This window comes from Zootoca vivipara, chromosome 2 (genome assembly GCF_963506605.1).
Source record: "Zootoca vivipara chromosome 2, rZooViv1.1, whole genome shotgun sequence".
In the NCBI taxonomy this organism is placed as follows: domain Eukaryota; kingdom Metazoa; phylum Chordata; class Lepidosauria; order Squamata; family Lacertidae; genus Zootoca; species Zootoca vivipara.
This window is the reverse complement of record NC_083277.1, coordinates 107,605,326-107,748,286: the sequence shown is the minus strand read 5'-3', so window position 1 is coordinate 107,748,286 and position 142,961 is coordinate 107,605,326. Positions and strand designations below refer to the sequence as shown.

General features: G+C 44.0%; 1 protein-coding gene across 2 annotated transcripts; it reads left to right on the top strand.

The window, feature by feature from the left end:
- Positions 1–30,327: 30,327 nt before the first annotated feature.
- HLF (HLF transcription factor, PAR bZIP family member) lies at positions 30,328–95,261 on the top strand. Of its 2 annotated transcripts, none has more exons than XM_035103832.2 (4): positions 30,328–30,874; positions 34,725–35,060; positions 82,618–82,838; positions 86,935–95,261. In XM_035103832.2, the coding sequence occupies exons 1-4, from the start codon at positions 30,769–30,771 to the stop codon at positions 87,151–87,153; spliced, it is 882 nt and encodes a 293-aa protein (XP_034959723.1). In that variant the 5' UTR covers positions 30,328–30,768; the 3' UTR covers positions 87,154–95,261. The 2 variants fall into 2 exon arrangements, with proteins under 2 accessions (XP_034959723.1, XP_034959724.1); XM_035103833.2 differs by having other exon boundaries at positions 30,330–30,874; positions 86,938–95,261.
- The last annotated feature ends 47,700 nt before the right edge of the window (positions 95,262–142,961 follow it).

Sequence of the window (142,961 nt, the reverse complement as noted above, 5' to 3'; positions counted from 1 at the left end):
TGGAGATTATTGTGTGTCGCCCACGTGTTGCTTGTTTTATATCACTATTTGTATTAGCAGCACAGGAACATTTTTCCTGGAAAAAAAGAGGGAACAACATTTGGAATACTGTAACGATAACCCACTAGAATGCTTTTCAGGTGCAATCCTGTATGCTGACATGGGAGTATGTTCCATTGGACCCATCAGGACTTACTTCGAAGTAGATTTGTTAGCTGATAATACAGGATGGATCTTTGCAGTGTGGTTTTCTCTCTCTCTCTCTCTCTCTCTCTCTCTCTCTCTCTCTCTCTCTCTCTCTCTCTCTCTCTCTCTCCCTCCCTCCCTCCCTCCCTCCCTCCCTCCCTCCCTCCCTCTCTCCTCCACTCTCTCTGCTTTTTCCACTTAATAGTGAGGAAAGTGGCCAGCAATTTCCAGAAGGCCCGTTTAGCTGACTCTCACCACTGCTCCACATGAAGTCAACCAGAATCGTCATTCTTTCCATGCAATCCACTCCATGGTTCACAAATTTGTGGTTTTGTTACTTTACATCAGCTTCAGGCATGTAGACAGGGAGTGTGTAAAGAGTGGGGAAAGAGGTGTTTTTGCAGGGGGGGGGAGAGAATGAATCAAGTGAAATGAACATTATTTTTAAAAGGGGAAAGAAATGGGGAAAACCTTTCCCGAGGTGAACAGCCCCAACTGGCTAACTTTAAGAAATGGAAGAGCGTGGCTGCAATCTCCCCTCTGGAGAAATTGTAGTTTGGCTTCCTCTGTTCTGTCAACCAGCCCAGTGTCTCAGATTACAGCCCAGTTGCTTTGCGCTATAGAACCCAATAGCAGCCACTGATAACTGAGCTATCTTCCATAGAATCATACAGTTGGGTGGCATGTTGAAGATCATCCGGGACAGCCCCCCCCCCCAGCTCAATGCAGGATGCAATTGCAGAGCCAGTCTCTGCTTGAAAGGAGACCCCCAATACACCCAAGGGCACCTGTTCTGTTGTAAAGCATCTCTTAACTTCTAATGTTTAACCAGAATCTGCAACCTTGCCATTGCGATCCATTGATTGACCTAGTCCAGGCATCCCCAAACTTCGGCCCTCCAGATGTTTTGGACTACAATTCCCATCTTCCCTGACCACTGGTCCTGTTAGCTAGGGATCATGGGAGTTGTAGGCCAAAACATCTGGAGGGCCACAGTTTGGGGATGCCTGACCTAGTCCCATTCTGCACCTGTATTGGAATTGCTTTTAAAACTCTTGTTGCTGCTGTTGTTCTGCTGCTTGTTGTTTGCTGTCCTGGGCTTCTTTGGGTAAGGTAGGGTAGGGTATAAATGTGTGTGTGTACACACACACACACACACACACACACACACACACACACACACACACACTTCAGTTATATACATTTCACAAATTTTACATTCATGTTGACATTTTAAAACTGGACTTCCTTCCCCCTCTTTCTGCATTTCCTTAAATTTATTTTTACTATCTTCTGCATATCCAAATTAACTTAACTTGCTCATTTATTTATCATTCACACACACACACACACACACACACACACACACACACACACACACACTATTACATAGCTGCAGGTTATTACAATAATCTTACCAGTGTTTTTATCTGTTTACAATTTATCTGTAAGTATTCAATAAACCATTTCCATTCTTTTATAAGAAGTTTGTTATCTTGATTTCTTATTCTTCCAGTGAGTTCCGACATTTCTGCATATTCCATAAGTTTTTGTATCCATTCTTCCTTTGCTGGGACTTCTTCTTCTTTCCATTTTTGGGCAAGTAACATTCTTGCTGCTATAGTAGCGTACATAAATCAATTTCTATACACAGTTTAGGTAGTTCTATCCCTATAATTACCAGAAGAAGGGTTTCTGTGTGTTTTTTTACAAACGTTATTTTAAACATCCTTTTCATTTCATTACATAGCTGCCTAGTATCCCGTTTTCGCCGGGAAAACCCCTTTTTTCCTACCGTTTCCCGGCGGTCTCCCGTTTAGGTTTTTATCCCGATATTCTCCCTTAAATCTGCTATTGCCGGCGGCCATTTTTCTGGTGCCGCTTTGCCCTTCTATGGGCACCAGAAAATGGCGGCGCCGGCGCCGGAAGTCACTTCTACGCGTGTCCGGAAACGCGTAGACGCAATTTCCGGTGGCGCTTTGCCCTTCTATGAGCACCAGAAAATGGCAGCGGCGGTGCCGGAAGTCGCTTCTACGCATGACCGGATGAGCGTCGTCGGCTGCCGATCCCGGATTTTTCCGTCCAGGACTTGGCAGATATGTTTCATTATACAGTATATCATTTCCCAGTAATAAATTTAAATAAATAAATAAACTGGTTCTGCTTCTGCCCTCTGGAGCATAAGCTGTCTTCCTCTGCTTTTGCTCTTAGCTCTGTTCTTTTGCCATGAGTGCAGTGCTAAGAATGGGAGGGAATGTTGCGTATATGAAATGGATCGCATCTCAAGGGCCCAGGAAACAGAACTCTGTTCTATTGACAGTTCTTGGAAGTTGTTGCCCTGTGGCGTTTGCGAGCTTTTACATGACACTCCAGTAATCATTGCGCTGCAGATTTTCTAATGAGGAGGAAGATGAAATATCTGATATGTAAATGATTAATATGAAATTCTGGGAAGCTCCTAAAACCCAGCATGTCTTTGCCTAGTAATGTGCAGCCGTTCTACCCTCCATAATTTTTCTGAAGAGTTTTAAAGAGAAAACGATCCAGTGTTGAATTTAAGCCCTTTGAAGTCTTTTGTATTAAATCCCTTGCTCATTTTTTTTCCTGCTTAGTATTCACAGTGGTTTGGGGGCTGTTTTCAGGAGACCAGTGGCAGATTTTAAATCCATTAATCACTTCTGGGCAGACTGAGAAGAAGGCTAAGGAGAGATGATGACAAGGGTTACTTGCTCATCAACAAGATGGTTTGGGTCCCTGGAGGTGAATTAGAAGTATTGCATAGCTCCAAAATCTGTTTCACTGCTGGGACTCACTCCCAGAAACTGTAAAGTTGGATTAGGGGGTATGTTGATGGGTATCAGCAGAATGAATGAAGAAGCATTTCCACAGCAGTCGTGAGAGAGAGAGAGAGAGAGAGAGAGAGAGAGAGAGAGAGAGAGAGAGAGAGAGAGAGAGAGAGAGAGTCTGGTGCATTGTAGCATACCTGAAGGAGCATCTCCACTTCCATCATTCAGCCCAGACACGGGGATCCATTTCCAAGGGCCTTCTGGCAGTTCTCTCACTGTGAGGTTACAGGGAACCAGGCAGAGGGCCTTCTCGGTAGTGGCACCCTCACTGTGGAATAACCTCCCAGCAGATGTCTTTTGAAGACATCTGAAGGCAGCCCTGCATAGGGATTTTTTAAAAAATGTTTTATTATGTTTCTGTACATAAACAGAGTGGCTGAGGGAACCCAGCCAGATGGGTGGGGTACAATTTATTATTATTATTATTATTATTATTATTATTATTATTATTATTTTATTTGTATACCATCTTTCTATCTTACAATACTCAGATGGGCGGGGTACAAATAATATATTATTATTATTATTATTATTATTATTATTATTATTATTATTATTACATGGTGTGCATACTAAGTGCACTGCCATCTGGTCACATTCCCCAGATCTTGCAAAATCAACTTCAACAGATTGGGCCAAAAGGAAAATGAATGTGTGCTTAGCATGGAAATGATGGTTGACCACTTTTAAGTCCTCCTAGCAGCAGTCCTCTGTATTTCACTGCTATGCTGTGGCTAGTTTGATTAGAGACTATGTAAACCTGTGAGACAACCATCGGATGATGGGAATGCATATGAAAATGTGGCCATAAGAACATACTGTAGATGAGCGAGTGCCAGCCTAATCTTCCCATCTCGTGGCATTTCTAGACAACCCGTTCATTGAGCAGCCATTCCGATTTGTTTGCGGGAAGTTAGATGATGGGTAAAAGCCAGTGTTGACACGCACTTCATGGCGCAATTCCCCATCACTTTCCTTACTGCCCAAATAAAAAGTGGTGTTTCGGGGAAGTGGCCTTGATGCTGTACAAGACTTTCCAATAAACGGTCACTTCCCACCCTGAATTTTCAGTATGTGATTGAAAATAATGTTGGTCTGGATTCGCCCTTGGTTGACATTGACCGGCTCTTCTTTCCCTCCCTCCCTGTTTTGTTTTTTTCTGCTTGCATTTATTTATAGTTCCGAACAGTTGCTGCACTGGCTATTGCTCAGCACTGTCCCCATCTGTTCTGGAGTCTTTGCTTCAGGGCCTGGAAGAGGAAGGTAAGCTTCACCTATTTCCTTAGAGCGAGTTGTGTTGGTTGCTAGACATGGAAATAGACGTGAGATTAAGCTAGTGATTGGTGGCTTCTGATACAACAGCGTTACTAACACTGTTAGTAATGATATTGCATCAGAAGCCACCAACGCTGTTAGTAGGGACATACTAGGGACGCGGGTGGAGCTGTGGTCTAAACCACTGAGTCTCTTGGGCTTGCTGATTATAAGGTCGGCAGTTCGAATCCATGCAATGAAGTGAACTCCTGTTGCTTTTAGATTCAGGAAAGTAGCTGTGTTGGTCTGACGCAGTCAAAATAAATTTAAAAAATTTAAAAATTGTCCAGTAGCACCTTAGAGACTGTCAGGGTTTGTTGCGACTACTCTTGAGTAACGACCGTCCACATGCTTGTCTTTCAGACGTTTTTATTGGTGCACATTATTTACAGTGTAACGGATTGCTCATATCATGTCTACCCACTCGAGTCAGATTCCTGCACTAAACTCTTTCGCGTTTTTGACCAGCATAAAAGCCTCGGAACTGAGAAGCGCCTCCCTTTCCTTCCCTTTCGCAGTTCCGGTGTCGAAGGTACTGGTCTTCTGTCTGCCCTACTCCTGTCCACTCTTTCCGCCTCTCTCTCTTCCTGCCTATGGAGCAGGGGCTCTCTAGTCCTGCCAGAGCCCTGGCACTCCTTCTCCGCTTCCTGACTCACCTCTTCAGACCCCTCGCTCTCATGGCTGCTTGAAGACGGGCTGCTTCTGATGGGGGGGTTTCTCTGTAATCCCTCCCCCTTACAGAGACCAACTGAGTTTGTTCTGGGTGTAAGCTTTTGTGTGCATGCACACTTTTTTCAGATACACTGCAACAGAAGTCACCAGACCCTTATATATAGTGGGAGGGTGGGGTGGGTTTTTTCTCAGGAGAGTAGTGGGAGATGGGCGATTGACTCAATGGGCATGGTAAACCTGTTGAGGACTGTTAACGACTACAATTAATCCTACAGGAAAAAGCATGGGATAGTATGCAGATGACCAAAAATAGCTTTAGCATGTGTAATGAGACAAGAATCCAATATCTCTATTCAGACCAGGTCTCTTCATAGTTTTCAGTTTAGTAATAAGTTGTAATTCAGCAACTTCTCTTTCAAGTCTATTTCTGAAATTCTTTTGTAATAAGACAGCTGCTTTGAGATCCTGTATTGAATGTCCTGGGAGAGTCTCCTAGTGTTCTCCTACTGGTTCTCTGTCTTGTGATTCCTGATGTCAGATTTATGTCCATTTATCCTTTGACGTAGGGTTTGGCTTGTTTGTCCAATATAGAGAGCTGAAGGGCACTATTGGCATTTGATGGCATACACAATGTTAGAAGATGAGCAATTAAATAGGCCTGAGATGGGATGTTTGGTGTTGTTGGGTTCAGTGATGGTGTTGTATGTGGGGTTGTATGTATGTTGTATGTATGTCGGGATGTATGTGGCAGCAAAGTTGGCATCTGGGTTTATTGCAGGCTCTGGTACCTGTGTCCATGTTAAGTCTGGTTGCTGTATTATTGTGGGTGAGGAGTTGTTTAAGATTGGGTGGCTGTCTGTAGGCAATCAAAGGTATTCCTCCCAGAGCTTAAGTAAGAGAACTGTCATTGTCTAGGAGAGGTTGTAAATCTCTGAGGATGCGTTGAACTGTTTTAACTTGGGAGCAGCAAATTCTCTCTGGGTATCAGTCTGGCTTTGTTGATCTGTTGTTTAACTTCATCAGGCAGGTATATTAGTTCCAAAAAGGTTTGCTGTAGATCTCTTAGGTGAGAATCCCTCTCTGTAGAGTTGGAACAGATGCGGCTGCAATGTAGGGCCTGGCTATATACAATTGATTGCTGTTTTGTCCCAGCTCCTGCCAACCTAGCAGTTCAAAAACATACCAGCACAAGTAGATAAATAGGTACTACTTTGGCAGTAGTACCTAACTCCGTGTGCCAGAAGGAGTTTAGTCATGCTGGCTACATGACCTGGAAAGCTGTCTGTGGACAAACGCCAGCTCCCTTGGCCTGAAAGCCGAGTACCGCCTCACATAGTCAAAATGTTGTTGTTGTTGTTTAGTCTTTTAGTCGTGTCCGACTCTTCGTGACCCCATGGACCATAGCACGCCAGGCACTCCTGTCTTCCACTGCCTCCCGCAGTTTGGTCAAACTCATGCTCGTAGCTTCGAGAACACTGTCCAACCATCTCGTCCTCTGTCGTCCCCTTCTCCTAGTGCCCTCCATCTTTCCCAACATCAAGGTCTTTTCCAAGGATTCTTCTCTTCTCATGAGGTGGCCAAAGTATTGGAGCCTCAGCTTCACAATCTGTCCTTCCAGTGAGCACTCAGGGCTGGTTTCCTTCAGAATGGATAGTCAAAATAAACTGGACTTAACCAAATAAAAAAATTCCTTCAGTAGCACCTTCATCTGATGAAGTGTGCATGCACACGAAAGCTCATACCAAAAAAAAAAAAACCTTAGTTGGTCTTTAAGGTGCTACTGAAGGAATTTTTTTATTTTGTTTCGACTCAGACCAACACGGCTACCTACCTGTAACTGGACTTAACCAGTTGACCTTACTAACGAATCCTTTCAGCAAAGAGAAAACTCTTTCCCTATGCAGTTCTCATATGGAAGAGGGTTGTGGATGTGTGTATAGTTTTTCCTATACAATCAATATCCCCTCCAAAACACAGTGTATTATTTTCCCCTGCCTCTCAGTCAGTTATTTTCTTGCCCGAGCCATCGGTAGTTCCACAACAGAAAGATGAAATATGGGTACTTCCAGAGATGTGCAGTACTGTTATATAAGATGCTCGCTTCTTTTCCTTGTGTGTTGTTCCCTTTTCCAGCTCAATGCCAATATTTAAAATTTGAGCAGTTCCTCTTCCTGTAACTGAGCTTTCTTCCCTTGCACCCAGCGCCGGGGTTGAATGGCACCCAACGGCAAGAGGAAGAGGACTTACAGAACTTGTTGGACAAGTTCAACAGGGAAACCAGCAGGTGAGAGGTCAACAGCACAACTATGTCCCAAGACCATAATTACTGGGATTGTTGTGAATATGAGGAAGTCAGTCAGGTGACCCATTCAAACTCATGCATCACTTCCCATGAGTCCAGCTAAGCTTGAGCAGATATTGGTTTCTCTGTTCAACTTCTGCATCCAGTACCCTGGGATGGCCACCAACAATGCAACACAGTATGAAGAAGAGGAGGAGGAGGAGGAGGAGGAGGAGTTTGGATTTGATATCCCGCTTTATCACTACCCAAAGGAGTCTCAAAGCAGCTAACATTCTCCTTTCCCTTCCTCCCCCACAACAAACACTCTGTGAGGTGAGTGGGGCTGAGAGACTTCAGAGAAGTGTGACTAGCCCAAGGTGACCCAGCAGCTGCATGTGGAGGAGCGGAGACGCGAACCCGGTTCCCCAGATTACGAGTCTACCACTCCTAACCACTCACTGGCTCTCAACGCCAATGTGGAAGGTAAGGCACATTCAGCATGGGACAGGCAAAAAAAAGAGGCATGTGTGCCTATTGAATCTCCATCTGATTCTCAGGATCCAATGCACAACGAACAATGTCATGATGCAGGGTTCATTCTCCTACAACATAATCTTATGCATGACTCTGAAGCTGGTCCCACTGTGTGTAAGTGTGTTTAGGATTGTAGCCTTGTTCTCTCTCAGTTTGATGTATATAGAATTCTTTCCTTTCTGATCTTCCTTTCTCACTGATTCGGGTCTCTTTCGTCTAGACTCAGTTCTGCCACCTGTTCAGTTCTGCCCGCAATTCTCCTCCCTTGTTACACGCCCAACACTGCCTCTCGCATTTCCATATCTCATGATCTCGCATGCCAGCTTCACTGCCATTTCATCCCATCAATGGTTTCAGTCTTCTTTCCCCCGTTTGCTCCCGCAAGGTTATCATTCAACCCTGTGAAAGTGATTTTTTCCCCTTAAAGAAAGTTAGAAGAAATCCATTAGATTGCCTCGTTTAGAATACACCCAAAGGGCTCTTGAACTATTCTGGGCAGCATAATGCAGTCTTTGGAGAGCTTCCAAAATGTCATAAGACTGCAGTGAAACCAAGGAATAAAGGGGCCACATTCAGTTATGACCCGGGAAAAATCAAGTATCTTTTCATGTGATAGTTCTCGGACTTACAGGAGCATCAAGAGTTGTAACTCTGCAATGGCTGGCGCTAAGTGCCCTAAAAAATATATCACTGATTCACTGTCATCACTGATTCCCTGGCATGATCACCATCGATCAGGATCAGGCCTCTAACACCTGCTTAGAACACAAACAAGTGTAAACATTGCTAACACACAGCTGCTTCCATGTATCTCAAAAGGCTAAGATCAATGCCATTTCCATTACACAGTGATCGTTAAAGCACTCTGCTGACCAGAAAAGGTCATGGAAGTAGACGGGGCTTGAACCAGGAGAACAGCACTGAGATCTGAAGCTGAAGGTGAGAAGCCTCTTTGTTGTTGTTGTTTAGTCATTTAGTCGTGTCCAGCTCTTCGTGACCCCATGGACCAGAGCACGCCAGGCACTCCTGTCTTGCACTGCCTCCCGCAGTTTGATCAAACTCATGTTCGTAGCTTCGAAAACACTGTCCAACCATCTCGGCCTGTGTCGTCCCCTTCTCCTAGTGCCCTCAATCTTTCCCAACATCAGGGTCTTTTCCAGGGAGTCTTCTCTTCTCATGAGGTGGCCAAAGTATTGGAGCCTCAGCTTCACGATCTGTCCTTCCAGTGAGCACTCAGGGCAGATTTCCTTCAGAATGGATAGGTTTGATCTTCTTGCAGTCCATGGGACTCTCAAGAGCAGGCATCCCCAAACTGCGGCCTTCCAGATGTTTTGGCCTACAATTCCCATGATCCCTAGCTAACAGGACCAGTGGTCGGGGAAGATGGGAATTGTAGTCCAAAAAATCTGGAGGGCCGAAGTTTGGGGATGCCTGCTCAAGAGCACCATAATTCAAAAGCATCAATTCTTCGGCAATCAGCCTTCTTTATGGTCCAGCTCTCACTTCCATACATCACTACTGGGAAAACCATAGCTTTAACTATACGGACCTTTGTTGGCAAGGTGATGTCTCTGCTTTTGAAGATGCTATCTAGGTTTGCCATCACTTTTCTCCTAGCATCTAATTGTATAAAGAGGATTGACCTCCTACAGAGCTGTTTACAAATGCATCCTTGGCGGCCTCTGTAAAATGAGTATTTTAAATTGTAAGACAGAATGTTTAATAAAAATTATATATGAAAGGAAACAGGATCAGGAAAGGGGAATATATGCGTATTGAACTAGGAACTACTTTCCTGGGCAGGTGTAAAGATTTATCATTAATGTTTAATAGATTATTTAATTTCTTTTTTTGTGTGTTGGAAGCCACCCAGAGTGGCTGGGGAAACCCAGCCAGATGGGCGGGGTATAAATAATAAATTATCATCATCATCATCATCATTATTATCATTATCATCATTAGACCTGTTGCAGAGCTTGGGCCAATGCACTTAAGATTGAAAATACTGTACGGCTCCCCGTGGCACTTGAAACCCAGTAGGCGCTTGGCACAGCAAATGATCCCCTTGAAGTAGATCAGTGTTTCCCAAACTTAGTTAGCAGGACCAGTGGTCAGGGATGATGGGAATTGTAGTCCAAAATCAGCTGGAGACCCAAGTTTGGGAAACCTTTCTGCAGAGCAACTTTTTAGCTGGATGCCGCCCACATACAGTGGCAGAGGAAGGGAGGGTGCAGGGGGTGCAGACTAAAGGAGTATTTTTTAAAAAAGAAATTGGGCTCACCAAACTTTTTAGGAGTGAGGTGGTGGCTTAGGCGCCTACAGGTTCCACGCTGCCTGAAACCACAGCGTGGGACTTTCATCTGCCTACTGCCTCTCCCTCAGCCGCCCTACAGCTGAGGGGGAGGCGGCAGAGAGGCTCCATTGGAGAGGCTCGCCCTGCCCCCATGGGCAGATCACCCCACCCCCATGGCACAGATCACCCCGGCTACAGGACACGCCCCTGCACCAGGCACCCAAGTGGCTATATAATAATAATTATTTATTATTTATACCCCGGCCATCTGGCCGGGTCTCCCCAGCCACTCTGGGCAGCTTCCAACAGAAGAATAAAACACAATAATCTATTAAACATTAAAAGCATCCCTGAACAGGGCTGCCTTCAGGTGTCTTCTAAAAGTCTGGTAGTTGTTTTCCTTTTTGACATCTGTTGGGAGGGCGTTCCACAGGGTAGGCGCCACCACCGAGAAGGCCCTCTGCCTAGTTCCCTGCAACTTGGCTTCTCGCAACGAGGGAACTGCCAGAAGGCCCTCGGTGCTGGACCTCAGTGTCCGGGCAGAATGATGGAGGTGGAGACGCTCCTTCAGGTATACTGAACCGAGGCCATTTAGGGCTTCAAAGGTGAACACCAACACTTTGAATTGTGCTCGGAAACGTACTGGGAGCCAATGTAGCTACGGTGTGGGCTAGCTACGATGCCGCCCACATTCAACACTCTGCAAGACAAAAGCAGCTGCCAGATGTGCTGAGCAGCTGTTTCTTAGATTCACTTAACAAGGAATGGTTGAAACGGTATCCAAGCAGGGAGGAGCACACCAGACCAGGATAAGCACGGAGGACAAAGCTGGTCAGTTCGAAAATGGAAAGGGGAGTGAGTCATATTTGCCTGGACGTGCAAATCCTCTTAACAGCCCTATCTCTTGAGTAGAGACTCTGGACCAGGCATGTCAAACCTGCGGCCCTCCAGATGTTTTGGCCTACAACTCCCATGATCCCTAGCTAGCAGGACCAGTGGTTGGGGAAGATGGGAATTGTAGTCCAAAACATCTGGAGGGCCGCAGGTTTGACATGCCTGCTCTGGACCAAGCCAGATGTTGGAGTGGAGCTGGCAACAACCACTTCAAAACACAAGGGACATCTCTTGTAAAAGCCAGCTGAAGTAGCAAGTGGTTTTTTTTGGGAAGCTCACAAAACAGTCTTTTCCTAGCAGCATCGAAAGACAGTCGAATTGTTTGTTTGGAGTGCAGGCTGCTGAGAATCACAAAACACTGTCAGAAGTCCCATCCACAGCCCCTGTGAAACATTCATTGGACTTAGCAGAGTTAACTGCATTAAGTAGGGACATTTGTGATGTTGTGGCCATCAATAATGTTCTTCAACTGGGGGATATAGGTTGGCAGTGCTCTACCAGTCAGCATAGCATGACGCTCTTTGAGGACCGATTCCCTTTTTCATATTGTAACTTGCAACCAACTACGCTATCAAGCTATGGTGTTTTTTCCGTGTGCCACAGTGTAGTTTTACAATATGGATAGAATTGTTTGTTTATTTGTTTGCTTGCTTGCTTATTTCTTTATTGATTGCATCAATATCCCACCAGTTTTCTCTTAAGGAGCTCAAAGTAGCAGGCACGGTTCTGCCCCTCCTCATTTAATTCTCACAGCAACCCTGTGAGGTAGGTTAGGCAGAAAGTGAGTGGCTGGCCCAAGGTCACTCAGAGAGCTTCATGAGCAAGTGGGAATTTGAACCCTCGTCTCCCAGGTCCGAGTCCAATGCTCTAACCATTACCCCACACTGTCTCTCATGCTCTGTGTTTCCCCTTTAAACTATCGCCTTGGGGTAATAGTACACATTATGTATGTGCATTTGGTATGTGCTATGGTTTTCCCAGTAGTGATGTATGGAAGTGAGAGCTGGACCATAAAGAAGGCTGATCGCCGAAGAATTGATGCTTTTGAATTATGGTGCTGGAAGAGACTCTTGAGAGTCCCATGGACTGCAAGAAGATCAAACCTATCCATTCTTAAGGAAATCAGCCCTGAGTGCTCACTGGAAGGATAGATCGTGAAGCTGAGGCTCCAATACTTTGGCCACCTCATGAGAAGAGAAGAATCCTTGGAAAAGACCTTGATGTTGGGAAAGATGGAGGGCACAAGGGGACGACAGAGGACGAGATGGTTGGACAGTGTTCTCGAGGCTACAAACATGAGTTTGACCAAACTGCGGGAGGCAGTGGAAGACAGGAGTGCCTGGCGTGCTATGGTCCATGGGGTCACGAAGAGTCGGACACGACTAAACGACTAAACAACAACAAATGTGCATTTTAAACACGCATCTTCTGGTTCATATGAATGCAGAGAAAGAAGTGACAGTTGCAGTGAGAGGTGCTAAATTCTCCTCATGCCTTCATATTCTCCCCAACCTAGGTCACGTACAGTTCAAGCATAAACCACAAAAAACCGCAACCTGCTGAGAAAATTACATACAATGTCTAATTTATCTCCACATAAGGGTAAACAATGTAGTAAATAGCAGTGGCACTCAACCGCTCTGTCATGTAAGTCCAAATAAAGTATTACAACAAATGTTCAAAAAGGACCCAATATGTGTTGATCCCATGAAGTGCGAAGTCCATAAGTAGATGCAAGCAAAACAAGGCTTTTCCGGAATAAAAACAACCTGTTTCACCTTTTGGTATACTCCAGTATACCCCTAAAAGGTAAAGGTAAAGGACCCCTGCCAGTTAAGTCCAGTCGCGAACGACTCTGGGGTTGTGGCGCTCATCTCGCTTTACTGGCCGATGGAGCCGGCGTTTGTCCGCAGACAGTTTTTCCGGGTCATGTGGCCAGCATGACTAAGCTGCTTCTGGCGAAACCAGAGCAGCGCACGGAAATGCTGTTTACCTTCCCGCCGGAGCGGTACCTATTTATCTACTTGCACTTTGATGTGCTTTTGAACTGCTAAGTTGGCAGGACCAGGGACAGAGCAACAGGAGCTCACCCTGTCGCAGGGATTCGAACCGCCAACCTTCCGATCGGTGTCTACCCGCGTCCCTATATATAGCACTATATGTATGCAATTTTGTCATATACATTTTCCCCAAATATAATACTTATTAGAATCTATTTTTACAGCCATTTGCATGCCATTTTCACTATATTTCAAGCATACTTTAAAGCAGCATGCACATTTTTTTGGTACACCTTAGTTGGCTGGAGAAGCACATTGCATAATTCAGAAGCGTTTGACGGTTGGAAGGATGGCTTTGCTTCCATTTGTATTGTTTTGGAAAGCACAAATTAGGAAGGTCTGCCTTAAAGTGTGGACTGAATTTCTCCCCAATCCCTTCTTGCTCCTGCAAATGAGAACCCTGTTGAGAACCCTCCCTTTGCCCCCAGAACATCTAGTTCCACCTTTAAGTAATAAAACACCGCTGCTAATCATTCATTTCAGAGCACCTAGGCCAGAAACATCATGTAATTATTTATCAGAAGGTAGTTTGACAGATGTTGTCGCCCCCTGGTCCTCAGTCATTCAGAGGAGCATGGCGCACAAGAGCAGAAGCAAAACAACTGCAACCACACAGTTGCAGACTGTCCCTATTTTCCAGGGACATTCCCAGATTTACAGAAACCATCCTGTTTCTGATCTGATCCCAAAATGTCCATATAACCACACCTGGAATACTGTATCCAGTTCTGGGCACTACAGTTCAAGAAGGATGTTGACAAGCTTAAACGTGTGCAGAGGAGGGGCAACCAAGACAATGAAGAGTCTGGAAACTAAGCCTTATAAGAAGTGGTTGAAGGAGCTGGGGGTGTTTAGCATGGAAAAGAGGAGACCGAGAGGAGGTTATGACAGCCATCTTCAAATTGGCTTCAAGTTACAAGAAAGGAGATTCTGACTGAACATCAGGGGAAACTTCCTGACAGCAAGAGCTGTTCAACAGTGGAACGGACTCCCTCAGGAGGTTGTGGACTCTCCTTCCTTGGAGGTTTTTAAGCAGATGTTAGATGGCCAGCTGTCATGGATGTTTTAGCTGGGATTCCTGCATTTTAGGGGGTTGGACTAGATGACCGTTGGGGTCCCTTCCAATTCTGTGATCTGGTGGGTCACAGCTTAGCCACTCCTGCCATAATCCCAGGCAAGCTGACATTCAAGCACATGAACATCTGGAAAGTTATCAAAATTCCATTCTCGTCCTCTGACTTGGAGAAAGAAAGAGAATAAAAAATCAACTATTTATAATACAAATGAGCTAAAGCCCTGTTCAGAAAGAACTCAAAATTATCCTGTCTGGCCTTGTCCTGTGGCTCTCTTATTTTTACAAGCATGGCAAATCCAGTATTTACACAGCTGAAGAAATGTACACACTGCCATATGGGAATTTAAATGCAGGTCTGCCATCAGCACCCAGTTCTGTTAGCCAGCTGCCAGGGCTGTGATGAGCCCTATTGACACAAATACATCCCAAGCTTCTGGGTGTGGGAAACCAGCATTTGAAATTCTCACAATGCCCTGAAGTGATGCTATGTCAGGCACTCCAGGGCATTGTGGGAAATTCAAAATGGCAGCTTCCCAGAACCAGCCACTGGGTAAGCCTGTAGCCCCACCAGATAGCACGTTATTGGTGTCGTCAACACCAGAGCCAGGACTGTTTAAGAGCAGTTACGTCTCCATTCGATCAAATGCTGTGACTGTTTGATGAAATAATTCACTAGATGCATCTGGCACTAATAGAAGATACAGCTGCCCAAATGTCTCCCTTGCAGTGGTGTAACATGGGTTGCTGGCCCCCTGGGCCACATGGAGGGGGCGGGAATTGATGTAGTATGCATATGCATTTAACTGCCTAATGGTGTCTGCATCATGGCCAATGGTCAAGAATGATGGGAGTCAGAGTATGGCCACACCCGGAGGACCATGGGTTCCCCAGCTCTGGTGTAAACAATACTGAGAGAGCTCGGCAAATAGTCTGACTTGGGTCGTGGGAACTTCCTACATTCTCCTTAAAGCCCTGAAAACGTTTCTAATCATACGTCTTTCTTTGTCGTGCTTTTCATCTATAAAGGCTGTGAATAGGTGCCAGTTTTCCCCGCACCCAAATGTACGCAGACTTTTGGCTGCTCAAAAATATCCGTACAATAACAGCAAGCTTACTCGTTGACATTGTGTACCCACCTTTCCGATGCTGTTCCCCAACAGGTGGCTTGTTGGTTTTTTTGCGAGGTGAAAGAGAGAAAGTGAGCGCAATAAAGTTAGCTTTGAAAAAGAAAACCTGATAAAACTTTCCCCACCAACACATAGCGCTAACAAAATATCACCTCAGCCTACTCTGTGTCTTTCCTTGTGTGGATCCAACACAACATCAACACCTTGGTTCATCTTGCAAGAACGTGATAAGAAGGGGGGGGGAGAACGTCTTTCCCACACACAGAACGATACCAGTAATTTAGGAGCTTTCACCACTTAGGAACAGAACTAAGTTTTCCTGCCTGTGCAACTTCTTCTGAATGCTGCATGAGAAAGCACATGCATCAGACCTTTGTAGGTTTTGTAAGTAAACCATTACCAAATGTGTGGTCTTTTTCTCTGCTAAGGGAAGAGGGAAGTTTTGGAACTCATGTGGGTATATTTTAAAGATCTAACAGCCTAGATTTCCATGCTTTGCTTTGTTGCATGTTTTGTGATTTTAAATCTCTGCCAGGAGATTTTAAATATCAACAAAGGGTGTGTGCCCCAAAGCTGGATCTAGGTCTCCAGAGAATTCTCCTTTTAGACCTATTTTTTCCCCTTGCATCAACAGGAATGGGGAACCTGAAGCCCTTCAGATGTTGCTGAGCACCAACTCCCATCAAACCCTGCCAGCATAGCCAACCGTCAAGGGCAACATCATCAAATAACATTTGGAGGGCCACAGTTTTCCCACCCGTTCTTGGCTTGGTGCACCTACACCTTAGGTCAGGCTTCCCCAAACTTTGGCCCTCCAGATGTTTTGGACTACAATTCCCATCATCCCTGACCACTAGTCCTGATAGCTAGGGATCATGGGAGTTGTAGGCTAAAACATCTGGAGGGCCGCAGTTTGGGGATGCCTGCCTTAGGTTTTAATTGGGTCACTGAAACACTGTTTTGATGCAGGGCTTCAGCCCAAATTACCTACTCTGCATAAATCGCTGCTCTGGGCTCCCCTCCCTCCAAATCAGGGGTCACACATTCAGAACACCAACTCATTTAGAAAATATAAGAAGCTGAGCACCTCTTAGAGCAGCTAGTTCTTATGTTCCCACTGGAAACATTTTCAGGCTTAAGAGCAAAGCATGCTTCCAATTTTATTGCAGGGAACAGGGAAATGCGTACAGTACTTCTGCTATCAGAGGTTTGTAGGGGTGACACTGGAATGTGGTGTGTGTGACCACTTTACAGATATAATCAAAACAACAACAATGTAGATCCACATTGCTAAAGGCAACATTCTTTGGAGCAGATCAAGCAAGATGTCTGAGTACAGTAAACTAAAAGCCAGCATATCAAGCTTCTAGCTGACATTTCCTCTAGGAGACAGATAAACATGTAAATTCTATATAATTAGCAGAAAATATAATCACTTCTCATCGTGGCATAGAATGTTTGCTTTGTTCATGGTTAATTGGACTTAAATTAGGCCTCATTTTTTAATTTGAAAAAACCCTAATTAAAAACCTGATTAGTAATGTTGGCAAGCAGCCACGTAAAAAGTCTTCTATTTCCGCCTTTGATAAGGTTTAGGAACAGCCTTCATGAATGGAGAAGGAGGGAGAATATGGCGTGATTTCCTATGCCTACCAAAACAATGTGTTCTTTAACACATTTCTCTGTTGCACATTTTTGTGTTGTGCTCAACGCCGATATCGCTGGTCTGAGTGCGAATCCTGATTGGAAGGAGGCAAACCCAGAAGAGCGTCTCACCCAGAGAAGCAAACTAGGCCAGCTCCTCTCTAAAAGAAAATCATTATGCCCCATCCTTGTATCAAAATAGCATAGGAGGAGCTCAGGTCTGTTGCAAGGGGCTTATGTCCAAGTCCAAAGCTGGGGTGTGTTAGCATTGCTGCAAACAGAATCCCCGATTTGGATCTTGTGTTCATCCTGCTGAATCCGGCGAAGGTGGCAGAGCAGCTGAGGGCCACAGACAGAGGGAGGCAAGCAAGGGGCAGCACAGCACTTCTTGGCTCGGTGTGTGTGTGTGTGTGCGCGCACGTGCTCTGGCAACATCAGCGACTTGCCCACTCCAGACACCAGCAACCCATGTCATGCTGCTGCATGACACATATCTGATGCATCCGTTGTAGCTAGCAGATGCCAAATGAGAATTGATGCCACATTGAAGCACATGGCTTTTCCCCAAAGAACCCTGGGAACTCTCATTTTCTCAGAGTGCTGGGGAACATAGCTCTGTGAGGGGTAAACTACAGTTTCTGGGAAAGGGATGCAGGTGGCGCTGTGGTCTAAACCACTGAGCCTCTTGGGCTTGCTGACCGGAAGGTCGGCAGTTCGAATCCCTGCGACGGGGTGAGCTCTCGTTGCTCTGTCCCAGCTCCTTTCAACCTAGCAGTTTGAAAGCACACCAGTGCAAGTAGATAAATAGGTGCCACTATGGCGCGAAGGTAAACGGCGCTTCTGTGCGCTCTGGCTTCCATCACGGTGTCCCATTGCACCAGAAGGGGTTTAGTCCCGCTGGCCACGTGAAATGCCCAGAAATGCTGTCTGTGGACAAACGCTGGCTCCCTTGGGCTGAAAGCGAGATGAGCGCCACAACCCCATAGTCACCTTTGACTAGACTTAAGCATCCAGGGGTCCTTTACCTTTACCTTCTTTGGGGGAAGCCATGCACTTTAAACGTATCCTCTCACTGTATTGCACACCCAACGGTCCTTTGCCCTTGACAGCTCCATCATTGGATATGAAAGCAGTGGCTCTGCATTCCAGGTTTCCTTCTGTGGAACTAATGCTTCCTTAAAGCTTCCATAGTGAGGATTAACCCTTGTCCTTACTCCACTTCTGCTCCTCTTGCAGGGTGGCTGTTGGGCACCATGCCCGCTGCGGGCCTCCTCCAAAGCACTGCTCTGAAAAGGGAGCTACTTTCTGCATCATGACAGTTCAAACAAGGTCAGTCGCCCATGAAAGTACATGCTCTCATGTTGCTGTTGCCTCAAGCCCGACCGTAAACTTTGGCAAAGCAGGGAGGGGGGCTATTGGGGGGGGCTATTAATCCTTCAGCCCACGGGCACTTAAGTGATGACTAACAGCATCTATTTTTCTGAGAACAGGAATGCAGCTTGGAACCACGCCAAGAGCCACTCTTGCCATTGGCCCGGGAACAGCTCCGAACTTGCCTCTCCCACATTCAATCGCTCCTCTAAGCACAGGTGGGGCAGGGGTAAAGGAGGGAGGGAGGGAGGGAGGAGGAGGAGGAAGAGAAAGTTCATTCAACAGTTATTTTGCTCTCTTCTCATGAGGGTTCATGTGTGTTTCCTTTGCCACAAGCCAAGTGGAGAAAGCAAAGCAACAATTAAAAATTCTTGAGCAGCTCAGTGGTAGGGCATGCAGAAGGTGCACGGTTCAGTCTTCCGCATCTCCAGGTAGGAGAGACTCCTTCCTGAAACCCTGGAGAGGCACTGCCAGCTGCAGTAAACAAGCCTGACCTAGATGGTCCTATGAGCTGACTCAGTAGAAGGTAGCTTAGCGTGTTGAAAGCAATTCAAGGCCACCAGTGACAAAGTCGGCTGTCAAAGTCAGGCTGTGACTAATAATACCAGGATTTCTGCCTGTAATAGGGGAAGACTGCTGTGTGTTTCTATTGGCTATACATGATCAAACTCTAACTGTTGATGGGGCATAATGATGAACTCAACTGGACTGTGATTTTATATAATAATAATTATTATTATTATTTAGTTGTTTATACCCCGCCCATCTGGCTGGGTTTCCCCAGCCACTCTGGGAGGCTCCCAACAGAATATTAAAAGCACAATCAAACACCAAACATTAAAAACTTCCCTAAACAGGGATGTCTTCTAAAAGTCAGATAGTTGTTTATTTCCTTGGCATCTGATGGGAGGGCATTCCACAGGGCAGGCGCCTCTACCGAGAAGGCCCACTGCCTGATTCCCTGTAACCTCATTTCTCACAGTGCGGGAACCTCCAGAAGGCCCTCAGAGCTGGACCTCAGTGTCCAGGCTGAACAATGGGGGTGGAAACGCTCCTTCAGGTATACTGGGCTGGGGCCGTTTAGGATTCCAACCCTGGAGCTTCTTCAGAGATTGGCACCTGGCCTTACGGTTTGACTTTAAATCTTTCTCATTGCATTAGACCTGAACATGTATTTGACCATTGGACTCCTCTCTAGCATTGCCCATGGGACTGCGTACGCTATTGGGACTTACCTCGGGGTATGCCTGGGCCCAGGACACTGTATCACAGTCCATCTGTAAATTAGACTCACTGGCACAAGTCCATAGTTCGCTATTTTTACAATGTACATGATAAACAAAATCACGATAATGTATATTGTGTACAATATTATTCGTCCTTGAAAATATTGTGCATTATTACTTTCAGGCATAGGTGAGCTCTCTGCCTAATGGCACTTGAAATAGCATTCAATAAAAGCAACAGGCCAACAGAAAACAGCAGGAAAACCTTAAAGGATACATACAGTTGTAATACAAAACAAATCAACCTTTAAAATTGAGCAGGAGTAAAACTACCACAAATTGTTCAGCAGCAGAATTAAAAACTGGGTGTGTGCACCAGTCACAAGGTTATGTTCAGACTCTGATCCAGTGCTTTGGAAAACACGTTGGTGTCAAGGTGTTTTGTAGGCTGCCTAGTTTGGCTTGAGTTCTGCTTCATCTTCCCCGCTCCCACAGTTTACTACTGGGAAATTTGAAAAAACAGCTGCTGGCTTTTCCTTTGGCAGAAGTGGATGAAATTTTCAGGCATTCCCAGAGCACACTTTCTTAATGAGATGTCTATGGCTTTTTAAATTTTGCTGCAGAAATTTTCAGGCAAGGTTGGTCTTCTGAGGTCACAAATCCTGCCAAATTTCAAGAGAAAGAGCTGCAGTAATTTCCCATGAGGGCAGCTGTTAGAGTTTTAAGGTGCGTAAAAGTGAATAACTTAATCTCCCCAAGCATTTTGCAAGTCTGAAAACTGCAGACATGAAAGAGGTGCCCCTGGCGTGTTTAAAAAAAACTTCCTAAACTGCAAACATACAGTTTTAGGTACTTTTGTGTCGAGCGCATTTAAAACTGATTTGGGGTTGGGAAGGGATTTGCTTTCTGGACAAAATCATTCCTTTTGATTACAAGCTTGACCTGTTAGTCACAATAAAAACTCTCCCTCCACCCTATCTCCACTGTGGTATTTGCTCTCGCTTCCTTATCACCCCACCCTGGTGCTAGCACATGGTAAGCTTAGAGACATTTCTTTTGCTTTTAGAAGAAACACTTTGTACAGATCCTGCTTTACCTCTGACAAGCAAAAAACCAAACCCTCCAAGGCCCCCCTTTAAAAAATCTGATGCACCCCCCCCCTACTAAAAAATATTGCACTGTCTGCAGAAAATTCTTTTAGTCTGCAATCGTCTGCTGGTTGACCTTGGAGGATATTCTAACATAGGTGCTCGACCCAAAAGCTTCCCCTGTAGTTTTTCTTTTAAAGAAACAAATTAAGATTTTTGTTGGGTTATGAAGAATGTGTGGAGGAGGAGGAGCTCTTATTTTGGCTCCCGTCTTGACCTCAGTCTGTGCTATAAAGTAGGGAGGTGGATTCTTTTCAGTGACAAGCAATGGAGCCTCCATCTTCAGCAGCAGTTTATCCCTCGGCAGAGGGATGGTGGTGGTGCAAGAAACCATTTCATCTTGCTCTGCTTCTGAGCTTCCCAGGAGCATCTGACGGGTCCCTGTTACAGGGGAACTGCTAGATCTGATTCACTGCGGGGTATTCATATGAATTCTGTATGTCTCTCAAATTGCTCTTCACCGTTAAGAAGAAGAAGAACAGTTTGGATTTGATATCCCGCTTTAACACTACCAGAAGGAGTCTCAAAGCGGCTAACATTCTCCTTTCCCTTCCTCTCCCACAACAAACACTCTGTGAGGTGAGTGGGGCTGAGAGACTTCAGAGAAGTGTGACTAGCCCAAGGTGACCCAGCAGCTGCATGTGGAGGAGCGGAGACGTGAACCCGGTTCCCCAGATTGCTAGTCTACCGCTCTTAACCACTACACCACACTGGCTCTCCCCACCCATCAGTTTTCTGCCAGGGTGTCTGAAAAAGAATGCTGTTCGGCCAGCACGTTGTCAGAACAGAGCCAGTTTGGTGTGTGGAAGTCTCTTTGTGCACGAGCATCCGGAAACTCTGCCCCTCTCCACCCCCATAGGTGAAACATGACCCGTGCTACCTCACAATCTTGGCTGGCAAATCAGTCCATCAATTAAAAAATGCAACAAGAATGTGTTGAAATAATGTATAAAAATGAGTTTTGAATCTACTTGTTAATCAATACAATCTGATGTGGAGGTTCCTTCACTGCAAGAAGTGACGCTACAGGGAGCTAGGCAGGGGGCCTTCTCAGTAGTGGGCCCCTCCCTGTGGAACACCTTCCCATCAGATATCAAGGAGATGAGTAACTATATAACCTTTTGGAGACATCTGAAGGCACCCCTGTATAGGGAAGCCTTTTACTGTACAGTATACTGTTTTAATATATATATATATGCTAAATGCCACCTAGTCAGATGTACACGATATTGATATTGATATTATTAGGGTGTGGCACAAATAATATTTGTTTGTTTGTTTATACATACCATAGCCTGATGGTCCTCAAGGCAACTTACAGATAAGAACAAGAACTGCTAAAAACATAAGAGAACTGAAGAACTGAACTGGAGACACAGCATGAGAGGGGAAAAGGAATGGGAGGGAGGAGGGGAAAGCAAGCTCCAGCACGTTCTCCCATAGCTTTCTACCTATGCAGATTTAGGGTGTCTAGAAGAGCAGCAACTCGTCATTCAGAGTTCTGGCTACCTTGTCCTCCTGGTAAGCACTCCCCACTGCACTCACACATGGGGGGAGGGAGGGAGAGAGGGAGAACATCCAGTATTCAACTTGAATCAGAACTCACAGGGGCTTAGACCCACCAAACCTATTTTTAGTGCCAGAGCTCAGATAGGGGATATATCTGGAGCACATTTACAGTGCCCTCTCTGGGTTATGTGAGTAGCCAGAACCAGCCCAAACACACAAACCGTGGTTCACAAGACAGAGGATCCTGCCCCACATTGAGCAACAGATTCCTGCCTTGCGGTCCCTTTCAACTCTACAATTCTATGATTCTATAGAGCCGCTCGTAATTATAAACATATTCCCTGGCCATCTGTTTTACTTGTTAGAGAACGTGTCGAAATTGCACATTCCCCGACCAAGTGCATGAATGGCTTGCCTGCCTCGTACCGCGGCAAACTGAGTTTATTTCCACTCAAGCCATTCTTGGGGGGGTTGTTATGTTTCAGATATGTGCTGAAAACAGTGTTTAGTGCCATTCGATTTGTTTCAAGCACAGATCACCAATTGTCAGCACCGTAAGGAAATGCCACACGGCTTGTCACTAGGATGGCAGCTTTTTTTATTATTTACCCTGGACGAGCTCCTGTATTTTGAATAGTGACATGACAGGCAGAAATCAATAGCTGAACTTTCCTCATCTCTGGATTGCAGGGGAGGGGGGGCGGATGTTGGCGTGTGCCTGTCAGCAATCTGTGCTCATTCGTATGATCGGTTGGCCGAACGAATGCCTAATGCCGGATGCAACGAAAGCCGACAGGGACTGCAAACTGAATTCTACCTGCAGTCATACGAACCAAGCCAAGTAACGGTTAAGTAGCAGAAGCAGGAATGGCTTCCACTTTTAATTAGCACTTGCAAACAGCATGCTTTATTGGCAGCATAGGATAGCCTTGATTCCACAAACATGCCCCTTTATGCGCATCGTTTCTCCACCCCATAAATGTTGCTTAGCAAAAGAGGTTTCGTGTGTACAGTGGGCACAGCACCCTGAGCTTATCTACTGTATCTGAACGGGGCCTGACGTCGAGCGAGTTATCCCCGTTGCATAGCAACGAGATTCAGATGACCATGTAAAAGTACTGGCTGCTCTTCCACGGTGAAGCGTCACATGTTCCTCACACGGTTCCTCCTCCCTGATTTGCTCTGCTGTGTAATTTGCCGGGACACAACCTGTTCTGTTGGGGGGGAAAGAAGGTTTGCAGTTATAATGAAAGGACCAACAGCTTTCACATCGTCATCGTTCTGATCATAAACCTTGTTTCTCCTAAGTTCATTTCCTAGAGTCATGTAACTTATTTGTTTTTTAATCAATTGGTCCCTGCCAGTGTTTCCTTTTTTTAAAAAAAACGGTTTTATTTGATTTCACAAATATGAATTTATAGCAATACCAAATACATATCCAGATAAAGATATTTCTCTGAATCTCGAGACTTCCCCCCCCCCCAATCCCCTCCATGGGTTTTAGTGTCAACATTTTCAACTGCATATTATTTCATAGTCTATATTTTGTACCTATCCATATTGTCCATAGTATTTGTTACATTACAAGTGAGATTGAAATCCTGCTAATGTTTTAATCTGCTTACAGTGGTCTCCTAAATTATATAAAAAAAATTCCCATTCTTTCTTCAAGTTTTGGTCTACTTGGTTCCTGAGCTTTCCAGTCAGTTTTGCTATTTCGGCGTAGTCCAACAGCTTGGTTTGCCATTCTTCTCTGGTAGGGAGTCTTTGTTCTTTCCATCTCTGTGTTAATAGCACCCATGCTGCTGATGTCACATACATAAAAAGTCTTTTCTGCTCCTTTGGGATATTGTTGTTGTTGTTTAGTCATTTAGTCGTGTCCGACTCTTTGTGACTCTATGGACCAGAGCACGCCAGGCACTCCCAACATCAGGGTCTTTACCAGGGAGTCTTCTCTTCTCATGAGGTGGCCAAAGTATTGGAGCCTCAGCTTCAGGATCTGTCCTTCCAGTGAGCACTCAAGGCTGATTTCCTTCAGAATTGATAGGTTTGATCTTCTTGCAGTCCATGGGACTCTCAAGAGTCTCCTCCAGCACCATAATTCAAAAGCATCAATTCTTCGGCGATCAGCCTTCTTCATGGTCCAGCTCTCACTTCCATACATCACTACTGGGAAAACCACGGACCTTTGTCGGCAAGGTGATGTCTCTGCTTTTTAAGATGCTGTCTAGGTTTGTCATTGCTTTTCTTCCAAGAAGCAGGCGTCTTTTAATTTCGTGACTGCTGTCACCATCTGCAGTGATCAAGGAGCCCAAGAAAGTAAAATCTCTCACTGCCTTCATTTCTTCCCCTTCTATTTGCCAGGAGGTGATGGGACCAGTGGCCATGATCTTGGTTTTATTTTTGATGTTGAGCTTCATGTTGGTATTCAGCACCTAATTACAGCACCCGTCACTGGCTCCCGAGGAAGTGAAGCAAAAACCACCTAGCATCACCCATTTGTGCAACGGGCTGTCATCATTCTACATCTAAAGGACTGCACTTTGATTGGAGATGACCAGGGGGAAGAACTACTGCTGACCTGCAGAATCCTAGCAAAGGAATCGCTCAGTTGTACCACTACATGGCAGAGAGATTATCAGCTTCCTAGGTAAAAATCAACCCGTGTTTATGTTCCTTTTACTGTTGTTACTTTCTTCAGAGGAACTCGGCGTGTTTGAAGGTCAGGTTCAGGGAGTGTGTTGGAGGAAGCTTTTACCCACTTTATTACTAACCAATTAACAATTATTTTGATGGATGATGGGGGAGGGGAGGGAACTTTGTGCTTGCAGTCCACTGTAGAAATCCTTGCCAAGAAAGGCTGGGTCATCCACCGGGCCTGGGATAGCTCAGTCGGTAGAGCACAAGACTCTTAATTGCAGGGTTGTGGGTTCAAATCCCATGTTGGGCAAAAGATTCCTGCATTGCAGGGGGTTGGACTGGAGTAGATTCCAGGGGTGCCTAAACTTTTTCCAAAGAGGGCCAGATTTGATAAAGTGAACATGCGTGAGGGCCAACCAAAGTTGTTGAGCTTTTTTTTAGGATTGAAGTTGCTGAGCTTTTACCCCACTATATATATACTGCCACAGGAGCCGAACTAAATCAACTGGCGGGCTGGATTAGGCCCCCAAAATGGACTTTGGACATGCCTGGACTAGGCAACTCTTGTGGTCCCTTCCAACTCTATACTGTGCATTGTAGCTTTAGCAAGTGCCCAGCATCATTGCTAATTACATTTCCCAGGTCCCATTTTTGGAACTTTCACTTTACAGTACTTATCAGCCATTGTTACAGGTGTTCACCACTGGAAGCATGACATTTAAAAAGGGAAAAGAAGAGCAGTGGTTAGATTAGCTTTTGCTAAACTTGGTGGCATCCAGGAGTTTTGGACTGCAACTTTCAGTCAGCCCCAGGCAGCATGGACCATGGGCAAGGCAGCCTAACAGTCAAGGAACTCTGCTGCTCTACCCTTTCTTAATCTGCACAGGAAAATTGCAATTTGCTCTTTTTCAAAAGCTCTGTCGGCGCATGCACTTCGCAGCTAAGTCACAAGGCCGACAACTTCTACTATTTTATTTCAAACCATGCTATTTTTAGAAAGCTACTTAAAGCCTAAAAACAGAGACTCGTAGCAGAACCAAAGGAATTTCAGACTTCACGTTAAAAATCCGAGCGCGCTGTTTTTAGAGCTGAACACCTGGGCTGTCTCAAAATTACACTTGGAGGTTTGAAGCTGGCCCATCTGTTGACATTCTTTGACCTCTAAACCATCTTCAGCCCAGTTTTCCAAATTCTGAGCAAGCCGTACATAGTTGTGCTGTTACAGGATTTCACGGTGCGATCAAGGCGGGGAGTGCTTTTGTTTTAATGGTGTGTTTTTGTTTATTTAAATGAGATCACTGGGATGTATCTGGGAAAGGCCCATGGCTCAGTGTCACAGCATCTTGCATTGCATATATAAGGATTTGGGTTCAACCACAGCATCTCCACAGAGGAAAATGGCTTGAAACCCTGCCAGTCAGTGTAAACAGTACTGAGCTGGATAGACCACTGGGTCTGACTTGGTATACATCTGCTCCTTTGTGTGAAAAGCTGTACACACATCCAGCAGTGTAGCATTGGCTGTCGGTGCCCGGGTGTCTAGGAGGTCAGAGTCAATATATTGTTGGGAGCTGCCCAGAGTAATGATAATAATTCATTGTTCTTTGGGGTTCCCTGATTGTCTGTGATCCATGCAGGGTTAGACCTTACCTTCAGCAGGGTTGCTGCATCAAATCCCTGCAGGCCATGCTCTGGGTGTGGGCTCCAGACTCCAGACAGAGAGAATGCTTGTGAGATTTGCACAACACTTTGCTTTGTGGCAGTGATTCCCTGATACTCAGAACATCTCAGCTATGGTGTGATGCATGTGGTAGAGGTGGAACTTTGAGTGGCTCCCGTTGAATATCTATAATCATAGAATCATAGAGTTGGAAGAGACCACAAGGGCCATCCAGTCCAACCCCTTGCCAAGCAGGAAACACCATCAAAGCATTCCTGACAGATGGCTGTCAAGCCTCTGCTTAAAGACCTCCAAAGAAGGAGACTCCACCACTGTTGAACAGCTCTTTCTGTCAGGAAGTTCTTCCTAATGTTTAGGTGGAATCTTCTTTCTTGTAGTTTGAATCCATTGCTCCGTGTCTGCTTCTCTGGAGCAGCAGAAAACAACCTTTCTCCCTCCTCTATATGGCATCCTTTAATATATTTGAACATGGCTATCATATCACCCCTTAACCTTCTCTTCTCCAGGCTAAACATACCCAGCTCCCTAAGCCGTTCCTCATCAGGCATCGTTTCCAGGCCTTTGACCATTTTGGTTGCCCTCCTCTGGACACGTTCCAGCTTGTCAGTATCCTTCTTGAACTGTGGTGCCCAGAACTGGACACAGTACTCCAGGTGAGGTCTGACCAGAGCAGAATACAGTGGTATTATTACTTCCCTTGATCTAGATGCTATACTCTTATTGATGCAGCCCAGAATCTATATGGTTATAAACAGGTCACTTTCTCCCCTTGTGTGCTAGTGATTAGATTCTTCAGGTTCACAGGAACCAACAGTTTGTATCACAATCTAAAAAGGAGACAGGTCTGTTTGGTTTTCCTGTCCAGCAAAATATAACATTTCATCTAATAACCTTGTGCTGTGTGTTTGTTGCTTTGGGCTGAAAATATACGTTTAAATGTTTGATTGTCCTGCGCTCCCTTCTCAAGGGATCCTTTTTCTAAGACTAATCTCAGATTAATATCGTTTATCAGCAGTTCTCAGATTCTCCTTTCCTCCTGGAGCTTATATTTCTGTTTACCTTTTTTCTCCCTTAACCCTAAACCTCTCAAAGGCTTCTTCCTGTATTTATGGGCATATCAAATACGAATTCTTTATGTACCATATCTCCCCATGTAGCAGTGCCAGCCATTCCCCCTTGCTGGTGTCAATCGCCCTGTATTTATGTACTTAAGTGTCCAGTAACTAGTAATTTTTGTATAGCATGGATGCGTCCAGATCTTTAATCTATTGGTCCTTCCTGAGTGGGATGGCTTTTAACTCACGGTGGTCATGTTATGCTCTGAAACGCTCCATAGACATCCATGATGGATCCATGATCAAGCGCCTCTTTAATAGCCTCTCTGTAATTATTTTCTGCATTAATTGGAGGCATTTTCTCCAGGTGATATACAATCAAGTCATAGTCAGAATAGACCAACTGAGCTCAATAAAATTAAAATAATAGAGCTGGAAGGGACATTGAGAATTATCTAGTCCAACCTATGCAGTTGTCCCATACGGGGATTGAACATTCAACCTTGGCATTAGAAGCACCACACTCTAACCAACCGAGCTGTCCAGGCTGAGTGCATTTAATTCAGTGGTTCTACTCTGAGTATCATTAGCACCAGCAATCATCCTCTGTCTCTAAAATACCTGCTGCATACTTTTAAATTTTGAGATTTTTTTATATGCACAGGAAAAACACTGTAGCACAGTAGGTGTGTTAAGTCTGCAGCTGAAGAAGGCCCCATAAATCCTTAAGAGATGATCCTTAAGACTGATCCTGTGGTCCTGCCATGCTGATGGGTGATATTCTGCCCCTGCTAGCATTGGTACAACACAGGTGCAATTCCATCAACAGCAGAACCCACAGTTCAGTAGCAGCTGCAGAAATCAAAGCTAATGTGGCAATACCAACCAATGTTCCCACAGCGTCCCTGGAAACTGTCACCCATGAATCACGATTTTGCACATTGACCCTTGTTGCATGTGAGTGGAAGGCGCCAATCAAGATGCAGCGATGGCTGAACAACTTCATGATGTGGCTGAACCTGGGACACTTTCAGGCAGCTAGAAAAAGACTATGACACCTCCATCTGCATTACCCACAATGTTTTTGTATCACAGACTCTCCAAGTGTCCCTACCATATTTTTCAGGGACAGTCTCAGATTTACAGAAGCCGTCCCAGTTTCTGATTTGATCCCAGAATGTCCTGCTTTCCCTTAGGGCGCCCCTATTTTCATCGGAAAAATGTTGGAGGGTATGGAGTTATGTGTACCCCAAGCCAAAGAGATAAGTACAACCTTTAGGAGACCTCTGAAGTCAGTCCTGTATACAGAAGTGTTTTGTTTTTTTTAAAAGGTTAATGTTTTGTTATGTTTTCATACTGTATATGTTGGAAGCTGTCCAGAGTGGCTGGGGGAACCCAGTCAGATGGGAGAGATATAAATAGTAAAATTGTTGTTGTTGAATAGGACATCCCTATTTTCATCAGTCCCTTCATGGACCACTGCCATGTTGTGGCGAAGGGACTTGAATAACTCCAAGAAGCTATGAGCTATGCCGTGCAGGGCCACCCAAGACAGGCAGGTCATAGCCGAGAGTTTAGACTAAATGTGATCCACCTGGAGAAGGAATTGGCAAACCACTCCAGTATTTTGCCAAGAAAACACCATGGACATAAAAAAAGAGAAAAGCTTTGAGAAGAAAGCAAGAGTTTCCAAGGCATGCTCTGGTTCATGGGGTCACGGAGAGTCAAACACGACTAAGATGACTAAACAAAATTTTCATTGGAGAAATACATGTTGGTGGGATTGGTATCACTGTACTGAGCTAGGGAACCAGCACTTTGCCAGCGAGTTGTGGGAGGGGGCACGCACAAGGAAGAATAGCCCACTGCAGTCTCCCAAGACTCTTTCTGTGAATCGCCCTGAGACCAACCAAAGAAGCAAGCAAACAAATACAATGATGGCTAATCATCCTTTCCCCTCAGGCAAGAACTTGGCCTGAGGACACCAACTTCTGAACAGCCTTCCTGACGTTGCCTCTTTTAAACTGCAGTTGTATCTGCGGCATTTATTCATGCTCATGTGGTGTTCTCACACGATTTTTTTTTATTTTTGGAAATGGAGCTGTAACTGGGCAACCAAGAAGAAAGCTTGCATACCGGTAGCTCAGCTGGTCAGAGCATGGTGCTGATAACACCAAGGCTCTAGGTTCGATTCTGCTATGTAGTTGGATTAGAATTAAGCGTTTCCCAAATTTGGGTCTCCAGCTGTTGTTAGACTGCAACTCCCATCATCCCTAGCTAGCAGGACCAGTGGCCAGGGATGATGGGAACTGTAGTCCAAAAAGAAAAAGAAAGAGAAACAGCTGGAGACCCACGTTTCCCTTCCAACTCTACAGTTCTATGATTCCAGAAGTGCATCTTGCAAAACAGGCGCTCCGGAACGAATTTCACCTTTCCCTTCCCCATCCTTTCCCTTCCTCTGGATGCAGCCTTTAAAAGTCTTTTCTCGCTCATCCTTTCTCCCGCCGCTTTTCCGGCGCAGAAGAGGAGCAAAGCGCCGGAGAAGAGCAACCGGGATGGAGGCGGAGGCGGAGGCGGAGGCGGAGGCGGCGGTGGATAGGCAGGATCCGATCGCGGGCTGGGGCGGAGATCTGGCCGGCCCCTCCCGGACCCCGCCTCCCTGGGCGCAGGGCCGCCCTTGGGCGTCACGCTCGTCGGCGTACGCACATGGACAGCCAACTGCTCTGAGCGCGGCGCAGGCGGCCCCCCGGCAGCTCCACGGTCTGGGCGGAGCGAGCGAGCCAGAAAGGGCGGCTTGGTTGGTTGGCTGCCTGGCTGCCTGGCTGGCTGTCAGGGTTGCCTCTCTCCTTTTCTTTCTTTTCTTTCCTCTTTCTCTCCCCCACCCCCCTTTACTCCCCTCCTCCTGCTGCCTCTGTTGTTGTTGATGCAAAAGGGGATCAAGCGAGCAAAAGGACGTCCCCATTCCCTCGGAGCGTCTGGAGCCGGCTAGAACTTCGCCAAAAGGAGGAACCCTTGATGATTTTTATTTTTATTTTTCAGAAAAATTATTAGCAGTGGGGTTTTTTTTCTCTCCCCCTCCCTCCCATTCTCTTCCTTTTACCTCCTAATTTGGGATTTCCCACCCACGCCCGCCCTCCTGTCCTCCCTCCTTTTTCTTTTTCTTGGTTTAAAAAATAATAATTTGGGGGCAGCGCGAGAGAGAGATCAGGACCATGGCTCGACCTCTGCCTCTGAATCCAACTTTCCTACCTCCAACCTACGGGGTGCTGAAATCTCTGCTGGAAAACCCGCTCAAGCTACCGCTGCAGCATGAAGACGGTGAGAGAAATGGGGAGCGGTGCCGAGGGAAATAAAGTCTGGGGTAGTGGTTTTGGGTCCCCCCCCCGCTTTATCCCGCTTGCTTGCTTCTTTCTCTCCTCTCCTCTCCTCTGGACCAATATATAAATATACACACACATACACACACGCTTCAGCCCGCAAAGATATTTAAAAGACTGTCTTCTGGCTAAGCAGCAGCAGCGCGCAAAAGCGCATTTCGTGCAAACGCGCAAAAGCCCACATTAAGTTTGCGCATCAATGCAGAGCGCGGTGCGTCCGCTGTGCGCCCCGGGCAGGAGCCGGAGCGCTTTCCTTTAGGTTGCGGATCCTACAACTCCGTTGCTTGGGAGTGAGCTCTTGTTGAAAGGCGCCGTGCTTACTCTCAGGGAAATACTGCTGAGTTTTGCTTAGCTGGAACCCCTCAGCATGCTTCTACTGGGGTCTAGGGGCGCTTACTCCCAAGGAAGTGTTTTTAGAATTGCGCAGCCAGAGCCTATGCCTTAGGCTTGTGCTGTAACCGTGGGGTTACTGTAATAGAAACATGCATAGGGTTGGACTTTAATTTTATTTACTATGGCATGTGTAGTTAAAGAGTAAGCCAGCTGATTACTATTTTGATTGCTTTTTTATTATTCTCCTTGTTTGTCTGTAAAGCACACTTGGAACACTACTTCTGAAGGTGATTTAAATGGGAAGTTAAGGTGCTGGCGTCTTAATGGTTTTAGATATCAGTCAGCTCCTGCCCTCAGTTTTCTTGGAAGTCTTAACCTTTGATTTCTGTGGACCTGAGTTCCAAGGAAGTGCATGCCTAGAATTACAGCTATTAAAAATTCAGTCTTTCTCTCATACGGGAGAATGGATTTATGCGTTAGACTATTATTATTTTTAAAATTTAGAGAGAGGAAGGTACGCAAAATGTATTTCAGTTATGTTTCTGGATTTGCACGTAAGCAAAACCGAGCCCTTACCAAATACCTCTTTACACTCAAAAGCTGCAAGAGGTTTTTGTAAATATGTTAGCAAAGACTTATTCTACATCTTTTGTGTGAGTATTTGTGGTGTTTTTGTCCACAGCAGTGGGGCTTGTTAGCTGTTGTAGACTGCACAGCACTCAGTATTTCCCTGTAGTTTTCTAGACAGCTTCATATACCGCCTGTGATATTTGAGTATTGCCTGCCCAGGCTGATCCAAGGCATGCTTCCTTTAGAGCAAGTCACACTTCGTTCAGTGGGACTTACTCCCCAGTAAGTGTGCGTGGACCTGTAGCATTCAGTCTTGTGAGTGACACACAGCAATGCACGAAATCCATAAATAAGAAAAGGACACAGAGATTATAATGATTTTTCCAGAGGAAGCGTATCTGGAAGAAAGTTCAGAATTAATCATAAACGGTCACTTGTGCACAGCTGATCTCTTTCCCTAAATCCTAGAAACATATATGGGTCGGTAAACTTTTTTTTTTAAAGATATATTGATCAATATGTTGACCACTGTGTCTTTTGAGAAACATAACTTCCTTAGAAATTTAGGCTGCAGTCTAGCCTGTCTATAGGATCCTCTACCCACCAGGGAGTAAGCCCCATTGAATGCAACAGAGCATATGTCTGAGTAGATGTGTAACTCTGTTTATTTGAATCTTTGGGCCTTTTTTATCCAGCATAATGACAGGAAATCTCTTTTTATGCATCTCAATCTTAAACCCAGTTTATGTGGAAGTCAAGACTGAGCTACAAGATATGTTGGAAATCCTTGATTAGCGCCCTCTTCTTTCTATACCGAAACACAGCTGTGGGACGCAGTGAATTTATTTGTTTTTATATATGTTTTCCTCTGGGAAAGCTCAAGGTGGTGTACATGGTTCCCCCCTGATTTATTCCCTACAACAACCCTGTGAGGTAGGTTAGGTTGAGAGGCGGTTACTGGCCCGAGCTCACCTAGTGAACTTGATGGCCAAGCGGGGACTTGAACCCTAGTCTTCCAGGTCCTAGTCTGAAACTCCAGCCGCTGTGCTACACTGACTCCAGTGGCTTTACTCTGAGTAGTGGAAAGAATGGGTGTGTTGACCATCTCCCTTTCCCCACTGCCACTTTCCCAGTGAAAACCTAAATTATGGCAGCTGTTAGTCCTAAAGTACCAGTATTCTTCAGTCCTAAGGGGCAAATAGTTCATATGCATTCTTGGCTTCAAGCAAAAAACGCAACAACAACCCCCCCCCCAACTAACACCCAAATGTTTTGGGGTATGGGGAAGAATTGATCAGGACAATGGTACATAGAGAAGTGGGGAACTTCAGTCTTGCCTTTCCAGCTCTCTGTTCTTGCCGCTAAAGCAGCTTAGTTAAAAACCAAGAGAGACCAATGAGTAATTTGTGGGAACATCCTATGCAGAACAGTGACCACCGTTTTTTGTTGGGAAAGATTCATTTAAACCACACAATTTACTTCCACATTAAATGACCTTTTGTTTGCTCATTTAGATCTTTGCAATCAAAGACCACTTCTGCTCGTGTGCTGTGTGCTTTTAATCACCAGGACATTCTAGTTGTTAACTCTGCTTTCTTGTGGACGATAAAGGCTATTATATTTATTTGTATCAATCAATGAGACTGTGATATGGCTCTTGGTCTTGTGAGCTATAGCAACTTTGTAAAACAGAAAAGAATTCATGTCATTCTTCTGCTTAAGGGCCAGGCAAGGTTTTTGAGAGGGGCAGGGTAGGGATCAAACTTTTCCTTTAAAAGTTTGACTCTCGGGAAGTTCTCCTGTTAAAGCCCTATTGGGATGAATGGGAACCCTGCGAGAACAGCTCTCGTATTGCTCTGATTCATCTCAGTGGGCTTTGTGCAAGAGAACTTGCGTGCAGAGTAAGGGCGTGTTGGATTTTTCAACTTTCAGATTCCCCAAACGAGGGGTGTTAAAAAGTTGTAACATGACTTGGGAATTCAGAAGATGTTTTGGTGAAATGAATACAATTTAGTTTTGCTTGGGAAGGAAAATGTGTGTAAAATTGCATGGAAATCACTAAAAAGGATTGTCACATACTTGCAGTTGTTGTTGTTGTTGTTGTTGTTGTTGTTGTTGTTGTTGTTGTTGTTATATCATTTAGCATTACCTGGCATTTTCAGAAGGTAAAATAAAAACTCTTTGGTTTTCCCGAGAGCAGTTTATGTGTTTGTTAATTCGATGTAGTGTTGCAAAGCGAGGTGTTGCCCAATCACAAAAATAGCAGGTTTGACTTCCTCTCTCTCTCTCAGACACACACACACACACACACACACACACACAACATTTTAAGACCGCCCCTCATTGAAAAAATTGGCAAAAATTAAGTTTCATCTTCTAAAATGACACTCTCAACTTGTGGGGCATGTCCTTTTAGGCAACACTTGTTCTAATCTCTCCCTCCCTCAAGTTTCCTGCACTGCGGGGGGTTGGACTAGATGACCCTTGGTGTCCCTTCCGATTCTACGATTCTATCATCTCTCTCTCTCCCGCTTCCCCCTTTCCCCGCCTCCAATTCTGTCTTCTGCTACGAACGCTCTGATGAAACCTCGGAGTGTTGTCTGGATCTGAACGCTTGCTCGAAGCCAAGTGTACAGATGAATTGCTAATTAGAAACAGAGGCAGAAACCCTGCATATATTTAACGAGTCGAAAATAATTTATCCCAGGCCCTTCAAAAACCCTATACCAAAACGTAGAGCTTGCCATACGGAGAGAGTCATAATTGCAGGGGGACTGACTCTTAGGGTTGGCTGTTGTCGGTTTCCTATAAAGCAAGATTAGAACCAATTCCTCTGTGGACGTACTGACTTTTCGCCCCCTCCCTGCCCCCCCTCTCTCCCTTTTCAGCGTTTTATAAAGAAAAAGACAAAGAGAAAAAGCTGGATGAGGACAATACCAATGCCATGGTCCCACAGTCCGCTTTCCTGGGTCCTACATTATGGGACAAGACGCTTCCCTACGATGGCGACACTTTCCAATTGGAATACATGGACCTGGAAGAGTTTCTCTCGGAGAACGGCATTCCGCCCAGCCCGGCCCAGCACGACCACAGCCCTCACCAACCAGCTCTTCAGCAATCTACCTCAGCATCACCTTCCGTCATGGACCTCAGCAGCAGAGCATCCACATCGGCCCACCCTTCCATGGTTTCTCAGAACTGCATGCAGAGTCCAGTCAGGCCAGGTAAATCAGCTGTAGGAGCTTTCTTGGGGAGACTCGAGTGCAAACAAACAGAATGATTGTGTGTGTGTGTGTGTGTGTGTATGTGTGCATACATACACACTAGGGGCTGTTGTGCCTCAACAACCAACCCCCTCCTAGAGCTTCTTCTTCCCACCTCTTGCGAGTGTCATACGTCCCCCACCCCACCCATTCATCGTTAATTCCACACAACCAGTGCTTTTTTTCTAGAATAAGAGTTCCGGCAGGAAAAAACACCTTGCACATACCCTGATCATGAACTTACTTACAGTGGTACCTCGGGTTACGAACATGATCCATTCCGGGTCGCAGTTCGAAACCCGAAAAGTTCGTAACCCGGAAAGGGCCCGAACCGCCGTTTTGCGCATGCGCAAAGCACTATTTTCGCTATTTTCGCGCTTTGCGCATGCGCAAAGGCGCGCAGCAAAAATACTTCCGGGTTTGCGAAGTTCGTAACCCGGGTTGTTCGTAACCCGAGGTGTTCGCAACCCGAGGTACGACTGTATTTTGGAATGAAGTTCCAGCTTATACAAGGAGGTTTATTTCTGTGGCCAGTTTGTATGTTGCTAGCAACAAGGTTTGCTTTTCCAGCAGCTCCCTTCCCGTGCCATCTCAGTAACCTTTATAAAATAACAATAGTAACAATAGCAATATCCTGGGCGGCTTCCAACATATATAAAAACATAATACAGCTAAACCTCAGTTCCTGAACTCCTCCGTTATCGTGTGTTTCGGCTCCCGAACCCCGAAAAACCGGAAATAAATGCTCCGGTTTTTGAACGTTTTTCGGAACCCGAACGTCCAGCGCAGCTTCCTCTTGAGTGCAAGAAGCTCTTGCAGCCAATCAGAAGCCACACCTCGGTTGTCAAACATTTCGGAAGTCGAACCATCTGCCGTTCGACAACCAAGGGTTGACTATAAAACATCACACAGTGCTATTTTTCTAGAAAAAGAGGTGCTAGAACTCACCATGAATGCCTCCCTTATTCGTCTATAATGGCCGCGGTACCCACCTGAGAGGTGCCGGAACTGAGTTCCAGTGAGTTCCAGCTGAAAACAAGCCCTGAAATCACACATTAAAAAGTTTCCCTGTACAGGGCTGCCTTCAGATGTCTTCTAAAAGCCAGGTAGTTGTTTATTTCCTTGACATCTGGTGGGAGGGCGTTCCACAGGGCAGGCACCACCACCGAGAAGGCCCTCTGCCTGGTTCCCTGAAACCTCCTCGCAGTGAGGGAACCGCCAGAAGCCCCTCAGAGCTGGACCTCTGTGTCTGGGCTGAACGATGGGGGTGGAGACACTCCTTCAGGTATACTGGGCCAAGGCTGTTTAAAGCTTTAAAGGTCAGCGCCAACACTTTGAATTGTGCTTGGAAACATACTGTGCTTTAGTCCAGGAAGCACACAAGGGGTTCCAATTCCCATTCAGACATGGCCCTCCAGATTTAAAAACTGCTGTTTTTGCTGCAACAGACAGTTTGTAGTTTTATTACGGTGCGAGCTTTTGTGGACCGCAGTTCCCTTCATCAAATGTTATGAAGTGTTATCCTCAGTTGCAAATACATACATATGCATTCATGGTTGTTTCTAGGGTCAAGGGGGTGGGAGAGAAATGCAACTGAAGCGAGCAGGAAATGAAATGCAGAAAAGGACAGGCTGTGAGAATTGCGTTTCTTCCAAATTTATTGTATTTTAATACTTCTGTTGGAAGCCGCCCAGAGTGGCTGGGGAAACCCAGCCAGATGGGCGGGGTATAAATAATAAATTTATTATTATTATTATTAAAACAAAAAACAAAACCCAGACCCAGTTGTTGTTTATAACACAGAAATCCCAACATTGGTAAGCCAATTGACACATACAATGTGATAAAAATCCTTTGATTCGATCAACAAATGGATGGCACCAACTCTCTTGATGAGTTGCAATTCTGTGGTTTCAAGCTGCATTTTCCCCATTTGAAGTTTCTTTGTTGAAAGATGGCTGCTAAAGTCAGTTCTGGAGTGACCTGAGAGGCTGATATGCTCCCCCACCCCCCACTATTATTTACTTATTTACTTTGCCATTTCCGGCGCCAGGTTTGCATCCATTTGTTCTTTTGCGTAGAGACTGGCCCGTTGGTCACGACTTAAAATGGATGAAATTCTAGATCCCCACCCCCACCCCAAGGGCTTTTGAACGATGGGTTCTCTCCATCAGTGGGAAAGAACTCCTAAAAGTAGCTACTGTCAAACACAGAAAACATCATGAAACCCGCATCTTCCATGTAAGGCTTTTGCGAGCTAGCGGAACTTGCTGTATTTTTAGCAACCAAGTCCTCATTTGCTTTCCATAAGAGAAAGTCATCTAGCTATTCAGTTTCCTATTGCACATTAGCCCTAGAAAATAAAATTAAAAAAAAACACGGTTTGAGATTTAATGGATCTTGATAAGGATATGAAATTTCTGGCTTGGATTTCTCCCTCCTTTTCTTTTGCAACCTGCAAAGCAGCATCTGGCTGCTCCAGCAGCAACGTGCGCCAGCAAGGGCTTATATTAGTGAGGTGTTGTTGTTTTTTGCTGTGATTATGCCAAGGACCTGGCTTGCGAGGAGGGAGCCACGAGTCTGGATTTCCAAAACAAGGGACTGTGAGGCCTCATTTGGGGCGGGGGGGGGGGGAGCTGATGTTGTGAGAAAAGCAAGGCTTCCTAACCAGCGTTTTTCCTGATACAGTTAATGGCGTTGGGGGAATAAAGGCGCCATCAAGTTTTTTCCCTGAAATCTTTCCTTCTCCAGCTCCCCTGCTCTGCAGCTGGGCTGCGAAACTGGAAGCAAGCCCTGCTGTGAGTTAAAAGTGCTAGGCTAGGGGAAGGATGTGCAAAGGGGAATTGGTGGGTATTAGCGGGAGAGGGTTGTGCCGGCCTGCCTCCCACCTGCTGGTTCTCCCTTGGAAAAGCAGCCTTGCCTTTACGTTCTCTTGGCAAGCGCTTATTTGCCCTGGGAGCGTTATGAGATAATTTGCATGGAACTGTTGTAAAAGGATTGGTTATCTATAGGGCCTGTCTTGAGTGGCATCTGTGAGCAGGATTTCCCTTGGCAGGGCCCTGTCAATGGCCTCGTCCTGGAAAGGTTGCCCTCCCCACCTAACGTTTCCTTCTGGAAGTGCTCACATGACAACTTCGAAAAGCCTCTTAGCGAGCTCGGAACATCGTGTCGCAAACGGCTGCCGAGTTCTGAAAGAAAATTGCAAAACGGCTCAGAGCATTTATAACAGAGAAGCAATCTGGAAGTGGTTTCAAATTAAGGGGGAGTCCAAAATGTGCTTGATAGGGAGTAAGCTTCACTGGATATAGTGGGCCTTCTAGTACGATCCTAGGAAATCCTTACTCGGAAGTAAGGATTCACTTTCTGAAACGATACACTAACTGAAATTTACCCATCCTTCGAAATGCGCACTTTTCCGAATTTTGTGGCGTCTTTTCTCCAGGCAAGTAATGTGTACAAGCATGGGTTAAAGTGCGCAGATAAATGCATCTGTTATTGAAGCACTATCTTCAGGGAAATCGTGTTGCAAAAATGTGTGCGTTGGGCAAAATTGCGCACGCAAATGTGTTTATTTGGAGCCGGACACAGTTTCCTGGAGCAGGAACTGCCCCTCTCTCCCCTGTCCTGGGAGAGGCTTCAAATCCGAGGCTGTTTTCAAAAGCATGAGATAAGAAGTCCAGATAAATAAACAGAATGACCAGCATTGGGAGTGGAATATGGTGCAAACCTCCTCCTGAGGAACCTAGAAAACCGTGTTTCTTGTCCGTGAAAAGCCAGAACTGCGCTTGGGTCTTCTGCCACTAACTTGGCATTGTTTTTATCCTGTGGTTAGTTTTGTTCTTCTGAAAATAGGGGCCTAATGTCCTATCATTGCTTGATGACTTGTGTGCCATCACAGATAAAATGAAGTTGACTCTAATGGACGACTTTCACTTAAGTGTCGTCACGTGTTGAGTAAACCAGTGATCTGAACGCATGTGTGAAATGGCTCCCAAGTGGCTACTTCGAGTTGAAAAGGCTGCTCTTTGCTGTTTATGTAGTTTCACTTGGCCTCCAAAGGCTGCTTGCGGTTTCATGAAGTGGCAACCCCACGGCTGGAATAAAAATGTGTGTTTTGTACCACACATGCACATGGCAGAGGACCATCCAAGTGTGAATGGGTCACATTGTTGCTTTTTTATTTTTATTTTAAAATAACCTTTATTGAATTTAAAATAAATATAAAACAAAACATCCAACTAAGATACCAACAAAATAAATACACAAATAAACAACCATACACATTCAAACAAAACTTACCCTATCTTCTACCATATTTCGTCAGCCTAGTTTCTACATCTTCATTTCAATATCAATATTCACATCTTCTTTTCCATATCGACTTCCCCTTCTCTTCCTCCCTGGCTTCAAAGTTTTTAACTTTCCTACTGCTTCCATTTACTTTCCTCTTGGGAATTCTACAAGATCTTCGTTTTAAACCCAAGTTCTTTCAAATATACTCCAAATTTTTCCCAATTATTATTAAACTTTTGATTTGAACCACCCCTTATCGAATTTGTCAATTTGGCCAGATCAATATAGCTAATTACTTTCTCTTGCCAATCTCTAATAGTAGGGATGCTTTTTTAGATGTATAAATAAAAAGTTTGTGTGTGTGAAGGAGTGTTGATAGAAAACGTTTTTAAGCTTTCCTGGGCTACATGCCCCCCAAGTTCAAATTTGCTTGGGAAGAAATCACTGAATGGGACAGATGTGCTTAAGTGTTCCTGGGTCTTGCTGATTCTCAACCTCCATTGCCAGGTTTCCTCCAGCTGGGCTTACTAGCAGCACATGTGAAAAGGATCTAGGGGTCTTGGTGGACCACAAGCTTAACATGAGTCAACAGTGTGATGCAGCAGCAGCAGCAGCAAAAAAAAAAAGGCTAACTCTAGTCTAGGCTGCATCAACGGTAGTGTAGTGTCTAGATCAAGGGAAATCATAGTGTCACTCTATTCTGGCTTGGTCAGACCTCACTTGGAATACTGTGTCCAATTCTGGGCACCATAATTTAAGAAGGATGTTGACAAGCTGAAATGCGTGCAGAGGAGGGCAACCGAGATGATCAGGGGTCTGGAAACCAAGCCTTTTGAGGAACAGTTGAAGGATCTGGGTATGTTCAGCTTGGAAAAGAGGAGACTGAGAGGAGATATGATAGCCCATCTTCAGATAGCTCAAGGGCTGTCACATGGAAGATGGAGCAAACTGCTCTGGAGGGTAAGATTCAAACCAATGGCTTCAAGTTACAAGAAAGGAGATTCCTACTGACATCAGGAGAAACTTTCTGACAGTAAGAGCTGTTCGACAGTGGAACGGACTCCCAAGAGAGGTGGTGGATTCTCCTTCCTTGGAAGTTCTTAAGCAGAGGTTGGATGGCCATCTGTCATGGGTGCTTTAGCTGAGATCCCTGCATTGCATGGGGTTGGACGAGATCACCTTTGGAGTTCCTTCCAGCTCTAAGATTCTATGATTCTACTACAGTCCTTGGACCAAAGGGACCTTTTCCAATGGATCATAAGTGGGCATAGGAATGGCTGAGCAACCTGTTGATTGTACCCTGTAAATGCCTACCGCAACCTCCAGCAGAAGTTCACCTCTTGTGCTATGTAGGTCAGCCCTTGAGAGAAGGAGAAAAGTCTCATTGCTTCTTTGTTTCAAAGGTGTGTTCAGTCTGCATGCGTATTTGAAAAGGTCACCAAAATTCGACAGTTTGTTTCTGAGAGCCGATTAAAATGTTTAGAAAAGCACGTGGCTTAGCCCTCAGCTCTGTGTGTGTGTGTGTGTGCAAAAGGTAACTCAGAGTGACTTACAAATAACAGAACATGCATCAAAGCTCATATAGAACTAAAACAGAGCAAAAACTAAAAAAGAACTTTCATATATATACGGTGTGTGTGTGTGTGTGAACTAAAATATCACACACACTGAAGGAAGCCACGGATAATTAAAAACCCAAGGCGTGGCTGAAAAGAAACATTTTTGCCTGGTACTGAAAGATACATAATGATGGTGCCAGACGAGCTTCCTGGGGAGAGCAGTCCCTAAGCAGGGAGCCACCACTGAGAAGGCCCACCCTCTGCATCTCATTGTAGGGGGGCACACACAGAAGGGCTTCAGATGATTATTGCAAGGTGTGGTTTGGTTTATGTGGGGAAAAGTCATCCTTGAGGTACAGTGGTACCTTGGTTCTCAAACACCTTGTTAGTCAAACAACTTGGAACCCAAACACTGCAAACCTGGAAGGAAGTACCTTTTTCGGAAGCCGAACATGCTCTGTTTTGAGTGTTATGCTTCTGATTTGAGTGCTACACTTCTGTTTTGAGTGTTACGCTTCTGATTTGAGTGCCACACTTCCATTTTGAGTGCCACACTTCTGTTTTGAGTGTTGCGCTGAGGACTGTCTGTTTTTGCTATTTATTTTGCGTTTTTGTGGCTCTTTTTGCTTTATTTTTGTGACTGTGTGGAACCCAGTTCAGCTACTGATTGATTGATTGCATGACTGCAGTACATTGTTTATTGCTTTCATTTTATGGATCAATGGTCTCGTTAGATAGTAAAATCCATGTTAACTTGCTGTTTTAGGGATTGTTTTTAAAAGTCTGGAACGGATTAATCCGTTTTGCATTACTTTCTATGGGAAAGGGTGCCTTGGTTTTGGAACACTTTGGTTTGGGAACAGACCTCCGGAACGGATTAAGTTTGAGAACCAAGGTACCACTGTATTGGGGTAAAATTGAGCCTCGAACATAAGGGGAGAAAAGGTGTTTGCTAAAAGGCCCAGCCAGGCCCATTTGGGATGTCTGTTCCTTCAAGGTACAGGGAGAAACATTCAGATAAGCAACTTCCATGCACCACTCAACGAGTTGGGAGGACTGTACCAGTTGCCTTGCTGGACATTTGAATCAGCTCCCTGACACAAGCCACATGCACCAAGACGTGTCGCAGGGGAGGGCAAATGATTAGAACGGCAATCTTCTGCTGTTTCGGGAGACTGCCAACTTTTTAATGATCACCTGTCAGAGTTAATTTGCAACCTCTGTTACGGGTCAGTCATTTGCGTGATTTGTGCTCTCGGTTGTTGGTCATTCGAAACCCACCCACCCCCATCCCAATCCCCCCCACCCCTCCTGAAGCTGTCTGCATGCAGCACCATTGGGAATCTCAAAGCATGCTGATCAACTTTTCCTTCAGCGAAGTTGTTCTGGCTGCAGGTTTTCTTTTTTTAAATATTCACGGATTCCTCTCATACTAAAAGAACAATGCCCAAGGCTGACTTTGACTCACCAGGGCTTAAGTCCAGGAAAGTTGTTTTCAGTTGAGCTCTGCAACATGCGAGACTAATAACAAGGAAAGGGGCTCGGGGGCATATGGAGAGTGCATTTTCTTCACCGCTCAGTGACCCAAGGAGCACTTAGGAGCTTTGAGATTTTTTTGGGGGGGGTTGGGATTCTGGATGTTGACTTTCAGGAAATCTTAGCTCTGCTCACTGTAGAAACTAGCTCAGTGGCAGAGCGCTGAATTTCTGTTGAGAGGACCTGAGGTTCGGTCGCACGCAGGGGTAGCCAGTGTGTGGTGTCCTTTGGACATTGTTGGATAGCAGTTCCCATCCTCTCTGACCACTGGCCATGTTGTCTGGGGCAGTGGTGGATTTATGTATAAGCTAAACAGTTCGAAAGCACGTCAAAATGCAAGTAGATAAATAGGAACCGCTACAGCGGGAAGGTAAACGGCGTTTCCATGTGCTGCTCTGGTTTGCCAGAAGCGGCTTTGTCATGCTGGCCACATGACCTGGAAGCTATACGCCGGCTCCCTCAGCCAATAATGCGAGATGAGCGCGCAACCCCAGAGTCGGTCACGACTGGACCTAATGGTCAGGGGTCCCTTTACCTTTACCTTTAAACAAGCTATAGCTTAGGGCCCCACTCTCTTGGGGGGCCCCCAAAAAAATTAAGGGAAAAAACCTGGATGTACATTTCCAAAATATAAGATTAGTTCAACAATTACTTTGATAAAATACATATTTTGTTATGTGCAAATGGATTTAGATACCTATTAGTTCCATAAATTACCATATGGAATATATTCAGCACAAAAAACAGCAACAATTTGTTGTTGACAAAGGACAGTTGGACATATGAAGGGCCCCATTACCTTCAGTAGCTTTGGGCCTCAACAAACCTTAATCCAGCCCTGGTCTGGAACTGGTGGGAGGTCATTAGAGTCATAGACTTGGTTTTATGGAAGAATGGAAGCCTTTTCCAGACCATTTAAAGAAATATTATAATATGATGAATTTGCAAGCAGGATTTGAACTACGAGCAACATCAAGAATGAGAGATTATTGTCTTATGGTTATGATAGAAAACAGTGAATCTAGTCCTCTTGGACAAGAGGACAAAAACTTTAAAAAAGAATGGGAAAAATTCATAATCTATTTAAGAAACCATTGCAAGCAGATGAAAACATTAGCAGAATTTTAATCTCACTTGTAATGTAATAAATATTATGGACAATTTGGATTGATATAAAACATAGATAGAATAATATGCAGTTGTAAATGCTAACAATAGGACCCATGAAGGGGGTGGGGGCAAGTGTCGAGATTCAGAGTTATCTCTGTATATGGATGAGCATTTCAAGTGTTACAATTTTATATCTGTAAAATCAAATAAAAATGATTTCATAAGAAAATAAGAATAAAACAGTGACGCTAGGGTACAGCAAAGGGATAGAATTAAAAAAAACACCATGGAAAATGGGATGGGAAGTCGATAGAACAAAAAAAAATGAATTGGAACCTTATGCGAAATTTTGGGAAATTTAATAAAATATGTTATAAAAGAATTGTAGAGGTGGAAGGGACCACGAGGGTGAGGGATGACCCTGCAGGGCGGAGCAGGGTCCTAGTGCCCTTGCTACGCTCGCTTACCTCCCTGCTCTCCCCTGAGCATCGCGGCTGGCGGAGGGAAAGGGGAGGCCGTCGCACAGCTCCCCCACTTGCTGGGGCTCCCCTCAGCGCCCCCTCAGCGCCCAGGCGCCCTGGCGCAACGCACCACTAGAGCCAATGGGCGAGCCGGGCCTGCAACTGAGCTACCCCAGGACAACAGCAGCCTGTTGGGGAAGTGCCATTGAGGCACCCTGTTGACCTCAGTGCGACTGTTGCTTACTGGAGGCAAGGCAGTGGGTGCAGCTTTCAGTTAAAAGGACCTAGCAGTAAAGGGATGGGGAACTTGTGGCCCTACAGATGTTGTCGGGCCCCACGAGATGCAGCCGGCATGGCCAATGGGCAAGGATGATGGAACTTGCAATACAGCAACATCCAGAGAGCTACGAGTTTCCAGCTCTCTGCAGTAGCAGGTAATGGGAAAGACCTGTGCTGAGGGTTCTAGAGAGCTACTGCTGCCCAAAACTGTTAGAATAAGCAACAGACTTTAATTAAGACCCACGTACTGAGACTGGTGGCTGGGAGCGGCCGCCGGGACCACATAACACCGGTCCTGAGAGATCTACATTGGCTCCCAGTACGTTCCTGAGCACAATTCAAAGTGTTGGTGCTGACCTTTAAAGCCCTAAACGGCCTCGGTCCAGTATACCTGAAGGGGTGTCTCCACCCCCATTGTTCTGCCCGGACACTGAGATCCAGCGCTGAGGGCCTTCTGGCGGTTCCCTCCCTGCGAGAAGCAAAGCTACAGGGAACCAGGTAGAAGGTAGTGGCACCCGCCCTGTGGAACACCCTCCCATCAGAGGTCAGAGAGATAAAAAAACTACTGTACCTGACATTTAGAAAAAACCTAAAGGCAGCCCTGTTCAGGGAAGTTTTTAGTCTGTGATATTTTAATGTATTTTGATGTGTGTTGGAAGCCGCCCAGAGTGGCGGGGGAGACCCGGCCAGATGGGCGGGGTATAAATAATAAATTGTTGTTGTTGTTGTTGTTGTTGTTGTTCGGAAAGCCACTAAAGCAGTGGTGAGCTCGGTGCCCTTCTGGAGTTGTGAGTTACATTTCTCCGTCCCCTTCCCTCCTCACTTCTCCCGTTAACAAATAATGGCTGCTGTTTTCAAGTAGGAAATCTTGTCTCACCTTTATAGCCGAGTCTGTCTTCCACCAGGCAAGGCAGGGCCTACTCTGCAACAAAAACGGTCGATGCCATGATCAGCCACCTCATTAAGCATGGATAATATTGTTGTGCGTCTGCGGTGAGGAGTCTTAATTCAAATTCAGCACCCCCAGAGCTGCTCCTCCGTCACAGGGAATTGTGCTGAGCAGCGGAATAAAATTAAGAGTGTGCTTCTTGACTCCCCATTCCACCCCTTCTTCCTAAATAAAACAATTTGAGTGTATCTAAATGAACATAATGGACGTTTTGCAACCTCTGTTTCCCATTTTGAAGGAAGGCCAGAAATTCCAACTAGGAAGTTGTTTGCTGTTGATCTGCTCTCCAGAACAATGTCCGAATAGACCCCATAAAATGTATTTAAGGTGTGCAAAAGAAATGAGCTGTTTTGACAGGCAGCTAGGAAGAGAAGTGAGTCAATAGGATTTAATCCCAGGTTAAGTCTGTATAGGGTTGCTTCCTAAATCTGGCTCCTGAAAGTGAACACAAGGTTCTGAAAATCCGGATTTGGAGAAAAAAATGATAAAAAAGAAGCCTTTGGATGTGAGCGCTTCCTTTAGAGGGGAGTATGGAAATCTGTTTGGGGTCTGCAAGGAGATCTAACTCAGCATTTGGCTGTGCTTTTTAAATTTGCCCTGCGGCTGGCTTTCTAATGTATTTTGCATTATTTTACTGCAAAAGTCAAAAGTTATTATTGGGCTTGGGAACGTGCCGTTCCCCAGCCTGTGTTGTTGGCAAAGCTGTGATGTCACTTTGATAATTATACCCTTGATGTACCCTGAAGCGCATGCATTCTGTCGTGTCGTCTTAGGGGGTCGCTTTGGGAACTCGGCTTGTGTGCTGCTGCCGCTGCGTCCCTTGAACTTTGAGGTGCAGGCGATGAAACCCGCTGCGCCTGTAGCACCTTAAAACCCGGGGTCTGTGTGATCAAAGCTCGACAAATTTGAACGGAATGCCGCTGACGAGTTCAGTGAGCCTTGGAGGAGTTTTCTTGGCAGAATTAGGCCAGTCATGCGCAACACACTGGGGTGGAATTAGCACATTGTGCATGGGGGTTAAAGGCAAGGATCGCCGACTCAAAACTTCCCTTGAAATGTATGTCGCACGGATGGCATAGATGCGCAGGCAGGGCTTGCTGTACCTCGGGGCCTTGGCATCTGTTTTTAATAGGAGGCCTCCACCCTGGAACAAATGAAGAAAACGAAATCGAAGTGTCCCAGAGCAGGCACAGAATTCATTTCTTCTAAGTTTTGTGCACAGTCATACATACAAACAAACAAACAAACAAATGCTGATTCTTTCAGAACATTGTGAAGTGTAGTTCACATCACTCTCAGAGGAAACTCTGTAAGCCAAGCCCTCAGGCAACCTTAATGCTTTTTGGATAAAAAACATGCCAAATACTGTACTCCGGGGCTAGAAAACATAGTGCCTATGAGGGACTTTTTGTGTAGTTGCTTTTGTGTAGTGTGTTTCCTTTTTTAAAAAAAATGTTTCTAGTCCTCAAGAAATATGTTTTGAAGACATGATGGGGAGTCATGCTAGCGGCTAAGAACTGACAAGCCCCACAGAAACAAGTTTAAATTTGTGACGTTTTCTGCCCCACTAAATTTCTCAAGGACCAGTTCCCAAGGCCACTCAGGGCATGTAGGACTCTCTGCTTTAGGAACAATGTATTTGAGCTTTCAGTATAAGGCCACAGTGGAACTACCACAGATGATGGTAAAAATGGAATCCAGACCAAACCAAGCAGGGCGTGTGGTAGAATGGAGGTTATCGGTTGTCACACTATAAATCCTCACCAAACATGTGAATTGGTACAGAGTAAAAAAACCATGTGGGTGGCAGGATGCGGGTGGCGCTGTGGGTTAAACCACAGAGCCTACGGCTTGCCGATCAGAAGGTTGGCGGTTCGAATCCCCGTGACGGGGTGAGCTCCTGTTGCTCGGTCCCAGCTCCTGCCAACCTAGTACATAGCTGCCAAGTCTCCCGCTGAAAAAGGCGGGATCAGCAGCAGCATGGCACCGGACGTTGCTTCTACGCATGTCCGGAAATGCGTAGAAGTGACTTCCGGTGTCGCGCTACCCATGTATGGGCACCAGAAATCGGGCGGCGCCAGCACCCAAAATGGAGCCTCCCTGGCAGGTAAGAAATCCGGGGGATTTACGGGATTGTTTCCAATCCGGGCTGCCAGCGGGGAACGGTTTAAAATACGGGGGTTTCCCCTCGAGAAACAGGAGACTTGGCAGCTATGACGTAGCAATTCGAAAGCACGTCAAAGTGCAAGTAGATAAATAGGTACTGCTACAGCGGGAAGGTAAACAGCATTTCCATGTGCTGCTCTGGTTTGCCAGAAGTGGCTTTGTCATGCTGGCCACATGACCTGGAAGCTGTACGCCGGCTCCCTCGGCCAATAACGCGAGATGAGCACCGCAACCCCAGAGTAGGTCACGACTGGACCTGATGGTCAGGAGCCCCTTTACCTTTACCTTTAAAAAGAACAGGAGAGACTTCAAAGCGGTGTTCCTCTCACCCACCTTCTGAAGTGATGCGGTCCACTGTACTGCCTCAGTGGCCACAGGAAAAGCTTTTCTGAAAACAAAAGGTCTCCTAAGTTAGCTTCCATACGTGGGCTTCCTTGGTGAGGTTGTTCCTTGGTCTGTAGGGCTATAGCAGAAAAGACCTTCACCCCTAGGTAGGATGCTTCCTATGGCAGGAGATTCAACAGCAGAGCCGTCTCTGCAGATCTTCAGCCCGTATCCTTAGTGCCATTATCAATTGAACTTGTTAGTTCCTTGTTAAGGCTCCAAGTGTTACAAACTCAGATATATAAGCTAGGTACCAAATGGGTCTTTAAACCAGGGTTACGGTCCCCAAAATAGAATGCCTCATTGCCATTTTGGGGCCAGATGGCTCAAAAGTCGTATTTTTCAATATGACTTTTTGGTACCTGAAATTCATTCTGATTGTGCAGATAAAATATAACAGAATTCTACAGGATGTGTTGCTAGTGTGGGAAAACCGTCAGGATCCAAGGATCCCCAGGCATGCACCTCCAGATAGTGGAGATGTCAGGTGCTATCCTGGCGCCCAGGTATCTTCACTTGATCGCAAGTGGCAGATAGCCAGGTACAAAATGAGCCTAGTGAATTTCATACACTTAAGAGCATAAGTAAAACTACATTATAATGTTTTAAAAAATCAAAGAGAACGTAATGGCAGAAAAACATGATCAATTCCTCAAAAAGGCACCCCTCCCCCCAAATAGCAGCAAAAATAACATGTAATAGTTGCAATGGGAACCTTGTAGAAAATGTAATTTTCACATTGCTTCCCAGATGGGCAAGCAGCCAGGGAATGTCTTACACCAGGAGTCAGCAACCTTTTTCAGCTGTGGGCCGGTCCACCATCCTTTAGAGTTAGACCATGTGGTGGGCCGGACTATATGGGGGGGGGATGAACGAATTCCTTTGCCCCACAAATAACCCAGAGATGCATTTTAAATAAAAGGACACATTCTACTCATGTAAAAACACACTGATTCCCGGACCGTCTGCGGGCCGGATTGAGAAGGCGATTGGGCCGCATCTGGCCCCTGGGCCTTAGGTTGCCTACCCCTGTCTTACACAGAAGAAAGTTACTTTAAAGGGGGGTATTATTTTAATTTTCTGCTGGATGATGGCTTTAATTGAAGCTCTATGGATACATTGTACAAGAGCAGCTGTTGAAGTTGATCATTGTTTGAACGATGTAATTAGCTTCTAGCTAGCTAAAGACTTTTTAAAAGATCATTGACTATGCTCATTTACCACAGTAAACCGTGGTAAGTCGTTTATTGTGAATGCATGCACAAATGAATCCTGTTTTGCTCCTTCCTATGGATGAGAAGTAGCAACAAATCATGAATGCTATCTTATTGTTGCATGTGTACTGGGCTCTGCAGTTTCTTCCTTAAATAAACAACACACACACACACAAAAACAACAACAATTGAAATGTGAAACAAAAGTTTACTCTGTTTGTGGTCTGTTTGAAAAGACTAACCACTGTCTGCTTTCAGATGCAATGCTAAGCCAAGGATTGTAAGCTGCTTTTGTGGAGGAAGTATACTGGTCTGTTACTCTTGCTCGTACTAATGGTTTCATCCAGCAAGCAGAAATGCTTGTGCCGGTGTAAAGACCTGCTTAGCGCTACGTTGAATACAGTGGTACCTCAGTTTACGTCGACGATCCGTCCCGGATCCCCAAGTTCGTCGCTCGCTGAAGGCACGCTTCTGTGCATGCACGAGCTGCGCAGATCGCTTCTGCGCACCTGCGCGCGCGGAACCCGGATGTAAATACTTCCGGGTCCGCGGCGGTCACTCTCCGAGTTCATCGTAAACAGAGGCGGTCGCAAACCGAAGTTCCACTGTACTTTCCTCTGGGTAGGGAAGGACAATAGTTCACTGGTAGAGCAGTTCCTTTAATGCCCAAGGATCCCAGGTTCAGTCCCTGGCAGATGAAAACACCTTGAAGTGCAGCTTCCAGTCAGAGTAGACAGAACATGGAGAAACAGATTGACCTGGTATTAGGGTAGCTTCCCATCTACTGTCCTATGTGACTTCACTGAAAAGATAGGAGAGTTATTCTGAATACCCAGCGTAAAACTTGTTAACCATACAGCCGGGCTGGGGAGCTTGTGGGGCTCTGCAGAGATGTTGCTGGACTCAACTCCCATCAGCATCATGGCCAATGGTCACTAGGTCAGACTGTTTCTCCATGTAGGCCAGTACTGTCCACTCTGACGGAGTAGGTTTCCCACAGCTGTTCTCCAAGGGCTGTTCTCTAAGGGCTCAGTCTGGCCTTACTCATTCTGTTCAGGGATAATCACATAAGCCCAAAGAGTCCTCTATGATCACCCTGCCTTCTTCAGATTCCTTTACTGTCCTGTATCCAATGACAGGCTTACCATGTAAAGGTACAACATGGTAAAAAAACAAAAGGTAAAGACCCCTGGAAGGTTAAGTCCAGTCAAAGGTGACTATGGTGTTGCAGTGCTCATCTCGCTTTCAGGCTGAGGGAGCCAGCGTTTGTCCACAGACAGCTTTCCGGGTCATGTGGCCAGCATGACTAAACCGCTTCTGGCACATGGAACACTGTGACGAGTACCAGAGCGCATGGAAACACCATTTACCTTTCCGCTGCAGCGGAAAGTATTTATCTACTTGCACTGGTGTGCTTTCAAACTGCTAGGTTGGCAGGAGCTGGGACAGAGCGATAGGAGCTCACCCCGTTGTGCGGATTCGAACCGCCGACCTTCCAATCAACAAGCCCAAGAGGCTCAGTGGTTTAGGCCACAGCGCCACATGTGGTGCACTATCTGATGCTTGCTGCATTTCTGGTACCAAATTCCTTTCTTTCTTTTTTTGTGGAGCCGGAGCAGAAGCAGCCTCCATCAGAAGTGGCCATTATCTATGTTGACTGTCCCTGGATTAAGTGACTTTTCTTCCTTAAATTCTCAAAGTTCTTAACCTAGCTCAAGGTTGTCATGTGAACTAGCCCGACGTCACGGTCAGTCCGTCCTTTGAAAAATAAGACTTGGGAGCCGTCTTGCCCAAAAATGGCAACTAGACATTCCTTTTTGGCGACTGTAACCATGGTTTAAGGAGCCGTTTGGCATCTAGCTTATATATCTGAGTTTCTAACACTGCTCCAGAGCTGTGTGCTGCTTTCATGAGTGTGCAGGTTGGAGAGGGTCATTTTGCTACAAACTCCCTTATCCTTGGCCTCCGCACATGGGCCGTGCAGGAGGAGAGGTGGCTAATCTGTCAAGCAGGTCTTTTCTAGAGCTCTGCCTTTTCACATCGGAGGAAGGAGGAGAAAAACAACAGCAACGTTGGTTTGTAGCCTGAACCACCATGTGCTCGAGGCACATGGCAGAATGCTTCACGGAGCATGACTTTATCTGGAACAGTGCAGAGCAAGGCATATCCCTTAGCCCGTGTCCCTGCCGTGACCAGCCTTGGAGTGAAATGCAGGGCAGAATGGGAAAGTTCAGCCGAAGTCCGGGTGCTATATATTGTGCAGATCGAGATTGGGGTGGAGGGAGAGAAAAGAATAAAGATTTCCTTGCTCCTTCCCTTCCCTTCCTCCCTCTCTGGTTTGCGAGAAGCTGCAGTTTAGATCAAATGGAGATGTAGAATACATTTAGGCAAATTTAAAAATAGATTCTCCTGGGGCAAGGGAAGGGAAACTGCTGAATGCACAAGCTCAGAAAGACTGGAGGAGGGAGGGAGAGAAACACATCCTTTTTTGACTTAGAAGGTTGAGGCGTAATATTTGCTGTAAAATTGTAATTAATCATATTTGCCCTTAAATGTTTTTTTTTGGGGGGGAGGGGAAATGGCAACGGTCACTGTGTGTGTGTGTGTTTGTTTGTTGAATTATAAACATGTGCATGCCCCCTCAGTCTGCTTGCTCCAGAGTAGACTCGTTTGAGGTACCTTTTTGGCACAAGTCACTGGAATTGACTGGTGCAGAACAACCACACCCCCTGCAAAACAACAACAACAACAACACAGAGAGAAATGATTAGGAAATATGCAAGAACTGTTCATTTCAGAGAGGCATGCATAGATGTCAGCTTGCAATGGCAACTGAGCGTGCATCAATCTCCCATGGAGTGGTTTTTTTTGGGGGGGGGTTCTGCTCCCTGTGCATCCCCCAAGCTTTTTTGTACTTATTCTAACTCCAAGGTTCCCCCAAGTCTTCTGATACCTCTTCTCTTCTGTGTAGATCAGGCGTCCCCAAACTGTAGCCCTCCAGATGTTTTGGGACTACAACTCCCATCATCCCTAGCTAACAGGACCAGCGGTCAGGGATGGTGGGAATTGTAGCCCAAAACATCTGGAGGGCCGAAGTTTGGGGATGCCTGGTGTAGATTGTGCCATTTTGGCTTCGTGAAGATCAGCACTTACCGTAGAGATGTGATACCTGCTATTAGCATATAGGGCGATTGTGCTGAATTAATAATGGCCACATTCACAACATACATTGAAAACAATATGACACCACTTTAAACCACCATGGCTTTCCCTCAGAGAATCATGGAAACTATTGTTTGTCAGGAGTCCTGAGAATAAGGCTGGGCAATACAATCGTACCTCGGAAGTCGAACAGAATCCATTCCGGAAGTCCTTTTGACTTCCAAAACGTTAGATAGAAACCGAGATGCGGCTTCCAATTGGCTGCAGGAATCTCCTGCAGCCAGTCAGAAGCCATGGAAGCCATGTTGGATGTTCGGGTTCCAAAGAACGTTTGGAAACCGGAACACTCACTTCCGGGTTTGCGGCGTTCGGGAGCCAAAACATTTGAGTCGCAAGGGATTCGATTTCCGAGGTACAACTGTACTTGGTTTTCAACATTGTGATATATCACCAGCTAAACATCTCGGTATACTGATATATCACAATGTCTGAAATGAGGATGGAGCTACATAGATGCACTGGCTGGCTTCACAGTTTTCCCTACATTGTGTTTTTTTGCATAGCGCACGCACACACACACACACACACACACACACATCATGATTTACAATAGATTGCCAGGTCAGAAATGAAACCAATATCATGATATGGAGTCAAAACCGGTTTTGGACAATATATCGCCCAGTCTTGGCACAAGTCATGATGCGCAATATATTGCTAGGTCAAAATATAAAAAACCCATGTCACGATATGCACTTCGAACCGGTTTGGGGGAATATATGGGGATGGTTCAGTATAAGGCAACTTCTCTTACTCCAATGATCCATCCCTCAATCTCTAGGGTTAATTAGTGTGGTTACCTTGCAATGTCTAGTAAACCATATCAGTAGTTGGGTTCCTATTGGGGCTATTAGGCGAGGCAAGATGACAGTGATTGAGGATCGACATGATCGTTCTGTGATATTATGGCAGTAGACAAAGCTGTATTGTAACTTTGGAATAAATGCTTTTTAATAGTAATAATAAAATGTTTCTGAAAAAAGAAACCCAGTGTGCCTTCTACTGTGAGACAGAAAAAGCAGTAAGGCGGGACAATTAAGATCAGGAAAATGCTGCAGGTGGAAAGGGTTAAATACTGCCCCCCACACCATCGGATTCCGACCTCTAACCCAGCCACTCTTCAGAAGTCAATCCTCCCCCCCACCCCATAGAACCCAGATCACAGAACTCTCTCCATTTTGCCTGGTTTGGCCCTCAAAACTTCAGAGTTCCTGCTCTAGACTCCAGGAAAGGGCAGTGGAAGGATAATAATAATAATAATAATAATAATAATAATAATAATAATAGTACCCTTCCCATCTGACTGGGCATATACAAAAACAAGTAAACATTAAACGTTTTACAACTTCCCAATACTGCCTTCAGATGTCTTCTAAAAGTTTTGTAGTTCTTTATCTGATGGGAGGGTGCCACTACCAAGAAGGCCCTCTGCCCGGTTCCCTGAAACCTCACCTCTCGCAGTGAGGGAACTGCCAGAAGGCCCTTGGAGCTGGACCTCAGTGTCCGGGCTGATGCGCATCCATGCACACGCCCTGAAGTGGCACATGAGCCCCTGCTGCAACTTGTGGATATTTTCTGCCTGGGTAAAATTCAGCTTGCTCTTCACAAGTATGCAGAAGGTACTATGCCTCTTCCTGCGAACTGGTGAAGGGGCTGTGTTTGTGTCGGCGGGGAGGGCTCAAGAGGGGAACAGTGCCTCGGATAACCCCACAGGGCTTAGTAGCTGGCGGGAGAACAGGCCGATAATTAGGGAAGCAAACCTTGCCAGGTGCCTCCGAATCAATGTGTCCCTTCGATTAGCGCACACTTGTCACTGGCAGATGTCAGAAACTAGCTCCGGCGATAAATCAGTTGTGACAAAATGTCCTCCGCTAATGTGCAGCTGCATAAATAGGAGGCTCGCATGCGTTGTTTTTGGCAGGGGATCTCTCATTGACGATGTCGAGCTGGGGGGGGGGGCGAGGAGGGAGGGGGGGTGGCGGCGGCCGTAACAAACTTCTTGCCCAATTATCCTTCGGGAGCACAGCCCGAAATGTGTTCTTCTTGCCTGGAACATGGCTGGGGACAATAGGTCAGAGATTAAGCACTGCAAGAGAGAGAGGGGGGGAAACACACACACACACACACACACACACACACACACACACACACACACACAATCCCAACCCTCCCCAGTGCCACTTAATTTAATAAACAAACTGTCGAATACAGCTGCCGATCTGTAGTGCGCAGAAGGAGGAAAAAATAAGAAATCCATTTTCTTGTATGGCACAGATTGGACGTCATGGTTGACAAACCACTTAAAGACTTCACTGTGGCCTTCAGAACCTGGAAGTGACAATGGCTGTGTTTCAGATACCCTATTAACTCGACACGTTGCAGAGTGAAGAGGGAAATGTTGAGAAGCTCAAGCTCTGCAAATAACCACCGGTGGGAGAAGTAGATTTGAACCTACACTTTTCTTTCCTGGATATTTTTGTGGCACAGGCTAGAGGGGTGAGGGCAGACATTACACTTCTGTTCCACTGGCACTCAGCCGCATGCCTCTTTCAAGGGGCAGGGCAGTCTGCAAAAGCATTGTGTACCAAGCCTGGCATGTGGCTATGGGTAGGGCTTGACACAAGGTAGCGAGCCCCACCTGCGCTGGCTCAATCAGGGACTCCTCGTGGCTGTGTTCACACAATCCCTGTGCAAAATGGGAGCTGCTTTCAGAAGGACGTGGTGGTGGTGGGGGTGGTGGTGGGGGTGTCCCAAGAGCTCTTAGCTTTGGTCTGGCTGGTTCTACAAAGCCAAGCATTGGGGGGGGGGGTAGTTTTAGATCACTATCTTTGGTGAAAGAGACATGTCCTAAAATTAGAATCAATGCCTAAGAAATGTGCATGGCCTACAATAGGAGAGGAGGAGGAGGAGGAGGAGGAGGAGGAGGAGGAGGAGGAGGAGGAGGAGGAGGAGGAGGAGGAGGAAGAAGAAGAAGAAGAAGAAGAAGAAGAAGAAGAAGAAGAAGAAGAAGAAGAAGAAGAAGAAGAAGAAGAAGAAGAAGAAGAAGAAGAAGAGGGGAGTATTATTTTTTCTGGTTGTTGAGCACTGTGATGATGCTTAACAGAATCTGCCTCCTTCCTTTTTTCCTTACCTCCATAAATGGTGGATTGCAAAGATCAGGAAAAGGGAAGCAGACCCTCCAAGTGTCCCTATTTTCCAGGGACGTCCCTGATTTAGAGAAGCCATCCCAGTTTCTGATTCGATCCCGGAATGTCCCGCTTTCCGGTAGGATGTCTTTATTTTCATTGGAGAAATGTTGGAGGGTATGGAGTTATCTGAACCCCCCCCCCAAAGCTGTTTGAAGGCAATCCTGTACTTTTATTTTTTAATGTTTTATTACATTTTTATATATGCTGGAAGCTGCCCAGAGTGACTGGGGCAACCCAGTAAGATGTGTGGGGTATCAATAGTGGAATGGGATGTCCCTATTTTCATCAGAGAAATGTTGGAGGGTATGGAGAAGGAGGCAGCCTCTGTTGACTCTGAACCATTAAAGTCCACCTTCACTGTGCCCAACAGCCAGCAAAACACCTTCGGGCACCTCAGTGCTATTTTCCTGTTTTCCTGTAAGCTCTGAAATCAGCCATTGGTGGCTTCTTGCTACAAAAAGTGGCCTTTTTCAGCTAGTGGAAACAGCAGCGGCAGGCGAGAAATCATAGAATCAGAATTGGAAGGGACCCTGCGGATCAGCTACTCCACCGCCCTGCAATGCAGGAATATGTAGCCGTCCCTTAAGGGGATCGAACCTGCAACAGGGGCATTATCAGCACCAGAAGCATCTTCATAGTAATTGCCACCCCTCTCCAGTGGTTGTAGAATATGCTCTTCAAAGTTTGCCAGAGCCCAGACGCGAGCATCTTTCAGAAGCAATGCAAGATTTTGATGGTGGTAATGCTTTTCATAAAGGTCTTGGTGCCAGTACGGTGTAATGGTTAAGAGCGGTAGACTCGTAACCTGGTGAACTGGGTTCGCTTCCCTGTTCCTCCACATGCAGCTGCTGGGTGACCTTGGGCTAGTCACACTTCTTTGAAGTCTCTCAGCCCCACTCACCTCACAGAGCGTTTGTTGTGGGGGAGGAAGGGAAAGGAGAATGTTAGCTGCTTTGAGACTCCTTAGGATAGTGATAAAGCAGGATATCAAATCCAATATGTTTCATGGTGGGGTGCGGGGATTGGAAAGTGTGTTGCTAATAGCAGACAACGACCCCAGACAAGCCGGTCAGAAGTTAGCCACGCCCCATGCAAAGTTAATTACAGGAGGGAGCATCTATGGCAGGTCTCCCCAAACTAAGGCCCGGGGGCCGGACGCGGCCCAATCGCCTTCTCAATCCGGCCCGCGGACGGTCCGCAAATCAGCATGTTTTTACATGAGTAGAATGTTTCCTTTTATTTAAAATTCATCTCTGGGTTATTTGTGGGGCCTGCCTGGTGTTTTTACATGAGTAGAACGTGTGCTTTTATTTAAAATGCATCTCTGGGTTATTTGTGGGGCATAGGAATTTGTTCATATTTTTTCCCCAAAATATAGTCCAGCCGCCCACAAGGTCTGAGGGACAGTGGACCGGCCCCCTGTTGAAAAAGTTTGCTGACCCCTGATCTATGCCTTGCTGGAAAGGGTGCAGGCTGCTTGCAGCTGTTTAAGCAAACGCTCGTTCCCAGTTTGCGGCAAAGTAATCCCCGGCTTGAGGCGAGCTCATGCTGTTGGCATTGGAGTGATGGCATTAAAGCCCTTGGGTCCTGGGGGAGAGAGATGAGCGAGCAGATGCCACAGTAGGAAAAGGGTGACATGGTTTTTAAATGGACGGTTTTTAAAGGATCACAATTGGAGATGTTCCTCCCCATTGGAGGTGATGGAGTGGTCTGTGCACACATTTCTAAACGGGAGGCTGGCACACACAAAAAAGAAAAAGAGTTTGGGGAACCTTCCGCTAGTAGATGGTGCCTCCTGGAAACAATTATGCACTCGGCTCTCCGGAGTTTAAATTTGGGGATTTATTATCGTGAGGCTTTCATCTTATCAAAGCAGTTCCCATATCACAAGTTCAGAAACGCGTCCAAATGACCTTGGGCGTCATTCCTAGGCATCAACCTCACCCCCCCTTGCCCGCAGCTGCTCCCTCTCCCCTGCCCCCCCTCTCCTAAAAGAGAAGGAATAGGAGACCTCTTTTTAATTATTATTACTATTATTACTATTTTGGAAGTGAGATACAAGCACATAAGCTACTTGACTGTGAAGGGGGCGGGGAGGGAGAGAGGGATGAATTCCAGCATGCTAGGAGAGGAGAGAACGGATCAAAAAGAAGGAGGGAGGGAAATGAAAAGAGGAGGGGAGGGGAGAGAGAGTTCCCCCCTCCAGTTTTATAGAAGTTGTGCAATTTTAAGAATCGGATTAACCTGGTATGACTCCGTTTTTCCGCCAGTTAGATAGGTTGAGTTTCTTGGCAAGGGGCACATGGGTACAGCACACAGTGTGCTGTAAATATGGGTGTATCGGCCTCGAGCTTTAATGCCACAGAAGTATTGCAGGAGGAGGAGAATATCGCACAGCTGTGCCGTTCAGGGGAGACTTCCTTCAGCTATTGCCAAGGTAGTTAAATGTGTTGTTTGGGTGCGCTGCGGTGAGTTTTATGTTCTCCCCTGGCAGCACTTGAATCCACCCAAGACACTTGTTTTTTTTATTATTATTATAAAAAAAAAGGAGCAATCTGACACGCAAACCTGGGGGCAGGGGTGGCATTTGCATGGGAATCTTTCCCAGTTGTGATTTACTGGGGATTCCCCCAGCCAGCCCCCGTTTCTCCCCAGCAAACTAAACGTGCTTTCTTGGCAGCAAGGCTGCAAACTCAGGCCATTGCACCCAGAGCTCCTGCCAGCTTTGAGCTGCCCCCCTCCCCTCCAGCCTTTACTCACCCTGCTCTGGCTGCTCCAATCTCTCCCCCCCCCACCTCAACCTACCCCCCCGCCTTGTTTATTTAACCTTTCGTTGTCCGTGACAGTGCATTGCTCCCTCTTGCTTGCAGACTGTGTGGCACGGCACGGAGAGGACAAGGTACGTTTCTGAGCACAATTCAAAGTGTTGGTGCTGACCTTTAAAGCCCTAAAAGGCCTCGGCCCGGTATACCTGAAGGAGCGTCTCCACCCCCATTGTTCAGCCCGGACACTGAGGTCCAGTCCCAAGGGCCTTCTGGCAGTTCCCTCACTATGAGAAGCCAAGTTACAGGGAACCAGGCAGAGGGCCTTCTCGGTAGCGGCGCCTGCCCTGTGGAACGCCCTCCCGTCAGATGTCAAGGAAATAAACAACTATCTGACTTTTAGAAGACACCTGAAGGCAGCCCTGTTTAGGGAAGTTTTTAATGTTTGAAGTTTTTTCTGTTTTTAATGTTCTGCTGAAAGCCGCCCAGAGTAGCTGGGGAAACCCAGCCAGATGGGCAGGGTAGAAATAATATTTATTATTATTATTATTATTATTATTATTAGGTCACTTGCCAGTGCCCACTGCAAAGCAACCTGCGGGGCTGGCCAGCTCTTTCAAGGCTCCAGCTTCCTGCCATTTTATTAATAGGAATATCTGATCCCAGAGTGGCAGTGGGATCAGCCATTCAGATTCCACCTTTGGTGTCCAGTGCTGGGGTATCAAGGGGGCGGGCCAGAGCATCTCATCTTGTTGCTGAGGCTGACGTGCAAGAGGAGATCCTGTGGCTTCCGGGGGCAAATGGTTCCTCTTTACCACGTGATTTCCTGGCTAGAAAGGTGCTGCCCAGAGGATATTACTGGTTGGCTTGGTGAGCCTGTGGGTTCCCTCACCCATGGAGGGTCCAGCGAGCAAGGAGCTGGTTGGTGCCAGTCTCCCAGTTTGAGGCTCCCAGTTCAGAACACCTGCTCCAAAATTCCCTAGTGAGACATAGATGATTTCAGGGACAGTTGTCAGGAGCAGGGGGTTTGCCCTTCCTCGCCCAGCTGAACGTTGGGCCTGAAGGATTTGCTTTTATGGTAACGTATGGAAAGAAATGATCTCAAAAATGGTGGCTGCTTTTGCTTACAGCGACAGCTATACTTTCCCAAAAACTTACCCAAAGCAATGCAGTGCTGAGTACACCATACCGGCAATTTTTATTTTACTGCAGAACTGTAATGGAATACCGCCTTGGGATTTTTGTCCCTGTAGGATCTCAAGGCAAGGCTTTGACACGGAGTGAAATGATGAGGTAGGGAAGACCGAGCCACTTTTATAGGTGAATGTTTCTGAGATGCCATCATGTGATTTTTTTGATTGTATCCATGCTGAAGTCCAGGAAACCTTGTGCTTGATGGTGAAGATTGTTGTCTTGGCAATTCTGGCAAACTGCAACGGGGCCATTCTGCCACCCCACTTCCTAGCAGGGAAAAGGCTCTGGTGATGATGATTTTCTTTTCTATCCTGCTTTATAAGGGAAAACAAACAAACTGAAAGCGGCTCAAAACACGGTTGCTTCATTTGTGATGGATCACCCACGCATGGACATTATAGCAACACACTTAAGTTAGGAAACAGCCAACATCTTGCATAATAATAATAATAATAATAATAATAATAATAATAATAATAATAATATTTTATTTATACCCCATTCTCCCTAGCCAGGGCCGGGCTCAGGGCAGCTAGCACCAAATATAAATAACAATAAAACATAATAGAAAAAACACACAAAGCAAGCAAACAAACAAACAAAAAACAGTTAATTGAAATACGGCTTAAAATACAGCTTAAAATGCAGCCTCATTTTAGTAGTAGCCCATAGATCAAGACCATAAAGGGAGGAAACATCAGATATTCACCCGAGCCAGCTATCCATACTGTTCCTACATGGGCCAGCAAAAAAGCCAAGGAAAAATTTATATACCAAATCCCATATAAGGGGTCAGAGTGATTCTAAGCCGAAGGCCAGGCGGAACAGGCCCTTCAGAACTGTACCTTTGGAAAGATGTCAAATCCCGCAGGGCTCTGGTCTCTTGTGACAGAGTGTTCCACCAAGTCGGGGCCGGTGCTGAAAAGGCCCTGGCCCTAGTTGAGGCCAATCTAACCTCCTTGAGGCTCGGGACCTCCAAAGTGTTGTTGGAGAGGCCGTCCCGTAGGTACAAGGGTCCTAGGCCGCATAGGGCTTTAAAAGTCAAAACCAGCACCTTAAACCTGACCCTGTACTTCACCAGGAGCCAATGCAGCTGGAAAAGCACTGGATGAATGTGGTCCCACGGCGAGGACCCCATAAGGAGCCTCGCCGCGTCGTTCTGCACCCGCTGGAGTTTCTGAGTCAGCTTCAACGGCAGCCCCGCGTAGAGCGAGTTACAATAATCAAGCTTGGAGGTGACTGTCGCATGGATCACTGTGGCTGTAACCTTTATCTGATTTGCTGCCACTTGACTTGGGTTCAAGTCCAGTAAAGCCACCCAGTGAATGTTATTCTAACGCAGCATGAGTCGATGCGTAAGTTGCTGCGCAAATATTATTACTGCATTTAGTCTCACAACACCCCTGTGAGGTGGGCGTAGGGCTGAGAAGTATTGGCTCACCTAGAACGGTGCGGCTAAATAGTCTCTCACACCTGAGTCTCCCATGCCCAAGATGCCATTCATGGCATCTATCCTGGGGCTAAAAAAAAACAAAAAAACATTGCATCAACAACAGACCTTACTTTCCTTCTCTTTCCTAAGGAATGGGCCTGAGCTTGCTTCTACAAGCACCTCAGTCGTTTGCACAAATGCAAACTGTCAATATGAAACAGTGATAAGATAAATAACATGCATTTTAAGCTGGCAGTGGCTCTGTCATTATTTCTACTACTTTGCCGCTGTTTGAAAAGGAAAACAAACACACACACAGTGAAGTCCTAGCAGGATATTTCCTTCTAGAAGGGCTTGTTGGCGCTGCACCACTTCTGAGTTATCCTTCTCAAAGAAGTCTCCTTCTTTGGAGGTCTTTAAGCAGAGGCTTGACAGCCATATGTCAAGAATGCTTTGATGGTGTTTCTTGCTTGGCAGGGGGTTGGACTGGATGGCCCTTGTGGTCTCTTCCAACTCTATGATTCTATGATTATAGATATTCAATGGGAGCCACTCAAAGTTCCACCTCTACCACATGATTCTATGATGGCTGAATATTGTAAGTGGGTTGTCAAGATGATATTATTATTATTATTATTATTATTATTATTATTATTACTACTACTACACCTCTTTCACGGTACAGGTACTTTCTCAGAGTGCTTGTCTGTGTCTTGTGTCCTCCTTCTCCTCCTCCTCCTCCATCTCCTCCTCTTGCTTTCTCACATTTCCCCGGCGCTGCTGGTGTCTATGCAGTGCAAAGATTACATTTAACCGCCACAAGGAAATCAGCTTGGCCTGAGCTCCCCTTCCGTCACGTGTCCCAGAGTGTGCTCACTGTGTTCTGCCAGACTGGGGCTGGCTGAGCAAAATACAGTGAAGCCCTGGGCTGCCAGCCAAGCTTTCCTTCCAGCTTGGAGCACGCAGTCACACATTTGCTATTTGGCAGGACATCCATGCCAGGGTTTGTTTGGATAGTAATCTAGTACAGTTCATCTTCCTTCTCCTTTTCTTTTCTTTTCTTCCTTTCTTTCTCAGACCCCTTTTGGGAAAGCACATGCAGGGCTGACAAGCACCTAAACAAGGGAGCCCCATGCTCTGCGGGGAACACCTCTGGGCTGGCTTCTGTCTCTCTCTTGCCCTAACCGACTCGCAGGGTTGTTGTGATGGGGGAAATGGGGTAACCCCGTCGATACTGCCTAGAGGCCGGAAGTGCAGCAGAATAGGTGGGCTGTACTATTTTGAATGACAGGTGGAGGTTTCCATTGGTGGAAGCTCCCCTATAAGCAAAACAAACCACCCACTCCCTGCATCTAGAAACCTAGCACATCAGGGCAAGAGGTTCTAGCTCAGCATTTTATCAGCTATGCTGTTGTTGTTTTTAATTGGCAGAGAGTTTTTAATATTGGAGGTGCTGTGTTCACCAATAGGTACACTGATGAGCACCTTCATTTAGTATATGCAGTCCTTTTTTTCAAGAAAAACAGGCGCCGGAACTCACCATGAAGTCATTACAGAAAGTTGCCTGGCAACTTGAGGCAGCTGTGAACAGATGCCAGTTTGACACCAGCAGCTTCCAACTCCCGTGGAGGTGCTAAAAACAATCGCAAGCTGTCTCTCTAGCTGGTTTTGGGGGGTCGCCCCTGGTTCTGATGGAGGTCAAATAAATGCATCCCCACCTCCTTCATTTTAGTGGATTCAGGCAGGTGGCTAGGGTCATGAACAAACGCACATGTATGCAACATTATTAGCCTGGCTGGAAAGGTTAAAGCCTGTCACTGCTACCTCGGAGATGGATCGAAGAAAAGGAAATAGGAATTGTCCCTGCCCTGTAGCTTGACCAATCGCGGCTAGGAGTGGCTCGGAACTAGGAGGCAACATAGATCTGGAAAACGTGTAGATTCGCACACACTCGCCAGCTTTCATTTTGACTTGAAAGGTTCGTTTTGGAGGAGTAAAAGTAAAGGTAAAGGATCCCTGGATGGTTAAGTCCAGGCAAAGGTGCTGGTTATGGCGCTCATCTCACTTTCCGGCCGATGGAGCCAGCTTTGTCCACAGACAGCTTTCCGGGTCATGTGACCAGCATGACTAAACTGCTTTTGGTGCAAATGGGACACTGTGACAGAAGCCAGAGAGCACAGAAAGTTTTGGTCTTCTTGGTTCCTGAGCTTTCCGGTCAGTTTTGCCATTTTGTCATAGTCCAACAGTTTAATTTGCCGTTCTTCTCTGGTAGGGACTTTTAACTTCTTTCCAGTTCTGGGCTAACAGCATCTGTGTGGTTGTCATCACATACATGAAATGTCTTTTCTGCTCCTGCACATAGACCTAGTTTAAACATATGTGTTTGGAGCTTGCGTGGCAAACTGTAGCGCTGAGATTTCTCACTCGGATGACTGAAAGCCTTAACCTGTTGGAACCCCAAGCAATTGCTAAGTCAGCCACCCCCAACCTGTTCTCCTTCAGATGTTTAGGATGTTATTTTCTCCTGCTCTGGAAAGTAGGACTCGAACCAGTGGCTTCAAGCTCCAAGAAAGGAGAGTCCGACTAAACATCAGAAAAAACTTTCTGAAAGTAAGAGATGTTTGACAGTGGAACGGTCTCCCTCTGGAGGTTGTGAACTCTCCTTCCTTGGAGCTTTTAAAGCAGAGGTTGGATAGTCATCTGTCATGGATGCTTTAGCTAAGAGTCCTGCATTGCAGGGGGTTGGACTAGATGACCCTTGGGTCCCTTCCAACTCTACAGTTCTATGATCATTCTCATCTCCCCTGGCCAGCGTGGGATGGTGGGAGCACCAGGTTGGGGAAGGTTACGCTAAGGTTTGTTTGTTAGTTTAAATGTGTTTTTCTGGCTCAGCTTCTGATGATATTGTTGTTACCCTCTCTCTGATCAAAAACCTAAAATCAAAGTTTAAATAGGAAAGGAAGCAGCTTTGGTTGGGCATCCAAAATAGCAAATCAAGCACATCTCTCTTCCCCTTCCTGCGTGTTTTAATGTTCCTGGTTTTTGAAATGGTTGTTTTTGCCCTGAGGCTAAGTGGAACTAAACTGCTCATAGGCAGACCAGTCACTGCGTAGGGAAAATAACAGTATGTGGTCAAAGAAAGTATTTTATCTTCTGCAAACTCCTTTCCGGTTGACTTTCTAGCACCTACTTTGCTCTGTCTAGTTGCTTGCGTTCAATCAGACTATAGCCCATAACTAAACCAAGTAACAGATTTGATTTTAGGAAATCCTAAACTTTGAGATGGGAGGTGGAAGAGGAAGTTTTTGCAATGCAAACTCTCACTAATGTTTTACGGTGAATGTTTTCATTGGGCTCAGTTTTTCACACACCCCAAATGATATTTTTAAATTGTTCTGCACTTCTGCAAACCTTAGAGTTCATCTAGTATGTGTGGGGTGCTGTTTTGGCTACATAATCGATGGCACACACTTCTGAACATGGCAAATAGAGGAAAATTTTATCAGGGTTTCCCAAACATGGGTCTCCAGCTGTTTTTGGACTACAACTCCCATCATCCCTAGCTAGCAGGACCAGTGGTCAGGGATGATGGGAATAGTAGTCCAAAAACAGCTGGAGAACTAAGTTTGGGAAACCCTGATATAATTGCTCCCTCTGTTTGCCCCCCCTCTCTCATGTAGGTTTAAATTTCTTTCGAAGCCTTGAATCTGGCCTATCCAAAGTCAGTCCGTCGTCCGTTCCCCCCCCCCATGGGTTAAGGCTAAATCTCTCCAGCTGATATCACTGGGACTTCAAAGTTTTAAAATTGGGCTCCCTATTTTCTCCTCCTTCTACGTACCTTTCTGTTTATCTCACCTAGGCTTAATGTCACCTTATGTGTCTGATTATTCAGAAATAGCATATTTCAATGCCAAAAGTGTTAGAGCTGGCTCACATGATCCTTTCAAGTTGCTTGCTTGTTTCCTGCCACCCTTGTTTTAACCCATGAAGGTTGTTCCATTTGCCTGGGCAGCACAATGCATCTGCAGCAACTTGCAAGATCACCTGCTGAATTGAGATCTGCAAGGCTCAAGCACGCAGAAGGCTATCCACGAATCGGCGGGTGCAGGGGGCGGAGAGCTGAACATAACATGTTAATTATGTCCCCCCCCCTCAATTTTTGTTAGTTAAGAAAAAACAATCTACACTTTAAACCAGGAGGATAATGAAAGATCCATATACAGTGGTACCTTGGTTCTCAAACACCTTGGTACTCAAAGAACTTGGAACCCAAACACTGCAAACCCGGAAGTAAGTGTTCCAGTTTGCAAGCATTTTTTGGAAGCCGAACATGCTCTTTTTTTAGTGTTACACTTCCGTTTTGAGTGTTACTCTGAGGTCTCTCTATTTCTGCTACTTATCTTGCATTTTTGTTTTTTGGGCTTTTGTTTTGTTTTGTTTTTGGTGACTGTGTGGAACCCAGTTCAGCTACTGATTGATTGTGTGACTGCAGTACATTGTTTATTGCTCTCATTTTATGGTTCAATGGTCTCATTAGATAGTAAAATTCATGTCAAATTGCTGCTTCAGGGGTTGTTTTTAAAAGTTTGGAACAGATTAATCCATTTGGCATTACTTTCTATGGGAAAGCGCACCTTGGTTTTGGAACGCTTTGGTTTTGGAACGGACTTCCGGAATGGATTAAGTTTGAGAACCAAGGTACCACTGTAGAAAAATGCCCATGCAGCGCAACTCTATGCAGGTTTCCTTGGAAGTAAATTTCGCCACGTTTATTGGGGCTTGTTCACTCAGGTCTACGCAGATTGCAGCCCTTTGTGCTGAACACAGTGTGCCCACCATGTAATGTAACCTGCTAGGTGCTTGATAACCACCCACACAAATGAGTGTGCACGTGTGTGTGTGTGTGTGTGTGTGTGTGCGTGCGCGCATACCCTCCAACTCTCGGATTGAAAAATCTGGGATTAGCGGCGGCGCGGCACTGGAAGTCGCTTCTACGCAGCGGCGCAGCACCGGAAGTCGCTTCTACGCATGTCCAGACATGGGCAGAGCAGCAACGGAAGTCGCTCTGCCCGTGTCTGCCTGTCTGGGCACCAGAAATGGCTTCTGTGCATGTCGAGACATGATCAGACAGCCGGGAGCCGGGACATGGCCACCAGCAGGAGCTTTACGGTATATTTACGGGATATAATCAATTTGGGATAACAGCGGGAAACGGTAACAAAATGTGGGGGTTTCCCGCGAAAAACGGGAGACTTGGCAGCTATGGTGTGTGTGTGTGTGTGTACACACTCATTTTGTAGTCCTTCCCACTTTCCATGTCCACCTTGGTAGGTCAAAGACACCGCTCGACAACATCTGTGAAAATAGCCGGCACATTGAATACGTTTGCTTGCTGCCACAATTGAGGTGGCTTTCTGTGACAGCAGGGACACTTTTTAAGAATTCAGGGCTCTTGGCAAATTTTAAATAGGAAAAAAGCTATATATTTTAAGAGACTTTGTTGACGTTACACTGTTTTTGTTCTGCAACTTATAGTATAGCAACATTGCCAACCCAGCTTCACTATTTTTAGCAAAATGGACATGTTCCTTGAGTGTGCGCACTTAACACATCATAATAATAATACGTTATTATTATTATAATTTTTTATTTATACCCCACCCATCTGGCTGGGTTTCCCCAGCCACTCTGGATGGCTCTCAACAAAATACTAAAAAACACGATCAAACATCAAACTTCCCGAAACAGGGGTGCCCTCAGATGTCTTCTAAAATTCAGATAGTTGTTTATTTCCTTGACATGGCTTCATTTAGTTGTTTAATAGCATCGTCACCCAGCTGTTTGAGCCAGAGAGTTGGCCAGAAATATAGATATTACAGAGGAGACTTACCACACACTGTGTGCTGCCTAACTCATCCTATTAAATGACTCTCTTTTTTACTATGGTGCCTGCCTTTGAAAATCTTGCAAGAAATGTTCTCTGCTGTGTACCTGTTAGTTTCCGCTTTCTTTTTGTTTGTTTTTAAGCAAGCCTCTGGTCCTCATGGTTCAAGACAGTTGACCTTGTATCTCGCAACCACAGCCCTTCCTCCTCGATGTCCTCAGATGATTCTTTTTAGCGCTAAAACTAATCAGACAGGTTCCTGTTAAGCAATTAACCAGCTGAGCAGAAAGAGGAATGGTGCTTCTCCCAGAGATTAATTCTCTCTTCAAACACACACAAAAAGTTTAACCTCTTCCTCCTTTCTCCTCCTCCTGTTTTATTTCATTTGGAGAGCGGCAAGAAGAGAGCTCTCTACAAAGATGATGGTGATGATGATGATGATGATGATGATGATGATGATGAGAAAAGGCCCCTGAATTCTCTAGAAGACTCTGGCTGTGTTCTGCTTAGATACAGTTTTAAGGGGGAATTGTTTGCTAGTTTTAATTAAAGGAAAATATATCAGGAGGAGAAACTGTGGCATTAAGCCAGTGCCCCTTTGCAAACAGCCCACTGAACATGTCCCATTTAGCAACCCTCAGGGTTTCCCAAACTTGGGTCTCGGGCTGTTTTTGGACTACAACTCCCATCATCCCAAACTAGCAGAACCAGTGGTCAGGGATGATGGGAATTGTAGTCCAAAAACAGCCCGAGACCCAAGTTTGGGAAACCCTGCTTTAGCTATCATGGCTACCATGTTTCTCCGAAAATAAGACACCGTCTTATATTAATTTTTCCTTTAAAAAACCCACTATGGCTTATTTTCGGGGTATGGCTTATATTCCTTGACTGCTTAAAAATCCTGCTATGGCTTATTTTATGGCTACATCTTATTTTCGGAGAAACAGACTAGTAGCCATTGACGTAACCTCCCCTCCTTTGTGAATTTGTCTGATCTTTTTTTTTAAAAGCCACCGAATGCAGCTGGGCATCCCCATTGAATGTGTGAATGCTAGAGACAGGGACATTTTCACCACCCAGCTTCCATGTGTTTGAGTGAGAAGCAGAGAGAGATCAGAGACCAAACAGTTCTTGCATTGAACGAGGGCTGGACTAGTTGACCTGCAAGGCCCCTTTCTCTTACTATGGTGACCTACGAATCAGTGTGGTGTTTGGGAGGAACTCCCTCACTCAAAAGGCAAGCCAGCATAGAAAGCATTGGGCAAGAGTTGGCGCTTTGAGTCACCACAGCACGACGCGGGGTCCTGCTCCAGAACAGGGCTGTTGTCATTCGCCTTCCCTAAACGGCCTTGGCCCTGTTTAGCTGAAGGAGCGTCTCCACCCCCCATCGTTCAACCCGGACACTGAGGTCCAGCTCCAAGGGCCTTCTGGCGATTCTCTCCCTGCAAGAAGTGAGGGAACCAGGAAGAGGGCCTTCTCGGTGGTGGTGCCCGCCCTGTGGAACACCCTCCCATCACATCTCAAGGAAATAAACAACTATCTGGCTTTTAGAGAACTTCTGAAGGCAGCCCTGCTTAGGGAAGTTTTTATTGTTTGATGTTTTATTGTGATTTTAATATTCTGTTGGGAGCCGCCCAGAGTGGCTGGGGAAACCCAGCCAGGCGGGTGGGGTATAAATAGATTGTTGTTGTTGTTGTTGTTGTTGTTGTTGTTAAATCCTGTGATTCTCAGGAACCGAGGAGGCAGGAACAATATGGAGCAAAACCAAGAGATTTTTCCTGACGCTACACAGGAAAGTCTCATGGGCAGAGATCAGGCCCAGCCCAAAGCAACAATGCAAAATGCGCCAGGCAAGCATTTGAAATCTTCTAATTCTTTAAGCTGGAGCTCACCGTTGGACTGTATCTAGTCGAGTTCACATCCCTCCGTGTGATAGCCTCATCTTTTTCAAAGCCATTCCTGTGCAAGCCCCTTTTCTTTTTCTTTTAAGGCTAACAGCCACAGGCTGTGTGTCTGTTTCAAGTTCAGCAGAGTTCACATAGATTTGCACCTGCGTCTGAAACTGATTGTTTCACGGTCCTTGGAATCGGCTTGTTCTGCTTGGCTCCAGAATGACAGCTTGACTTTGGCTGCAGAAAAGGATGGACCCCACGTTTTGTTTTGTTGTTTTGTTCAACGGAAGAGCTGTTCAGAGAATTTAGAAGCGTTGGTGCAAAGATGGTTGCAAGGGATTGGGAATCACTGTTTCCGTCTCCCTCTCTTCCTGCCAAGGCTGTTGTGATTTGTAATAATCAGAACTTTTGGAAGCCCCGTTCGTGCTTAAATAAATTGGAACAGAGCGCATGTCTGTGACGCAGTGTCTTCTTTGGGATGTGAAACCGCGGCGTCCGGCCTTCGCCGGAGGCCCATTCACTTCAAAGTGGGATTGGAGGGTCTCAGATGTCAGGGTTTCCTCCTTTTAGGATTGGGGCTGGAAGCAGTTCAAAGGAAAGAGATATAAATATATTTTGTCACAGGCGATGGACGTGCCAAACTTGTTGCAAACTTGAACCGTGCCTTGCGATAAGCTTGACTCTGAGATCGCCATTAGCCAAAGCAGAGTATTGGCTTGAAATCCCTGAAGAAGCCTTGGGTTTCTAGGTATTAATTGGGAAGAAAAATAATCTGTAGGTGTGGGGACTGTAAATGTAGCAATAACAATGAACACTCTTCCCCCGGCTCCTGCCACCTGGCTTTATATGAATCGACAAATGGCACTGCTTGTGTTTATTCAGAACTGAACTGAGGGAGAGTTCACACACACAGGCTCATTCAATTTTTGATGACCAACACAGCATCGTGGTATACTTGTGAGAAACAGCAATCTAGGGCTAGGTGATGCATCAATATATCTTCCAAAACCGGTTTGAAGCTCATATCGTGATTTCATAGCTTTTGACCTGGCAATATATTGCAAATCATGATGTTTGTTAGGGCTGGGTGATGTATCATCCAAAACTGGTTTGAAGTCCATATCATGATATTGGTTAAAAAAATTCTGACCTGACAATATATTGCGGATCGCGATGTATTAGGGTGTGTGTGTGTGTGTGTGTGTGTGTGTGATGCAAAATGCACAATTTGGGGAAAACCATGAAGGTAGCCTATACATCACACAGTATGTTTAGCTGGTGATGTATCACAGAGTTGAAAACCAGCTCCATCCTCATTTCAGACATTGTGATATATACATTGTGATATATCACTGTATGCTTGTGAAATATGGACCACTTATAACCGCCATCTCCAACTCCTCGGAAGATTCCATCCAACAGTGTCTCCGAAAAATTTTACACATCACTTGGGAAGACAGGCAATCTAATGCCAGTGTGCTGGAAGAAGCAAAGATCACCAGTGTCGAAGCAATGATTCTTCAACATCAACTTCGCTGAACTGGTGCCTGATTATTGTCTTCCAAAGCAACTACTCTATTCCAAACTTAAAAATGGAAAGTGTAATGCTAGTAGTCAACAAAAGAGGTTCAAAGACTCTCTCAAGACAAATCTATATTAAAAATGTAGTATAAACACCGACAACTGGGAAACACTGGCCTGTGAGCGCTCCAATTGGAGAACAGCCTTTACCAAAGGTGTCATGGGATTTGAAGATGCTCGAACTCAGGATGAAAGGGAGAAACATGCTAAGAGGAAGGCACACTTGGCAAACCCGCACCATGATCAACTCCCACCCAGAAACCTATGTCGCCATTGTGGAAGGATGTGCGGATCCAGAATTGGCCCCCACAATCACTTACGGACTCACTTTTAAAACCGTGTTTATGGAAGACAATCTTACTCAGCTATAAGTGATTGCCAAAGAAGAAGAAGTAGTTATATCAGTATAGCACAATGTTTAGTTGGCGATGTATCACAAAGTTGAAAAGAAGCTTCATCCTTACTTCAGACATTGTGATATGTCTGTATATTGTGATGTTTAGCTGGCAATAGACTGCGATGTTGAAAAACAGATATCGCCCAGCCCTACAGGCATCCCAGATCAGAATGCAACAGGTGGAACTTCCCTATTGGCTGTGCAGTGCCATGAGCAATGGCAGATGATGGATGAACACTTTTTAAAGAGAGAGAGAGAGAGAGAGAGAGAGAGAGAGAGAGAGAGAGAGAGAGAGAGAGAGAGAGAGAGAGAAAGAAAGAAAGATCGAAAGATGTGCTAAAAACTCACTGGAAATAGAAAACTAGAATACTTGGGTCAAAGGCGTGGGACAAAATAATAATAATAATAATAATAATAATAATAATAATAATAATATCATCTTTTGTAAGTTTTTTTTTCATGTTAACAGGCACTCCAAACTGGAGCCCCCCCCCCCCAATACAGGCTGAATGGATGCCGCCCATTCTTCCACCTGAGCAGTCCATCGCTTCATTCTCTTGCATGTGTAGACCAGCCTTTAAGGAAGCCAGTTCGCGGGTTTGAGCCGCAAGTAATCCCGCGATTAGTCATCGAATGAGACATACCAAGGGATGTAGGCGAGTGTGCATGTGTGTGTGAATCAGTCCCAACTTGTTGTGGTTCGAAGCTAAATAGCAAATACGAGGAGATGGGCGTTCCCGTGTCCAATTTACATCCCCAGGCAAAGTAATTATAGGACAGGTTCATTTACTCGGTGCTTTATGTTCTGATGCTGCAATTCGGTTTTTGTGGGGGCCTTCGTAAGCGCTCACTGAATCAGATGAGTCTCAAAGAGTCATCAGTTTGCATTCAATACTTGACCTACCCAATAATAATAATGGGAATAATGATTTACCATTTAAAAATGGCAAAGGTATGTAGCAAGGTAAAAACAACAACAGCAACAGCAACAACACGATGAGTTTGGGAAATTATTCATTTTCCTTTTGGGGCTTCTGGTGTCATGTAGCTTAAGCAATAGTTTTTGTTTCATTGAGCAAAAATGTGTGCGTGGATGAATTTCTAACCATCTGCAGGTGATGTCTCTTAGTCCGAAGTTTAATTCTGGACTCATAAGTAGTTTTCTGTTAGTAAAAAAAATAAAAATCTTTAAGCTTGTAGAAGCCCACTTTTCCCCACTGTTGAAATTAACCTGTTTCTGCTGCTTTGCAAAAAAAGAAGAAGAAGGATGGTTGATCGGAGGGATCAAAGTTCATTTCAAAGGTATTGATTCTCTATTTGTTCCATTTTACCAGATCAGTTCTTTTATTAACTGGCAAGCTTTTCTGACAGCAAGCTAAACCCCACTTTTTACAAACAGCGAAGGAAAGGGTGAAAGGAAAACACAACATTTGTGTGCTGTTCGGTGGGACCGCTCCGTGCATCGCTCCCAAAACATTCCCCTGAAAGAAACAACATATAGTCTCAGCACCCTGGACCTCCCACCCACCCCCTTGAGTGCTTCATTTGTGACCAGTGTGGATAACAGTCCCATTGGGAGAGTTCATAGAACTGTGGAATTGGAAGGGACCCCAAGAGTCATCTAGTCCAACCCCGTGCAATGCAGGAAACTCAGCTAAAGCATCCATGCTTTTGTGTGTGTCCTGTGTATCGTGAGCTGTTAACAATTATTATTATTATTATTATTATTATTATTATTATTATTATTATTATACCCCGCCCATCTGGCTGGGTTTCCCCAGCTACTCTGGGCAGCTTATAGCATATATAAAAACAGTAAAACATCAAGCATTAAAAACTTCCTGATACAAGATGCCTTCTAAAAGTTGTGTAGTTCTTTATCACCTTGACATCTGATAGGAGGGCGTTCCACAGGGCGGGTGCCACTACCGAGAAGGCCCTCTGCCTGGTTCCCTGTAGCCTCACTTCTCGCAGTGAGGGAACCACCAGAAGGCCCTTGGAGCTGGACCTCAATGTCTGGGCTGAATGACACAGATGCTCCTTCAGGTATCCTGGGCCAAGGCCGTTTAGGGCTTTGAAGGTCAGCGTCAACACTTTGAATTGTGCTTGGAAACATACTGGGAGCCAATGTAGGTCTTTCAGGACTGCTGTTATATGGTCTCGGCGGCTGCTCCCAGTCACCAGTCTAGCTGCCGCATTCTGGATTAATTGTAGTTTCCGGGTCACCTTCAAAGGTAGCCCCATGTAGAGCGCATTGCAGTAATCCAAGCAGGAGATAACCAGAGCATGCACCACTCTGGCGAGACAGTCTGCGGCCAAGTAGGGTCTCAGCCTGCATACAAGATGGAGCTGGTAGACAGCTGCGCTGGACGCAAAATTGACCTGGGCAGAATTGATCTTGTTGCTTTTGTGTGTGGGTGTGTAAATACTGTCTCAATAGGGTGTGGCGAATGTGGAATGAATGCATATGAAGAGAGACCAAGCACATTCCTCTTGATGTTTCTCTAGATCTTTCTTTGCTTTTCTTTTTTATTCTTCCACAACTTGAACCAGCAATTCCTCTTAGACTTACCACCAGTGCATGGGAATGACATTATTTGGGGGGAATATATAAATCAGCATCTTCCTAGAAGTGCTGACTTCACTGTTCCCTCAGCAACGCAGGCGGGGGTGGGGCGGGACAGGAACCTTCAGTTGATGAGACGTGTGGCATGTACTTAGGACTGGTTATATATATATATATATATATATATATATATATATATATATATAACCCTTCCATTCATTTTTGGCTTTTCTGAAATTGGTATTTTTATATACCTGGGCGGGGGTTGTGAAGTAATTTTTTTTTAAAGAAAACACTCCCCCCCTCCCATGATGGTGATGGATCTGTCAAATACAGCAGGAGTGAGATGACATGACAGTTGCCGCGGCAACACCACCGACTCTGTAAAAATAGGACAGAGACGGGACTTCACGACAGTAGATCACACAGAATTTCCCGAGCCGATGAATTAGGGTTGGCCTCGCTGCCAAAGCAATTGCGAGGCCTTCTTGGTGCCTCGGATGAGGGACAGCAGACATTTGGTTCGTTCTGAAAAGGTCTGAACGCTGCCTACTTCAAGGGTCTTCAGGCTAGATCATCTGTTGCAGAGGCAACCGGCCCGTGAGCTATTTGTGGACCCCAAGCCATTTATCCGTAGAATCAGAATGAATTTCAGGAACCGAAAAGTTGTATTGAAAAATGCAACTTTTGACTGGCCCCAAAATGGCAGAGTGGTGCTTGTGAGATGTTCTACTCTAGGTTCAAACACCCCCTTACCCTACCCTCCATCCCCTTTTCTTTCCTTGCTTTTTTCGGCTTCCGCTTGCTCCCTGCTCCCTTTCCACTCCCATCATAAGCTGGCTGGCTCTGACCTTGTGGTTCACTGCCTGGCTCTCCCTCCTATTGAGAAGCTCGCTGGTGCTGCAATCAGAAACGGATTTCGAGCGCAGCGACAGCCTGCCACAAAAGAGCTAGCAGGGTGCAAGGGGGACCAGGGCGAGGGAGAAGAGAGGAGCGGGCCGGTCCAGTGCCCTTTTTTTCTATAAAAATAGCACTCTATATGCAGTTACATAACATCTAGGCTTGTCCTAAGTGCAGTGGTACCTTAGTTTACGAACAGTCCTGTTTACAAACTGTTCGGTTTATGAACTCCGCAAAACCGGAAGTAGTGTCCCGGTTTAGTCTACGAACGGAAGCTGAACGATGGAAGGGCACCGGCATTTGGATTTGGTTTAAGAACGGACTTCAGGAATGGATTAAGTTCGTAAACTGAGGTCCCACTGTATTGCAGTCAACGGAGATATACCAGAGACTTAGTGGTAGGCTAGAAGGGGTGGCCAATATTGGGATCCTTCCGTTCCGAATATCTGACCCTCAGAGGAGCTTCAAGCTGCTGCTTCAGAGCTTCAGTAGCAGCTGAGTCACACAACCGCACATAGCTGGACGTGGCTTTGCATATTGCTCTCACGACAAATTCCTCAGAATGCCCAGTGACTGGTCGTGCCAGATTTTCAGGCGTTTTGACTGAAGAGGCAGCTGAGTGCTCCTTCAACACACCTGTGCCTTTGACAATCCTTTCAAGCACCAGGCTTGAGTAAACACGCTTAGAATTGTGTTGTTGTTTTTTCACCGTTTTTTTGGGGGGGGGGAATGCTTGGAAACACTGTAGAGGAGGGGCAACCAACGCCAGTTTATATTAGCCCCAGCTAGCATGGCTGCTGGTAAGAGGCAGTGGGAGTTATAGCGCAGCGCCACATGAAAGGCCCCGGGATGGTTTTCTCTGCTGTAAAGAGCCTCCATTGAATTTTTATTTATACTTTTCAAGTTGATACATTTCACTGATTTGAAACATTTCATTAATTTGACAATCATTTTGACATTTCAAAACTTGACTTCCTTGCCCCCTCCTTCTGCGGTTCCTTAATTTTTTTAAATATCTTCTGCATATCCAAATTAACCTAATTTGTTCATTTATTCATCTTCTTTAAATATATACTCTTATTACAGGTTATTACAATGCCAGTGTTCTGTTTACAATTTATCTGTAAATATTCAATAAACCATTTCCATTCTTTTTTAAAAAAGTTGATTTCTTATTCTTCCGGTGAGTTTTCGCCATTTCTGCATATTCCATAAGTTTTTGTATCCATTTTTCTGGAACTTCTTCTTCTTCTTCTTTCCATTTTTGGGCAAGTAACAATCTTGCCGCTGTAGTAGCATATATGAATAAGTTTCTATACAATTTAGCTAGTTCTGTCCCTATAATTCCGAAAAGAAAAGCTTCTGGTTGTTGTTGTTGTTGTTGTTGTTGTTGTTGTTGTTGTTGTTGTTGTTGTTTTACAAAGGTTATTTTAAACATCCTTTTCATTTCGTTATATATCTCAGGTGCAGAGAGAAAATATGGCATGGAAAGTGCTCCCCCTGCTGGAGAATACACGATTCTCAAATTTCTCAGTAACTCACAAATGGTTGCGTTTTTTCTCTATGTTAGTCTGCACACTGAGAAACAGGGACAGCAAAACAATACCCCCTACAGGACTATGAAACAAATAGGCGCTTAAAAAATAAAAATCACTTCTGCACTTAATTACTCTGCCATTACTCATCTGCAGTAAGAAAGCTTTGCATATGATTTTATCGCATTTAAATCTTGTCCTTCCTCACTGGTTAATCTTCACAACAACCCTGCAGAGCAGGTTGGCTGATAGAGACCGCCTTGCCTCGGCACATCTGCTCAGCTTCATGGCTGAGCAGGGTTTTGAACTGGTCTCCCCCTGCTTATTTCTTTATTTCTTTATCTACCTATTTACCATCTATCTCCTAGAATCCCCAAACTGTAGAGTCAGAAGGGATCCCAAGGGTCATCTGCTCTGACCCCCTGCGATGCAGGGATCTCAACTAAAGCATCCGTAACGGATATCACTTCATATCTCAAAAGCTTAATATCCAAAAATCTCAGGTGTGCAAGAAAATAAAAGGTGTGCAATGCCAACAACCTAAAAAAGCAGGATAAAATGCAGTTCACTCTTTACAGTTTACCCACTAAAGTTAGGGTTGCCATATTTCGAAAAGAGATCCTGGCATAAAGGTTTGGGGGTTTTTTGTGTTTTTTACTAAGTCAGGCATCCCCAGACTTTGGCCCTTCAAGTGTTTTGGACTACAATTCCCATCTTCCTCGACCACTGGTCCTGTTAGCTAGGGATGATGGGAGTTGTAGGCCATAACACCTGGAGGGCCGCAGTTTGGGGGTGCCTGGACTAAGTCGTTGAGCTCTTGTTTTGTTTTTCCCAAAGTTTTGAACTTCTTCTTTCTTTCTTTCTTTCTTTCTTTCTTTCTTTCTTTCTTTCTTTCTTTCTTTCTTTCTTTCTTTCTTTCTTTGCAAAATCTCAAAAAAGGGAAAGTTTCTGAGCTATTTTTTAGGAAATTTGCAAAGCAAGCAAGCAAACAAACAAACAAAAAAACACCCTCCACTTCCAATGTGGGCTGCCATATGCCTGGATTTTCCTGGACATTTTAAACAGAAAAATCAGCCCAGATACTGTTAACAGCAGGTGAAAAGGTAGTACAGTGGTGCCTCGCTAGACGAATTTAATTTGTTCCACGGGTCTTTTCTTCTAACAAAAAATTCGTCTAGCGAATCCTATAGGAATGCATTGAAATTTTTTTGAATTTTTTTTTGCCCATAGGAACACATTAATTGAATTTCAATGCATTCCTATGGGAAACCGCGATTCGCTAGACGAATTTTTCATAAAACGAATTTGTCTAGCGAGGCAACCTCCGCTAGAAAAAACCTTTCGTTAAGCGGAAATTTTGTTAAGCAGGGCATTCGTTAAGTGAGGCACCACTGTATATGCCAAAAACGTAATAATGTTTCCCATTACATGACATGTTTTACTTAATCCTCTTGGTTTCATTTGAGGGTGTTCATCGCTTACACTGAAGGCATGCACCAGAGCTTTGGGTTGTGTACAGACTTTAAGTATCACAACCACCACTGTTGCTTCATAGTTAAGTGGGAAGGTCAGCAAGCAGCCCGGTGATTCTTGCAGAGTTATGCCACACGGGCGTGGTGCACAAAACGCAGAAGAGGCATTGCGAAGGTTGTTCTGTAGGGAACAGAAAAGGCACCCGGGCACTGACTCATACACACACCAATTTTGTTTTTCACGGGACTTTCTAAAGGCCCCTGCCCAAATCAAGCTGGTGCCACGGAACGAACAGAACTCTTTTGTTGTTATTATTATTTTTAGCAGAAAATAAAATAAATGAACCAACTGGAAGCGAGCTTTTGAGCATCACAGAACTCTTCATCTGTGTTCGAACTGCTTGTGTTTCCTTTCTAAACGAAAGCTACTGTAGATGAACCCGTGGTCTGACTTTATATCCTGTGTTCCTTTGTCAGTAGAACTGAATTCCTTCTTACTGTATTCAGGATGAAGGGTGAGCACAGACACCGAAGGGCAATTTTAAGAGGGAAGCAAGTGTTCCCCTTTGCTTGCAGGTTTCCCTGTCAGCTGACTGCGGTTTGCTGACCACCTCTCGTACTGGATGTTGTCGCAGCTGCGGAGTTTGCTGAGGCAGGATTAGTCCACAGCATCTCTGCTAGACATGTGACCTTTTGTGCGCTGTCCTCATTTGACCCACCTTGGATTGGGATGAACCCAGGCATTCTAAAAATAGCACACCAGGCCCAGTAGGGATTTGGTGGGCGGTTCGACAGAAATACTTGTGGAACTGCTGTGGGACGAGACGGAAAATGCAGCCAACTATTGTCTGCTCATGAAAAAGGAGTACCTGTGCACTTAGAAGAATTGTGTGAGGTTAAGTGGGTCCTGGCAGGATTGCATGCAGACAGCAAATGTCCCTCGAAGATAATGTTCCGGGTTGGTATCCCTGATAGCATTTGAGTGAATGGGCACAAAGTTCTGGAATGCTTTTGCTTCAAAGAGGAACTTCTCTCTCTCTCTCTCTCTCTCTCTCTCTCTCTCTCTCTCTCTCTGTCTGTCTGTCTGTCTGTCTGTCTGTCTGTCTGTCTCATTGATCTCTCTCATTCACATGTGGATTATTTCTTCCTATGTAGCAAAATAGGAAGAGACTGCCTTTTCTCATATAGACTCAGAAGGTCACTGCATTTTGCATCAAAGTCCCCCCCCCAATATATATATATATCAGAAACCCACTCTATAGTAACTTGGAGCAGGGCTTTTAGTATGGCCGCCCCTGTTCCATGGGGAAGCATCCTTACTGACGTCCTGTCAACCTAGCAGTTCAAAAGAACACAAGTGCAAGTAGATAAATAGGTACCGCTGCAGCGGGAAGGTAAATGGCGTTTCTGTGCACTCTGGCTTCCGTCACGGTGTCCCGTTGCGCCAGAAGGAGTTTAGTCCTGCTGGCCACATGACCCGGAAAGCTGTCTGTGGACAAACGCCGGCTCCCTCGGCCTGAAAAGCGACATGAGCGCCGCAACCCCATAGTCACCTTTGACTGGACTTCACTGTCCAGGGGTCCTTTACCTTTTTTTTTTTTACAGGCTCCTGCTATTTGTACTTCTTGGAAACAGTGGCTGACATATCTGTTATTGCAAGCTTCTCCAGATGGATAAAGTGTCTTATCTGTTCATTTTGTAATGTTTCTGTCTTCAGTTGCTCTTGTAGAGTTATCAAAACTATTTTTAGCTTCTTCTTTGGCATAATTTTTGTAGATCACATGGTGTGATTTTGTGAAATGTGTGGTGATTAAGAGTTAGGCTGCATAATAGTACAAGTTCCTGAAGAGAGGCAGACTTTTGTGCTTCAAATTATAAAATCAAGGATGGGCAACTTGTGGCAGCTCCCATCATCCATTGGCTATGCTGACTGGGTTTGATGGGAGCTGGAGTCCAACAAGGTCGGGGGGGGGCACAGGTTCCCCATCTCTGGCATAAAGCTGTGAATGTTGGGCTGGCATCTTCAAATCCTGTAGCAATGCTGTTGTCCTACCCGAACTGACCTCAGAGCGCCATAGAGATTCCAGAGGATTTTCTTTTGTGTAAACACGCTTAGAATTGTGTTGTTGTTTTTTCACCAATTAAGCAAGACACGCTAGGGAAGTGGTAGTCCATTTGATATCTTCCCACGATCCTATTTTGGCTTTTAACAGCAAGAAGCAGGTAGACGAATAGTTTGTCCCCTTGTGTGCAGGAACAAAATGGTACGTGAGTTGTCATGTTAGCATCATTCTAGTGTGTGTGTAAATACAAATAATGTTATTGCACTAGCCATGGCCATAATAAATCTGAATCAAAAATAAATGCAAGCAAAAGGGGTGTCGTGCCACAAATAGTGGTCTCTATTTAGATCTCTGCGTCTCCCTTACAGCTCACTGTTATATGGTCCAGGATCTTCTTTGTGATCTTTTTCATCGCCAAAGCAAAAAGGGTGATTTTATGAGTCACTTGAAGCATTTACATCGCTTAGAAGCCATAGGACCTTCTCTGCTGGTGAGAGACATCTTTCCTGTACGGATGGTGACAAATTGCCTCCTGGGTCCAATGTATAGCAGGCAATATAGTAAATAGTGCAATATATCTTCTACCTGCGATTGCCCACATATTCAGAGTCTGTCTTCGTACAGTACCCTGTTATATCATCCATCTAGGATGGTGGAGGGCATAGCTTGAAAACACAGTTCAATAAATGCCGAATCTTAGTGAGGCTGGCCGGAGATTCGACAGGTATCATCATAGCTGCCAAGTCTCCCATTTTTCGCGGGGAAACGCCCGTATTTTGTTACCGTTTCCCGCTGTTATCCTGAATTGATTTTATCCCGTAAATATCCCGTAAAGCTCCTGCCGGCGGCCATGTCCCGGCTCCCAGCTGTCTGCGCATGTCTGTACATGCGCAGAAGCGATTTCTGGTGCCCAGACATGCAGACACGGGCAGCCTGGCACCGGAAGTCGCTTCTACGCATGTCTGGTGCCGCTCTGCCCATGTCTGGGCACCAGAAATCGGGCGGCGCCGACACCGGATGTCGCTTCTACGCATGTCTGGGCATGCGTAGAAGCGACTTCCGGTGCCACGCCGCCACAGATCCCAGATTTTTCAATCCAGGAGTTGGAGGGTATGGGTATCATTCCAGCGTGGATCAACATTTACTACTCTGAAGTAAGTCCCACTCAGCTCAGTGAAGCATCATCATAAGGCGAGTTTGCAGCACATCAAATGATCCACTTTGATAGCAGTGGGTTTGAAGCAGTGTTCCCGCAACTTGGGTCTCCAGCTGTTTTTGGACTACAGTTCCCATCATCTCTGACCACTGGTCTTGCTAGCTGGGCATGATGGGAATTGTAGTCCAAAAACAGCTGGAGATCCAAGTTGGAGAAACACTGGTTCGAAGTAAACATGCAGATGACTGCGCTGTCAGTCACACAAAGCAGCACAAGATAGGGATGCTTAAATGGAACAGAAATGTACACATTGCTTGGTGGGTGTGAGGGGGAAAGGGTACAGAGAGCCCCCCCCCATCCTGAGGAGCAGCTCCTCCACCAGCAGTAGCGCCAGCGAGGAGGGGGAAGAGTCCAGTGAGGAAGGAGGAAGGAGGAAACGGGGCTCTGGCAGCATAGGAGAGCCCCTGCTGCACGTGGGAGAGGAAGAGAGAGGGGGGGAAGAGGGGGAGAAGGAAAACATGGAAAGGAGATCCTTTTTCCCTCTGGTTCCGGAATTACGCAGGAGGAAACGCGGGAGGAGATTTGGGGTGCCCAGACTCTTATGTTGGAAGAAGACGCGGAGCGCGCCATTCCAGGGTTCTAGGTCAGACTAAGCGGATGTATCCTGTATAGCTCTAGCACTGTAAATAGCCTGCACTTAATAAAAGCATGAAAAGGCAAAGGTCTGGAGAGTCGTTACTCTAGAGTAGTCGCAACGCCTGTGACAGTGGGTGATGAAAATGACCCAAATCCAGCCCAGATTGGGCAAAGTGAACCAAGGGGCTCCGGTGTCTCGAATCCAGGACCGTATCTAGAGAGCACATTTCGAACATGTTCAAAAGTGCTCTGAAAACAGGAAAAGGTGTGAGACAAGCCGGCGACCACCAGGCACTTTCTGGACCATAGCTGATTTTCTGAGAATGCTCCTTAGCCACCCTTCCTACAAATGGAATTATATTAAAACGGCCTGATTTATCATCCAACATCAGCTTTTGATTCTCTGCGACAAGACTGTTTAATCAATGGAACGATGTTTATGAAACCAGGCAGGATATGCCCAGTTTTCAGCACTTCAGATCTTGGCATCGAGTGACATGGCGCACAGTGTGAGAAGGAAACTTTCTGCTGTGGGTACGAGGGATAACAATTGAATCCCTTGCTGCCCCTTTTCATTTTTTTCCGTATTCTGGGGAAGAAATATCCCTTTGATCCGCCTCTCTCATCTCCCAAGTGCTTCCCAGCCCTTCCTGGAAGCAAATGTTATTGGTACCATCCGTAGAATGTGTTACACAATCAGCTTGGCTCGTGTCCTTTGTGGCACCTCTAATGTCACCCTATTTGCCCCCCCCCACACACACCTTTTTATAATGTCCTGTTATTCTGGAAAGTTGGAAATGAAAGGCTGAGAACCAATTTCAGATGAGAGAAATGACACTTGTGTGTGTGTGTGTGTGTGTGTGTGTGTGTTTCAGTTTGGGCGCAAACATTGGCAGTTCCATGGAACAAGGAGCACGAGACCATAGAGCAGAGGGCTTGGGAAATGTATTTGAATCCAACTCCCATAATCCCCAGCCATGCTAGCCAGTGGTGAAGCATGATGGGAGTTGGAGTCCAGCCTGGAGTGCCAGTGTAAGATTTGTTTGGACACAATATGGAATGATTTCATTGTTTTTACAAACATAGAGGAACATGAGTGGCCTTTACTTGATTCATTTATCCACTTGCGGGTTTTATGAACAGAGAAAGAAAATTAAAGTTAAGTCTCATCGTTCTATGGATTCCATATATTTTCCAGGATTATTTGTACTTTATAACTCATATACACTCTGGTGTGTTTTTTAAAAGCTTTTTCATTTTTGAGATGTGTTTTGCCATCATTGCAAGGTTCAGTAAAGTTTTGGAGGTCCTTGGTCTCCCCGTTTTCGTGGGTCATGGAGCGGTTTCGTGTGTGTGTGTGTGTGTGTGTGTGTGTGTGTGTGTGTGTTATATCACAAATTTGCAGCCAGCGTGGTATAGTGGTTAAGAGCGGTAGACTCGTAATCTGGGGAACCGGGTTCGCGTCCCCGCTCCTCCACATGCAGCTGCTGGGTGACCTTGGGCTAGTCACACTTCTCTGAAGTCTCTCAGCCCCACTCACCTCACAGAGTGTTTGTTGTGGGGGAGGAAGGGAAAGGAGAATGTTAGCCGCTTTGAGACTCCTTCGGGTAGTGATAAAGCGGGATATCAAATCCAAACTCTTCTTCTTCTTTCGGTTTCCTTACCATGGTGTCTCTGCTTTCTGCAGGTCAAATCGTGCCTGCAAATCGCAACACGCCAAGCCCCATTGATCCAGAGACCATTCAGGTTCCGGTGGGATATGAACCTGACCCGGCCGATCTCGCTCTTTCCAGCATTCCTGGCCAGGAGATGTTTGACCCCCGTAAGCGCAAGTTCTCCGAGGAGGAGCTCAAGCCACAGCCAATGATTAAGAAAGCCCGCAAAGTCTTCATCCCAGAGGATCTGAAGGTAAATTGGGACCGGTGCCCAACCTGCTGGAAACTGCTCTAGAGGTCCTGAGAGTTTGGCATGGTCCTAGAGCCATTCTGCTGATTTCTAGGTGGACTAAAATGTTATGGGATTAGAACATAGAATAACACCCTGGAGGGCCAGTTATACCACTTTCAGGGTTAGATAGGGTTCCTTGTTTATGGCCCAGAGAGCAATAAGGTTGTAAAATGCAGGCGCACACAAACCTTACACAGAAATCAAAACTTTCACTTCCTGCATTCTATCTAATAGGTCAAATGCAATTAAAACATTAAAATATTATTAAAATAAAAAATATACACCTTGGGTTCTATAATTATTATATTCCTTCCTTCCTTCCTTCCTTCCTTCCTTCCTTCCTTCCTTCCTTCCTTCCTTCCTTCTTTCTTTCTTTCTTTCTTTCTTTAAAAAAATCTGAGCTGTGTTGCTTTCATTTGACCAGTCTAATCTACTTCAATTTCTTTGTGTGTGTGGCAGGTTTTTATCCCTAGACAAGTGCTTCCTTCACTCCCTCATTCTCTGGAATGAAAGAAGCTGCTATTTAATCATCCAAAAATAATGTTGGCACTTAAGATTTTGAGAGACAAGTGGATTAAAAGTTAATGAATGGTGAAACTCACAGAGCAAGGGGTAGAATGGGTTTCCAGTTGAAAAATCTTAAAGGGTGCCCATAACATGGCATGATCTGAAGGCACAGGATGTAGCAAATTTGCTGAAGCTAAGCGGGTTTAGGTGTGGTCAATGTTTGGGTGGGCAACCATGAATATGGGAAGGGTCCTGGCGGTGGTATAAAAATATGTATAATAAAATCAAGTAGGTATCCTTGAGTTCCCACGTGAGATAAAGGTTTGAGTTCCTTTGGGAAGGAGGACAGGACATAAATATACAGTAATTATAAATATAAATTTATTTCTTGTATTTATTCAAATAAAACTATATAAATTGCTCAATTGTAGTGCAGTCGTACCTTGGATCTTGAATGCCTTGGCTCCCGAATGATCAGCTCCCGAATGATCGAAATTGGCTCCCGAATGATCGAAACCTGGAAGTGAGTTTTCCAGTTTTCTAATGTTCTTTTGGAAGCTGAACAGCCAAAGGGGCTTCCGTGGCTTCTGATTGGCTGCAGGAGCTTCCTGCAGCCAATCAAAAGCCGTGCTATGGTTTTCGAACATTTTGGAAGTTGAACGGACTTCTGGAATAGATTCTGTTCGACTTCCAAGGTATGACTGTAAAACCTTTGAGTTGCAAGGAGTATTGAAATTATCAACAAACACATTTAAAAATAAATAAAATTAACAGTAAAAGATATAACACTAATACTAAAAATATATAGGATAATTTAGTTCCCAGCTGCACCATTGTGTCCTTGAGAAATTGCCGAAACTTCTTATGTATGGGATTTGTTTTTTTGTAAAGTTCAGTACAGTCATACCTTGGATCCCGAATGCCCTGGAACTCAGACGTTTTGGCTCCCGAACGCCCCAAACCCGGAAGTGAGTGTTCCGGTTTGCGAACATTCTTTTGGAACCCAAACGTCCAACAGGGCTTCCACGGCTTCTGATTGGCTGCGGGAGCTTCCTGCAGCCAATCAGAAGCCGTGCTTTGGTTTACAAACGTTTTGGAAGTCGAACGGACTTCCGGAATGGATTCTGTTTGACTTCCAAGGTATAGCTGTACTATAGTTTGCTCGGAAGCCCTTAACCATACCGTAGTTTCTCAGTTCGGGCATAAATTGGAAAGTGTAGCCAACTATGGCTTCCCGACCTGCTTTCCCCAGTTGCACAAAGGGAGGAACGAAGTAGCTGTGTGCAGGGGAACAAGGCTAATTCATATCTCAGCTTATTAAGTACAGTGGTACCTCTACTTACGAATTTAATGCGTTCCGAACGCACATTTGTAAGTCGAAAAAAATTGTAAGTCGAATCCCATAGGAATGCATTGGGAGAAAAAATTCGTAAGTAGAAGCAACCCTATCTAAAAATTCGTAAGTAGAAAAAATCCTATCTAAACCGCATCCAAGATGGCGGACAGAGCTCCATTCGTAAGTAGAAACATTCGTAAGTAGAGTTATTCATAAGTAGAGGTACCATTGTACAGATAACATCCTAGGGCAACCAGTGCATGCATATTCACGCTGTTCATTTACTGGCTTGGCTCAAGAAACATAAACCTTTGGATACATTGGAACAGTTAGAGGATGGAACCTGGGGGAAACCAAGAGCAGGGAAGTGCTGTCAAGCCCCTTGCTTGTTCAGAGGAGTTCATGGCCGTCATCCTAGTTTCTTCTAAGATAGCAGCGAGAGTTGCCCCCAGCTCTTCCCAGAATGTTTGGCCACAGCTTTCTTCCATTTCCCATGGTGCAGAAGAGTAGCTCTAGGAAGGGGGTAAGCAGATTAGGCCAGCCAATCGTCTCTCGGCTGCATGTGATTCTAGATGCCAGCTCTGCTTCTTTCAGGACCAGGATTAAAGGATTTGCCTTTGTAATTTGTTAAAATAAAGTTGTACGTGGCCTGGATAAGCCCAGGAATGAACTGAAGTTAAAGCTGGTTTTTGTGGGGTTTTTTTTGCAGAGATGATGACGGAGATGGGAAATTATAAAGCCAAGTTGTAGCCTACGGGGTGTAGAAAGAATGGGGGGGGGAGAGAGAGAGTTTTGGCATATCTCTAGAGCCAGGCTGCTGAGATACACTGCAGTCTTGTACCCACTTACCTGGATGAAAGCCCCACTGAACTCAGTGGAACTTACTTCTGAGTAACTTTGTATAGGGTTTGCATTGTAAGGATGGTTTCAGAGCATGCAAATGTTACTTTTGGGTAGCTGAAAGTGCTTGCATTTTATTCCAGTCTTCCTCTCTAGGCAACAGGGAGTTGAGGGATATTTTTTTTTTAAAAAAAATAATGTTATCAGTTGTGTGTCCTTGTTTCTCAACTTGATCCTTTTACACGGTTTTGTATGCTTTTATGTGACCTGCTGTTATTTTTACGGAATTACAGTTTAGTAATTCTTTGTTGCGATTGATAAGTGCAAACTGTTTCATTATCATTTGCTGTTACTTAATATTTAACACATTCTAACAGATTATTAGAGATTGCTTTATTTGATATGAGTTGTCTATTTAAAAATTTGCGTGGCTTTTTTTGGTATTGGATCAGGTTGGTATTAAGTGTGTGGCCGATGCTATTTTGTTGTTTCTTCAGCTTGCAAACTACCTTCTGTGTATAGTAATACAGAAAGGCGGTATACAAATTGAAAGTGAAATGAAACATTCAGGAAAGAGTGTTTCAGAAATGAAACATTCAGAAAAGTATGCATAAACATGAGAGTCAGAGACTTAAAACAAGAACAACAGAAGCCCATACTACTTGCGATGTTCAGACTTGCACTGCAGAGAGACCATACATTTAAATCCTGGGAAGTGTAGTTTTACCCCCACAGCACTCTTAACGATAGCGCTGAGGATTCTTTATGTGCTAACAACAACAACAACAACAACAACAACAACAACAACAACAACAACAATTTATTATTTATATCCCGCTCTGGACAGCTCCCAACAGAATATTAAAAATTCGATAAAACATCAAACATCAAAAACTTCCCTAAACAGGGCTGCCTTCAGATGTCTCCTAAAAGTCAGATAGTTGTTTTCTTCCTTGACATCTGATGGGAGGGCGCCACCACCGAGAAGGCCCTCTGCCTGGTTCCCTGTAACCTCACTTCTTGCAGGGAACCGCCAGAAGGCCCCTGGAGCTGGACCTCAGTGCTGAACGGTAGGGGTGGAAATGCTCCTTCAGGTATACTGGACCGAGGCTGTTTAGGGCTTTAAAGGTCAGCGCCAACACTTTGAATTGTGCTCGGAAACGTACTGGGAGCCAATGTAGGTCTTTCGGGACTGGTGTTACATGGTACCAGCAGTCGCTCCAGTCACCAGTATGCAGCCAAGGCCGAGCAGAATATATGTAGCCCTGCCAGTAGAAGTGTGCTCTGCCGACCCTGCCCTGGTGCCTTGTAGCTGAAGCTCTGTTAATCTGCTGAAGTCTAACGCTGCCTTTCTCCCTCTCTGTGATTAATGAGCAGGATGACAAATACTGGGCAAGACGCAGAAAGAACAACATGGCTGCCAAGCGCTCCAGAGATGCTCGGAGGCTGAAGGAGAACCAAATTGCCATTCGCGCCTCGTTCCTGGAGAAGGAGAACTCCGCTCTGCGCCAAGAGGTGGCCGATCTACGAAAAGAGCTGGGCAAATGCAAGAATGTCCTTGCCAAGTATGAAGCCCGGCATGGTCCTCTGTAAATGGCATTCCCACCCACCCCTTTCTGCCCTCCCTTCCCCCCTTCTTTCTTCTCTTTTCTTCTCTTTTCTTTCTTTCTTATTTCTTTTCGGTGGGTTGGCATTTGAATCGATGGACAGTGTGTTTATTGCTTGATAGCACCACACCCAAACACCCCCAACCTTTCACCATCAGCACTTTACCAAGAAAACAGAAACAAAACAAAAAAACAGCGTACAACTTTTTTTTCTATGTGCGTACACGCATGCGCGGGTCTGTGTATGTGTGGGCGTGTGTGCATGTTCACCTCAGCACTCCCCATTTTTATGGAAATGGAAGGGTGACCAGTTTTCACTGGGACTGCTGAAACCTGCCATAGTTAAGCTTTTCGTTAAACAATTAAATATTTTCCAGTGCTGCTTTGAACTAGGTTTTATTATTATTATTATTATTACTATTGTTATCATTTTACCCTTTTGCCATTCTCTTGGTTTAATTTCGAAAGCGAGAACGGAAAGAATGAATCGCGCTATAAGTGGAGGAGGAAGAAAATAAAGGAGGCCGATCTCTCCAGCCTACCCTCCCTGAATCTCTTGTTTGAATATGCCTAATCAGACATATTTAACTTGCTACTGCAAATGCACAAATGATATTTTAATGCTACACTGCAGAAATATTTAATTTATAGATTTTTCTCCTTCTTTTGTTTTGTTGTGTTCTTAAGCTTTGGTGATAAAAAAAAAAGAGAGAGAGATCTTCAGGCTCGCACTGCTGCTGATAGTTTTCTCGGTAGATCTCGTAAGAAACAGCTGAAGTTTCCTTTCATGGCTCTAAAACCCAAAAGCTGCAAATAAATCACAGGGAGTGTTATTTTTTGTTTTGTTTTGCACAGCCTGAACGTAAGCAATAATCCTCTTGTGCACTCTGGTATGTTACTTGCAATGTTCCAGGTGGACATAGGATCAACGTCACTACCTAATAAGATAATTTCCCACTGGGTTTTTCTTTGTAATTTGTAAAAACTTATTGATAGGCTGCTACAAGAACCTCCCAAACATGGTTTAGTTTTTAATTGCTGGAAGCCATCCCCACTGAGCGATGCAAATGCTCAAACAGAAAAGTGGGGGATAAGTTTTCTAAAGCAGTCAAGCAATGGTGCAGGCAGAGGCTGCAGTTAGAGGGCCAGTCTAGGCATTTTGCCACCTTATGACAAATCAAAGTCTTGCTCCCCCTGCTGGTGCCATACGCTGAGCACAACGTTAATATTATCAAGTGCTGACTTAGGATCTTAGGATACTGTTCTGTTAAAAATTGCCCGTTAACTTCTCTTACGCTTCCATACAGCTATGTCTGCCCTCTGGTGAGGGATGTACCTCTGCAGAAATCAAAAGGCTGTTGACTGCAGGAACAGGGAGAGTCCTTTGGCTCTCTGGATATTGCCGTACTACAATTCCCATCATCCTTGGCCATTGGGCATACTTGCTGTGGCTCATGGGAGTTGGAGTCCAGTAGCAACTGGAGGGCTACAACTTTCCTATTGCTGCTGCATGGGATGTTAAACCCAGCCGCCGAGCTGCTCTGCTGCCCCTATGGCATAGGTGCCAACTCCCAGATTAAAAAATCCGGGAGCGGCAGCATCACGCACCGGAAGTCGCACTGCGGCCATTTTGGAACTGGGCAGAGTGGCACTGGAAGTTGCTTCTACGCATGCTCTGCCCATTTCCAAAATGGGCAGGGCAGCACCGGAAGTTGCTTCTACGCATGCTCTGCCCATTTCCAAAATGGCCGCAGCGCCAGAAATCGCTTCTGCGCATGTCCAGAGACTCCAAACATGTGCAGAAGGAGCTTCCCCGGGCCGGTAAGAATCCGGGGGATTTACAGGTTTTTTTAAAAAAATCCGGGCTGCCAGCGGGAAACGCTGGAAAAACGTGGGTTTCCCGGGGAATACGGGAGACTTGGCAGCTATTCCCTATGGACCTCCTCCGAAATTGCAGGCTGCTGTGACAGTTCCTGAAGGCGGTGACAGCAGAAGCAGACAGCTCTCGGATTGTGGCACCACAAGTGGTTGTGTAGTTTTACGTCCACAGTTGGGCCAGCCTGGTGTACATATACTGCTGTGCTTGCAGATGTCCACCGCTTGCCCCCAACTGAAAGTATAACTAACTGGTCCAGACACCTATGGCAATGCGGATACCCTATTAATGGGGAGATGATAAGGTTGTGTTTGGGCTCAGCCCCACACGGTCCCACCTGCCCCACTCCTCAAACAGTCCACTGGTGTTACAAGGGCATAGGGGGGCAGTGATTGCCTTTGCTGGATTGGGGTGCAAAAGACACATGGCAATTCATTGGCAAGAAAACGAAAACGAAAACTTTCAAATATTCACCGCTTTTGGAGTTTGGAGGGTTTATTGTTATTATTGCTGTTATGATTGTTATTTCCTTTGCCATTTGCATTTCTTCAAGTCCTGTTTATGTGATTAAAGACTTTAAATTCAGCTCTATATTCAACATTTCTATAAAATACTTTCTGTGGACTTCTTCCTTGCTGTTTCTCCAGATTCTTTTGACTCGGCGAGAAGTCACTTTTTGCAAATCCTACTTTTCCTTGAGATGTTTTGTTTCTGATTGTATCATAAAAGCAATGGTTCTCAAACTTTCTCCTGTTGTTTTCCGCTTTTTGTTCTCGTTTTGCTTTCTAAACTTGTGTTATATTATAGTGGACTTTCTGCAGGAAATATTTTTTTAAAAAGTGAATGTAGGAGATGCAGGTCTGTATTGAAAGGTGATGGTGTTGTCATACTGTGGCTAATCCAATCCATGCAAATGTTTTCTGAAGACCAAAAGAACACGATTATTTACGATATGTATAAAGTTTCTACAGAATCATTAGAGTGTGCTTTTTTGTACAGTATTTTTTCAAGGACGAATGCTGATTGTGTATTTTGAGAGAAAGAGCGTATATCACAGGCTAAGCAGCGAGGAGAAATAAAAAGAAAATATTCCATGTTTAAAGGCAGAGCAAAGATATATATCTCTTTATATATTTGTTAGCATTGTACAGAGAGGAGATGCTTCTAGATTGTTGTTTTCCCCATCCCCCTTGAGATCTTTCTTATTTTTTTGCTTACCACTGAGACATCGGAAGGGTTTTGTGCTTTAAGTTGGGGCGTGATCCATCGCCATGTGGGTGCAGCTGCTTGTGCACGTGAAGAGATCGCATTGGGTTGAATTGGACACTGCTGTTCCTTGCGCTCCTCAGCATGCAGCCACCTTGGCACATGCTTGGAGGATGAACACTGCGCACGTGGGCGACCGTGGGCCGGATTGAGACAGGGAGTTGTGCAATATAATCATTTCTTGGTTCAGGGCGCTGCAGTGTATGAACGCCGCTAAAAGGAACGTACCTCACTGGGTCTTTGTGGAATCCCTCCACGCATAGCTGGCCTTGCCCACATTCAGATGGATTGTGCCCTAAACATTTTATGGAAGTTAAAAAAACAAAACAAAACAAAAAAACGGTTCTCCAGGGTCCTTTGTATTTGTAATAAATAAATAACTGTTTTCCCATTCATGTAATGAGGATGGTTTTTTTTTTCCAACAACAATGCAGCGAGTCCCATTTGCCAAGGAAAAAAGCACAAAATACTCTGTGATGCTCATCACAGGGCTTAGGTTAAACAGCATCTTGCACAAAACAGTAATAAAGCTTGCACATTCCCTGCCTTCTTTCACATTTCACATTTGTTGCTGTGGCAAGGTGTTGCCTCCACCCTGAGGAGCATCTTGTTTGTGTGACTTGTTTGTGTGACTACTTCTTCTTTTGTTCATGTATACCAGGCATGTCCAACAGGTAGATCACTGGACGTCTGCGGTAGATCACTGGTAGATCATTGGCTCCCCCCCAAAGAAGCTGAACAACTCAACAACTTTGACCCGACCCCCCCCCCAAAAATGGGCCTTCCTCCTTCCTAAAAATAGTTCAACAACTTTGACCTGAACCCCCAAAAGGGGGTAGATCACTGGCCAGTTTTTAACTCTGTGAGTAGATCGCAGTCTCTTGGGAGTTGGCCACCCCTGATGTATACAACCCAATGGTTCTTTAGAGTGAGGCGGGGTTCCCAAATAATAATACTTTTTTTATTTGTAAACACACACCCCATCTAACTGGGTCGCCCCAGCCACTCTGGGTGGCTCCCAACAGAGGACTGAAAACAGAATAAAACATCAAACATTAAAAACTTCCCTAAACAGGGCTGCCTTCAGATGTCTCCTAAAAGTCAGGTAGTTGTTTATCTCCTTGACATCTGCTGGGAGGGCATTCCACAGGGCAGGTGCCCACTACCGAGAAGGCTTTCTGCCTGATTTCCTGTGACCTCACTTCTCGCAGTGAGGGAACCGCCAGAAGGCCCTCAGCGCTGGATCTCAGTGTCCGGGCTGGACAATGAGAGTGGAGATGCTCCTTCGGGTATACTGGGCCAAGGCTGTTTAGGGCTTTAAAGGTCATCGCCAACACTTTGAATTGTGCTCAGAAACGTACTGGGAGCCAATGTAGGTCTTTTGGGACCGGTGTTATATGGTCCCGGTGGCCACTCCCACTCAACTGCTGCGTTCTGGATTAGTTGTAAGGAAGATCAGGCTGCGGAGTCTCCTTGATGACTTCCTGGTGAACATCTCTATTGAAGAAGGAGACAGGGCCCCAATCCTTCAGAGCAGCACTGTAAGCTGCATACACCATCCTTGGGGAATAATTCAGAGGAAGTTGGGGCCCTTTCACATATTACACCAGGCATGTCAAACTTGCGGCCCTCCCGATGTTTTGGACTACAATTCCCATCTTCCCCAACCACTGGTCCTGTTAGCTAGGGATCATGGGAGTTGTAGGCCAAAACATCTGGAGGGCCGCATGTTTGACATGCCTGTATTACACAGAGGCAAACCATGCCTTGCCACCCAGTGTTTTTTCCACAACAAGGAGGTTTAGCCATTCATAGCTTCTTGAGGAGCAACACCACATTTGTCACCTGTATGCCTGACATTTTCAGAAAAAAAAATTCTAGAAAAAGAGGTGCCGGAACTCACCATGAATGCCTCCCTTATTCTATTGTTACTATTACTACTACCACCGTACTACAATTTATATACAGTGGTACCTCGGTTTAAGTACACAATTGGTTCCGAAAGTCTGTACTTAACCTGAACCATACTTAACCTGAAGCGAACTTTCCCATTGAAAGTAATGGAAAGTGGATTAATCCGTTCCAGGCGGGTCCGCGGAGTACTTAAACTGAAGCGAACTTTCCCATTGAAAGTAATGGAAAGTGGATTAATCCGTTCCAGACGGTCCGTGGAGTACTTAAAATGAAGTGTACTTAACCTGAAGTGAACTTTCCCATTGAAAGTAATGGAAAGTGGATTAATCCGTTCCAGACAGGTCTGCGGAGTACTTAAACTGAAAGTACTCAAACCGAAGCGTACTTAAACCGAGGTCTGACTGTACTGCCCTTTATCAACAGATCTCAGGGTGGTGGACCATATTAAAAACACATTACAGAACATCAGTGATAAAATCATAATAAAAACATCCTTTTTGGCCCTGGCAGCCAGTGACCCCAGTAGCCCAGTGAGGCGATGGCTCCCACCTGAGGGGTGCTGCAACTGAGTTCCAGTGAGTTCCAGCTGAAAGAAAATTCTGTCAGAAGTTAAGCTGAAAATTGCAGGGTATGTGACGGGTCTCGGGTGCATTTAATTCCCGTTGAAATCATAAGGTACACTGGGTGGTGTTGGACTTATGCTCAAAGTCATGCTCATTCATTTCAATGGGTCTACTCTTGTGTAAAACCTAGCTGAACTGAATTGCACCCTTTTGTGTGGATTCTTGGGGCCAGGGTTATCCCTATGCCTATTATTCCCTTTCTTACTCGTGAAACACTGATCCTGCCATTTTCTTCCCCACCTCATTCTGCCTCTGGTTGAGGACCAGGTTAGGCCCAGCCGGGTGAATTATCTATTTTTTGGGTTAGCCTTTGTTATACTCCAACAGACTAGAACAGTTATTTCCTTGTCATGATGAGGCTTGCTCTGACAAAGTAAAAACAAAAATGGGCACACATTATTCGTACATCAGGAAATTACGGTGCTATGAGTTTCTCAAGAATTGCTCAAAGCAAGCGCTTGTTTATTCCAATAAAACACACCTTATTCTGAAGGTGATTTAGGCAAAAATACACCTTATTCTGGCATAGACAATTCTGTTTTCCCATTATTATGCAGATTTCCCGGAGAGGGTTTTGCCCCTCCGAAAAAATGTACCACTTGTTTTACCACATCTGTATTTCTATGGACCATTATTCCAGTGGAGGGAATACCTTGCAGCTATTTAGAATGTAAGCTATTCTTTACTGGCCAGTAAAAAAAAAGGAAAAGAAAAAAGTAATTTAATAATAAATAAATAAATAATCCCACCGCCTGTAAAAATGAAAGTCGTAGATGCAACCCAAACAAAGATAAAAGTTCCATGGGGTCCCATTGAGTCCAGTGTGGGAGGGGAGCACATATTCAAACTCCCTCCCGTTGAAATCAATGAGACTTAAAAGTGCTTAACTCTGGCTGATTCGTGCTCAGATATGTGTTTTTTTTAAAAAAAATGCCTTTAAAAAAGACAATGCCAGGCTGTAAGCACATTTCAGGGAGCAAAAGAGAGAGAAAAGGCCTTTTAAAAGGTATGTTTCTATGGCGGAATGCATACAACTGTTTCATGTGGTGATTGCGACATGATGTTTGAATATGACTGCATGCGCTGATCTGATGTCTGCTATGGGTGTTTTGAGTCTCCAATGTGCAAGAAGGTCGGGAGGAAAGGAATCGAGGTTACAGTGTCCATAAGCAGTAATGTAGGGAACCTGTGGCCCTGCGGAAGTTGTCAGACTCCAGCTCCCATCATCCCCCATCTAGAATGGCCAATAGAGATGTTGGCAGTTATATATGGGAGTCAGGAGGACCACACATCCCCTTAGTGTCAGTGATTCCCCCCCCAAAAAAAAATATACCACAATTCTTCACAAGTCTAATCAGACATAAATCCCACTGGGTACGTAGGTAAGTAGGTATAGGACTGCAGCCTTAGAAAAATATATATAACTTTGGCATGTGGTAAACCAGGGTTTCCAAAACTTGGGTCTCCTGCTATTTTTGGACTACAAATAGGCACAGTCTCAAGGGACGGGTGGCTGCTATCATCGTGGCACAGAACTCGCCAGCAAAAGTTCTCTAGCACGATGCCGTGGCAGCGGGGCCATTGACAGAGCTGGGATTTGTTCTGATTAGTGCTGTGTAACTCTGGTCAGCAATTCAATGGGCCGGAGGGCCACTCTAAGACAGATGGCCTTGTAGGGATAAGAAGAAATATCCCTTCTAAAATCTCCAGACTGGCACATTTACTGGGAGAGGCTGCAGGAAACTGCACTCCTGGAGTTTCTCCTGAAACCAGTAACCGGAAGCCTGGCTATAGCTAAAAGGCTCTCTATACCTGACGGTTGCCAATAACCCAAGTTTGGCCTGGTACCCTGAACTGTCTGCCACTGCTGTATAGGATTTGAGATCACACATCTTTCCATGAGAGTCAGGTGTATGTAAAGGAGCAAAACTTAGCCTTATCTTTTGAACTGATGTTTCTTCTCCGGCGATACCAGCCTTTATTTTTACTCGGAAGTGTGTGTATTTGTACGTGTGTGAGAGAGAGGGATTGTGAGGTTGCATTAGCGCATGCATGTAGTGAGTTTGCATATTATTCTTTTAACTTGGAAAAATATATAAAACAAAATACTGGATCCGGGCTATGTTAAACGTCCCGTTGAAATCAGTGCGAGAAGTTAAGTCATGACAGCCCTGTATCCCACTGATTTCTTTGTGCCCAAAATATAGCAAACTTACCATCCCCCCCCCTCTTGCTCTCTCCCATGATCGACCACTGTATTTCTGGCAACACCACAAGACCACCTCTGTTAACAGGATTTTATCAAATAAGATCAAATTTTATGTATGTCATGAAATGGATTGAGTTCTGTATGCTTTTCAGCCCAAATCTTTCTGTCTGTTATTCTTTAATGTTTAATAAAATCATTTAATTTTTTTCTTCTCTTGAGTGTCGATTTCTTTTCATGCATCAGGATGGGGAGGCGAACAGCCTGCACCCAAAGTTTTGGTGGGATTCTTAATTTTGGCACGGTTGTTAGCAACAGTGTTTCTGTGTAATGTACTGGAAAGTGATAGATTTGGAGCAAAGAGACCAATATCAAAATCCTCACCCATCCATGAAGGCCAATGGGTGTCCTTGGAGCATCTTCTATCTCCACTTATTCTACCTTGCAGAGCAGGTTTTTTATATACTGTACACACACACACACACACACACACACACACACACACACACACACACATATATATATATATATATATATATATATATATATATATATATAATTTTTTATTACTTTTCAGTTACATTCCAATACTGTAATAGCCTCATTATAACAATGCCAAATTATCATACAATTACTAATACCAATCATTCAAATTCCAAATTATATAATTTAGGTGGCCCCCCGCGTGCTAGAATTGATGGTTTGATGGTTTACTTTATTTCTGCATTCCAGAATCTTTTTTATTTCAATTACACTCCAGTCAAAATAACAATCCCCTATACAACAACTTCAATATTGACAACTTCCATTTGTATCAACACATTAAATAATATATAAATCTACAAGTGAGGCACTCAAACTGTATCCTTGTTCTTCCTGTGTGTAACAGTCTTTCTGTGGGTGATGTTTCTTCCTGTCCTTGTAAAATATTATGCCTATCTTTTCCCGGCTGTTGCTGTTCTCCATCATGCCTTGAACGGAGCTAATATCCCATTGTTGTTTCAGAAATTCTCCATTGCTCCATCCTGTGCTTCATTGTTTTGCAACTTTAACAACAGCTGCAAAAATCACTCTGTCCCAATAAATAATCTATCTTCGCCATTTCCCCTCTCAGCCTAGGAAGGAGAGTGATCCGTCAAACTACAAATAACTCAGTAATGAAGCTCATCAACTCCTTGGCAAGCTTGCAGATTCCTAAAATAGGGTGATTTCATGTGCAATATCCCAAGATCTAGACTAGAGCATTGAAATTGTATATAAAATGTTCCAGGTTCAATCCCTGGCATCACCAGGTTGGTCCAGGAAATAAACCTGTCTGAAACCCTGAAGAGCTGCTAATCCGTGTAGACCAGGAACGTCCAACTCCCAAGAGACTGTGGTCTCGTCCCACTATTAAAAAAACTGGCTGTGATCTACCCATTGGATTGACCAAAGTTGTTGAGCTTTTTGGGGGGATGACAGACCAGAGTTGTTGAGGTGTTTTTCCTTTTGGGGTGATCGATCAGGATCCTGCAATCGACCAAGGATGCCCCGCGATCGACCAGTAGATCACGATCGACTGGTTGGACCTGCCTGGTGTAGACCATGGAAATGGACCATTGATCTGACTTGGTACAAGGCAATGTTCCTATGATACAAAATATGATAAACAAAAACATCTCTCAAGTGAGCCGTACTTCTCTAGAACAGGTAAGTACTGGCAAGGTTAGGTGCCCTCATGATGACAGCAGCAAGTTAAATTGCCAGCCCGCAAGTTCGTCATGTGGAAAGGTCAGCTGGGATTGATTCTGGCACCTCACCAACTAATACCTATAGATACAACTTCTGTACGCAACAGGAGATAGGAGCTGTAATGATTGAATCATAGCTGAGTTGGCAGCAAAGCTGGCAAGCTGCATTTTAATTCCCCTCGCCTAGTAAATCTAGCCCAAACTGATCACATGAATCGCTTCAATTGCACTTGGGAACTTGTAACCTTGGGTACTGTGTAATGAGCTTTGAACTTTGGTAAGAATTTTGCATTTGGGGGATTTAGATATTTGCCCTGTTTATTCCACTAGAGACTCGGTGGTACAACAAAAGTGTGTAATCAAAAGCTTGTAACAATTTAAGGCCAATTACACCCCATTCCTAACTTGTCATCACCCAGATTGTCCCAGTGATAAAACAGAGGCACACGGCCTGCAAGTTTTATCTATTTTTATTTTAAAGAAACAACCACCAAAGTGTGACCTTTCTCATGTGTTCCTACTACACAACCAGGAGAGAGAAAGCACTCGACTTTCTGTTCCTATTTGGGTCATGTGTAAATGTTGGCCTCAGTGGGGTTTTGACACTGTAATGTAGCTCGAGGCACATTTCTGCATGGCTGAAGTAAAAGAAGTGTTAGCGCTCTGGGATTCTGCATCGCTAGACACTCATAGGGGCAGCAAAACAGGAGGATTGCCAAACCCCCTCCTGCCCTGCTCCCCACTTACACATCAATGAGTGGTTACAGAGGCATTTTAATAAAGCGTTGTGTGATGACGTACTTTCTTTTATCTGGCCTAAATCTTCCGACATTCAGCCTGGAGAACAGGCCCCACTAAGAAATGAATCCTTTTTATTTTATTTTATTTTATTTATGATTTTCAATTTTATACATTTCAATAATTTTGCAATCATTTTAACATTTCAAAACTCTACTTCCTCCCCTCCCTTTTCTGCAGTTCCTTAAATTTATTTTTTATATTCCAAATTAACTTAATTTACTCATTTATTCATCTACAGTCATACCTGCAGCCAAACAGAAGCCACATTTTGGAAGTTGAACATTTCGGAAGTCAAATGGACTTCTGGAACCGATTCCGTTTGACTTCCAAGGTGCGATTGTACTTTAAATACCGTGTTTCTCATATTATAAGACACGTCTTATATTTATTTTTCCCTCAAAAAAACACACTATGGCTTATTTTCAAGGGATGTCTTATTTTTTTTCCTTCTCCTCCTGCCGCGGCCGACATTGCTGCTGCGCCTATCACTATGTCTTATTTTCGGGGTATGGCTTATATTCCTTGAATGCTTAAAAATCCTGCTATGGCTTATTTTATGGGTATGTCTTAAAATATGAGAAACATGGTATATACTCCTATGAAACTGCAGGTTATTACAATAATCCTGCCAATATTCTTATCCGTTTACAGTAAATATTTGTAAATATTCAATAAACCATTTCCATTCTTTCATAAAAAGTTTATTATGCTGATTTCTTAGTTTTCCGGTAAGTTTCACCACTTCTGCATATTCCATAAGTTTTTGTGTCCATTCTTCTTTCGCTGGGACTTCTTTCCATTTGGGGGCAAGTAACATTCTTGCTGCCATAGTTGCATACATGAATAAATTTCTATACAGTTTGGGTAGTTCTGTCCCTATAATTCCCAAAAGGAAAACTTATGGATTTTTTTTAAACAAACATTATTTTAAACATCTTTTCCAATTCATTTTACAGTGGTAACTTGGTTCTCGAATTTAATCCATTCTGGGAGTCCATTCGACTCCCTAAACCGTTCGAAAACCAAGGCGCAGCTTCCGATTGGCTGCAGGAGCTTCCTGCAGCCAATCAGAATCCACGGAAGCCGTGTTGGACATTTGGCTTCTGAAAAACATTTGCAAACCAGAACACTCACATCCGGGTTTGCGGTGTTCAGGAGCCGGTTTGTTCGGGAGCCAAGCCGTTCGACTACCACTGTATATCATTTCCCAGTGAGCTTTAACCTTACTGTAAGAAATGAATCCTTAAGGAGGAATTTATTTAGGTAAAGCTTTGAGGTAAAGCTCACTCATTAGGCAAGGCAGGAGCACAGTGATACCAGCGAAATGGCAAATGAGATAGGAGGTGGATCTAGCAATAAGTAAAACAGCTTAACTATGGAGCAACATGGGACAAGCAGGGAGATCAGAGGGCGTATACCATATTTTTCCTTGTATAAGACGCCCCCTGTTTTGGGGGACTGCAACAAAAAATGGGGGGAGGGAATTGCCCAAAGTTGTGGAGCTTTTTTTGGGGGGGGATATTGCCCAGAGTTGTTCTACTTTTGGGGGGGGACACCGCCACCAATCACTCTACAGACTGCCCGCCACTGCATGCTCGCCACAAGAAGCTCACCTGCACACTAGACGCAACAACAGCCGATTGCATGTAACAACACTAGACGCAACAACAGCCGATTGCATGTAAGCCACACAGCTGCCGTAAATCGACCGCCCAATTGCCACAGCCAATCGTCAGCAGGCATTGCCGCAGCAACCAATCACACGCCCAATCGCCGCTGCCAATCTCCTGCTGGCTGCTGCCACCAAACGCCTGTCCCCCCCCCCCTGCTATCCGTGTACAAGACGACCCACAAATTGTGCCTATTAATTCTAAGGAAAAAAATACCGTCTTATACATGGGAAAATATGGTAATTTAGGGAGTGGAAATGGGAGCTGTGCAGTCATGACAAACAAGAGGATCAAGGTAGGGAGCAACCACAAGTTCTAAGTCATCCTCACCTAGTTTGAACTTCACATGTCATCACTGGGGATCAGATTAAAACCTGCAAGCTACTTAATTTCTTTATCTTTCTTGGTGATCATTTTTTTCCCCCTTCTCGACTTGTTGACATTCTCCGTTGCTTGCCCAAGACTTTTTCCAGGTGTAGCAGAAAAGTGCCTCCACAAAGTGCTCTCAAGTCCGGTGATAACACTAATAAGACCAAACCCAACTGATCAAACCGCAGCACATCTTTTTTCCTCTCCATCTTTGGCTTTGAAGGTGATTTTGTGCCGAGATCCAAAATAGCTCTTTGTCTTAACTTTTTCTGTCATGCCTGTAATCCCCCCCCTCTCCCTCCAACGCTTCCATATTCAAGTATCAACCGTCTTATGCTTTTTCGAAGCACTTGCTCAGCGCACCTGAAATAGCAGTTTTGCCCTTGACATTGACTCATACGTTTCGCCGTGCATTCAGTGTTCTTGGTAAGATATGCTCATGCTGCAAAATATTGTAGCCATGGGAATAGTCAGAGGGGGCAGGAGAACAGCTGTCCCCTCCCCACACATCAAGTCAATAAATAAAAATACTCAACTAAAAAGCAGAAATGGGCTGGGCTTTCTGTGTGCACAGAAAAACCGCATTGGAAAAAAAAGGAGGAACTTGAGAAAGAAGTGCTGAAAAAGTTTTCGGCAAATCCAAGGAAACTTGTTTTAGTTTAGATTTTTTAAAAAAATAAGATGAAAAAGGTGTTTCCTTTGTAATTTTGCAAAATATACCACATGTAAGGTACTCCCTGGTGTAATTATTTTTATTTAACTTCCTGGTTTTCAAATGACTGAAGATATTGACCAATTTTTCTGAGCATGTGGGGGGGGGGGAAAGAAAGTAAAACAACTGTTGTTGAGACGTTTCATTCTGAATCTGATATACAGAGCCAGACAGAGGATGATGGCAGGTGGGTGTCCTGCCACCCCCCAACATAAATTCTATACTTACCCAGTGCTTTTTTCTAAATGTATGTATGTATGTATGTATGTATGTATGTATGTATGTATGTATGTATATAGGGTTACTCTCGTTTTTATTCAAGAAAATCACCATTTTATATTTCAAAGCAGGGAAAATAAATATAGTAAATGGACAAAAGTACAAAGATTCACAAAATGTTTAGGGTTATGCGTAGACCTGCATACCCCCCCCAAAAAAAAGCACTGTCTTCACCCTTGATTATACCTATCACATTATGGATGTGAACTACTGTAGCTGACTTTAGTATCTTCAAGAAAAAGAGAGTGTGGTGATTCAAATCAACATGCCTCTAACTAATTAGCCCAAGCACTGCCATTAAGGAGGATTAGGAACTTGGTGCATACTGGTTATATAATAATAATAATAAGGTAAAGAGACCCCTGACCATTAGGTCCAGTCGTGACCGACTCTGGGGTTGCGCGCTCATCTCGCATGATTGGCCGAGGGAGCCGGCATATAGCTTCCAGGTCATGTGGCCAGCATGACAAAGCCGCTTCTGGCAAACCAGAGCAGCACATAGAAACGCCGTTTACCTTCCCGCTGTAGCGGTTCCTATTTATCTCCTTGCATTTTGACGTGCTTTCGAACTGCTAGGTTGGCAGGAGCTGGGACCAAGCAACGGGAGCTCACCCCGTCACAGGGATTCGAACCGCCAACCTTCTGATAAATAATAATAATAATAATTTATTATTTATACCCCGCCCATCTGGCCGGGTCTCCCCAGCCACACTGGGCGGCTTCCAACAGAAAAATAAAACACAATAATCTATTTAACATTAAAAGCCTTCAGCCCTGGTTGAGGTCAACTGGTTAATATGGGACAGTCCATTTGACATTGAGACTGGATGACTACTTCTAACCACAGTTTGTGACCTGAACTTCTGTCCTCGTTGCTATCCTATCCTGATTCTCACCCCATTAGGGTTGGCCATGCCATCTTGAAGAGGAGGAACAATAATCAACTCCCATTGATTAAAGCGGCCATCTCAATTCCACTAAACATCTAGATGGCACATGAAAATAGTATTGACCTGAGTGAGTTTGCCACAGAAGGATCATCTCTATCATGGCATGCCCTTAAGAACATACCCAGCTGTTATGTGAATGAATGAATGAATTTATTATTTTAGTCACAGGCCAGTTCCAGCTCACATACAAAATCAGGGAAGTCATGAAACACAATAGGGATACATTTAAATTTGCAGTTCGGTATAACAGGGACAGTACAGATATAGCAGCAATTAAAATTCTTACTCACTAAAATATAACCTGAAGTTGTCGTTTAAACCCTTAATCACAGCTTGTTCCCTACGTTTTATGGCAATCGCACAGAATTTGGCCACCTTTAACAGGATCTCTGGATCTTTGTCCTCTTGACCTGAGTGATGTTGCCACAGAAGGATCATCTCTGTCATGGCATGCCCTTAAGAACAGTCTGAGGCCCAGCTGGTATATGGCTCAAAGAAGGAGATGTTGGATCCTCTCTCCCTCTCTGAAGAAGAAATGTACACTTTCTTGCACTTGTTCACAATAACCAGGTCATAGCATATTAATATGCTTTATTGTACTACCCAGAGGCCATGACAAAACCATACAGACACTATCAAAGAAAGACATATCTATAGATCAAAACAGAACCTTGGCGTAAACCATCAGAATGATAAAATGCAGAGGCACGCATAAATTGGGGGTCTGGGGTCTCCATACAGCATACAAGGGGATGTGGGTGGCGCTGTGGGTTAAACCACTGAGCCTAGGGCTTGCCGATCAGAAGTCAGCGGTTCGAATCCCCGTGACGGAGTGAGCTCCTGTTGCTCGGTCCCAGCTCCTGCCAACCTAGCAGTTCGAAAGCACACCAAAAAGTACAAGTAGATAAATAGGCACCGCTACAGCGGGAAGGTAAACAGCGTTTCCGTGTGATGCTCTGGTTCGCCAGAAGCGGCTTTGTCACGCTGGCCACATGACCTGGAAGCTGTACGCCAGCTCCCTCAGCCAGTAAAGCGAGATAAGTGCCGCAACCCCAGAGTCGTCCGCAACTGGACCTAATGGTCAGTGGTCCCTTTACCTTTACCTTCATACAGCATACAGTATTTTCCTGTTATACCTCTGAATCTCCCTTATAGTTTACTGTAATTTCATCCAGATTCTTCGTCCTAATCTTTCTTGCCACCAGTTCAAAGAAGACCACATTGTGGGTCACTGGGGCATTAACATCACTGAACAGCCATAGAAGCCTCTCCACAGGGAAGGGACAGCTTTCCTGGACAAATAAGGGATTTAGAAAGCGTCTCCTAGGTTCTGTGGATAGTGGGCATAACCATGGTCAAATGTGTTTACAGCAAGCTCAGGTTCCATCAGCCCAATAGACAACAGCTGGACAAGCAATCCTGGGAACTGCTGTTTGTTATTGGTGATGATAATTGTGGCTCAATAGAGGGGTAAACTACAGTCCTCAGGGTATTTGTGGGGTGGGTTTGCTTTAAATGTATGTCGCCCGCACAGTCTTGAAGTAACGCATAACGCTGAGCTACAAGTAACTGAGCCACAAATGCCCAAGGGTTTCCTGTTCACCACCTTCAAATTAGATTAGGTGATTTTTTTTTCTGCCCTGGAATGTTGCTGAACAGGGAATTAAAATCATGACTAGCTGTGGGTGTGAAAAGGATTGCGCATCGTCACAAGCGCAAGATGACATAATCCGAAGTAATGGTCATTAATGGCTGTCTGCTTTTGCTGTCGTAGGGACAGCATAGGTACAACTCATTTCCACACAGAAGGCTGCCTCAAGGGCAATCCCAAGGAGTAGCTAGCAGGTGTCTTGGAAAAATCCTGACATAACTAAAAAAAACCGTTGCTGGAGTTGCATCTGAACACTGACCCCTGCTGGGGAATGGAGCGTTTTCATGCGCGAGAGGCGCTTATTTGCAACCCTTATTTATTTATTTATTGCCTTGATAATGATGGCGATGATTTTATTACCTATGAATCACTTCCTATGATGCATCTCAAAGTATTTCACAATAAAGAACAAGGACGTTTAAAAACATCCACAATAAATCGTGTGTGTGTGTGTGTGTGTGTGTGTGTATGTCCACCCATCCACCTATTTTTGGGTTAGGTTTCACCAGAAAAGCTCAACAATTTGGGTAGTTTCCTTAAAACAGTTCAACAACTTTATGGGTGTCGGGGACAGTGCCCGATTTTTGTATAAGCTAAACAAGTTATAGCTTAGGGCCCCACTCCATTGGGGCCCCCCAAAAAACTTAAAGGGAAAAAAACCCCTGAATATAAGATAAAAAACAAATAAAATAAAACCTACATACCTATTAGGTCCATAAATTACATATATTCAACACAAAAAAACAGTGACAATTTGTTGCTGACAAAGGACAGCTGGACATATAAAGAACATTACACTGACAGGGGTGCTTTTCAAAGAAACACAGTGAATATAGTTTCATCTAGGGCCAGGAAGGTGGTGCTGCACTCTCACGATTTTAAATTCAGACCAGTTTCAGGCTATGTATTGATACCTCGCCCAGGCCTAACCTTGAGGCAAGGTGAGGCGGCCACCTCAGGCAGCAGAATCCACAGGGGTAGCAGACCTTGATTCCCCCCTTGTTCCCAATACAGACATTCTCTCACCCCTCCTTCCATGGCAGGGAGGCGGATGCCATTTTGTGGTTCGCCTCAGGTGGCAAAATGTCTTGGGCCAACCCTGATCGAGGCCATTTGTAGTTTAGAAGTGGTCATTTGTAGTTTAGAAGTGGTCGGAAGCCTTCGCTGAGGGTGTTTACTGAGACACACACACACACACACACACACACACACACACACACCTGTCCCCCTTGTGTGAATAACACCTCAGATCAGGTGCCTGGGTGAGTTCTGCCTATCGCAAACACCAAATGTTCCTGCCATTTGCTCATCGTTCGCGATTAGCTGGAAATTTATTTTCTGTATAAACACCAGGCAATCCACCTCATGCAGAAGCCCTATGTGTAATTGCTTATTCTTGTCTGGCTGTAATGTGGAAAGAGGGAACATAATCTTCTAAAGGAGAGGAAATTAACCTGGCTGGCTGCTTTCCTGGAAGTAAGCAAGAAGCGTCACACCTGTTAACAAGCCATGGTGTTCGCTGGGTGGATTTTTATTTCATTTTATCTCACCCCATCCCTCACTTAGCAAGCCTCAGTTCCCACATGACCTTCAATATGCGGTCAATAATCTTCTTAAACACTCTCTATTCTCTCCACCACTACCCATCTCTCTCCAGATTCCAAGTCATTCAAATTAGGACACCATTTATCTCATATTTAAAAGCCTGTTTTCAATTAATATCAGCTGATCCTGAATTTTATTGCTATTGATTTAAAGGAGGACACAGAGCCACACATTTGACTGTTAATTATTTAAAGAGGGACACAGAGGTTTCAGGCCTCGATTGGGAAACGAAGCGCCGTTAATCAAAATGGAACCTCGTTCTCAGAAACCCCTTTAGTTCTATATACAGTCAAACCTCATTCTGCGTCTGCCTCCGCTTGCGTCCGCTTCGGCGAATGTCTGCGGGAAACCCGGAAGTACTGGAACGGGTTATTCTAAATCGCGCTTCTCTCATGTGCAAATGCTTCCATGTGCGTCATTTTCGGGTTGCAGCGGGACCTCCAGAACGGATCCCCGCCGTAATCCGAAGTTCCACTGTACAGGTGTCAGAGCCAAGCTTGGGCCATGCGCAGCTGTACTCAAATTGAGGTTCCTGGAGGTCAGCTAGAACTATCTGGCCCTAAGAAGGAAGACAATTGCATGGCTTTCGTGAAGGATAAAATCTTTCTCAGCTTGAGGTCACATTTTGCCAAGTGCTTTGGAACCTCTGCAGTAGAGTCATTCTGATGACCCTTGCCTGCTGCTTTGAGTTCACTCCTAAGATACAATTACAAATAAATCTGCCTTGCTTGTCCGTCCAGTCCCAGTTTAGAGGAAAGAAGCTGAGCGTAGGCTCGGCCCTACCATTAGGCAGCGTGAAGCAGCTACCTCAGGCGGCAAATGCTGGGATGCAGCAAAAGCAGCCCTTCCCAGCATCCCCCTAAAGTCCACTAAGCCAGCCTGCTCTGCACCTCCTAAGCTAGCCTGCTACTCTTGAGGACAGTGGAGGACGTTGTTCCACCGCAAGCATTGAGTTAAGACTCAAACACCAGTCCAGCAAGATTTTGCAAATGGAATTGGAATTGGAGGTGGAATCGGGGTTTCAGGGGACCGGGGAATGCATTCTGTGGCAAACCAGCTTCTCTCCAATGGAGAGCTGGAGGGGAAAGAATCGCCCCCCTTGTCCACAGTGTGTCCAGAAGCAGAGAGAGAGAGAAGCTGAACAGCTTAGCGCGGAGTTACCCAGATTCAACATAATGACAAGGGAACCAGAAGGGAGGGGGAAGCTAGCAAAGACATCACTTAAAAGGGATTTTTTCAAAAAAAATGTTGTTCCGCAACTCAAGTCGTCGAGGCCTGATTTGTTTGCCTATGATAAAAAAACCGTTCTGTTTCCACCGCCAAACGTATCAGGGGAGTCTTTGCAACAGTTTGGCACCATTTTTGAGTGAATAGGATAACTTCAGATTTTTGGTGAAATTCTGACCCGTGGGGTCAGGGATTTTTTTCAAAAAAATCTTTTTCCACAGGTCAAGTTGTAGAGGCCTGATTTTTCTTCCTAGGATCAAAACCCTTCTCTTTCCACCGCCAAACGTATCAGGGGAGTCTTTGCAACAGTTTGGCACCATTTTTGAGTGAATAGGATAACGTCAGATTTTTGGTGAAATTCTGACCCACGAGTCAGGGATTTTTTTCAAAAAAATCTTTTTCCGCAGGTCAAGTTGTCGAGGCCTGATTTTTCTTCGTAGGATAAAAACCCTTCTGTTTCCACCGCCAAACGTATCAGGGGAGTCCTTGCAACAGTTTGCTACCATTTTTGAGTGAATAGGATAACGTCAGATTTTTGGTGAAATTCTGACCCGCGGGTCAGGGAATTTTTTTCCAAAAAAACCTCAGGGTCAGGGATTTTTTTTCAAAAAAATTTTTTCCCGCAGGTCAAGTTGTCGAGGCCTGATTTTTCTTCCCGCGGGTCAGGTATTTTTTTCAAAAAAATTCTTTTTACGCAGGTCAAGTTGTCGAGGCCCGATTTTTCTTCCTAGCATAAAAACCTTTCTGTTTCCACCGCCAAAGGTATCAGGGGAGTCTTTGCAACAGCTTGGCACCATTTTTGAGTGAATAGGATGACGTCAGATTTTTGGTGAAATTCTGATCCGCGGGTCAGGGATTTTTTTTTCAAATTTTTTTCCCCCGCAGGTCAAGTTGTCGAAGCCTGATTTTTCTTCCTAGGATCAAAACCCTTCTGTTTCCACCGCCAAACGTATCAAGGGAGTCTTTGCAACAGTTTGGCACCATTTTTGAGTGAATAGGATAATGTCAGATTTTTGTCGAAATTCTGACCCACGAATCAGGGATTTTTTTCAAAAAAATCTTTTTCCGCAGGTCAAGTTGTCGAGGCCTGATTTTTCTTCCTAGGATAAAACACTTCTGTTTCCACCGCCAAACGTATCAGGGGAGTCTTTGCAACAGTTTGGCACCATTTTTGAGTGAATAGGATAACTTCAGATTTTTGGTAAAATTCTGACCCGCGGGGTCAGGGATTTTTTTTTCAAAAAAACCTTTTCCGCAAGTCAAGTTGTCGAGGCCCGAGTTTTCTTCCTAGGATAAAAACCTTTCTGTTTCCACCGCCAAACGTATCAGGGGAGTCTTTGCAACAGCTCGGTACCATTTTTGAGTGAATAGGATAACTTCAGATTTTTGGGTGGGTCGGGGATTTTTTTTCAAAAAAATTTTTTTCCGCAAGTCAAGTTGTCGAGGCCTGATTTTTCTTCATAGGAACAAAACCCTTCTGTTTCCACCGCCAAACGTATCAGGGGAGTCTTTGCAACAGTTTGACACCATTTTTGAGTGAATAGGATACTGTCAGATTTTTTGTGAAATTCTGACCCGCGAGTCAGGGATTTTTTCCAAAAAAATCTTTTTTCGCAGGTCAAGTTGTAGAGGCCTGATTTTTCTTCCTAGGATAAAAACCCTTCTGTTTCCACCGCCAAACGTATCAGGGGAGTCTTTGCAACTGTTTGGCACCATTTTTGAGTGATTAGGATAACGTAAGATTTTTGGTGAAATTCTGAGCCGCGAGTAAGGGATTTTTTTTCAAAAAAATCTTTTTTCGCAGATCAAGTTGTCGAGGCCTGATTTTTCTTCCTAGGATAAAAACATTTCTGTTTACACCGCCAAAGGTATCAGGGGAGTCTTTGCAACAGCTTGGCACCATTTTTGAGTGAATAGGATAACGTCAGATTTTTGGTGAAATTCTGATCCGCGGGTCAGGGATTTTCTTTCAAAAAAATTTTCCCCGCAGGTCAAGTTGTCGAAGCCTGATTTTTATTCCTAGGATAAAAACATTTCTGTTTCCACCGCCAAACGTATTAGGGGAGTGTTTGCTACAGTTTGGCACCATTTTTGAGTGAATAGGATAACGTCAGATTCTTGGTGAAATTCTGACCCGCGGGGTCAGGGATTTTTTTTCCAAAAAAACCTTTTCCGCAGGTCAAGTTGTCGAGGCCCGAGTTTTCTTCCTAGGATAAAAACACTTCTGTTTCCACCGCAAAATGTATCAGAGAAGTCTTTGCAACAGTTTGGCACCATTTTTTAGTGAATAGGATAACTTGAGATTTTTTGTGAAATTCTGACCTGCGGGTCAGGAATTTTTTTCAAAAAAATCTTTTTTCGCATGTCAAGTTGTCGAGGCCTGATTTTTCTTCCTAGGATAAAAACCTTTCTGTTTCCACCGCCAAACGTATCAGGGGAGTCTTTGCAACAGCTTGGCACCATTTTTGAGTGAATAGGATAACTTCAGATTTTGGGGCGGGTCGGGGATTTTTTTTCAAAAATTTTTTTTTCTGCAGGTCAAGTTGTAGAGGCCTGATTTTTCTTCCTAGGATAAAAACCCTTCTGTTTCCACCGCCAAACGTATCAGGGGAGTCTTTGCAACTGTTTGGCACCATTTTTGAGTGATTAGGATAACGTAAGATTTTTGGTGAAATTCTGAGCCGCGAGTAAGGGATTTTTTTTCAAAAAAATCTTTTTTCGCAGATCAAGTTGTCGAGGCCTGATTTTTCTTCCTAGGATAAAAACATTTCTGTTTCCACCGCCAAAGGTATCAGGGGAGTCTTTGCAACAGCTTGGCACCATTTTTGAGTGAATAGGATAACGTCAGATTTTTGGTGAAATTCTGACCCGCGAGTAAGGGATTTTTTTTCAAAAAAATCTTTTTTCGCAGATCAAGTTGTCGAGGCCTGATTTTTCTTCCTAGGATCAAAACCCTTCTGTTTCCACCGCCAAACGTATCAGGGGAGTGTTTGCTACAGTTTGGCACCATTTTTGAGTGAATAGGATAACGTCAGATTCTTGGTGAAATTCTGACCCGCGGGGTCAGGGATTTTTTTTCCAAAAAAACCTTTTCCGCAGGTCAAGTTGTCGAGGCCCGAGTTTTCTTCCTAGGATAAAAACACTTCTGTTTCCACCGCAAAATGTATCAGAGGAGTCTTTGCAACAGTTTGGCACCATTTTTTAGTGAATAGGATAACTTGAGATTTTTTGTGAAATTCTGACCTGCGGGTCAGGAATTTTTTTCAAAAAAATCTTTTTCCGCATGTCAAGTTGTCGAGGCCTGATTTTTCTTCCTTGGATAAAAACCTTTCTGTTTCCACCGCCAAACGTATCAGGGGAGTCTTTGCAACAGCTTGGCACCATTTTTGAGTGAATAGGATAACTTCAGATTTTTGGTGAAATTCTGACCCGCGGGTCAGGGATTTTTTTTTCAAAAAAATTTTTTTTCCGCAAGTCAAGTTGTCGAGGCCTGATTTTTCTTCATAGGAACAAAACCCTTCTGTTTCCACCGCCAAACGTATCAGGGGAGTCTTTGCAACAGTTTGACACCATTTTTGAGTGAATAGGATACCGTCAGATTTTTTGTGAAATTCTGACCCGCGAGTCAGGGATTTTTTCCAAAAAAATCTTTTTTCGCAGGTCAAGTTGTAGAGGCCTGATTTTTCTTCCTAGGATAAAAACCCTTCTGTTTCCACCGCCAAACGTATCAGGGGAGTCTTTGCAACTGTTTGGCACCATTTTTGAGTGATTAGGATAACGTAAGATTTTTGGTGAAATTCTGAGCCGCGAGTAAGGGATTTTTTTTCAAAAAAATCTTTTTTCGCAGATCAAGTTGTCGAGGCCTGATTTTTCTTCCTAGGATAAAAACATTTCTGTTTCCACCGCCAAAGGTATCAGGGGAGTCTTTGCAACAGCTTGGCACCATTTTTGAGTGAATAGGATAACGTCAGATTTTTGGTGAAATTCTGATCCGCGGGTCAGGGATTTTCTTTCAAAAAAATTTTCCCCGCAGGTCAAGTTGTCGAAGCCTGATTTTTATTCCTAGGATAAAAACATTTCTGTTTCCACCGCCAAACGTATTAGGGGAGTGTTTGCTACAGTTTGGCACCATTTTTGAGTGAATAGGATAACGTCAGATTCTTGGTGAAATTCTGACCCGCGGGGTCAGGGATTTTTTTTCCAAAAAAACCTTTTCCGCAGGTCAAGTTGTCGAGGCCCGAGTTTTCTTCCTAGGATAAAAACACTTCTGTTTCCACCGCAAAATGTATCAGAGGAGTCTTTGCAACAGTTTGGCACCATTTTTTAGTGAATAGGATAACTTGAGATTTTTTGTGAAATTCTGACCTGCGGGTCAGGAATTTTTTTCAAAAAAATCTTTTTTCGCATGTCAAGTTGTCGAGGCCTGATTTTTCTTCCTAGGATAAAAACCTTTCTGTTTCCACCGCCAAACGTATCAGGGGAGTCTTTGCAACAGCTTGGCACCATTTTTGAGTGAATAGGATAACTTCAGATTTTGGGGCGGGTCGGGGATTTTTTTTCAAAATTTTTTTTTCCTGCAGGTCAAGTTGTAGATGCCTGATTTTTCTTCCTAGGATAAAAACCCTTCTGTTTCCACCGCCAAACGTATCAGGGGAGTCTTTGCAACTGTTTGGCACCATTTTTGAGTGATTAGGATAACGTAAGATTTTTGGTGAAATTCTGAGCCGCGAGTAAGGGATTTTTTTTCAAAAAAATCTTTTTTCGCAGATCAAGTTGTCGAGGCCTGATTTTTCTTCCTAGGATAAAAACATTTCTGTTTCCACCGCCAAAGGTATCAGGGGAGTCTTTGCAACAGCTTGGCACCATTTTTGAGTGAATAGGATAACGTAAGATTTTTGGTGAAATTCTGACCCGCGAGTAAGGGATTTTTTTTCAAAAAAATCTTTTTTCGCAGATCAAGTTGTCGAGGCCTGATTTTTCTTCCTAGGATCAAAACCCTTCTGTTTCCACCGCCAAACGTATCAGGGGAGTGTTTGCTACAGTTTGGCACCATTTTTGAGTGAATAGGATAACGTCAGATTCTTGGTGAAATTCTGACCCGCGGGGTCGGGGATTTTTTTTCCAAAAAAACCTTTTCCGCAGGTCAAGTTGTCGAGGCCCGAGTTTTCTTCCTAGGATAAAAACACTTCTGTTTCCACCGCAAAATGTATCAGAGGAGTCTTTGCAACAGTTTGGCACCATTTTTTAATGAATAGGATAACTTGAGATTTTTTGTGAAATTCTGACCTGCGGGTCAGGAATTTTTTTCAAAAAAATCTTTTTCCGCATGTCAAGTTGTCGAGGCCTGATTTTTCTTCCTTGGATAAAAACCTTTCTGTTTCCACCGCCAAACGTATCAGGGGAGTCTTTGCAACAGCTTGGCACCATTTTTGAGTGAATAGGATAACTTCAGATTTTTGGTGAAATTCTGACCCGCGGGTCAGGGATTTTTTCAAAAAAAATCTTTTTCCGCAGGTCAAGTTGTCGAGGCCTGGTTTTTCTTCCTAGGATAAAAACCCTTCTGTTTCCACCGCCAAACGTATCAGGGGAGTCTTTGCAACTGTTTGGCACCATTTTTGAGTGATTAGGATAACGTAAGATTTTTGGTGAAATTCTGAGCCGCGAGTAAGGGATTTTTTTTCAAAAAAATCTTTTTTCGCAGATCAAGTTGTCGAGGCCTGATTTTTCTTCCTAGGATAAAAACATTTCTGTTTCCACCGCCAAAGGTATCAGGGGAGTCTTTGCAACAGCTTGGCACCATTTTTGAGTGAATAGGATAACGTAAGATTTTTGGTGAAATTCTGACCCGCGAGTAAGGGATTTTTTTTCAAAAAAATCTTTTTTCGCAGATCAAGTTGTCGAGGCCTGATTTTTCTTCCTAGGATCAAAACCCTTCTGTTTCCACCGCCAAACGTATCAGGGGAGTGTTTGCTACAGTTTGGCACCATTTTTGAGTGAATAGGATAACGTCAGATTCTTGGTGAAATTCTGACCCGCGGGGTCAGGGATTTTTTTTCCAAAAAAACCTTTTCCGCAGGTCAAGTTGTCGAGGCCCGAGTTTTCTTCCTAGGATAAAAACACTTCTGTTTCCACCGCAAAATGTATCAGAGGAGTCTTTGCAACAGTTTGGCACCATTTTTTAGTGAATAGGATAACTTGAGATTTTTTGTGAAATTCTGACCTGCGGGTCAGGAATTTTTTTCAAAAAAATCTTTTTCCGCATGTCAAGTTGTCGAGGCCTGATTTTTCTTCCTTGGATAAAAACCTTTCTGTTTCCACCGCCAAACGTATCAGGGGAGTCTTTGCAACAGCTTGGCACCATTTTTGAGTGAATAGGATAACTTCAGATTTTTGGTGAAATTCTGACCCGCGGGTCAGGGATTTTTTCAAAAAAATCTTTTTCCGCAGGTCAAGTTGTCGAGGCCTGGTTTTTCTTCCTAGGATAAAAACCCTTCTGTTTCCACCGCCAAACGTATCAGGGAAGTCTTTGCAACAGTTTGGCACCATTTTTTAATGAATAGGGTAATTTCAGATTTTTGGTGAAATTCTGACCCGCGGGTCAGGGATTGTTTCAAAAAAACCTTTTTCTGCAGTTCAAGTTGTCGAGGCCTGATTTTTCTTCCTAGGATAAAAACCCTTCTGTTTCCACCGCCAAACGTATCAGGGAAGTCTTTGCAACAGTTTGGCACCATTTTTTAATGAATAGGGTAATTTCAGATTTTTGGTGAAATTCTGACCCGCGGGTCAGGGATTTTTTTTCAAAAAAATTTTTTCCCGCAGGTCAAGTTGTCGAAGCCTGATTTTTCTTCCTAGAATCAAAACCCTTCTGTTTCCACCGCCAAACGTATCAGGGGAGTCTTTGCAACAGTTTGTCAACATTTTTGAGTGAATAGGATAATGGGTCAGGGATTTTTTTTCAAAAAATATTTTTCCCGCAGGTGAAGTTGTCGAAGCCTGATTTTTTTTCCTAGGATAAAAACCCTTCTGTTTCCACCGCCAAACGTATCAGGGGAGTCTTTGCAACAGTTTGGCACCATTTTTGAGTGAATAGGATAACGTCAGATTTTTGGTGAAATTCTGACCCGCGAGTCTGGGATTTTTATCAAAAAAATCTTTTTCCACAGGTCAAGTTGTAGAGGCCTGATTTTTCTTCCTAGGATAAAAACCCTTCTGTTTCCACCGCCAAACATATCAAGGGAGTCTTTGCAACATTTTGGCACCATTTTTGAGTGAATCGAATAACTTCAGATTTTTGGTGAAATTCTGACCCGCGGGTCAGGGATTGTTTTCAAAACAACCTTTTTCCGCAGGTCAAGTTGTCGAGGCCTGATTTTTCTTCCTAGGATAAAAACACTTCTGTTTCCACCGCCAAACGTATCAGGGAAGTCTTTGCAACAGTTTGGCACCATTTTTGAGTGAATAGGATAACTTCAGATTTTTGGTGAAATTCTGACCCGCGGGTCAGGGATTTTTTTTCAAAAAAATTTTTTCCCGCAGGTCAAGTTGTCGAAGCCTGATTTTTCTTCCTAGAATCAAAACCCATCTGTTTCCACCGCCAAACGTATCAGGGGAGTCTTTGCAACAGCTTGGCACCATTTTTGAGTGAATAGGATAACTTCAGATTTTTGGTGAAATTCTGACCCGCGCGGGTCAGCGTTTTTTTTCAAATAAATCTTTTTCCGCAGGTCAAGTTGTCGAGGCCTGATTTTTCTTCCTAGGATAAAAACACTTCTGTTTCCACCGCAAAACGTATCAGGGAAGTCTTTGCAACAGTTTGGCACCATTTTTGAGTGAATAGGATAACGTCAGATTTTTGGTGAAATTCTGACCCGCGGGTCAGGGATTTTTTTTCAAAAAAAATTTTTCCCGCAGGTCAAGTTGTCGAAGCCTGATTTTTCTTCCTAGGATAAAAAACCTTCTGTTTCCACCGCCAAACGTATCAGGGGAGTCTTTGCAAGAGTTTGGCAGCATTTTTGAGTGAATAGGATAACGTCAGATTCTTGGTGAAATTCTGACCCGCGAGTCAGGGATTTTTTTCAAAAAAATCTTTTTCCACAGGTCATGTAGAGGCCTGATTTTTCTTCCTAGGATAAAAACCCTTCTGTTTCCACCGCCAAACGTATCAGGGGAGTCTTTGCAACACTTTGGCACCATTTTTGAGTGAATAGGATAACGTCAGATTTTTGGTGAAATTCTGACCCGCGAGTCAGGGATTTTTTTTAAAAAAAATCTTTTTCCACAGGTCAAGTTGTAGAGGCCTAATTGTTCTTCCTAGGATAAAAACCCTTCTTTTTCCACCGCCAAACGTATCAGGGAAGTCTTTGCAACAGTTTGGCACCATTTTTGAGTGAATAGGATAACTTCAGATTTTTGTTGAAATTCTGACCCGCGGGTCAGGGATTTTTTTTCAAAAAAATTTTTTCCCGCAGGTGAAGTTGTCGAGGCCTGATTTTTCTTCCTAGGATAAAAACCCTTCTGTTTCCACCGCCAAACATATCAAGGGAGTCTTTGCAACAGTTTGGCACCATTTTTGAGTGAATCGGATAACTTCAGATTTTTGGTGAAATTCTGACCCGCGGGTCAGGGATTTTTTCCAAAAAATCTTTTTCCGCAGGTCAAGTTGTCGAGGCCTGATTTTTCTTCCTAGGATAAAAACCCTTCTGTTTCCACCGCCAAACGTATCAGGGAAGTCTTTGCAACAGTTTGGCACCATTTTTTAATGAATAGGGTAATTTCAGATTTTTGGTGAAATTCTGACCCGCGGGTCAGGGATTGTTTTCAAAAAAACCTTTTTCCGCAGGTCAAGTTGTCGAGGCCTGATTTTTCTTCCTAGGATAAAAACCCTTCTGTTTCCACCGCCAAACGTATCAGGGAAGTCTTTGCAACAGTTTGGCACCATTTTTTAATGAATAGGGTAATTTCAGATTTTTGGTGAAATTCTGACCCGCGGGTCAGGGATTGTTTCAAAAAAACCTTTTTCTGCAGTTCAAGTTGTCGAGGCCTGATTTTTCTTCCTAGGATAAAAACCCTTCTGTTTCCACCGCCAAACGTATCAGGGAAGTCTTTGCAACAGTTTGGCACCATTTTTTAATGAATAGGGTAATTTCAGATTTTTGGTGAAATTCTGACCCGCGGGTCAGGGATTTTTTTTCAAAAAATTTTTTTCCCGCAGGTCAAGTTGTCGAAGCCTGATTTTTCTTCCTAGAATCAAAACCCTTCTGTTTCCACCGCCAAACGTATCAGGGGAGTCTTTGCAACAGTTTGTCAACATTTTTGAGTGAATAGGATAATGGGTCAGGGATTTTTTTTCAAAAAATATTTTTCCCGCAGGTGAAGTTGTCGAAGCCTGATTTTTTTTCCTAGGATAAAAACCCTTCTGTTTCCACCGCCAAACGTATCAGGGGAGTCTTTGCAACAGTTTGGCACCATTTTTGAGTGAATAGGATAACGTCAGATTTTTGGTGAAATTCTGACCCGCGAGTCTGGGATTTTTATCAAAAAAATCTTTTTCCACAGGTCAAGTTGTAGAGGCCTGATTTTTCTTCCTAGGATAAAAACCCTTCTGTTTCCACCGCCAAACATATCAAGGGAGTCTTTGCAACATTTTGGCACCATTTTTGAGTGAATCGAATAACTTCAGATTTTTGGTGAAATTCTGACCCGCGGGTCAGGGATTGTTTTCAAAACAACCTTTTTCCGCAGGTCAAGTTGTCGAGGCCTGATTTTTCTTCCTAGGATAAAAACACTTCTGTTTCCACCGCCAAACGTATCAGGGAAGTCTTTGCAACAGTTTGGCACCATTTTTGAGTGAATAGGATAACTTCAGATTTTTGGTGAAATTCTGACCCGCGGGTCAGGGATTTTTTTTCAAAAAAATTTTTTCCCGCAGGTCAAGTTGTCGAAGCCTGATTTTTCTTCCTAGAATCAAAACCCTTCTGTTTCCACCGCCAAACGTATCAGGGGAGTCTTTGCAACAGCTTGGCACCATTTTTGAGTGAATAGGATAACTTCAGATTTTTGGTGAAATTCTGACCCGCGCGGGTCAGCGTTTTTTTTCAAATAAATCTTTTTCCGCAGGTCAAGTTGTCGAGGCCTGATTTTTCTTCCTAGGATAAAAACACTTCTGTTTCCACCGCAAAACGTATCAGGGAAGTCTTTGCAACAGTTTGGCACCATTTTTGAGTGAATAGGATAACGTCAGATTTTTGGTGAAATTCTGACCCGCGGGTCAGGGATTTTTTTTCAAAAATTTTTTTTCCCGCAGGTCAAGTTGTCGAAGCCTGATTTTTCTTCCTAGGATAAAAAACCTTCTGTTTCCACCGCCAAACGTATCAGGGGAGTCTTTGCAAGAGTTTGGCACCATTTTTGAGTGAATAGGATAACGTCAGATTCTTGGTGAAATTCTGACCCGCGAGTCAGGGATTTTTTTCAAAAAAATCTTTTTCCACAGGTCATGTAGAGGCCTGATTTTTCTTCCTAGGATAAAAACCCTTCTGTTTCCACCGCCAAACGTATCAGGGGAGTCTTTGCAACTGTTTGGCACCATTTTTGAGTGATTAGGATAACGTAAGATTTTTGGTGAAATTCTGAGCCGCGAGTAAGGGATTTTTTTTCAAAAAAATCTTTTTTCGCAGATCAAGTTGTCGAGGCCTGATTTTTCTTCCTAGGATAAAAACATTTCTGTTTCCACCGCCAAAGGTATCAGGGGAGTCTTTGCAACAGCTTGGCACCATTTTTGAGTGAATAGGATAACGTCAGATTTTTGGTGAAATTCTGATCCGCGGGTCAGGGATTTTCTTTCAAAAAAAATTTTTCCCGCAGGTGAAGTTGTCGAGGCCTGATTTTTCTTCCTAGGATAAAAACCCTTCTGTTTCCACCGCCAAACATATCAAGGGAGTCTTTGCAACAGTTTGGCACCATTTTTGAGTGAATCGGATAACTTCAGATTTTTGGTGAAATTCTGACCCGCGGGTCAGGGATTTTTTCCAAAAAATCTTTTTCCGCAGGTCAAGTTGTCGAGGCCTGATTTTTCTTCCTAGGATAAAAACCCTTCTGTTTCCACCGCCAAACGTATCAGGGAAGTCTTTGCAACAGTTTGGCACCATTTTTTAATGAATAGGGTAATTTCAGATTTTTGGTGAAATTCTGACCCGCGGGTCAGGGATTGTTTTCAAAAAAACCTTTTTCCGCAGGTCAAGTTGTCGAGGCCTGATTTTTCTTCCTAGGATAAAAACCCTTCTGTTTCCACCGCCAAACGTATCAGGGAAGTCTTTGCAACAGTTTGGCACCATTTTTTAATGAATAGGGTAATTTCAGATTTTTGGTGAAATTCTGACCTGCGGGTCAGGGATTGTTTTCAAAAAAACCTTTTTCCGCAGGTCTAGTTGTCGAGGCCTGATTTTTCTTCCTAGGATAAAAATACTTCTGTTTCCACCGCCTAACGTATCAGGGAAGTCTTTGCAACAGTTTGACACCATTTTTGAGTGAATAGGATAACTTCAGATTTTTGGTGAAATTCTGACCCGCGAGTCAGGGATTTTTATCAAAAAAATCTTTTTCCACAGGTCAAGTTGTAGAGGCCTGATTTTTCTTCCTAGGATAAAAACCCTTTTGTTTCCACCGCCAAACGTATCAGGGGAGTCCTTGCAACAGTTTGGCACCATTTTTGACTGAATAGGATAACTTCAGATTTTTGGTGAAATTCTGACCCGCGGGTCAGGGATTTTTTTTCAAAAAAATCTTTTTCCACAGGTCAAGTTGTAGAGGCCTGATTTTTCTTCCTAGGATAAAAACCCTTCTGTTTCCACCGCCAAACATATCAAGGGAGTCTTTGCAACATTATGGCACCATTTTTGAGTGAATCGGATAACTTCAGATTTTTGGTGAAATTCTGACCCGCGGGTCAGGGATTTTTTTCAAAAAAATCTTTTTCCGCAGGTCAAGTTGTCGCGGCCTGATTTTTCTTCCTAGGATAAAAACCCTTCTGTTTCCACCGCCAAACGTATCAGGGGAGTCTTTGCAACAGTTTGGCACCATTTTTTAATGAATAGGGTAATTTCAGATTTTTGGTGAAATTCTGACCCGCGGGTCAGGGATTGTTTTCAAAACAACCTTTTTCCGCAAGTCAAGTTGTCGAGGCCTGATTTTTCTTCCTAGGATAAAAACACTTCTGTTTCCACCGCCAAACGTATCAGGGAAGTCTTTGCAACAGTTTGGCACCATTTTTGAGTGAATAGGATAACTTCAGATTTTTGGTGAAATTCTGACCCGCGGGTCAGGGATTTTTTTTCGAAAAAATCTTTTTCCACAGGTCAAGTTGTAGAGGCCTGATTTTTCTTCCTAGGATAAAAACCCTTCTGTTTCCACCGCCAAACATATCAAGGGAGTCTTTGCAACATTTTGGCACCATTTTTGAGTGAATCGGATAACTTCAGATTTTTGGTGAAATTCTGACCCGCGGGTCAGGGATTTTTTTCAAAAAAATCTTTTTCCGCAGGTCAAGTTGTCGAGGCCTGATTTTTCTTCCTAGGATAAAAACCCTCTGTTTCCACCGCCAAACGTATAAGGGAAGTCTTTGCAACAGTTTGGCACCATTTTTTAATGAATAGGGCAATTTCAGATTTTTGGTGAAATTCTGACCCGCGGGTCAGGGATTGTTTTCAAAACAACCTTTTTCCGCAGGTCAAGTTGTCGAGGCCTGATTTTTCTTCCTAGGATAAAAACACTTCTGTTTCCACCGCCAAACGTATCAGGGAAGTCTTTGCAACAGTTTGGAACCATTTTTGAGTGAATAGGATAACTTCAGATTTTTGGTGAAATTCTGACCCGCGGGTCAGGGATTTTTTTTTCAAAAATTTTTTTTCCCGCAGGTCAAGTTGTCGAAGCCTGATTTTTCTTCCTAGAATCAAAACCCTTCTGTGTCCTCCGCCAAACGTATCGGGGAAGTCCTTGCAACAGTTTGGCACCATTTTTGAGTGAATAGGATAACTTCAGATTTTTGGTGAAATTTTGACCCGCGCGGGTCAGCGTTTTTTTTCAAATAAATCTTTTTTCGCAGGTCAAGTTGTCGAGGCCTGATTTTTCTTCCTAGGATAAAAAACCTTCTGTTTCCACCGCCAAACATATCAGGGGAGTCTTTGCAACAGTTTGGCACCATTTTTTAGTGAATAGGATAACGTCAGATTCTTGGTGAAATTCTGACCCGAGGGATCAGGGATTTTTTTCAAAAAAATCTTTTTCCACAGGTCATGTAGAGGCCTGATTTTTCTTCCTAGGATCAAAAACCTTCTCTTTCCACCGCCAAACGTATCAGGGGAGTCTTTGCAACAGTTTGGCACCATTTTTGAGTGAATAGGATAACTTCAGATTTTTGGTGAAATTCTGACCCGCGGGTCAGGGATTTTTTTTCAAAAATTTTTTTTCCCGCAGGTCAAGTTGTCGAAGCCTGATTTTTCTTCCAAGAATCAAAACCCTTCTGTTTCCACCGCCAAACGTATCAGGGGAGTCTTTGCAAGAGTTTGGCACCATTTTTGAGTGAATAGGATAACGTCAGATTTTTGGTGAAATTCTGACCCGCGAGTCAGGGATTTTTTTCAAAAAAATCTTTTTCCACAGGTCATGTAGAGGCCTGATTTTTCTTCCTAGGATGAAAACCCTTCTGTTTCCACCGCCAAACGTATCAGGGGAGTCTTTGCAACAGTTTGGCACCATTTTTGAGTGAATAGGATAACGTCAGATTTTTGGTGAAATTCTGACCCGCGAGTCAGGGACTTTTTTTAAAAAAAATCTTTTTCCGCATGTCAAGTTGTAGAGGCCTAATTTTTCTTCCTAGGATAAAAACCCTTCTGTTTCCACCGCCAAACGTATCAGGGGAGTATTTGCAACAGTTTGGCACCATTTTTTTAATGAATAGGGTAATTTCAGATTTTTGGTGAAATTCTGACCCGCGGGTCAGGGATTGTTTTCTAAAAAACCTTTTTCCGCAGGTCAAGTTGTCGAGGCCTGATTTTTCTTCCTAGGATAAAAACCCTTCTGTTTCCACCGCCAAACGTATCAGGGAAGTCTTTGCAACAGTTTGGCACCATTTTTGAGTGAATAGGATAACGTCAGATTTTTGGTGAAATTCTGACCCGCGAGTCAGGGATTTTTTTTTAAAAAAATCTTTTTCCACAGGTCAAGTTGTAGAGGCCTAATTGTTCTTCCTAGGATAAAAACCCTTCTGTTTCCACCGCCAAACGTATCAGGGAAGTCTTTGCAACAGTTTGGCACCATTTTTTAATGAATAGGATAATTTCAGATTTTTGGTGAAATTCTGACCCGCGGGTCAGCGTTTTTTTTTCAAAAAAATCTTTTTTCGCAGGTCAAGTTGTCGAGGCCTGATTTTTCTTCCTAGGATAAAAACACTTGTGTTTCCACCGCCAAACGTATCAGGGGAGTCTTTGCAACAGTTTGGCACCATTTTTGAGTGAATAGGATAACTTCAGATTTTTGGTGAAATTCTGACCCGCGGGTCAGGGATTTTTTTTCAAAAAAATTTTTTCCCGCAGGTCAAGTTGTCGAGGCCTGATTTTTCTTCCTAGGATAAAAACCCTTCTGTTTCCACCGCCAAACATATCAAGGGAGTCTTTGCAACAGTTTGGCACCATTTTTGAGTGAATCGGATAACTTCAGATTTTTGGTGAAATTCTGACCCGCGGGTCAGGGATTTTTTCCAAAAAATCTTTTTCCGCAGGTCAAGTTGTCGAGGCCTGATTTTTCTTCCTAGGATAAAAACCCTTCTGTTTCCACCGCCAAACATATCAGGGAAGTCTTTGCAACAGTTTGGCACCATTTTTTAATGAATAGGGTAATTTCAGATTTTTGGTGAAATTCTGACCCGCGGGTCAGGGATTGTTTTCAAAAAAACCTTTTTCCGCAGGTCAAGTTGTCGAGGCCTGATTTTTCTTCCTAGGATAAAAACCCTTCTGTTTCCACCGCCAAACGTATCAGGGAAGTCTTTGCAACAGTTTGGCACCATTTTTTAATGAATAGGGTAATTTCAGATTTTTGGTGAAATTCTGACCTGCGGGTCAGGGATTGTTTTCAAAAAAACCTTTTTCCGCAGGTCTAGTTGTCGAGGCCTGATTTTTCTTCCTAGGATAAAAATACTTCTGTTTCCCCCGCCTAACGTATCAGGGAAGTCTTTGCAACAGTTTGACACCATTTTTGAGTGAATAGGATAACTTCAGATTTTTGGTGAAATTCTGACCCGCGAGTCAGGGATTTTTATCAAAAAAATCTTTTTCCACAGGTCAAGTTGTAGAGGCCTGATTTTTCTTCCTAGGATAAAAACCTTTCTGTTTCCACCGCCAAACGTATCAGGGGAGTCTTTGCAACAGCTTGGCACCATTTTTGAGTGAATAGGATAACTTCAGATTTTGGGGCGGGTCGGGGATTTTTTTTCAAAAATTTTTTTTTCTGCAGGTCAAGTTGTAGAGGCCTGATTTTTCTTCCTAGGATAAAAACCCTTCTGTTTCCACCGCCAAACGTATCAGGGGAGTCTTTGCAACTGTTTGGCACCATTTTTGAGTGATTAGGATAACGTAAGATTTTTGGTGAAATTCTGAGCCGCGAGTAAGGGATTTTTTTTCAAAAAAATCTTTTTTCGCAGATCAAGTTGTCGAGGCCTGATTTTTCTTCCTAGGATAAAAACATTTCTGTTTCCACCGCCAAAGGTATCAGGGGAGTCTTTGCAACAGCTTGGCACCATTTTTGAGTGAATAGGATAACGTAAGATTTTTGGTGAAATTCTGACCCGCGAGTAAGGGATTTTTTTTCAAAAAAATCTTTTTTCGCAGATCAAGTTGTCGAGGCCTGATTTTTCTTCCTAGGATCAAAACCCTTCTGTTTCCACCGCCAAACGTATCAGGGGAGTGTTTGCTACAGTTTGGCACCATTTTTGAGTGAATAGGATAACGTCAGATTCTTGGTGAAATTCTGACCCGCGGGGTCAGGGATTTTTTTTCCAAAAAAATCTTTTCCGCAGGTCAAGTTGTCGAGGCCCGAGTTTTCTTCCTAGGATAAAAACACTTCTGTTTCCACCGCAAAATGTATCAGAGGAGTCTTTGCAACAGTTTGGCACCATTTTTTAGTGAATAGGATAACTTGAGATTTTTTGTGAAATTCTGACCTGCGGGTCAGGAATTTTTTTCAAAAAAATCTTTTTCCGCATGTCAAGTTGTCGAGGCCTGATTTTTCTTCCTTGGATAAAAACCTTTCTGTTTCCACCGCCAAACGTATCAGGGGAGTCTTTGCAACAGCTTGGCACCATTTTTGAGTGAATAGGATAACTTCAGATTTTTGGTGAAATTCTGACCCGCGGGTCAGGGATTTTTTTTTCAAAAAAATTTTTTTCCGCAAGTCAAGTTGTCGAGGCCTGATTTTTCTTCATAGGAACAAAACCCTTCTGTTTCCACCGCCAAACGTATCAGGGGAGTCTTTGCAACAGTTTGACACCATTTTTGAGTGAATAGGATACCGTCAGATTTTTTGTGAAATTCTGACCCGCGAGTCAGGGATTTTTTCCAAAAAAATCTTTTTTCGCAGGTCAAGTTGTAGAGGCCTGATTTTTCTTCCTAGGATAAAAACCCTTCTGTTTCCACCGCCAAACGTATCAGGGGAGTCTATGCAACTGTTTGGCACCATTTTTGAGTGATTAGGATAACGTAAGATTTTTGGTGAAATTCTGAGCCGCGAGTAAGGGATTTTTTTTCAAAAAAATCTTTTTTCGCAGATCAAGTTGTCGAGGCCTGATTTTTCTTCCTAGGATAAAAACATTTCTGTTTCCACCGCCAAAGGTATCAGGGGAGTCTTTGCAACAGCTTGGCACCATTTTTGAGTGAATAGGATAACGTCAGATTTTTGGTGAAATTCTGATCCGCGGGTCAGGGATTTTCTTTCAAAAAAATTTTCCCCGCAGGTCAAGTTGTCGAAGCCTGATTTTTATTCCTAGGATAAAAACATTTCTGTTTCCACCGCCAAACGTATTAGGGGAGTGTTTGCTACAGTTTGGCACCATTTTTGAGTGAATAGGATAACGTCAGATTCTTGGTGAAATTCTGACCCGCGGGGTCAGGGATTTTTTTTTCCAAAAAAACCTTTTCCGCAGGTCAAGTTGTCGAGGCCCGAGTTTTCTTCCTAGGATAAAAACACTTCTGTTTCCACCGCAAAATGTATCGGAGGAGTCTTTGCAACAGTTTGGCACCATTTTTTAGTGAATAGGATAACTTGAGATTTTTTGTGAAATTCTGACCTGCGGGTCAGGAATTTTTTTCAAAAAAATCTTTTTTCGCATGTCAAGTTGTCGAGGCCTGATTTTTCTTCCTAGGATAAAAACCTTTCTGTTTCCACCGCCAAACGTATCAGGGGAGTCTTTGCAACAGCTTGGCACCATTTTTGAGTGAATAGGATAACTTCAGATTTTGGGGCGGGTCGGGGATTTTTTTTCAAAATTTTTTTTTTCTGCAGGTCAAGTTGTAGATGCCTGATTTTTCTTCCTAGGATAAAAACCCTTCTGTTTCCACCGCCAAACGTATCAGGGGAGTCTTTGCAACAGCTTGGCACCATTTTTGAGTGAATAGGATAACTTCAGATTTTTGGTGAAATTCTGACCCGCGGGTCAGGGATTTTTTCAAAAAAAATCTTTTTCCGCAGGTCAAGTTGTCGAGGCCTGGTTTTTCTTCCTAGGATAAAAACCCTTCTGTTTCCACCGCCAAACGTATCAGGGGAGTCGTTGCAACTGTTTGGCACCATTTTTGAGTGATTAGGATAACGTAAGATTTTTGGTGAAATTCTGAGCCGCGAGTAAGGGATTTTTTTTCAAAAAAATCTTTTTTCGCAGATCAAGTTGTCGAGGCCTGATTTTTCTTCCTAGGATAAAAACATTTCTGTTTCCACCGCCAAAGGTATCAGGGGAGTCTTTGCAACAGCATGGCACCATTTTTGAGTGAATAGGATAACGTAAGATTTTTGGTGAAATTCTGACCCGCGAGTAAGGGATTTTTTTTCAAAAAAATCTTTTTTCGCAGATCAAGTTGTCGAGGCCTGGTTTTTCTTCCTAGGATAAAAACCCTTCTGTTTCCACAGCCAAACGTATCAGGGGAGTGTTTGCTACAGTTTGGCACCATTTTTGAGTGAATAGGATAACGTCAGATTCTTGGTGAAATTCTGACCCGCGGGGTCAGGGATTTTTTTTCCAAAAAAACCTTTTCCGCAGGTCAAGTTGTCGAGGCCCGAGTTTTCTTCCTAGGATAAAAACACTTCTGTTTCCACCGCAAAATGTATCAGAGGAGTCTTTGCAACAGTTTGGCACCATTTTTTAGTGAATAGGATAACTTGAGATTTTTTGTGAAATTCTGACCTGCGGGTCAGGAATTTTTTTCAAAAAAATCTTTTTCCGCATGTCAAGTTGTCGAGGCCTGATTTTTCTTCCTTGGATAAAAACCTTTCTGTTTCCACCGCCAAACGTATCAGGGGAGTCTTTGCAACAGCTTGGCACCATTTTTGAGTGAATAGGATAACTTCAGATTTTTGGTGAAATTCTGACCCGCGGGTCAGGGATTTTTTCAAAAAAATCTTTTTCCGCAGGTCAAGTTGTCGAGGCCTGGTTTTTCTTCCTAGGATAAAAACCCTTCTGTTTCCACAGCCAAACGTATCAGGGAAGTCTTTGCAACAGTTTGGCACCATTTTTTAATGAATAGGGTAATTTCAGATTTTTGGTGAAATTCTGACCCGCGGGTCAGGGATTGTTTCAAAAAAACCTTTTTCTGCAGTTCAAGTTGTCGAGGCCTGATTTTTCTTCCTAGGATAAAAACCCTTCTGTTTCCACCGCCAAACGTATCAGGGAAGTCTTTGCAACAGTTTGGCACCATTTTTTAATGAATAGGGTAATTTCAGATTTTTGGTGAAATTCTGACCCGCGGGTCAGGGATTTTTTTTCAAAAAAAATTTTTCCCGCAGGTCAAGTTGTCGAAGCCTGATTTTTCTTCCTAGAATCAAAACCCTTCTGTTTCCACCGCCAAACGTATCAGGGGAGTCTTTGCAACAGTTTGTCAACATTTTTGAGTGAATAGGATAATGGGTCAGGGATTTTTTTTCAAAAAATATTTTTCCCGCAGGTGAAGTTGTCGAAGCCTGATTTTTTTTCCTAGGATAAAAACCCTTCTGTTTCCACCGCCAAACGTATCAGGGGAGTCTTTGCAACAGTTTGGCACCATTTTTGAGTGAATAGGATAACGTCAGATTTTTGGTGAAATTCTGACCCGCGAGTCTGGGATTTTTATCAAAAAAATCTTTTTCCACAGGTCAAGTTGTAGAGGCCTGATTTTTCTTCCTAGGATAAAAACCCTTCTGTTTCCACCGCCAAACATATCAAGGGAGTCTTTGCAACATTTTGGCACCATTTTTGAGTGAATCGAATAACTTCAGATTTTTGGTGAAATTCTGACCCGCGGGTCAGGGATTGTTTTCAAAACAACCTTTTTCCGCAGGTCAAGTTGTCGAGGCCTGATTTTTCTTCCTAGGATAAAAACACTTCTGTTTCCACCGCCAAACGTATCAGGGAAGTCTTTGCAACAGTTTGGCACCATTTTTGAGTGAATAGGATAACTTCAGATTTTTGGTGAAATTCTGACCCGCGGGTCAGGGATTTTTTTTCAAAAAAATTTTTTCCCGCAGGTCAAGTTGTCGAAGCCTGATTTTTCTTCCTAGAATCAAAACCCTTCTGTTTCCACCGCCAAACGTATCAGGGGAGTCTTTGCAACAGCTTGGCACCATTTTTGAGTGAATAGGATAACTTCAGATTTTTGGTGAAATTCTGACCCGCGCGGGTCAGCGTTTTTTTTCAAATAAATCTTTTTCCGCAGGTCAAGTTGTCGAGGCCTGATTTTTCTTCCTAGGATAAAAACACTTCTGTTTCCACCGCAAAACGTATCAGGGAAGTCTTTGCAACAGTTTGGCACCATTTTTGAGTGAATAGGATAACGTCAGATTTTTGGTGAAATTCTGACCCGCGGGTCAGGGATTTTTTTTCAAAAAATTTTTTTCCCGCAGGTCAAGTTGTCGAAGCCTGATTTTTCTTCCTAGGATAAAAAACCTTCTGTTTCCACCGCCAAACGTATCAGGGGAGTCTTTGCAAGAGTTTGGCACCATTTTTGAGTGAATAGGATAACGTCAGATTCTTGGTGAAATTCTGACCCGCGAGTCAGGGATTTTTTTCAAAAAAATCTTTTTCCACAGGTCATGTAGAGGCCTGATTTTTCTTCCTAGGATAAAAACCCTTCTGTTTCCACCGCCAAACGTATCAGGGGAGTCTTTGCAACACTTTGGCACCATTTTTGAGTGAATAGGATAACGTCAGATTTTTGGTGAAATTCTGACCCGCGAGTCAGGGATTTTTTTTAAAAAAAATCTTTTTCCACAGGTCAAGTTGTAGAGGCCTAATTGTTCTTCCTAGGATAAAAACCCTTCTTTTTCCACCGCCAAACGTATCAGGGAAGTCTTTGCAACAGTTTGGCACCATTTTTGAGTGAATAGGATAACTTCAGATTTTTGGTGAAATTCTGACCCGCGGGTCAGGGATTTTTTTTCAAAAAAATTTTTTCCCGCAGGTGAAGTTGTCGAGGCCTGATTTTTCTTCCTAGGATAAAAACCCTTCTGTTTCCACCGCCAAACATATCAAGGGAGTCTTTGCAACAGTTTGGCACCATTTTTGAGTGAATCGGATAACTTCAGATTTTTGGTGAAATTCTGACCCGCGGGTCAGGGATTTTTTCCAAAAAATCTTTTTCCGCAGGTCAAGTTGTCGAGGCCTGATTTTTCTTCCTAGGATAAAAACCCTTCTGTTTCCACCGCCAAACGTATCAGGGAAGTCTTTGCAACAGTTTGGCACCATTTTTTAATGAATAGGGTAATTTCAGATTTTTGGTGAAATTCTGACCCGCGGGTCAGGGATTGTTTTCAAAAAAACCTTTTTCCGCAGGTCAAGTTGTCGAGGCCTGATTTTTCTTCCTAGGATAAAAACCCTTCTGTTTCCACCGCCAAACGTATCAGGGAAGTCTTTGCAACAGTTTGGCACCATTTTTTAATGAATAGGGTAATTTCCGATTTTTGGTGAAATTCTGACCCGCGGGTCAGGGATTGTTTCAAAAAAACCTTTTTCTGCAGTTCAAGTTGTCGAGGCCTGATTTTTCTTCCTAGGATAAAAACCCTTCTGTTTCCACCGCCAAACGTATCAGGGAAGTCTTTGCAACAGTTTGGCACCATTTTTTAATGAATAGGGTAATTTCAGATTTTTGGTGAAATTCTGACCCGCGGGTCAGGGATTTTTTTTCAAAAAAATTTTTTCCCGCAGGTCAAGTTGTCGAAGCCTGATTTTTCTTCCTAGAATCAAAACCCTTCTGTTTCCACCGCCAAACGTATCAGGGGAGTCTTTGCAACAGTTTGTCAACATTTTTGAGTGAATAGGATAATGGGTCAGGGATTTTTTTTCAAAAAATATTTTTCCCGCAGGTGAAGTTGTCGAAGCCTGATTTTTTTTCCTAGGATAAAAACCCTTCTGTTTCCACCGCCAAACGTATCAGGGGAGTCTTTGCAACAGTTTGGCACCATTTTTGAGTGAATAGGATAACGTCAGATTTTTGGTGAAATTCTGACCCGCGAGTCTGGGATTTTTATCAAAAAAATCTTTTTCCACAGGTCAAGTTGTAGAGGCCTGATTTTTCTTCCTAGGATAAAAACCCTTCTGTTTCCACCGCCAAACATATCAAGGGAGTCTTTGCAACATTTTGGCACCATTTTTGAGTGAATCGAATAACTTCAGATTTTTGGTGAAATTCTGACCCGCGGGTCAGGGATTGTTTTCAAAACAACCTTTTTCCGCAGGTCAAGTTGTCGAGGCCTGATTTTTCTTCCTAGGATAAAAACACTTCTGTTTCCACCGCCAAACGTATCAGGGAAGTCTTTGCAACAGTTTGGCACCATTTTTGAGTGAATAGGATAACTTCAGATTTTTGGTGAAATTCTGACCCGCGGGTCAGGGATTTTTTTTCAAAAAAATTTTTTCCCGCAGGTCAAGTTGTCGAAGCCTGATTTTTCTTCCTAGAATCAAAACCCTTCTGTTTCCACCGCCAAACGTATCAGGGGAGTCTTTGCAACAGCTTGGCACCATTTTTGAGTGAATAGGATAACTTCAGATTTTTGGTGAAATTCTGACCCGCGCGGGTCAGCGTTTTTTTTTCAAATAAATCTTTTTCCGCAGGTCAAGTTGTCGAGGCCTGATTTTTCTTCCTAGGATAAAAACACTTCTGTTTCCACCGCAAAACGTATCAGGGAAGTCTTTGCAACAGTTTGGCACCATTTTTGAGTGAATAGGATAACGTCAGATTTTTGGTGAAATTCTGACCCGCGGGTCAGGGATTTTTTTTCAAAAAAATTTTTTCCCGCAGGTCAAGTTGTCGAAGCCTGATTTTTCTTCCTAGGATAAAAAACCTTCTGTTTCCACCGCCAAACGTATCAGGGGAGTCTTTGCAAGAGTTTGGCACCATTTTTGAGTGAATAGGATAACGTCAGATTCTTGGTGAAATTCTGACCCGCGAGTCAGGGATTTTTTTCAAAAAAATCTTTTTCCACAGGTCATGTAGAGGCCTGATTTTTCTTCCTAGGATAAAAACCCTTCTGTTTCCACCGCCAAACGTATCAGGGGAGTCTTTGCAACTGTTTGGCACCATTTTTGAGTGATTAGGATAACGTAAGATTTTTGGTGAAATTCTGAGCCGCGAGTAAGGGATTTTTTTTCAAAAAAATCTTTTTTCGCAGATCAAGTTGTCGAGGCCTGATTTTTCTTCCTAGGATAAAAACATTTCTGTTTCCACCGCCAAAGGTATCAGGGGAGTCTTTGCAACAGCTTGGCACCATTTTTGAGTGAATAGGATAACGTCAGATTTTTGGTGAAATTCTGATCCGCGGGTCAGGGATTTTCTTTCAAAAAAATTTTTTCCCGCAGGTGAAGTTGTCGAGGCCTGATTTTTCTTCCTAGGATAAAAACCCTTCTGTTTCCACCGCCAAACATATCAAGGGAGTCTTTGCAACAGTTTGGCACCATTTTTGAGTGAATCGGATAACTTCAGGTTTTTGGTGAAATTCTGACCCGCGGGTCAGGGATTTTTTCCAAAAAATCTTTTTCCGCAGGTCAAGTTGTCGAGGCCTGATTTTTCTTCCTAGGATAAAAACCCTTCTGTTTCCACCGCCAAACGTATCAGGGAAGTCTTTGCAACAGTTTGGCACCATTTTTTAATGAATAGGGTAATTTCAGATTTTTGGTGAAATTCTGACCCGCGGGTCAGGGATTGTTTTAAAAAAAAACCTTTTTCCGCAGGTCAAGTTGTCGAGGCCTGATTTTTCTTCCTAGGATAAAAACCCTTCTGTTTCCACCGCCAAACGTATCAGGGAAGTCTTTGCAACAGTTTGGCACCATTTTTTAATGAATAGGGTAATTTCAGATTTTTGGTGAAATTCTGACCTGCGGGTCAGGGATTGTTTTCAAAAAAACCTTTTTCCGCAGGTCTAGTTGTCGAGGCCTGATTTTTCTTCCTAGGATAAAAATACTTCTGTTTCCACCGCCTAACGTATCAGGGAAGTCTTTGCAACAGTTTGACACCATTTTTGAGTGAATAGGATAACTTCAGATTTTTGGTGAAATTCTGACCCGCGAGTCAGGGATTTTTATCAAAAAAATCTTTTTCCACAGGTCAAGTTGTAGAGGCCTGATTTTTCTTCCTAGGATAAAAACCCTTTTGTTTCCACCGCCAAACGTATCAGGGGAGTCCTTGCAACAGTTTGGCACCATTTTTGAGTGAATAGGATAACTTCAGATTTTTGGTGAAATTCTGACCCGCGGGTCAGGGATTTTTTTTCAAAAAAATCTTTTTCCACAGGTCAAGTTGTAGAGGCCTGATTTTTCTTCCTAGGATAAAAACCCTTCTGTTTCCACCGCCAAACATATCAAGGGAGTCTTTGCAACATTATGGCACCATTTTTGAGTGAATCGGATAACTTCAGATTTTTGGTGAAATTCTGACCCGCGGGTCAGGGATTTTTTTCAAAAAAATCTTTTTCCGCAGGTCAAGTTGTCGCGGCCTGATTTTTCTTCCTAGGATAAAAACCCTTCTGTTTCCACCGCCAAACGTATCAGGGGAGTCTTTGCAACAGTTTGGCACCATTTTTTAATGAATAGGGTAATTTCAGATTTTTGGTGAAATTCTGACCCGCGGGTCAGGGATTGTTTTCAAAACAACCTTTTTCCGCAAGTCAAGTTGTCGAGGCCTGATTTTTCTTCCTAGGATAAAAACACTTCTGTTTCCACCGCCAAACGTATCAGGGAAGTCTTTGCAACAGTTTGGCACCATTTTTGAGTGAATAGGATAACTTCAGATTTTTGGTGAAATTCTGACCCGCGGGTCAGGGATTTTTTTTCGAAAAAATCTTTTTCCACAGGTCAAGTTGTAGAGGCCTGATTTTTCTTCCTAGGATAAAAACCCTTCTGTTTCCACCGCCAAACATATCAAGGGAGTCTTTGCAACATTTTGGCACCATTTTTGAGTGAATCGGATAACTTCAGATTTTTGGTGAAATTCTGACCCGCGGGTCAGGGATTTTTTTCAAAAAAATCTTTTTCCGCAGGTCAAGTTGTCGAGGCCTGATTTTTCTTCCTAGGATAAAAACCCTTCTGTTTCCACCGCCAAACGTATCAGGGAAGTCTTTGCAACAGTTTGGCACCATTTTTTAATGAATAGGGCAATTTCAGATTTTTGGTGAAATTCTGACCCGCGGGTCAGGGATTGTTTTCAAAACAACCTTTTTCCGCAGGTCAAGTTGTCGAGGCCTGATTTTTCTTCCTAGGATAAAAACACTTCTGTTTCCACCGCCAAACGTATCAGGGAAGTCTTTGCAACAGTTTGGAACCATTTTTGAGTGAATAGGATAACTTCAGATTTTTGGTGAAATTCTGACCCGCGGGTCAGGGATTTTTTTTCAAAAAATTTTTTTCCCGCAGGTCAAGTTGTCGAAGCCTGATTTTTCTTCCTAGAATCAAAACCCTTCTGTGTCCTCCGCCAAACGTATCGGGGAAGTCCTTGCAACAGTTTGGCACCATTTTTGAGTGAATAGGATAACTTCAGATTTTTGGTGAAATTTTGACCCGCGCGGGTCAGCGTTTTTTTTCAAATAAATCTTTTTTCGCAGGTCAAGTTGTCGAGGCCTGATTTTTCTTCCTAGGATAAAAAACCTTCTGTTTCCACCGCCAAACATATCAGGGGAGTCTTTGCAACAGTTTGGCACAATTTTTTAGTGAATAGGATAACGTCAGATTCTTGGTGAAATTCTGACCCGAGGGATCAGGGATTTTTTTCAAAAAAATCTTTTTCCACAGGTCATGTAGAGGCCTGATTTTTCTTCCTAGGATCAAAAACCTTCTCTTTCCACCGCCAAACGTATCAGGGGAGTCTTTGCAACAGTTTGGCACCATTTTTGAGTGAATAGGATAACGTCAGATTTTTGGTGAAATTCTGACCCGCGAGTCAGGGTTTTTTTTTAAAAAAAAATCTTTTTCCACAGGTCAAGTTGTAGAGGCCTGATTTTTCTTCCTAGGATAAAAACACTTGTGTTTCCACCGCCAAACGTATCAGGGGAGTCTTTGCAACAGTTTGGCACCATTTTTGAGTGAATAGGATAACTTCAGATTTTTGGTGAAATTCTGACCCGCGGGTCAGGGATTTTTTTTCAAAAAATTTTTTTCCCGCAGGTCAAGTTGTCGAAGCCTGATTTTTCTTCCAAGAATCAAAACCCTTCTGTTTCCACCGCCAAACGTATCAGGGGAGTCTTTGCAAGAGTTTGGCACCATTTTTGAGTGAATAGGATAACGTCAGATTTTTGGTGAAATTCTGACCCGCGAGTCAGGGATTTTTTTTTAAAAAAATCTTTTTCCGCATGTCAAGTTGTAGAGGCCTAATTTTTCTTCCTAGGATAAAAACCCTTCTGTTTCCACCGCCAAACGTATCAGGGGAGTATTTGCAACAGTTTGGCACCATTTTTGAGTGAATCGGATAACTTCAGATTTTTGGTGAAATTCTGACCCGCGGGTCAGGGATTTTTTTAAAAAAAAATCTTTTTCCGCATGTCAAGTTGTAGAGGCCTAATTTTTCTTCCTAGGATAAAAACCCTTCTGTTTCCACCGCCAAACGTATCAGGGGAGTATTTGCAACAGTTTGGCACCATTTTTGAGTGAATCGGATAACTTCAGATTTTTGGTGAAATTCTGACCCGCGGGTCAGGGATTTTTTCAAAAAAATCTTTTTCCGCAGGTCAAGTTGTCGAGGCCTGATTTTTCTTCCTAGGATAAAAACCCTTCTGTTTCCACCGCCAAACGGATCAGGGAAGTCTTTGCAACAGTTTGGCACCATTTTTTTAATGAATAGGGTAATTTCAGATTTTTGGTGAAATTCTGACCCGCGGGTCAGGGATTGTTTTCTAAAAAACCTTTTTCCGCAGGTCAAGTTGTCGAGGCCTGATTTTTCTTCCTAGGATAAAAACCCTTCTGTTTCCACCGCCAAACGTATCAGGGAAGTCTTTGCAACAGTTTGGCACCATTTTTGAGTGAATAGGATAACGTCAGATTTTTGGTGAAATTCTGACCCGCGAGTCAGGGATTTTTTTAAAAAAAAATCTTTTTCCACAGGTCAAGTTGTAGAGGCCTAATTGTTCTTCCTAGGATAAAAACCCTTCTGTTTCCACCGCCAAACGTATCAGGGAAGTCTTTGCAACAGTTTGGCACCATTTTTTAATGAATAGGATAATTTCAGATTTTTGGTGAAATTCTGACCCGCGGGTCAGCGTTTTTTTTTCAAAAAAATCTTTTTTCGCAGGTCAAGTTGTCGAGGCCTGATTTTTCTTCCTAGGATAAAAACACTTGTGTTTCCACCGCCAAACGTATCAGGGGAGTCTTTGCAACAGTTTGGCACCATTTTTGAGTGAATAGGATAACTTCAGATTTTTGGTGAAATTCTGACCCGCGGGTCAGGGATTTTTTTTCAAAAAATTTTTTTCCCGCAGGTCAAGTTGTCGAGGCCTGATTTTTCTTCCTAGGATAAAAACCCTTCTGTTTCCACCGCCAAACATATCAAGGGAGTCTTTGCAACAGTTTGGCACCATTTTTGAGTGAATCGGATAACTTCAGATTTTTGGTGAAATTCTGACCCGCGGGTCAGGGATTTTTTCCAAAAAATCTTTTTCCGCAGGTCAAGTTGTCGAGGCCTGATTTTTCTTCCTAGGATAAAAACCCTTCTGTTTCCACCGCCAAACATATCAGGGAAGTCTTTGCAACAGTTTGGCACCATTTTTTAATGAATAGGGTAATTTCAGATTTTTGGTGAAATTCTGACCCGCGGGTCAGGGATTGTTTTCAAAAAAACCTTTTTCCGCAGGTCAAGTTGTCGAGGCCTGATTTTTCTTCCTAGGATAAAAACCCTTCTGTTTCCACCGCCAAACGTATCAGGGAAGTCTTTGCAACAGTTTGGCACCATTTTTTAATGAATAGGGTAATTTCAGATTTTTGGTGAAATTCTGACCTGCGGGTCAGGGATTGTTTTCAAAAAAACCTTTTTCCGCAGGTCTAGTTGTCGAGGCCTGGTTTTTCTTCCTAGGATAAAAATACTTCTGTTTCCCCCGCCTAACGTATCAGGGAAGTCTTTGCAACAGTTTGACACCATTTTTGAGTGAATAGGATAACTTCAGATTTTTGGTGAAATTCTGACCCGCGAGTCAGGGATTTTTATCAAAAAAATCTTTTTCCACAGGTCAAGTTGTAGAGGCCTGATTTTTCTTCCTAGGATAAAAACCCTTTTGTTTCCACCGCCAAACGTATCAGGGGAGTCCTTGCAACAGTTTGGCACCATTTTTGAGTGAATAGGATAACTTCAGATTTTTGGTGAAATTCTGACCCGCGGGTCAGGGATTTTTTTTCAAAAAAATCTTTTTCCACAGGTCAAGTTGTAGAGGCCTGATTTTTCTTCCTAGGATAAAAACCCTTCTGTTTCCACCGCCAAACATATCAAGGGAGTCTTTGCAACATTATGGCACCATTTTTGAGTGAATCGGATAACTTCAGATTTTTGGTGAAATTCTGACCCGCGGGTCAGGGATTTTTTTCAAAAAAATCTTTTTCCGCAGGTCAAGTTGTCGCGGCCTGATTTTTCTTCCTAGGATAAAAACCCTTCTGTTTCCACCGCCAAACGTATCAGGGGAGTCTTTGCAACAGTTTGGCACCATTTTTTAATGAATAGGGTAATTTCAGATTTTTGGTGAAATTCTGACCCGCGGGTCAGGGATTTTTTTTAAAAAAAATCTTTTTCCGCATGTCAAGTTGTAGAGGCCTAATTTTTCTTCCTAGGATAAAAACCCTTCTGTTTCCACCGCCAAACGTATCAGGGGAGTATTTGCAACAGTTTGGCACCATTTTTGAGTGAATCGGATAACTTCAGATTTTTGGTGAAATTCTGACCCGCGGGTCAGGGATTTTTTCAAAAAAATCTTTTTCCGCAGGTCAAGTTGTCGAGGCCTGATTTTTCTTCCTAGGATAAAAACCCTTCTGTTTCCACCGCCAAACGGATCAGGGAAGTCTTTGCAACAGTTTGGCACCATTTTTTTAATGAATAGGGTAATTTCAGATTTTTGGTGAAATTCTGACCCGCGGGTCAGGGATTGTTTTCTAAAAAACCTTTTTCCGCAGGTCAAGTTGTCGAGGCCTGATTTTTCTTCCTAGGATAAAAACCCTTCTGTTTCCACCGCCAAACGTATCAGGGAAGTCTTTGCAACAGTTTGGCACCATTTTTGAGTGAATAGGATAACGTCAGATTTTTGGTGAAATTCTGACCCGCGAGTCAGGGATTTTTTTAAAAAAAAATCTTTTTCCACAGGTCAAGTTGTAGAGGCCTAATTGTTCTTCCTAGGATAAAAACCCTTCTGTTTCCACCGCCAAACGTATCAGGGAAGTCTTTGCAACAGTTTGGCACCATTTTTTAATGAATAGGATAATTTCAGATTTTTGGTGAAATTCTGACCCGCGGGTCAGCGTTTTTTTTTCAAAAAAATCTTTTTTCGCAGGTCAAGTTGTCGAGGCCTGATTTTTCTTCCTAGGATAAAAACACTTGTGTTTCCACCGCCAAACGTATCAGGGGAGTCTTTGCAACAGTTTGGCACCATTTTTGAGTGAATAGGATAACTTCAGATTTTTGGTGAAATTCTGACCCGCGGGTCAGGGATTTTTTTTCAAAAAAATTTTTTCCCGCAGGTCAAGTTGTCGAGGCCTGATTTTTCTTCCTAGGATAAAAACCCTTCTGTTTCCACCGCCAAACATATCAAGGGAGTCTTTGCAACAGTTTGGCACCATTTTTGAGTGAATCGGATAACTTCAGATTTTTGGTGAAATTCTGACCCGCGGGTCAGGGATTTTTTCCAAAAAAACTTTTTCCGCAGGTCAAGTTGTCGAGGCCTGATTTTTCTTCCTAGGATAAAAACCCTTCTGTTTCCACCGCCAAACATATCAGGGAAGTCTTTGCAACAGTTTGGCACCAATTTTTTAATGAATAGGGTAATTTCAGATTTTTGGTGAAATTCTGACCCGCGGGTCAGGGATTGTTTTCAAAAAAACCTTTTTCCGCAGGTCAAGTTGTCGAGGCCTGATTTTTCTTCCTAGGATAAAAACCCTTCTGTTTCCACCGCCAAACGTATCAGGGAAGTCTTTGCAACAGTTTGGCACCATTTTTTAATGAATAGGGTAATTTCAGATTTTTGGTGAAATTCTGACCTGCGGGTGAGGGATTGTTTTCAAAAAAACCTTTTTCCGCAGGTCTAGTTGTCGAGGCCTGGTTTTTCTTCCTAGGATAAAAATACTTCTGTTTCCCCCGCCTAACGTATCAGGGAAGTCTTTGCAACAGTTTGACACCATTTTTGAGTGAATAGGATAACTTCAGATTTTTGGTGAAATTCTGACCCGCGAGTCAGGGATTTTTATCAAAAAAATCTTTTTCCACAGGTCAAGTTGTAGAGGCCTGATTTTTCTTCCTAGGATAAAAACCCTTTTGTTTCCACCGCCAAACGTATCAGGGGAGTCCTTGCAACAGTTTGGCACCATTTTTGAGTGAATAGGATAACTTCAGATTTTTGGTGAAATTCTGACCCGCGGGTCAGGGATTTTTTTTCAAAAAAATCTTTTTCCACAGGTCAAGTTGTAGAGGCCTGATTTTTCTTCCTAGGATAAAAACCCTTCTGTTTCCACCGCCAAACATATCAAGGGAGTCTTTGCAACATTATGGCACCATTTTTGAGTGAATCGGATAACTTCAGATTTTTGGTGAAATTCTGACCCGCGGGTCAGGGATTTTTTTCAAAAAAATCTTTTTCCGCAGGTCAAGTTGTCGCGGCCTGATTTTTCTTCCTAGGATAAAAACCCTTCTGTTTCCACCGCCAAACGTATCAGGGGAGTCTTTGCAACAGTTTGGCACCATTTTTTAATGAATAGGGTAATTTCAGATTTTTGGTGAAATTCTGACCCGCGGGTCAGGGATTGTTTTCAAAACAACCTTTTTCCGCAAGTCAAGTTGTCGAGGCCTGATTTTTCTTCCTAGGATAAAAACACTTCTGTTTCCACCGCCAAACGTATCAGGGAAGTCTTTGCAACAGTTTGGCACCATTTTTTAATGAATAGGGTAATTTCAGATTTTTGGTGAAATTCTGACCTGCGGGTCAGGGATTGTTTTCAAAAAAACCTTTTTCCGCAGGTCTAGTTGTCGAGGCCTGATTTTTCTTCCTAGGATAAAAATACTTCTGTTTCCCCCGCCTAACGTATCAGGGAAGTCTTTGCAACAGTTTGACACCATTTTTGAGTGAATAGGATAACTTAAGATTTTTGGTGAAATTCTGACCCGCGAGTCAGGGATTTTTATCAAAAAAATCTTTTTCCACAGGTCAAGTTGTAGAGGCCTGATTTTTCTTCCTAGGATAAAAACCCTTTTGTTTCCACCGCCAAACGTATCAGGGGAGTCCTTGCAACAGTTTGGCACCATTTTTGAGTGAATAGGATAACTTCAGATTTTTGGTGAAATTCTGACCCGCGGGTCAGGGATTTTTTTTCAAAAAAATCTTTTTCCACAGGTCAAGTTGTAGAGGCCTGATTTTTCTTCCTAGGATAAAAACCCTTCTGTTTCCACCGCCAAACATATCAAGGGAGTCTTTGCAACATTATGGCACCATTTTTGAGTGAATCGGATAACTTCAGATTTTTGGTGAAATTCTGACCCGCGGGTCAGGGATTTTTTTCAAAAAAATCTTTTTCCGCAGGTCAAGTTGTCGCGGCCTGATTTTTCTTCCTAGGATAAAAACCCTTCTGTTTCCACCGCCAAACGTATCAGGGGAGTCTTTGCAACAGTTTGGCACCATTTTTTAATGAATAGGGTAATTTCAGATTTTTGGTGAAATTCTGACCCGCGGGTCAGGGATTGTTTTCAAAACAACCTTTTTCCGCAAGTCAAGTTGTCGAGGCCTGATTTTTCTTCCTAGGATAAAAACACTTCTGTTTCCACCGCCAAACGTATCAGGGAAGTCTTTGCAACAGTTTGGAACCATTTTTGAGTGAATAGGATAACTTCAGATTTTTGGTGAAATTCTGACCCGCGGGTCAGGGATTTTTTTTCAAAAAATTTTTTTCCCGCAGGTCAAGTTGTCGAAGCCTGATTTTTCTTCCTAGAATCAAAACCCTTCTGTGTCCTCCGCCAAACGTATCGGGGACGTCCTTGCAACAGTTTGGCACCATTTTTGAGTGAATAGGATAACTTCAGATTTTTGGTGAAATTTTGACCCGCGCGGGTCAGCGTTTTTTTTCAAATGAATCTTTTTTCGCAGGTCAAGTTGTCGAGGCCTGATTTTTCTTCCTAGGATAAAAACCCTTCTGTTTCCACCGCCAAACGTATCAGGGGAGTCTTTGCAACAGTTTGGCACCATTTTTGAGTGAATAGGATAACGTCAGATTTTTGGTGAAATTCTGACCCGCGAGTCAGGGATTTTTTTTAAAAAAATCTTTTTCCGCATGTCAAGTTGTAGAGGCATAATTTTTCTTCCTAGGATAAAAACCCTTCTGTTTCCACCACCAAACGTATCAGGGGAGTATTTGCAACAGTTTGGCACCATTTTTGAGTGAATCGGATAACTTCAGATTTTTGGTGAAATTCTGACCCGCGGGTCAGGGATTGTTTTCTAAAAAACCTTTTTCCGCAGGTCAAGTTGTCGAGGCCTGATTTTTCTTCCTAGGATAAAAACCCTTCTGTTTCCACCGCCAAACGTATCAGGGAAGTCTTTGCAACAGTTTGGCACCATTTTTTAATGAATAGGGTAATTTGAGATTTTTGGTGAAATTCTGACCCGCGGGTCAGGGATTGTTTTCAAAAAAACCTTTTTCCGCAGGTCAAGTTGTCGAGGCCTGATTTTTCTTCCTAGGATAAAAACCCTTCTGTTTCCACCGCCAAACGTATCAGGGAAGTCTTTGCAACAGTTTGGCACCATTTTTTTAATGAATAGGGTAATTTCAGATTTTTGGTGAAATTCTGACCCGCGGGTCAGGGATTGTTTTCAAAAAAACCTTTTTCCGCAGGTCAAGTTGTCGCGGCCTGATTTTTCTTCCTAGGATAAAAACCCTTCTGTTTCCACCGCCAAACGTATCAGGGGAGTCTTTGCAACAGTTTGGCACCATTTTTTAATGAATAGGGTAATTTCAGATTTTTGGTGAAATTCTGACCCGCGGGTCAGGGATTGTTTTCAAAACAACCTTTTTCCGCAGGTCTAGTTGTCGAGGCCTGATTTTTCTTCCTAGGATAAAAATACTTCTGTTTCCACCGCCTAACGTATCAGGGAAGTCTTTGCAACAGTTTGACACCATTTTTGAGTGAATAGGATAACTTCAGATTTTTGGTGAAATTCTGACCCGCGAGTCAGGGATTTTTATCAAAAAAATCTTTTTCCACAGGTCAAGTTGTAGAGGCCTGATTTTTCTTCCTAGGATAAAAACCCTTTTGTTTCCACCGCCAAACGTATCAGGGGAGTCCTTGCAACAGTTTGGCACCATTTTTGAGTGAATAGGATAACTTCAGATTTTTGGTGAAATTCTGACCCGCGGGTCAGGGATTTTTTTTCAAAAAAATCTTTTTCCACAGGTCAAGTTGTAGAGGCCTGATTTTTCTTCCTAGGATAAAAACCCTTCTGTTTCCACCGCCAAACATATCAAGGGAGTCTTTGCAACAGTTTGGCACCATTTTTTAATGAATAGGGTAATTTCAGATTTTTGGTGAAATTCTGACCCGCGGGTCAGGGATTTTTTCAAAAAAATCTTTTTCCGCAGGTCAAGTTGTCGAGGCCTGATTTTTCTTCCTAGGATAAAAACCCTTCTGTTTCCACCGCCAAACGTATCAGGGAAGTCTTTGCAACAGTTTGGCACCATTTTTTTAATGAATAGGGTAATTTCAGATTTTTGGTGAAATTCTGACCCGCGGGTCAGGGATTGTTTTCTAAAAAACCTTTTTCCGCAGGTCAAGTTGTCGAGGCCTGATTTTTCTTCCTAGGATAAAAACCCTTCTGTTTCCACCGCCAAACGTATCAGGGAAGTCTTTGCAACAGTTTGGCACCATTTTTTAATGAATAGGGTAATTTGAGATTTTTGGTGAAATTCTGACCCGCGGGTCAGGGATTGTTTTCAAAAAAACCTTTTTCCGCAGGTCAAGTTGTCGAGGCCTGATTTTTCTTCCTAGGATAAAAACCCTTCTGTTTCCACCGCCAAACGTATCAGGGAAGTCTTTGCAACAGTTTGGCACCATTTTTTTAATGAATAGGGTAATTTCAGATTTTTGGTGAAATTCTGACCCGCGGGTCAGGGATTGTTTTCAAAAAAACCTTTTTCCGCAGGTCAAGTTGTCGAGGCCTGATTTTTCTTCCTAGGATAAAAACCCTTCTGTTTCCACCGCCAAACGTATCAGGGAAGTCTTTGCAACAGTTTGGCACCATTTTTTAATGAATAGGGTAATTTCAGATTTTTGGTGAAATTCTGACCCGCAGGTCAGGGATTGTTTTCAAAAAAACATTTTTCCGCAGGTCTAGTTGTCGAAGCCTGATTTTTCTTCCTAGGATAAAAACACTTCTGTTTCCACCGCCTAACGTATCAGGGAAGTCTTTGCAAAGGTTTGACACCATTTTTGAGTGAATAGGATAACTTCAGAATTTTGGTGAAATTCTGACCCGCGGGTCAGGGATTTTTTTCCCCGCAGGCCAAGTTGTCGAGGCCTGATTTTTCTTCCTAGAATCAAAACCCTTCTGTTTCCACCGCCAAACGTATCAGGGGAGTCTTTGCAACAGTTTGTCAACATTTTTGAGTGAATAGGATAACGTCAGATTTTTGGTGAAATTCTGACCCGCGAGTCAGGGATTTTTATCAAAAAATCTTTTTCCACAGGTCAAGTTGTAGAGGCCTGATTGTTCTTCCTAGGATAAAAACCCTTCTGTTTCCACCGCCAAACGTATCAGGGGAGTCCTTGCAACAGTTTGGCACCATTTTGGAGTGAATAGGATAACTTCAGATTTTTGGTGAAATTCTGACCCGCGGGTCAGGGATTTTTTTTCAAAAAAATCTTGTTCCACAGGTCAAGTTGTAGAGGCCTGATTTCTCTTCCTAGGATAAAAACCCTTCTGTTTCCACCGCCAAACATATCAAGGGAGTCTTTGCAACATTTTGGCACCATTTTTGAGTGAATCGGATAACTTCAGATTTTTGGTGAAATTCTGACCCGCGGGTCAGGGATTTTTTTTCCCGCAGGCCAAGTTGTCGAGGCCTGATTTTTCTTCCTAGGATAAAAACCCTTCTGTTTCCACCGCCAAACGTATCAGGGGAGTATTTGCAACAGTTTGGCACCATTTTTGAGTGAATAGGATAACGTCAGATTCTTGGTGAAATTCTGACCCGCGTCAGGGATTTTTTTCAAAAAAATCTTTTTCAACAGGTCAAGTTGTCGAGGCCTGATTTTTCTTCCTAGGATAAAAACCCTTCTGTTTCCACCGCCAAACGTATCAGGGGAATCTTTGCACCAGCTCGGTACCATTTTTGAGTGAATAGGATAACTTCAGATTTTTGGTGAAATTCTGACCCGCGGGTCAGGGATTTTTTTTCAAAAATGTTTTTTCCCGCAGGTCAAGTTATTGAGGCCTGATTTTTCTTCCTAGGATCAAAACCCTTCTGTTTCCACCGCCAAACGTATCTGGGAAGTCTTTGCAACAGTTTGGCACCATTTTTGAGTGGATAGGATAACTTCAGATTTTTGGTGATATTCTGACCCGCGGGTCAGGGATTTTATTTCGAAAAATTTTTTTCCCGCAGGTCAAGCTGTCGAGGCCTGATTTTTCTTACTAGAATCAAAACCCTTCTGTTTCCACCGCCAAACGTATCAGGGGAGTCTTTGCAATAGCTTGGCACCATTTTTGAGTGAATAGGATAACTTCAGATTTTTGGTGAAATTCTGACCCGCGTGATCAGGGATTTTTTTCAAAAAAATCTTTTTCCACAGGTCATGTAGAGGCCTGATTTTTCTTCCTAGGATAAAAACCCTTTTGTTTCCACCGCCAAACGTATCAGGGGAGTCCTTGCAACAGTTTGGGACCATTTTTGAGTGAATAGGATAACTTCAGATTTTTGGTGAAATTCTGACCCGCGGGTCAGGGATTTTTTTTCAAAAATTTTTTTTTCCGCAGGTCAAGTTGTCGAAGCCTGATTTTTCTTCCTAGGAAAAAAACCCTTCTGTTTCCACCGCCAAACGTATCAGGGGAGTCTTTGCAACAGTTTGGCACCATTTTTGAGTGAATAGGATAACTTCAGATTTTTGGTGAAATTCTGACCCGCGGGTCAGCGTTTTTTTTCAAAAAAATCTTTTTTCGCAGGTCACGTTGTCGAGGCCTGATTTTTCTTCCTAGGATAAAAACCCTTGTGTTTCCACCGCCAAACGTATCAGGGAAGTCTTTGCAACAGTTTGGCACCATTTTTGAGTGAATAGGATAACTTCAGATTTTTGGTGAAATTCTGACCCGCGGGTCAGGGATTTTTTTTCAAAAATTTTTTTTCCCGCAGGTCAAGTTGTCGAAGCCTGATTTTTCTTCCTAGAATCAAAACCCTTCTGTTTCCACCGCCAAACGTATCAGGGGAGTCTTTGCAACAGCTTGGCACCATTTTTGAGTGAATAGGATAACTTCAGATTTTTAGTGAAATTCTGACCCGCGGGTCAGGGATTTTTTTTCAAAAAATTTTTTTCCCGCAGGTCAAGTTGTCGAGGCCTGATTTTTCTTCCTAGAATCAAAACCCTTTTGTTTCCACCGACAAACGTATCAGGGGAGTCTTTGCAACAGCTTGGCACCATTTTTGAGTGAATAGGATAACTTCAGATTGTTGGTGAAATTCTGACCCGCGGGTAAGCGTTTTTTTTCAAAAAATCCTTTTTCGCAGCTCAAGTTGTCGAGGCCTGATTTTTCTTCCTAGAATCAAAACCCTTCTGTTTCCACCGCCAAACGTATCGGGGAAGTCCTTGCAACAGTTTGGCACCATTTTTGAGTGAATAGGATAACTTCAGATTTTTGGTGAAATTCTGACCCGCGGGTCAGCGTTTTTTTTCAAAAAATCTTTTTTCGCAGCTCAAGTTGTCGAGGCCTGATTTTTCTTCCTAGGATAAAAACCCTTCTGTTTCCACCGCCAAAGGTATCAGGGGAGTC

Bases quoted from the DNA above. Each gene is read 5' to 3' on its own strand.
- HLF (XM_035103832.2), top strand. From the start codon at position 30,769: ATGGCTCGACCTCTGCCTCTGAATCCAACTTTCCTACCTCCAACCTAC. The intron at 35,061-82,617 runs GTAAATCAGCTG...TGCTTTCTGCAG, and splicing joins GCAGAGTCCAGTCAGGCCAG to GTCAAATCGTGCCTGCAAAT. The intron at 82,839-86,934 runs GTAAATTGGGAC...GTGATTAATGAG, and splicing joins TCATCCCAGAGGATCTGAAG to CAGGATGACAAATACTGGGC.